Source organism: Phacochoerus africanus, chromosome 5 (assembly GCF_016906955.1).
Source record: "Phacochoerus africanus isolate WHEZ1 chromosome 5, ROS_Pafr_v1, whole genome shotgun sequence".
Lineage (NCBI taxonomy): Eukaryota > Metazoa > Chordata > Mammalia > Artiodactyla > Suidae > Phacochoerus > Phacochoerus africanus.
The window spans coordinates 1434255-1578433 of record NC_062548.1 but is presented as its reverse complement, the minus strand read 5'-3'; the positions used below and the strand labels follow the sequence as shown (position 1 = coordinate 1578433).

At 41.3% G+C, this 144179-nt stretch overlaps 1 protein-coding gene across 4 annotated transcripts; it reads right to left on the bottom strand.

The window, feature by feature from the left end:
* Positions 1-29274: 29274 nt before the first annotated feature.
* PTPDC1 (protein tyrosine phosphatase domain containing 1) lies at positions 29275-125160 on the bottom strand. Of its 4 annotated transcripts, XM_047779341.1 has the most exons (10): positions 125029-125160; positions 93658-93745; positions 52558-52729; positions 50186-50266; positions 49829-49947; positions 47724-47861; positions 44294-45528; positions 41248-41433; positions 38522-38632; positions 29275-30792 (listed from the first exon to the last, which is right to left on the bottom strand). In XM_047779341.1, exons 2-10 carry the CDS (start codon positions 93737-93739, stop codon positions 30676-30678), a joined length of 2241 nt encoding a protein of 746 aa, XP_047635297.1. In that variant the 5' UTR covers positions 93740-93745; positions 125029-125160; the 3' UTR covers positions 29275-30675. The 4 variants fall into 4 exon arrangements, with proteins under 4 accessions (XP_047635297.1, XP_047635294.1, XP_047635295.1 ...); XM_047779338.1 differs by lacking the exons at positions 93658-93745; positions 125029-125160 and adding an exon at positions 53194-53680; XM_047779339.1 differs by lacking the exons at positions 47724-47861; positions 93658-93745; positions 125029-125160 and adding an exon at positions 53194-53681.
* Positions 125161-144179: the final 19019 nt, after the last annotated feature.

Below are 144179 nucleotides of genomic sequence, written 5' to 3'. Positions count from 1 at the left end.
GCCAAGAACTCACCTCCTGCACCACCCACCCAGATGGCCAAGCCATCAACCCCCATGAGTTTCAAGCAACTAGCTTCTAAAGCAGATTTCCATTTAAAAACAAGAAAAGGAAAAGTGTTGGATAATCAATTAACAACAGAAGACCCTAAATCAAGGGGGAAACCTCAATGTAGAATCTTTTTTTTTTTCTTTTTAAGAAGTAAAATTAACATCTTTCAAGTTGCAACCAAAATGATAAAAGCCGTTGACATTTTTTAAACCAAAATACCAAGTTATACAGTTGATTCCCTAGACCCAGCCTCACTTCCCTGTGCTGAGGACATACGCCTGGAGGAAGGAGAGGAGGAATGAGACGATTTCCTGGGAAACTTTGCCTCTGCATTAACTGAGCCCAACACTGCCTTGTGCAAAATATCCTCAGGAACTTGTTGGGACAGACCACCCTGCGTGACACAGCCCACCTTCCAGTCCTCTTGGAGCCCAGCTGTGCTGGCCAGCACTCGGGAAGTCTCAGAAGGGACAAAGGCAGTGATGTCTATTCCTCTAATGAGCTCCTGAAACTAGTGCCTGATGGAAATAGTGTCCTTGGTGGGGACCTGGGGGGACAAACTGCTCTCTGTTGAGTCTCTCCATCTCTGCCTTGAGCCTTTATGCTCTTGGAGAAATTGCACTGTGTTTGCCTGATGCTGCAAGAGGATTTTCATCTGCTGGTAAAGCTAACAGGGGGGCTTCAAGTTCCTGTGCAACCAGCTGCAACTTCTCCAACTTGGAGGCGTGCTCCCTCTCCAGGTACCTTTTTAAGGTGGCAATCCAGGATCTGATGCCACTGAGCAGGCTGTCTCCAATGGTGTTGATCATGGCCAGTGTGTCAGCAGTGCTGGTGGAGAGCTCCTTGATGAGCTTCTCTGTGTCCTGTGGAGGCAGGAACATTTCTTAGGAAAGACCTCCAGAGGGCAGGCCTGGGCACCTGGTTCATGGCATTGCCTCTTCTCCTCCACTGAGCCAGGAACTCCTTAGGGATGCCTTTCAGGACACACTTAAGGAGAGGAATGAATTTCTCCTGCATGTTTTATTTATTTATTTATTTTTATTTTTAGGGCCCTACCTGCAGCATGTGGAAATTCCCAGGCTAGGGGTCCAATCTGAGCTGCAGCTGCCAGCCTACACCACAGCCACAGCAATGCCAGATCCGAGCCAAGTCTGTGACCTCTACCAGAGCTTGCAGCAACAGTGGACCCTAACCCACTGAGAGAGACCAGGGATTGAACCCACATCCTCACGGACACTATGTCAGGTTCTTAACCCTCTGAGCCACAACAGGAACTCCTCTCCCTCATTAAAACACTGCCTCTGTCAGTCTAGTGTCCTCAAGAGAAAACCCACCATTTGAGTTGAAACCAAACATTGTCCTGATGTTTACGTGGAGAAAGGACACAAACCACACAAGTGGTACCTGCACTGCTCGTGATGTGCACTCAGATTTCTGTAGCACCAGCTGAATATCCTCAGCAAAACTCACTTTCTTCTCTGCGTAGGCATCAGAAATTTGGCTACTGGGTGAGACTCATGGTCTCCAAAGAGCTTGCATATTCCACATATTGGTTCTTCATCACTTAGGCACATCTGATTGACAAAAGAAAAGTCAGTGACACTTATTTCTCTTCCTGATCCAGCCCAACACACTCAGGACCTGCCTACCTCAGGCTAGTGACATTCCAAATTTATTCCCTCTTTCTTTTTTTTTATTGGCCACGGCCATGGCATGAAGAAGTTCCCAGGCCAGGGATCGAACTCGTGCCACAGCAGTGATCCAAGACACAGCAGTGATGATACTGCATCCTTAACCTGCTAGGCCACCAGGGAACTCCCCGAATGTATTCTTACACAGATATCAAGAGTCAGTTGCAGAGTTCCTGTTGTGGTGCAGCAAAACAAATCTGACTAGTATCCATGAGGATGCAGGTTTGATCCCTGGCCTCATGCAGTGAGTCAGGGATCCAGTGTTGCCATGAGCTATGGTGTAGGTCACAGATGCAGCTCAGGTCCCAAGTTGCTGTGGCTATGGTAGAGGCCGGCGGCTGTAGCTCCAATTTGACCCGTAGCCTGGGAATTTCCATATGCCTACGGTGGGGCCCTAAAAAGCAAAAACAAACAAACAAACAAAAAAACCACAAAGGAAAAAAAAGTCAGTTGCACAGGATGCCCTGGTGTGTGGAGGACAGAGATGATGGTGCTAGGATACCTGAGTGGTAATTTAGCAAGTACCTGCTACACTTGGTAGTTCATGGAATCCTCACAATAACCCTCTGATTTGGATAGTATTATGCCTATTCTACAGGTAAGAGAGATGAGAATTCTCCAAGTTGATAAGTGACTTGCCCAAGCACACACTGCCAGGAAGGGATAGCATCCAGATGAGAAGACAAGGGTTTTCTGACTCCAGGAGGAAAGCTTTTTCCACTTGGCCAAGTCATTTCCTCATAGGGCTCTTGAGAAGATTAAATACCATGGGGCATATAGCATGGTGCTTTGGTGTAGTATCTGGCACTCTGTAGATACACATGGTAGCTATTGATGATATCTTAAGGACTTGGACAAAATTAACCTCACCACAGGCTCAAGAGAAGCTGGGCCTATTTTAGATGGAAGGGATGGAGGAGGACACTTCCTGCAATGCTGGCCCTTCCCCCTCTCACTTGGGTAAGGGAAGCCTTGGAATGAAAACTCATTCTTGAAATTTTTTTTTTTTTTCCTTTTTAGGGCCACACTGTAGCATGTGGAAGTTCCCAGGCTAGGGGTCAAATAGGAGCTGTAGCTACCAGCCTAAGCCACAGCCACAGCAACGTGGGATCTGAGCTGTGTCTGCAACCGACACCACAGCTCACAGCAACACCAGATCCTTAACCCATTGAGCTAGGTCAGGGATCAAACCCACATCCTCATGGATACTAGTCAGGTTCTTAACCCTCTGAGCCACAGTGGGAACTCCCATTCTTGGAATCTTGGAAAGGAAGGTTAACTGCTTAGGATGAGACAGAACCACTAGGAATTTGTGATAAAACAGATTTTTAGAGGCAGAGTGTAACAGGAATGCCAAATTCTCCTGAGTCCTTTAGTGGCCTGAGCTAGCCTGCTCCAAGCATGCCACTTATGTCCTTGGAGGAGGAGGGGCAGCTGGAAGGAACAGAGCAGAGGCTGGCTGAGCTCAGAGCAGCCCAGGAGATTCGTTGAGGGTGGAGACTTATAGAGAAACCCTCCCTGTAAGCACAGACTCTTGATATTCTGCACTGAAGTGCTGAGGCCCCTGGAATTACCAGACCCTTTTCCTTTTTTTTTTTTTTTTTTGTCTTTTTGCCTTTTTCCAGGGCCGCTCCCACGGCATATGGAGGTTCCCAGGCTAGGGGTCGAATCAGAGCTGTAGCTGCTGGCCTACACCACAGGTCACAGCATCGCCAGATCTTTCACCCATTGAATGAGTCCAGAGATTGAACCCACAACCACATGGTTCCTAGTTGGATTCGTTAACCACTGAGCCATGACGGGAACTCTATCCAGACCCTTTTTCAAAGACACCTTAGGAGTTGGTTGCTGAGCTTCATTCAAGCTAGAGCTAGTTAATGAAGGCTGGGGAATACTTTCGACTCTCTCCAAGGAAATCACCTATTTATTTCATCCCTGACCATTAACAAAGCAACCTAGACCTGGTGATTGGTGCTACATAGTCTGTGAAACATAGAACGCTGTGCTTCATCCTGCCCCTCCAAGAGTTGGATTCAAATCAAATAGGCTCAAGGTTGTGAAACAGCTTTGTCAACAGAATGAAAGCTGAAGTGGTGTTGTATCTGATTCATATCTCAGTTATATATATCTGACAGGCATCATGCTAAAGTGAGTGCCAAAAGGAAAGATTATGTGTGTCAAGTTACCCACGAAGATCCTTTGTTGGGGAATATGGAATCGTATACACATGGTTTTGTATAAATCGCACTGTAGACGTGTGTATAAACATACAATGTATATGGCATAGTACGGAGTACAATGGCTGAATACCACACACACACAGACACACACACGCGCACACACACACTCACACTCAACCCTGAATTTCATCCTTAAAAATGAAGCATGTAGTCAACATTGGTATGTGCATTTATTTGGAGAGTAATTCTCTACTATACTCCTGAGCAAATATCTGATTTCAAGCATAAGGTTGCTAAGTCATTTGACAGATTGGGTAGCTAAGCAAGAATAAAATAAAATTAAGAGTGTAATTGAATACCAGATTCACACTTTCTCTGTGCTTTTCACACATCTGAGCAAGCCGGTTTTGCTCCTTGGTGTAAAGCATCTCAAGTTCTTCCTTAAACTTCTCCAGTATGTTTTCAGCCAGGATGCTCCGTTTCTTCCCCTTCCCTCAAATAAACGACCTAAAACACAGAGCCGGCCGGAGCATGTGGCAAATTCCCATCATCACCTATGACACTATAATGGGGAAGGATGAGACAACTCCCTGCTGGCATGTAAACACCATCGAGCGGGAAGAGAGAAAAGGTCACCCACTGATCGGAATTTCTAAAAGAAATGACTGTGAAGTCTCTCACCTCTGCAAAATAACTTCTTCTCCGAAGCCCTGTTGCCTATAGACTGGTGTGTGCATGCAGTCACTGTCTGCAGAGACAGATGCCATGAATTCCATCAGATGAAACAGGAACCTGCCTCCTTTCACCCCGTGAGTCTTGGTTGCACCTGCTCTGTCTCCCAGGGAAGGGCAGCCTCACAGAGTCTGTGTGATTGGGTGTGCAGGGGAGCATAAGAAGGACGGACTAAGTGTCCTTGGGGTGATGGAGGAGAGCAGAACTGGATACTCAAGAAGATGCCTGAATTAGGCATTGAATACCAAAGCGCATTAACCACATCTTTTATTTACTGTGTCCTGATGTTCTGGCATATGGGACCCGGGATGGCTCCTTCCAGGGTAAGCCAATTCTTACAGACAGTAAAGGATACATCTGGGACCAGGCTTTCCACATGTAAACCAATAAATCTGGGGTTCCCACCCCAACTACCTCTTTCATATTTGCTATTTCCCTACCCCCCAGGGCCAGACACCAGATATCTAGGGGCAGCCTAGAAATTATTCTAGGAAGCCCCTGAAATTATTCCAACTGGCCAATCCTAAGCCTTCTCACCCTGCCTCACCTGTTCCTTCCTGCAGAAACTGCAACAAAGGTCTTGTCCACATTTTCCCTGTCTCCCTGTATTCCACCAAGGGCCCCCTGCGACATGGCACAGCCCCTCCTCTTGGCAGCTATGGGTTACAAACTGCTTTTCTTTCTTTCGTTCTTTCTTTCTTGTCCTTTAGGGCCGCACCCGTGGCATATGGAGGTTCCTAGGCTAGGGAATCAGAGCTGTAGCTACTGGCCTGTGCCACAGCCATAGCCACACCAGATCCAAGCCGCATCTGCAATTTACACCACAGCTCAGAGCAATGCCAGATCCTTAATCTATTGAGCAAGGCCAGGGATCAAACCTGCATCCTCATGGATGCTAGTCAGATTCATTTCTGCTGAGCCACAACGGAAACTCGCTCTTTCTTTCTTTCTTTCTTTCTCTCTCTCTTTCTTTCCTTTCTCCCTTCCTTCCCTCCTTCCTTCTTTTCTTTCTTTTTCTTTTTTTTTTTGGCTGCACCCATGGCATATTGAAATTTTTGAACCAGGGATCAAACCCATGCCACAGCTGTGACCTGAGCCATTGCAAATACTGAATCCTTAACACACTGTGCCACGAAGGAACTCCACAGACTGTTTTTCAATGGGAGTCATCTCCTGATCTGTTGGTCTCGTCATACCTGAATAAAAACAAAACGTACATTTAAGAGCACAAGGAAAAAAGGCCAGATGCCACTGTGAGTTACAATCACAGTTCACCAATCTGTCAACAACCTTAAATACCATTTGTTCAGTAAACTTTTATTAGGTACCTACCATGCTGGGAATGTGACAGTGAACAGGACAGACACAGCTGGCCCTACCCTCAGGGGTTCATATGCTAGAGATGGAAACAGATGTTAAACAACCAATATCCTACCTCTGTCTGCTGATTTCCAACCAGACAATTAATTTAGACCCTTCTTGGATACAATATTCTTTTCTGCAAAACTAACCCACAGTGAAAGAAATTATAAATGTCTCCTGCGTGTGTGTTGGAGGGGAGCACAAGGGGGTGAAGGTAATTTTCTAGATCTTGGTCTGGATGGGGCTTTATGAAAATATACATACATAATTCATCGGAATGATGTTTACCTCAGACGTGTGGCACTTCACACACCTTACTGTATTATATGTATTTTATACCCTGAGGGAAAAAATAGCTGTGTTGAACTTAAACATTGTGACTTGAGGGGGTGCCTGTTGTGGCTCAGCAGAAATGAATCCATCTAGTATCCACAACGATTCAGGTTTGTCCCCTGGTCTTGCTTGGTGGGTTAAGGATTCAGCATTGCCATGAGCTGTGGTGTAGGTTGCAGATTCAGCTTGGATCCTGTGTGGCTGTGGCTTTGGTGTGGGCCGAGAGCTGCAGCTCTGATTCCACCCCTAGCGTGGGAACTTTCATACACAGTTCCCTACATAGTTGGGAGCAGTTCCAACTCCTACAGGGCACCAGGAAACTCCTAGTGTGTAATTTTTTTTTTGGCCACCAAGCAGCAAACGGAATTCCTGGGCAGGGATCAGATCTGAGCCACAGTTTTGACCTAAGCCACAGCTGTGGCAATGCCAGATCCTTAACCCACTGTTCTAGGCTGGGGTCAAACCTGCATCCCAGCGCTCCAGAGATGCCACTAATCCCACTGCGACACAGTGGGAACTCCTGACGTGATTTTTAAACAAATGCATAAATAAGTGAAAATGCCAGGTTGAAAAAATGTAAAACATAAATAAATCTAAGCATCTGGTGCTTTTGACTGCCACCCCCCCCACACACACACACATGGTCTCCTCACTGCCCCCTCACCCCCACCACCATATTCAGTGGATTATCATTGAAGAGTTGGCACCCATCTCTCCAGTACACTCACCCTCTGTTCCACTGATGCAGATCCTTACAGAACTTCCCTCTTCCTGCAATCCATTCATTTTATATTTTCCTCCTGGAGAAAAATACCCAAAGGACCTGGAGAAACACCACACAATTCCTATGTCCCAGATGGGGAGAGGACACTACACACGTCATTGTACAAAAAATTTCCATGAGAGTATGAAATGTAGATAACAGTGCACTTTCAAAGCCAACGCTATAGACCCTTGCCCGCATTGCTTACAGGATAGAATGCAAAGTATTTTACGTGACGTATAAGACCTTCAACCTGGCCTCCTGGTGGGTGCCGTCAGTGCCCTGTCCCCTCCCATGACCCCACACTGAAGCCTTCTTCTTTTTTTTTTCTTTCTATTTTTATTTATTTATTTATTTATTTTCTCTTTTCAGGGCCCCACCTGCAGCATATGGAAATTCCTAGGCTAGAGGTCAAATCAGAGTTGCAGCTGCCGGCCTACACCATAGCCACAGCAATGTGGGATGTGGGCCACATCTGCGACCTACACCACAGCTCACCACAGCAATGCTGGATCCTTAACCCACTGAGTGAGGCCAGGGATCAAACCTGCATCTTCGGGGATCCTAGTTGGGTCTGTGACCTTCTGAGCCACAAAAGGAATGTCCTGATGACTTCTTATCTACTAACCAGCTCTAAGCATCTCGACTGCAGGCCCCTTTCTTGACCCCTGGCATTTGCTATCCTCTGTTTGTCTGCCCTCCTCTGCAGTCTTGCATGTTTCCACTGTGGGACGTTGGGCTGTACACGGGGCCACTGGCTCTTGCGACGATGCTCCTCACTCATTCATCTCTGCACAGCTGGGGTCCTGGCACAGTGACAAGGCCCCTAGCAGGTGAGAAATGCCCCCTGCTCTAGCATGCGCTGAATTATCTCCTGGTGCTTCTGTTAGAACCTTCTCTCTAACATTAAGCCATAACGCATGTCCTCCGGTAGCTCCGACTGCTCCCCACCCACACCTGAAGGCCTCAGAGTCCTTCAGAGATGAGAGTTCTGGCCAGCCAGCCTTCATTTTGTAGGCCAGATATCCCCAATTCTTCCACAGAACAGCTCCCAAGAAGTGCTGATCAGAAAGAAATCTAGCGCAGCAGTTAACAAACCCAGCTAGGACCCATGAGGATGGAGATTTGATCTCTGGCCCTGCTCATTAGGTTAAGGAGCCAGCATTGCCGTGAGCTGTAGCATAGGTTGCAGACACAGCTCCGATCTGGCATTGCTGTGGCTGTGGTGTAGGCCAGCAGCTGTAGTTCCAATTAGACCCCTAGCCTGGGAACTTCCATATGCTGCAGGTGCAACCCTAATAATAATAATAATAATAATAATAATAATAATAATAATAATAAAAAATAAAAATAAAAAGCAAAAAAAAAAAAAGTAAAGAAAGAAATCATCTCCCTCAGCAGCAGAAGGGGCCCAAACCTCTCTTACTTTCCTACACACTGGGCAGCAGAACTGTCCATTGACGTGGGTGCAGTTCTGGCACACCAAGATGTTTTCCAGGCACTGTTTGCAGAAGTTGTGGGAGCAGGAGAGGAGCAGCACTGGGGGCATGAACAGCTCCATACACATGAGGCAGGGCAGAACCTGGCCCAGCGCCTCCATGGCATCTGGAGCCACCTGCCTCTCCCAGGCCATCTGCCCCTGCCAGACTTCTAGAACAGGCGTGGAATATAGCCGTGTGACACAGCAGGGCTTTCCTCAGAGGCTGGAAGAAGCAAAGGAAGCTCCACAGATACCAGGGGCAACAGGATGTGTTGGAGGGGATGGTGGCATGGCATAGCCTAGCCCACCAGCTTTCTTTGTACATCTTGAACCACGTATGCTTTTCACTTTTTTTTTTCCTTTTTATAGCAGCACCCATAGCATATGGAAGTGCCCAGGCTAGGGGTTGAATCAGAGCCACAGCTGCCAGCCTACACCACAGCCGAGGCAATACCAGATCTAGGCCACATCTGTGCTACACTGTCGCAGCTCACAGCAATGCCAGATCCTTAACCCACAGAGAGAGGTCAGGGATTGAACCCTCATTCTCACAGAGACTACGTCGGTCCCTTAACCCACTGAGCCACAATGGGAGCTCATCTTTTAAGGTACTGTAAGGAACAAACAAGCAAACAAAAACCAAACTGAAAAAAAAAAGCAAGAATATGTAGGAGAGAATATGTAAAGCCATATTTGGCCTTCAAAGTCCAAAATACTTACCTTCCAGCTCTTTACTAAAAGAATTTGCTGACCCTGTCTAACTTATTTTTATTACTTATTTATTTTTGTCTTTTTGTCCTTTTAGGGCCGCACCAGCAGCATATGGAGTTTCCCAGGCTAGGGGTCTAATTGGAGCTGTTGCTGCTGGCCTACACCACAGCCACACCAACGCCAGATCCGAGCTGTGTCTGCGACCTACACTACAGCTCATGGCAATGCCAGATCCTTAACCCACTGAGCGAGGCCAGGGAATGAACCTGCAACCTCATGGTTCCTAGTCGGATTCGTGTCCGCTTCACCATGACGGGAACTCCTGACCCTGTCTAATTTAGAAGATAAACATAAATGGAAGCCAGCCCACCTCACTTGCACATTCAGCTCATTTCAACTTACTTTAGGAGTTGGTGGGGGGGGAGGCCTTGGCTCCAGCCTCCAGCCCACAGTCTATGCACCAAGGATCACTAGCCTCTCTCCTGCTTCTTCATCCACAATCCATTGAACTGGGTTATCTTAATCCCTCCCAGCTCTGTCACTGCGCATCTAGTCTCTGGCATGTAACTCAGGTTTTCCTAACTTCCACAGCCTCTCACAAAGGGGACAACTGTATAGTCCTTACCTGGCCTGTGGGTTCTTCAAAAGAAGAACTAGTCTTAAAAAGAAGCATTGACTGAGCACTCAGGCTGGGCCAGACTGCTGTCATATTATCTGTCAGTCTCCACAAGTGGAATAGGTTCAAGTCATTAGTTCTCACCTGTGTTATGGAAACTGAGGCCTGAAGAGATAAAGCAACCTGCCCAGGGCTGCAGTTCATGAGGATGGCAAAGCTGGTGATGCACCATGGTCCACTAGCTCTTCCTGTGCTTTTGATGGGCTGTTGCCTCACAAATGAGATCCTCCTGCAGATGGGAAGGTTCTTGGTGAAATGCAGTTTCCTTATACTCTTGGATGTGCTTATGAGACCATGGAGACCAGGGAGAAAGGAGAGAAAACCCACCCTATGTGCTCTCAGCCTCCGTTCAGCAAACACAGATTGAGTGCTAAATGTGTTCAAGACACATGATAGGTCCCATGGGGGCTTAAGATGCTTGTTTTTCATGACAGTGTCAGCCATTCTGAAATCTCATTAGGACTCAGCACACACCACCCATTTACTCACTACATCACTCCTGTGTAACCAACTCTAATTCATGAACACAGACAAGGCAAATCCCTGCTCTCGGAGAGCTCTCAGCCCAAAGGAGATGCAGGTACAGAAAGTATGGCCCACTGGCTATTTCTTCAGTGATTGTCTTCTAGGACAGTGGCCAAAAGTACCAACTATGTCCCATCAAACTATCTGACATTGAGGGGTAGTCATGTCAGAGGCTTTTGGCCAATGAGACTTGCATCAAAGTCTGATAGAGGATTTGCAGGAAATTTCTCGATTTCCTTACAAAAGAGACCAATGCAGATTTTAGCACACTTCCCGTCACCTTTCTGCCTGGAATGAAAATGTAGAACTTGGAGTTGCAGCAGCTGCGATGATGCCAGTACTCACCTCCCTCCAGCTCACCATACGTGGGTAAAGAAAGCCACCATGAAGTCGGTTTGCAATCCTAACTGATAAAACAAGGCAGGAAGTATTATGAGCCATGGAGATAAGAGGTTGGAAGCATTTTGAAAAAATGCTGCTACTGGCATCAGAAAGGACTATGGAGGGAATTCCCTTCGTGGTTCAGTGGTTAACGAACCCGACTAGGATCCATGAGGATGAGGGTTCAATCCCTGGCCTTGCTTAGTGGGTTAAGGATCTGGTGTTGCCATGAGCTGTGGTGTAGGTTGCAGACATGGCTCAGATCCCTAGTTTCTATAGCTCTGGCGTAGGCTGGCACCTACAGCTACAATTCAACCCCTAGCCTGGGAACCTCCCTATGCCATGGGTGCGGCCCTGAAAAGACAAAAAGACCAAGAAGGAAACCCCTGAAGATCAGTAGATATATTGACCCAGACTGCTGACATTGACTTCAGTGAGCTGCTGAAAGAACCCTGGGACCACCTGGCTCCAGACTTATTGTAAGTAAAGAATAGACATCTTCATTGCTTAAGTCCTATTGGTTGGGTCCCATGGCTCATTCTTGGCTTGTGTACAGGCTTTTCGGAAGACTGGGAATTTGGTTCTGTGTGTCCACACCTCCCTAAGGCTGAATGATCAGTTAGGACTGCAAGCAGCAGGCTGGACAGGTGAACACTGGCCTCTGTCCACTCCCCTGGCCCCTTGCTGTATTGGGGACTTCCAGCAAGAAGCAGCCTTCTGATTGCTAAGCCACTGTTTTTTTTGTTTTTTGTTTTTTCATTTTTTAAATTGTTAAAATATACATAACATAAAATTTACGTTTTTAACCTTTTGTGTGTGTGTGTGTGTGTCTTTTTAGGGCTGTACCTGCAGCATTTGGAGGTTCCCAGGCTAGGGGTCTAATTGGAGCTGTAGTCATAGGCCTACGCCAGAACCACAGCGACTCGGAATCCCAGCCGTGTATTCAACCTACACCACAGCTCACGGCAACGCCGGATCCTTAACCCAGTGAGCAAGGCCAGGGATCAAACCTGCATCCTCATGGATACTGTCAAGTTTGTTAACCACTGTGCCAGGACGGAAACTCTCCTTTTTAATCATTTTTAAGTGTATGTGTCAGTGGCATTAAGTACATTCAAATTCTTAAACAACCGTCACCACCATCTATCTCCAGAACTTTTTTATCCAGCAAAGCTAAAACTGTCCCCATTAAATAATTCCCCCTTCTCTCCTCTCCAAGCCCCTGGCACCCCCACCCCCATTCGGGGCACCACTTTTTATAGGTGGAAAGTGACAGAGAGGAGGTGTGAGAGCCATCAGTTGGGGGGTGGATCCAGGCAGGACAGCCTGGCTGAGCTCTCTCTCATGGTGCCACAGAGGCTGGAGGGTGTGGGCACAGCAGAGTGAAACCCCCCCCCCCAACACCGGCCAGGCAGAAGAGGGGGATGGGAAGAGTCCAGAAAGGGTTTGCAGCAGCCAGAGGGACCACAGGAAGACAGAGTGCCAAGGAGAGAGGGTGGGTCTGTGCTGCCTCCGAGGCTTGTTGGGGGTAGATCTGCACCCTCCGTCATCACCTGTGGCTTCAGGAGAGTAGAGAGCAGAATGGGGCATGCGGGCAGACTTTCAGATTCCGGGACCAGGAATATGAGCCGCAAACCTGTGTACACGCTGGACATCTGCCTGAGCTCCTCAGCCACCCCACTGACAGGTGCACACCTTTCTGCTTCTCTGAACTCCCTCCCAGTCCCCACAACATTCCTGCTTGAGAAGCAGGGTTTTCAAACTTCCCTGTGTTCTCCACATACCTGCCCCCTTTTGGTGGTAGAGTCTTCCCTGCCTGTGTCCCCCTTGGGTGCCAAATCTGTGCCCAGTGCTTTCTGGGTCTGGGGAGTCAGACTTCAATCAGAAGCTGCCCCTGCCTTCTAGGACGGGCCCCAGACCCTTCCCAGGAAAAGGGTGTTCTCCTTGGATGAGAAGGTGCCCAAGAGACCCTCACTTGGCCTTGGCCCTGGGAAGCCATGCAGAGAAAGGGGAGGGACATCACTGGGGGAAGGGAGAAAATGAAGCAGGAGGGCTCGTGGGTATGGGGGGTTCCCAGAGAGACTGAGGGGCAGGATGTGAGGAGATGTACCTTTAGAAAGGCATGAGATGTGGAGGGAGAGACAAAGAGATGGGGGGGATGATGCTGAGAGACAATTCCCCATAAGTCTGTGGACCGAACCAATGCTGGGGTGTGGAGGAGGGTTGAGGCAGAGCAGAGGTGATGCAAGAGAGAAGCCAGTTTCTCTGGAGGAAATAATAAAAAAGAGCCGCTTCTTCAAAGCTGCTCACTACCAGGTCCAGCCACCCCTCTCCTAGACTTTTCGCCAAGAGAAACCAAAACCAAGTTTTTTGAAGAGAACCTGCCAATGCTCTTTGTATTGAATCTTTATTTGCAGCTGGCAAAAACAAGAAGCAGCCTGAATGTCCTTGGGTAAATGGATAAACACGCTGCGGTCTGTCCACACAAGGCAAACTTCCTCAGTTAAAAAATGAACATAGGACTGAGAGGCCCCAGCATCTGCCAATGGCAAATACATTTTGTGAAGTGAGAAAAGCCAGACCCCAGAGGCTATATATTGTCTGACGTTCTGCAAATTCAAAACCAGAGAGACGGAAAACAGATGTGGTGCAGGGCTGGGGAGGGCTGCCAGGGGACACCAGGAAGCTTTCTGTGTGAATAGAATCACATTGTTGGTTGGTTTTTTGTTTTTGTTTTTGTTTTTGTCTTTTTAAGGCTGCATCTGTGGCACATGAAATTTCCCAGGCTAGGGGTTGAATTAGAGCTGCAGCTGCCAGCCTACACCACAGCCACAGCAACACCAGATCTGAGCCACGTCTGTGACCTACACTACAGCTCACAGCAATGCTGGATCCTTAACACACTGAATGGGGCCAGGGACCAAACCTGCGTCCTCGTGGACACTAGTTAGATTAGTCACTGCTGAGCCATGGTGGGAACTCCTGAAACCGTATCTTGACTGTGATGATTATGCCTGTGTTTGTCAAAAGAATATGAAAAGCATAGAATCTGACTGTATATTAATGATATTGAATCTACCTGACTTTAAAGTAAGTAGCCACTGGGGTGGCTTCTTGAAGGAGGAGGCTGAGCTGGGGTAGCTGATGCTGCTGTGAGGGACTGGGGAGGGACTGGAATGTGGGGTAAGGCACTGGATGGGGAGAATTCAGGGAGGGGTTTCTCCACATGAGCCTGGTCCTAGAAGCTGGGCGGGAGCAGACCTGGGGATCCTTATTTCTTCCTGGTCATCCAGTCAGTGTCCTGTGCCAGAGACAGTCTCAGCAAAGATGAACAGCCCTCTGTCAGCCAGCCCCCCATGGGTGCCCTGGAGAGGATCACAGTTCCTTTCTCACCTTCTCCCAAGAGTTACGAAAGCTCCTGCACGAGCCATCTCCTCAGCCAGCCTCAGACCAAGCGCCAGAAGAAAGTAATTTCCTCAGAGTCAAGAGTGCATCCCAAATTGGAAGACAGGTCCCTGAACTTCTGGAGCCCTGTTTTTCTTTTCTTTTCTTTTTTTTTTTTTTTTAGAGCCATACCCTCAGCATATGGAAATTCCCAGGCTAGGGGTCAAATCGGAGCTGTAGCTGCCAGCCGACACCACAGCCACAGCAATGCCAGATCTGAGCCGCATCTGTGACCTACAGCACAGATCACGGCAATACCGGACTCTTAACCACTGAGCAAGGCCAGGGATTGAACCTGAATCCTCATAGATATTTGTTGGGTTCTTAACCCACTGAGCCACAATGGGAACTCCCAGTTCTGTTTTGTTTGTTTGTTTGCTTTTCTTTTTGTCCACACCCATAGCATGTGGCAGTCCCAGGGCCAGGGATCAAACCCATGCCACAGCAATGACAATGCTGGGTCCTTAAGCTGCCAGTCCACAAGGAAACTCCCATTTTAAGGAGAAAATATGTCTGTGTTTCAGCCTTGCTGAACACCCCTAGGCCACAAGCCCAGTATGGTAGCTGGGAGGCAGAGCAGAGGCCCTAGGCCTGAGGGCATATTCACCATCTCAGCTCCAAATGATGCCTGAACCCCAGCACAGTCTTAGGGCCCAGAATGACCTAGATCAGATATTTTACCAGCCCTGGGGGGAAATGTGGACTTGGAGTCAACACTGAGTTGATCCTAAGAAAATAAAAAAAACACAAAAAACAAACCCAAAGTGAAATTTCTTGCCCACCTGAGTTTATGGATTTAAAAGACTGAAAGAGAGGTGAGCTTTTTGAATTTTGGCACCAGAACAACCCTGGCTGTATTTCTCTCCCAACCCTCCCTTACAGTCCAGGGACAGAATGATTTGATCTCAGAACAAAAGGCCTGAAGTGGAGTTCCTTTCGTGGTGCAGCGGAAAAGAATTTGACTAGGAACCATGAAGTTTTGGGTTCGATCCCTGGCCTTGCTCAGTGGGTTAAGGATCCGGTGTTGCCGTGAACTGTGGTGTAGGCTTGCAGCTGTAGCTCCGATTTGACCCCTAGCCTGGGAACCTCCATATGCCACAGGTGTGGCCCTAAAAAAAGCAAAAAAAAAAGCCAGAAGCATTTCTATGTATTGCGTCTTTGTCCAGAATTTTCATCCTTCTATTTTCTGCAAGTCAAGTCCAATTGTCCCCTGGCAGAGGAGCTTCTCCCTCTTCCCAAAGGAATCTGGTTCTAGGTGTCTGTCTTGCCTGGGCTCCCAGGGCTACCTGTTTCCTTAGTGCGGATCCAGCTGCACATTCCACATTCCTGGGGAGGGGGGGAATGGAAAGCCCAAAGGTGCTTGAGTGCGGACTGAATGAATGATGCCAAGGAGAAAGAATTAATTCAACTTTCCACTCTGTGGCTCAGACACAGTACTTTCTGAAGGACCATTTCTCATTTGCCTGAAGGTTTATTTTACACACATGGGGTTTCTTCATGACTCACAGTCCCTGGGTGGCAGCCAGGAGGCTCTGTCTATCAGAATTCCTGGGGTGAGGACTTCTGGGCATGCCACCAGGGCCATTGCAGGAGGCAACAGGCTGAGCCTTTCCTGAAGCTCTTTAATTAAATTGGAGTTTCTATGCCTCGATTTAATTAGTTTGTGGATCCTGGTCATCAGAGTTTTTAATTGTTGAAAAAATTGTGTGGCTGTAACAGCTAAATCTCTCCCTGATTCTTTTAAAAATAGAAAGCAGGAAGACAAACATCTGGTTATAGAGGTTGTGTTCTGAATGAGTGGTGGCCAAAAAAATTCATGTATTAGTCAGAGTCTAGAAAAATACTGAGGAGGGAATGCAAGACACATCTGTTAAAAAGCAGATTTTTCCAAACTCAGTCCTTTGGATATTCTCAGGAGAAAACATTTAAACTAAGAAATAACTTTCGGAGTTCCCGTCGTGGCGCAGTGGTTAACAAGTCCGACTAGGAACCATGAGGTTGCAGGTTCGGTCCCTGCCCTTGCTCAGTGGGTTAACGATCTGGCATTGCCGTGAGCTGTGGTGTAGGTTGCAGACGCGGCTCGGATCCCGCGTTGCTGTGGCTCTAGCGTAGGCCGGTGGCTACAGCTCCAATTCAACCCCTAGCCTGGGAACCTCCATATGCGGCGGGAGCGGCCCAAGAAATAGCAAAAACAACAACAACAACAACAAAAAGACAAAAAAAAAGAAATAACTTTCTTTCAATTCCTTTAAGATATTTTAGATTGTAAAAACAAAGTTCCCACTATAAAAATATTCCAACTCATGGAGAGCTTCTCTGAAGATTCAGAGTCAACAAACATCAACACCCACTTGTGTGCCAGCCATTTCTTTTTTAAACTTTAAAAAATAACACAGTTAATAAGTGGGCATATTTGTGTTATAAAAACTTAAATGATACAGTTAAAGCTCCAGTGCTCTTTGAAAGTAACCACACATTTCAATCCCTTCCCCAGAAAAAACCTCCGTGCCCATCTTAACATTCCTCCTTCTAAAATGTTTTCTTTCCGCATTTACAAATATAATTTCTTTTCTTTTTTCTTTCTTTTTTTTTTTGTCTTTTTTGGTCTTTTTCCAGGGCCGCATTCGAGGCATATGGAGGTTCCCAGGCCAGGGGTCTAATCTACACTGTAGCCGCCGGCCTACGCCACAGCCACAGCAACTCGGGATCTGAACTGCATCTGTGACCCACACCACAGCTCACAGCAAAGTCACATCCTAACCCACCGAGCAAGGCCAGGGATCAAACCCGAAACCTCATGGCTCCTAGTCGGATTTGTTAAACACTGAGCCACAACGGGAACTCCAAATGTAGTTTATTTTATTTGAACTACTTTATTGAAGTAAAATTGACATGCAATATTTAAAGTGTACAATTAGACAGGTACTGACACATGTATACCTGTGAATCCAAAACCACAACCAATATAGTGAACAAATCTGTCTTCACCTTCATTGTTCCTCTCTTTTCTCCCTTCCTCATCACCAGGCAACTACAGATTACTTTACATTTTCTAGAGGTTTGTTTGTTTGTTTGTTTAGCCAAGGCTTAGGCATGTGGAAGTTCCCAGGCTAGGGACTGAACCCACATCACATCAGCAACTGGAACCACTGCAATGACAACACCGGATCCTTAACCCATGACATCACAAGATAACTCCAACATTTTCTAGAGTTTTATATAAATGGAACCATCCAATACACTTTTTTGGGGGGTAAGGGGGCTGTCTTCTTCCACTGAGCACAATCAGGCTGAGTTTCATTCCTGTTGTATGTATCAATAGTTCATTCCTTTTTACTGCCACATGGCATTTCATGTATGGATGTATCACCATTTAGGTGTCCATGTATCTGTTCATGGATATTTGTGTTGTTTCCAGTTTTGGGCTATTCCAACTACCGCTGATATGAGCATTTGTGTACAATTCTTTGTAGGAACATATATGTTTTTTTCTTGGGTAAATGCCTTGGAGTGGAATGGCTGGATCAATATAGTAGGTGCATGTTTAACTGTTGAAGGCATTGCCAAACTGTTTTCCAAAACCTGTACCATTTTATTTCCCCACGAGCAGCGTATGAGAATTCCTGTTTCTTTGCATCCTCATCAACACTTGGTATGGTCGGCCTTTTTCATTTTAACCATTTAAAAGGTGTGAAGTGATATCTCATGATTTTCATTGTCATTTCTCTAACTAATAATGCTTAGCATCTTTTCATGTGCTTATTTGCCAATGCTGTATCTTTGGTGGTATAGTCAAATATTTTGCACTTTTAAAAGTTGGGGCTATTTTCTCTTTTGTCTTATTGAGATTTTCTTTTTCTTTTTAGGGCCACACCTGCAGCAAGTGGAAGTTCCCAAGCTAGGGGTCGAGTTGGAGCTACAGCTGCCAGCCCATGCCACAGCCACAGCAATGTGGGATCCGAGCCTCATCTGCAACCTATACCACAACTCACTGCAATGCCACATCCCTGACCCACTGAGGGAGGCTAGGGATTGAACGAACCCACATCCTCATGGATACTAGTCTGATTCTTCGTTTCCACTGCACCAAAACAGGAATTCCCTGTTGAGGTTTTTTTTTAATTGCTGAGTTTTTAGAAGTTTCATATAGTTTGGATTCAAGTCCGTTATCAAGTATATGCTTTGCAAAAGTCTCCTACCCTATGGCTTGTCTTTTCATTCTTTTCACTTTCTTTTCTTTTTTCTTTTTTTAGATTTGCTAATGTGCATTTAATCACCAAAGGACTGAAGATATCTGGGCTTTTATTCTGTAATGTTTCTAAGACTGTGTCCATTAAATGCAAACAAAAAAGGAAGACGCCTTGGCAGAACAGAAGTGATGCACACTTGATGATTGATTTAAATATTATTCATGGCATATAGCCCAGTCCAATCTCTAGCTGTTTCTATGATTTGGACTTTGTTGGTCTTCCACTGCTCTGCTACATTATTTGCTAATAGATCATCTGGATTGGGAGCACTTACAAAGCCTGGATGGATAGCAAAACTGTGCAGATATGCAGTGCTGGGGACTACATATCTTTAAAAATATCTAAATATATTCTTCCCAGCTTGTCTACATTAGGATGATAAATTTTGGTCATGAAACAGACTTTAGGGGTTGTCATTGGATATTCTTCTGGAAGGAATAGTTTGAATGAATGTTCCACACTTTGGGTTTGTCTGATGGTTTTCTCATGGGGAGGAAGCACAGGTCTTTCTCCTCCCATTGTATCATGAATGAATGCTATATATCATGAATGCTACATATATCATGTTTCATGAATGAATGCTTTTCTCCTCCCGTCGTATCATGAATGAATGCTACGTATCATGAATGCTATGTGTCATCATACGTATCATGAATGAATGTTCTCCTTCTATCGTATCATGAATGAATGCTACAACATGACTCACCACTGATGATCCTGACCTTGATTCCCTGGCCAAGATGTTGGCCAGCGTTCCCCACTATAAACTTACCAATCTCCCGGTGCCCTTTTTCATATTACACTTTCTGGAAGCAGCTTACTAAGTGCATCCCACATTTTGGTGGGGAAGAGGAGAGTACCTACCTAAATTATCTGGAATCCTTCTGTATAGATTTGCCTCATCTCTCCCACTTATTTATTGCTCACTCACTTATATAAATATGGACTCAGGGAATATTTTATGCTTTTTGTATGGCTCATGCATTGTACAAAAACCAGTGGTGGGCTAGATCTGAGCTGCCCCAAGTCTAGGAGACACCTCAGGAAGGGCGCATGTAAACAATATTCTCTGAGTTATGTTCAGATGAATGTGATAGAGAGGTTGCATTGTCTGGAAATATTCTTTTCCTCCCATTCCTTAAACACAAAAAGACTGCTAGAATTACAATGAATTTGTAGCTGTTTAGATAATACTGACATCTTAACAAGACACTTGTGTGAGTATCATTGTCTTCTGGCATGGTGTTACTTTTGTAAAGTCTGATGATGTCAGTCTGATTTTACTTCTCTATAGAAGATTGGTCATTCTGTCTGATTTTTCCAAAGGGGTTTTTCTTTTTCTTTTAAAACCCAACAATTTTACTAGAATAGGAGTCATTGTTGGCCAGTCTGGGTTGATTTTCCTATGCAAATGGAGTGAATTTTTATTGTATACTTTTTGTTTGTTTGTTTTTGGTTTTTTTTGTATTTTCGCAGGCTAGGGATCGAATCAGAGCTGTAGCTGCCAGCACACACCACAGCCACAGCAACGCCAGATCTGAGTCGCATCTGTGACCTACATCACAGCTCACAGCAATGCAGGATCCTTAACCCACTGAGCAAGGGCAGGGATCAAACCTGCGTCCTCATGGACACTAGTCAGATTCTTTTCCATTGAGCCACAATGGGAACTTCTAGTGTATACTTTAAAAACTTTTACAGAGCAATTTTTTTAATTAGTTTTTTTTCCTATTAGTTTGGTTTTCTTTTTTTGGATATTCCTATTACACTTACACTGAATCTTGTCTTTTTTATCTATCAGCTTTTCTCAAGTCTTTTTAAGTTTATTTCGTAAATTTGGTTTGTCTTCCTCCTTCCCACTTTTCTTTCTTTCGGATTTATTTGCTCTTGTATTCCACCTAGTTTAATCTTCAGTTTCTCCAAGTTTTCCTTGTTATTTCTAATTCTTTCTTGAGTTATCTGCTTTTCCCCCAATCTTCTTTGCATTATTTCATATTCTATTTTGCTGTTCTGTCATAGCTTCTATAATCTTAATTTCTAAAGCTCATTTTGAAATAGCAGGTACATATTTTGCAAGTATATATTTCTGGTATACTTTATTTATAGCAATGTTCTTTGCACTTAACCCATTAAGCTTTTTTATTCTTTTACTCATTTTATACAGGATTAAACAATGGTCCTCAACTGTTGCTCATACTATGTGAGATGGGGGCAGAATTGCTTTCCTAGCTTTGTGGTTCTAGGGCTTCTTTCTGTGGTTTTTGAAAAACGATGAAAAAAAAAAGATCTCACTTTCTATTCCTCTCCCTTTTTTTTTTTTTTTGTCTTTTTGCTATTTCTTGGGCCGCTCCCGCGGCATATGGAGGTTCCCAGGCTAGGGGTTGAATCGGAGCTGTAGCCACCGGCCTACGCGAGAGCCACAGCAACACGGGATCTGAGCCGCGTCTGCAACCTACACCACAGCTCACGGCAACGCCGGATCGTTAACCCACTGAGCAAGGGCAGGGACCGAACCCGAAACTTTATGGTTCCTAGTTGGATTCGTTAACCACTGCGCCACGACGGGAACTCCCTCTCCCAATTTTTAACTAGACTTCTCTTTTCTTTGCCCTCAATTTCTCCCTCCTTGTCAAACTGAATTCTACTTCCAGCAGCCTCTCCTTAGTGGGAGGCTTCCTTGGAAAGGAGCTTTGGATGGTTGGTTTCAAGCTGATAGAGGCCATACAGTATCAAGGATAACTTTAGGGGAACCAAGACTCTTTCAGGGTGTCTGTCAACTTCAAGCTTTTTCACTATAATACTAAGGTGTTATGTGCATTTCTCACTCTCATGAATATACAATGGAGTTTTACAGGGGTTACAAGGTGTGTATAGTCTAACAGACTGAATGCAGGAGCAGATATGAGAACCTAGCTGTCTTCTGTAAGTCAGACTTCAAAGAGATTTGCAAAAATTTATTTTACTTTTTAATATTTGAGGGCCACAACCATGGCATGTGGAAGTTACCAGACTAGGGGCTGAATCAGAGCTACAGCTGCCGGCCTATGCCACAGCCACAGCAACACCAGATCCTGAGCTGAGTTTGTGACCTACATCACAACTCACGGCAACGCTGTTGCTGGGCCCTTAACCTACTGAGTGAGGCCAGGGATTGAACCCACATCCTCATGGTTCCTAGTTGGGTTCATTAACCACTGAGCCACGAAGGGAACTCCCAAATTTGCAAAAATTTAAAACAATGCCAATCTTTTCACTGTTTTTTTGGATATATAGTCTTTTCTTTTTTATTTTTATTTTTTGGTCATTTCTTGGGCCACTCACGTGGCACATGGAGGTTCCCAGGCTAGGGGTCGAATTGGAGCCGTAGCCACCAACCTACGCCACAGCCACAGCAATGCGGGATCCAAGCCGCGTCTGCCACCTATACCACAGCTTACAGCAACACCGGATCCTTAACCCACTGAGCAAGGCCAGAGATCGAACCCGCAACCTCATGGTTCCTAGTCAGATTCGTTAACCACCGAGCCACGACGGGACCTCCCTATAGTCATTTTTTCACTAAGATACTTATGGTAAGAAGTACTGGATGGGTTTATGTTTCATTTGAAATGAATTATTTTAGAGATTTGTCAATTACATACATCAAAATCATTAAGTATAACAACAACCAAATGCTCTTTGAGGAACTTAATGATTCTTAAGAGAGCAAAGTGGTCCTGAGATAAACCAGTCAGAGCTGCTGCACAGGAGCCAGTGTTTGGTGTGTGTGTTGTGTGTGTGAATGCACAAGTGTGTGCATGCTCCAGTGCTTCTGCAGCTTTGCTTTCTCTCAAGTAGTCTCTCAGTTGCTACGAGTAGGATGCTGAAGGTTCAACCCTAATCGTGAATTTGTCTACTTCTCCTTTCAGCTCTATCAGTTTTTGCTTCATGTATCTGGAAGCTCTTGGTGTTGTGTGTACTTATTTAGGATTGTGTGTCTGTGGGAGACCTATCCTTTTATCATTGTACAGTGTTTCAACTAATTTTCTTTGCTCTGAAGTCTACTTTATCTGATAATGTTAACTATTCTGTTTTAAAAAGTATGTGATACAAACTATAAAATTATACTTTAATACTTCTGGTACACAGGATTTATTAATCATTTCTTTAATCCACTCTGCCAATCTATATTTTATTTTCCTTTGTCTTTTTAGGGCCACACCCGCAGCATATGAGGTTCCCAGGCTAGGGGTCAAATCAGAGCTATAGCTGCCGGCCTACACCATAGCCACAGCAACACAGGATCCAAGCTGTGTCTGTGACCTATACCTGAGCAACACCAGATCCTTAACCCACTGAGCGAGGCCAGGGGTCAAAACTTCATCCTCATGGATACTAGTCAGATTTGCTTCCCCTGAGCCATGACAGGAACTCCCCAATCTGTATTTTAATTGGTACATTTAGTCCATCTGAATTTAGGTAATTGTTAGACCTTAAGTCAACCATTTTATTATTTGTGTTCTAGTTGCTCTGTTTCTCATTATTTTCTTACTTTCCTGTTATAGTTATTTAAAATTAAAAAAATTCCATCTTAATTATAGTTTATGAGTATATCATTCTGCATACTTTTCCTAGTGCTTACTTTAGGCATTACATATGTACATGGCACAGTGTACTGGCACGGGTGTTTTGCTACTTTGAATGAAGTGGAAAAACATTACTTCTATGATGCGCCACATACTTCACTTCCTTATTTTTAAATATAACTGCCCAGGAGTTCCCATCATGGCATATCAGAAACAAATCCAACTAGTATCCATGAGGACGCAGGTTTGATCCCTGGCCTCACTCAGTGAGTTATGGACGTGGTGTTGCTGTGAGCTGTGCTGTTGGTTGCAGACGCAGCTCGGATCCCATGTTGTTGTAGCTCTGGTGTAGGCCCGCAGCTACAGCTCTGATTCGACCCCTAGCCTGGGAACTTCCATATGCTGCAGGTGTGGCCCTAAAGAGATAATTTTTTTAAAATTTATTTTTTGTTTTTTTGTCTTTTTAGGGCTGCACCCACAGCACATGGAGGTTCCCAGGCTAGGGGTCGAATCGGAGCTGTAGCTGCAGGCCTACACCAGAGCCACAGCAATGCCAGATCCGAGCCACGTCTGCGACCCACACCACAGCTCATGGCAATGCAGCATCTGTAACCCACTGAGCGAGGCCAGGGATCAAACCTTCGTCCTCATGGTTCCTAGTCAGATTTATTTCTGCTGCGCCATGACAGGAACTCCAAGAGACAATTTTATATATATAGCTCTCATTGATATGAGAGTTCTCCCCTCCCTTCCTCCATCCCCTCTCCTTTCTTTTACCCACATTTTTTGAGTCCTTTCTATATGCCCTGCATTAAAATAGGAGTGGCAGGTCCAAGGATGAAAAGAAAACCAACCAATGCAGCATCCTGTCTCTCCTATGAGACAGACATGCATGTGAACAAGCACTTGAGAGAAGAGGAAACACAAATGGCCCTGAACACACAATAACACACTGGAACACAATCTCACACCAGCTGGATTTGGCAAAAATCAAGAACTCAGTACCAAGTGTTGGGAAGGATGTAGGGCCATGGGAACTCTTTCTCAACTACGAGGGGTATAAACCAGTACAATCACTTTTAGAAATGCTTTGTCCCTTGGAGTTCCTGTCGTAGCGCAGTGATTAATGAATCTGACTAGGAACCATGAGGTTGCAGGTTCGATCCCTGGCCTTGATCAGCGGGTTAAGGATCCGGCGTTGCCGTAAGCTGTGGTGTAGGTTGCAGACTCGGCTTGGATCCTGTGTTGCTGTGGCTCTGGCGTAGGCTGGTGGCTATGGCTCCGATTAGATCCCTAGCCTGGGAATCTCCATATGCTGCGGGAGAGGCCCTAAAAAAGGCAAAAAGACAAAAAAAAAAAAAAAAAGAAATGCTTTGTCCCTGCATAGGAAACTGGACATGTACTTACTTAAAGCCCATTAATTCCACTGGGAGCTACACAGACTAGAGGAATTTGTATATGTGCACCCATGTATTTCTTTATTTTATTTGGGGGGGGGGTCACTCCTGTGGCACACAGAAGTTTCTGGGCCAGAGACCTAACTTGTGCCACAGCAGTGACAACAACAGGCCCCTAACCTGCTGAACAACTAGGAAACTCTGCACCCATGTGTTTATGCATCTGTACAAATATAAACCACCAAGGGTCTGCCGCAAGCCAAGGGCGAAAATGGTGGTGCATCCACACAAAGGACCACCATGCAGCAGCGACTACATAGGAAGTACAGCATTGCACATCGACATGCAAACATGTAAGGAGTATGTTGAGCAAAAAAGGCAAGTCAGAGGGAAATGCATACTGCATTGTTCATTTTACATAAAGTTTAAAAACAGGCAAAACCAAGCAATGTGGTATTTGAAGTAAAATTGTAAACACACACGAGGTATGGTGTAAGCATTGAGGAGCAGCAGAGATTTTTGTCTCCTCCTGTATCCCTCAGCTCCGATTGCCATAACAAAGTACCACAGGTGGGTGACTTAAACAACACACACATTATCTTCCCACAGTTCTGGAGGCCAGGCGTCTGAGATTAAGTTTTCAGCAGTGTGGGCTCTCCTGTGGCTTCTCCTTGGCTTGCAGACGGCAATCTTCTCTGTGTTCTCGCATCTGTGCACACCTATGCGCCACTCTCTTCTTCTGAGGACAGCAGTCAGATTGGATAAGGGACCACACAGATGGGCCTCCTTTGAACTTAATACCTTCTTAAAAGGCCCTATCTCCAAAGGCAGTCACATTCTGAGGTAGTGGGGGTTAGGACTTCAACATGCATCTTTGGAGGTCATAATTCAGCACATAACAACTCCCCACTTCCTTGGGCCACAAGGTAGTCAGGTAGTTGAATTTAATTACATGTAATAAAAAGTTATTAGCACATATTCTGTCCAAAGGAATCATAGCTGAGTTTCAGAATTAAACACATTCAGGAGTTCTCGTCATGGCTCAGTGGTTAACGAACCTGACTAGAGTCTGTGAGGACATGGGTTCAATCTCTGGCCTTGGTCAGTGCGCTGAGGATCTAGTGTTGCCATGAGCTGTGGTGTGAGTCCCAGACTTGGCTCGGATCCTGTGTTGCGGTGGCTGTGGCACAGGCTGGCAGCTACAGCTCCAGTTGGACTCCTAGCCTGGGTACCTCCATATGCTGTGGGTGCGGCCCTAAAAAGACAAAAGACAAAAAAATAAATAAATAAATAAATAAAAGAGAATTAAACACATTCAGAATTAGAGCGTTGAGAGTTAGTCTTCCAGCACTGTATAGAAAGAATGCAAATGTGGACTGAAGGGGCAGATAATGTAGAACTCAATTATCTCCAGCTCAGTTATGGAGGAAGAAGGTGGCACAGACAAGTGACCTGGCAGATATGGAAAAGCAGGTAGACTGGCTCTTAAAGGAGGGATGAATGACTGAATGAACGATTCCTGGGTGTCCCCAGCATCAGCAGAGTGCAAACAGAATAGCACAATCTTATTGCTAAAAGAGTAAGAGTTTCATATTAGTCTCTTCCACTTGTATTAAAACTCTAATGTGAGCATACAGGATATTCTTAGAGAATAATTGATCATCTAAACTTTGCTAAAAATAATTCTTAAAATGTCACGTACTGGTGCTAAGAACATTATTATTATCTTTTTGCTTTTTTAGGGCCGCACCTGAAGCATATGGAGGTTCCCAGGCTAGGGGTCGAAGCAAAGCTGCAGCCACCAGCCTACACCACAGCCACAGCAACACGGGATCCAAGCTGCATCTTCAACCTACACCACAGCTCATGGCAACGCTGGATCCTTAACCCACTGAGTGAGGCCAGGGATCAAACCTGCAACGTCATGGTTCCTTGCGCCACAATGGGAACTCCAAGAACAATAATTTTTTAAAAAATAGCTACACCTGCAGCAAAGGGAAGTTCCTGGGCCAAGGACTGAATCCTAGCGGCAGCCCAGGATTTTGTGGCAATGCTGGATCCTTTAGCATACTGCGCCAGGCTGGGGATCAAACCTGTACCTCCACAGCAACTCAAGCCACTGCAGTTGGATTCTTAACCCACTGTGCCACAGTGGGAACTCCATGGGAACATTGAATAGTATGAGATAGCCAACACTTGATCATTTTTGACCTGAAGAAATGGCCATTCAATTTGGTTCAACCTAATTTAATGTCTGAGCAGTCTGTTTTATTTTTAAAAGGAGAAAGAAAATGATAATAAAGCAATTCACTAAATCAAGACCAAGAGTGTTTGCAGACTGTAATCAAATGGTCACATAAGAAGGAACCTATTCCAAAAACAACTTCTCTCCCAAAGAGGCAATCTTAAAACATCTTTTCATTTTAATCAAGAAGGCCAGAAGGCAAGGGCCTAACAGTCTTCTGTTGTGATATAAACTGCAGTGGATATATGTGATTTTCATTTCCAGCGCAAAAGGTTTTTATGATATTAAAGTCTTATTGGGACATGATTTTTAGTGACTGGATGTTTTTAACTGATGACTTAAAATGAAGGTTTGCCACAGCTCCACTACTGAATGGCTCCATTGTGATTACTTATAAATCAGATTTATTGTCAGCATTGGGCTAAGAAGAGATCAGCTCATGCTTAAAAACATAACTAAAAAATAATGCACCAATGTATAGCAGGATTTGCTGAGTTTTTCTCCTGCCATTTCACCTGCAAATAATTTTCAACCACTTAACACTGAAAAGGGTTCCTTTGGTAAGGTGCTAATCTGATTAGGGCCACATTCATAAAAATTAAAAGCACCAAAGGGAAGGTTGTTCTTGACTTACTTGCACTGAAAATATACCAATGCTTGTGAATTCTGAACAAAACCAAAGCTCCTATGAGTAAGCTGTCACTTTTAAATAACTCAAGTTATTTTGGGGCTTTCAGATATCAAAATCTTAGGGTATGTGCTTCTACATATACAATGTCTGGACATTTTTTCACATAGATCTCTAGGAATAGCCCGAAATAGCACCCAAATAAACGAGCAATGTTTATTTAAGAGCTCCTCCATTTAAGAGCTAATAGAGAAACATTTTCTCTATTGAGGTATGATACAGGGTTGTTTTTTATGGAATCCAGACAAAACTGGGAAGCTGGTTGAAGCTATCACAAAGTAGATCCACTGAGTTATGCAGAGACAGCAGTATCTAAAGTAGCAGTGCCTCATCTCAAAGAGTATCAACAAGTTCTCTAAAACAGGAGAAACCATAGGTAGCAAGAAATCATGCACTTCCTCAGCGCAATGTTAGAGATCATATATATAGTAACAACACTGAGCTTAGCCTTTTTCAGAGGATAAAAAATGTGGGATATTTCCACTGACGTTATGGGTAATGGGACGCTCTATAACGCCCTCACGGAATCTAGTGAGGGAGACAAGCATGGTTCAAAGTCGGTCACAGGGAACTCTTTCATCAGCTAAGTATGAAGAATACTTCCTCTCTCGGTCTGGTAAGAGAAGCAAGATGATGCATATGCTTGGCCAGTGGTAGTTAAGTTCCAAATGTGGGACTCTCTACTCCATGAGCTAAATTCTGCAGCCCTGTAACTTCCTCCAGTAGGTAATTTCTCTCCTTTGGGCTCCCCACCAATTCAAACTCCCCACCAGTTCAAACACAGGAAGGCAGGAACCACACATTCCTCTTAGAATGCTCCTACCTGCCCCCACCTCCATCCCCTGGCCACTGTGAGCCAGTGAAGTGGGGACTGACTACAGCCTGGCAAGCTGACTATGCAGCCTACAACTCAGGCTGCCCATCAGGTTACTCTAAACACAAAGTCACATCTTTAGCATCAGGACCTCAACAGCACCAAGCTAAAGCAGTACAAGACAAGGGTTATGGGTTTTTTTTTTTTTTCCACTTTTATTCAAATAAATACAAAATCTGTAAACACCCTTAGTAATTTCTCCTGCCGCCTCTCTTTTTCAGGCTTGTGCACTTAGGTTTTAGACATGTACTGCTGTGGTTACATCACAGCTGTGCAGGATCTATCCTCTAATTTAAATGATCATTTCAGATGCACAGGCCACTTGTCAAATGAGCCATGGTGGCTCATGAGACTGACAGAAATGAGGATAAACATCTTTTTAGGTAAAAAACATAATTTTATAATATACTTTTGGATAAGTATAATTGTTTTCTCCCCTTTCCCAGATCAGGCACTTGAAAACAATAAATTCCAGGAATGGGCAACCCAGTTCATTAAAGTTCACTGGACTTGACTTCCTAAAAAATTCAAATAGTGTGGCATTTGGTAACTGCCAGTAGAGTAATACAATGACTAAAAAACATATATTTTTTGGCTGCACCTGTGGCACGCAAAAGTTCTCAGGCCAGGGACTGAACCTGAGCCACAGCAGTAACACGAGCTACAGCAGTGACAGAACCAAGTCCTTAATATATATATATATATATATATATAAACTATATATATTTCTTGTTTTTGGGGGACTATACCAGTGGCATATGGAGGTTCCCAGGCTAGGCCTCAAATTTGAGCTGTAGCCACTGAGCTACATCACAGCCACAGCAACACAGGATCCAAGCCACATCTACGACCTAGCTGTGAGCGTTGCCTACAGCTCATGGCAACGCCAGATCCTTAGCACAATGAGTGAGGCCAGGGATTGAACCTGCATCCTCAGGGATGCGAGTCAGACTTGTTTCCACTGAGCCACGATGCGAACTGGTACAATATTTTTTAATGTGCTAGAACCTGATTCAGAAATACACAAGCTGGAGAAATTTCATTTGTTGTAAATTAATTCTGCTTTCAGATTAAGCAGTTGCTTCAGTTTGAAATTGGTTTAATGTAAGTTTTACTGGGAAAGGTTATTATCCCTTCTGTGTCTCGCCCTCTTGTGCCCCACACATTCCTCTAAATAATATTCATAACTTCAGCTGCTGATTGATAATTTGGTTTACAAGGAACTATATAGTTTAGGCAATCACTTCCTCATCCAAAGCCAGTAGGGTGAATGTAACCTATGTGCGTCAAATTCAATTTAAAAGGCTTAATCTCATAATAGAAAAGCAGCCAAAGACAGAGCCCTGAGGCAACTGCGTCTATGTAACGGCAGATTCAGAAGGTGTGGGCTGGCGCTTACACTATTACAACATCAGTAGGAGCAGAACTGCCTCTGGTGAGTGGCTGCGGTGCCTGCCCCTGTCTGACAGTTCTTTCTGCCAGAGTCCTATAGCTTCCCACACTGCCTGCCACTGATCCCACTTTCTCTGTAGAGATGCGATTTGGCTCAGTAAGAGCCCAGGGGAGTGGGGATAAGGCCTGATGTGTTGAGAACTGCTCCTTCCTCCTGTGACAGCAGAGGTCAGTGAGGTCATCTGGAAGCCTGACAAAGAACAAGTCTATTTCCCACAATAAGAAAAAAATCCCAAACACTAAACTGTCAACCTTTTAACGTAAAACTAAATCACTCTGAAAAATAATACACTTTGAGACTTTTTACCACATTTATAAAAAAAAAAAGAAAATTCTAATGAATTTAAAAAATCCTTTAAAAATGCTGTATCAATAGCCTTTTTATCAACAAATATAAAACAGTTTAAGACACTTGGTGACTTCCTTAGGTCATGTATCAGGGGATTGATACACAGTGAAGTTTTACTACTAACGTTATCTATTTGGTTAAAACTCTAGGACAAGTTCTGTCAACAAAATAACTGTTTTGGAAAGGAGAGTTACATTTTTTTCCCCCAAATGTCAAGATGAATAAGGATGTAAACACCACATACTTAAAATATTAATATTAATATTATTGTAATATTAATTCAGTTAAATAACGAAAGAAGCAGTACCAAGCTTGTGGACGTTTTTCAACACAAAAATGTAAATCAAGGATATTTTAAAAGAAATAATTGCTCCAAACAGGAACAAGCATTCTTAGCACAATCCAAGAGCATCTGAAATAAAGTGCTATGAGATGAAGCAGTTTTACACTTCATCTTATTCACTAATGAGCAGAAATGCCATCGAGATCTTCAGGTCTGAACTATTCATAACGGGAAAGTCAGCTGCACTAAATATCAGGTTTAGGGCCATCTTTTGTCATTTTTCTTTTCTCTTCCAACATGTTCTTAAATATTTTCTTCAGGGTGCTGTAAACTATTGGTCCATTTTCAGAATCAAAATTAACCTGGTGACAAAGAAAATTTATATTCAGGATACTATAACAAGAATTTTAACCAGTCTCTACTTTGGGATAAAAGAAAAGGGGTAGAGAAAAAAAAAAAGACTTATAAACATAATTACATATAACTAAAAAGCACCCACAACACATTACACACACTAGTTTTATTAAAAGACTATATTAGGAGTTCCCGTCACGGCACAGTGGTTAACAAATTCGACTAGGAACCATGAGGTTGTGGGTTTGATCCCTGGCCTTGCTGAGTGGGTTAAGGATCCGGCATTGCCGTGAGCTGTGGTGTAAGTCACAGACGCAGCTCGGATCCTGTGTCACAGACGAGGCTCAGATCCTGTGTTGCTATGGCTCTGGTGTAGGCTGGCAGCTACAGCTCCAATTAGACCCCTAGCCTGGGAACCTCCATATGCTGCGGGAACAGCCCAAGAAATGGCAAAAAGACAAAAAAAAAAAAAAAAAAAAAGACTATATTAGAACTGCCAATCAAGTCAACAGCAAATTTATGAATGAAAACTAAAAAAAATTAAAACTAGTGCTTGGGGAGTTCCCATTGTGGTGCAGCGGAAATGAATCTGACTAGGAACCATGAGGTTGTGGGTTCCATCCCTGGCCTCACTCAGTGGGTCAAGGATCCGGCATTACCATGAGCTGTGGCGTAGGTCGCAGACGCAGCTCAGATCCTGCATTGCTGTGGCTCTGGCATAGGCCGGCAGCTGTAGCTCTGATTAGACCCCTAGCCTGGGAACCTCTACATGCCACAGGTGCAGCTCTAAAAAAAAAGGCAAAAAACCCCCACAAACAAACAAAAACCTAGTGCTTGGATATGTACTATCGAAAGCAAGTCAGACTGTCATGAATTAATTGAGTGTGACAGATAGGAATTTTGACTCCAGAGACTAATTGTGGATGGTGCAAAGGTGTCTTATTAAGACAATGCACATGTTAAACTGAGCTCTTCACCCATCAGCTACTATAGCCTCAGGTGATATATAATTTTTCTACAAAATGAAGATCACAACATCCATCTTCTCAGGATTTCTATGAGTACTAACACATGCTTTGCACATCTAACAATCCCCACAAAAGTTAATTCCCTTTCTTGTTGGTACACATATCTGGGCAGGGTTAGGAGTGATGTTAAAACAGAGAACTGTACTTTCTATTTCTTCCTATTCAGTCTTGGAAACTTATATCTTTCTAAGAATTCATCCATTCCTTTTAGGTTGTCTATTTTATTGGCATATCATTGCTTGCAGTAGTCTCCTATGTCCCTTTGCATTTCTGTCTGGTCTGCTGTCACTTCTTTTTCATTTCAAATTTTATTGATTTGAGCCCCCTTTTTTTCTTGATGAGTCTGGCTAAAGGTCTATCAATTTTGTTTATCTTTTCAAAGAAACAGCTTTTAGTTTCATTGATTTTTTCTATTGTTTTCTTCTTCTCTATTTCATTTATTTCTGCTCTGATCTTTCTGATTTCTTCCCTTCTACTAACTTTGGGTTTTGTTTGACCTTCTTCCTCTAGTTGCTTTAGGTGTAAGGTTAGGTTGTTCATTTGAGATTTTTCTTGTTTCCTGAGGTAAGACTGTATTGCTATAAACTTCCCTCTTAGAACTGCTTTTGCTGAATCCCATAGGTTTTGGATCACTGTGTTTTCATCGTCATTTCTCTCTAGTTTTTTTTTTTTTTTTTTAAATTCTCTTTGATGTCTTCAGTGACCCATTGGTTGTTTAATAACACATTGCTTAGCCTTCATGTGTTTGCGTTTTTTAGTTTTTTCCATATGGTTAATTTCTTTTTTCCACTTAGGTTTTTTTTTTTATTGTTATTTCTGCAACACAATTTTTTTTTCCCCACTGTACAGTATAGGGACCCAGTTACACATACATGTATACATACTTTTTTCTCCCATTATCATGATCCATCATAAGTAACTAGACATAGTTCTCAGTGCTTCACAGCACAAACTCATTGTTAATCCATTCCAAAAGCAATAGTTTGCATCCATTAATCCCAAGCTCCCAATCCATACCACTCCCTCCACCTCCCCCCAGGCAAGTCTTTTCTACAAGTCCATGATTTTCTTCTCTGTGGAAAGTTTCTTTTGTGCTGTATATTAGATACCAGATATAAGTGATATCACCATATAGTTAATTTCTAATCTCAGAGCATTGTGGTCAGAAATGATGCTTGATTTGATTTTAATTTTCTTAAATTTAAGAAAATTTGCTTTGTGGCCCAGGATGTGATCTATCCTGGAGAATGTTTCATGTGCACTTGAGGAGAAAGTGTAGTCTTCTGCTTTTGGATGGAATGTGCTGTAAATATAAATTAAGTCCCCCTGGCTAATGTGTCATTTAAGGCCTGTGTTTCCTTACTGATTTTCTGTCTAGATGAATCTGTTCAGTGATGTAAGTGGGGTGCTAAACTACCCCATTATTATTGTGTTACTGTTGACTTCTCCTTTTATGGCTGTTAGCATTTGCCTTATAAATTGAGTGCTCCTATGCTGGGTGCATATATATATTATTTAGAATTGTTATACTTTCTTCTTGGATTTATCCTGTGAGTGGCATGATATACTTAATGTGATGAAAGGAAAAAAACCTCCAACCAAGATTACTTTACCCAGCCAGGCTCTCACTCAGATTTGAAGGAGAAGTCAAAAGCTTCACAGATTAGCAAAAGCTGAGAGAATTCAGCAACACTAAACCAGCCTTACAACAAATACTAAAAAAGAAACTACTCAAGGCAGAAAAGAAAAGACAGCAACAGGAAACAAAAATACCACAAATGACAAGGCTCACCAGTAAAGGTATATTATATATAGCAAAGATACGAAATCATCCATGCACAATTATGCCACCAGAATCAGAAATCATGAGAAGAGGAGGGTACAAATGCAGGACACTGGAGATACACTTGCACTTAAGAGACCAACAAATTAAAACAGTCTCGCATATGTATAGACTCTTACATCAAAACTTCAGAAGAACTGCAAACCAAAAATCTACAATGGATACACAAACAAATAAGAACAATCAACTCAAATACAACACTAAAGATAGTCATCAGAGAGGACAAGAGAAGAAGGGAAGAAAAAAGAGCAACAAAAACAAATCCAAAGCAACTAATAAAATGGCAATGAGAACATACATAGCCATAATTACCTTCAATGTTAATGGACCAAACGCCCCAACCAAAAGACATAGACTGGCTGAATGGATACAAAAACAAGACCCATATATATATGCTGTCTTCAAGAGACCCGCTTCACTTCTAGGGACACATACAAATTGAAAGGGAGAGGACGGAAGAAAATACTCCATACAAACGGGAGTCAAAAGAAAGCTGGAGTAGCAGTACTCATATCTGACAAAACAGACCTTAAAATGAAGAATATTTTAAGAGACAAGGAAGCTCACTACATAATGATCAATGGATCAACCCAAGAAGAAGATATAACAATTTTAAATATCTACACACCCAACATAGGTTCAGCACAATATATAAGGTGACTGCTAACAACCTTAAAAGGACAAATCGACAATAACACAATCATAGTGGGGGACTTTAACACCCCACTTACAGCAATGGACAGATCATCCGGACAGAAAATCAATAAGGAAACACAGGCCCTGAATGATGCATTAGACCAGACGGACTTAATAGATATGTATAGGACAGTCCATCCAAAAGCAACAGAATACACATTCTTCTCAAGTGCACACGGAACACTCTCTAAGACTGATCACATCTTGGGCTACAAATCCAGCCTCGCTAACTTTAAGAAAACTGAAATCATATCAAGCATCTTCTCCAACCACAACGCTATACAACTGGACATCAACAACAAGAAAAAAACGGCAAAAAACACAAACACATGGAGACTAAACAACGTGCTACCTAACAACCAATGGATCACTGAAGAAATCAAAAAGGAAATTAAAAAATACCTGGAAGCAAATGACAATGAAGATACGACACTCCAAAACCTATGGGATGCAGCAAAAGCCGTTCTAAGAGGAAAGCTTATAGCAAGACAAGCCCACCTCAGGAAACAAGGAAAAGCTCAAATAAACAACTAACTTTATATCTAAAGCAGCTCGAGAGAGAAGAACAGACAAGACCTAAGGTTAGTAGAAGGAAAGAAATCATAAAGATCAGAGCAGAAATCGATGGAATAGAAAAGAAGAAAACCACAGAAAAGATCAATGAAACGAAAAGCTGGTTCTTTGGAAAGATCAACAAAATTGATAAATCCTTAGCCAGACTTATCATGAAAAAAAGAGAGAGGACGCAAATCAATAAAATTAGAAATGAAAAAGGTGAAGTAGCAACAGACATCACAGAAATACAAAGGATCATAAGATGGAAATCCTGTGAAATCAGATTGTTATGATCATTATACAACTACAGATGTGATAAATTCATTTGAGTAATAAAAAAAGAGTAAAAAAAAAAAGGATCATAAGAGACTACTATATGCAACTATACACCAATAAAACGGAAAACCTAGAAGAAATGGACAAATTCTTAGAAAAGACAATCTTCCAAGACTAAATCAAGATGAAATAGAAAAAATGAACAGACCAATCACAAGTAATGAAATTGAAACTATGGTTAAAAAGCTTTGAACAAACAAAAGTCCAGGACCAGATGGCTTCGCAGGCGAATTCTATCAAACATTTAGAGACAGAGCTAACACCTATCCTTCTGAAACTATTCCAAAAAACTGCAGAACGAAATAATGGCATTTTTAGCAACATGGATGGACCTAGAAATTATCATGCTAAGCGAAGTCAGTCAGACAATGAGACACCAACATCAAATGCTATCACTGACATGAGGAATCTGCAAAAAAGGACACAATGAACTTCTTTGCAGAACAGATATTGACTCACAGACTTTGCAAAACTTATGGTTTCAAAGGAGAAAGGGTGGCGGTGGGGGGATGTGCTGGGGGTGTGGGATGGAAATCCTATAAAACTGGATTATGATGATAATTGTACAACTATAAATGTAATAAATTCATTGAGTAATAAAAAAAGAAATTAATTCGGAATTCCCGATGTAGCTTAGCGGGTTATGAACCCAATTAGTATCCATGAGGATGTGGGTTTGCCTCACTCTGTGGGTTAAGGATCTGGCGTGCTGTGAGCTGCGGTGTAGATCTTGGGACACAGCTTGGATCCTGCATTGCTATGGCTGTGGCTGGCAGCTGAAGCTCGGATTCGACCCCTAGCTTGGGAACTTCCATATGCTGCAGCTGTGGCCCTACAAGAAAACGAAAAAAAAAAAAAAAAATCATTCAACCAACATTTACTGAGTTCCCACTGTTAGGCCCCAGACCACTAAGGGAACTGCCAGAGTTCAGACTGGCTAACATGCAGGAAGCAGAAATGGGGTAGAAGTTCAAAGCATAGGCTCTGGTGTCAGACCTGAGTTCAAATCTCAGTTCCAAGATATTCGGACAAGTTAATCTCTTTGTGCCTTGGTTTCCTCATCTATCAATACTTGCTTTGAGTATACATGAAAAAAAAAATGTAAAACACTTTGCTTAGTGCCTGTGTGTGAGCATATGTCACCCACCAATACTTCTTTCATGTTTTATTTGTTTTTGTTTGTTTGTTTTGCCTTTTCTAGGGCCGCTCTTGCGGCATATGGAGGTTCCCAGGCTAGGGGTCGAATCGGAGCTGTAGCCACCAGCCTACTCCAGAGCCACAGCAATGCGGGATCGAGCCGCGTCTGCAACCTATGGCACAGCTCACGGCAACACCCGATCCTTAACCCACTGAGCAAGGCCAGGGATCGAACCCGCAACCTCATGGTTCCTAGTGGGATTTGTTAACCACTGAGCCATGATGGGAACTCCCCTCATGTTGTTAATTTGGTATAAATGAGTACATATTATTTGTATGGATGTATAAAACAATAAACTTTTTGCAGCCACATACACACAAAAGCAGAGAATCAGAGAATCACCACACCGCTATCCCACTCCCATGGTCAACAAAATTTCTCCTTAAGAAAGGATCGGGATCCCTTGGTGAGGGATCCCCTCCCTCCTGGAGGGAGAGAAGGAAGGCCACACCCTGATGAAGGGCTGAGAAGGGTCTGAGATTTCACCCTACTCACACACTTTGTGGATACTGGCAGGAGACACGAGATTGCCAGGCTAGAGACAAACACCTTTATGACTCAAGGCAGTACATGCTCCATAACAACATGGGTTTCCTTGCCCACCAAGCCCCACGGGGATGGTGCAGAGGGGCACATGTGGAGGTTGCACAAGCAAGAGTCTACATTATAGCTGAGGAAATCCATAATTAGGCACTTCCCTATGTTTGATGAGGGAACTGTGGCAAGCCTGCTAATCTTGGGCCTGAAGCAAACATGATCTTTGTTAATTACACTGGAAGCAGATGCTGCATAGATTTCACTGAAGAGCTAGCCTGGAACAAAAACTATCAAGGCCTCTGCTCCTAAGATTGTACACAGGGGGAGAGACCCAAGAAAGATCTAACATTGTTATAGACAGATTTTTGAATAGCCAGTATATTTAACTTTTCATTAGTATTCCCCTAAAAGGCCTACAGAAGTTATAAAGAATTACTACTGCTTTAAGAGAGATTACTATTCAGTTAAATTCAGAAATTTATCTTTATCATTATTTTGTCAATCCTATCTGCAAAAACTCCTTATTAAGGATCCCGAGTTGCTGTGGCTGTGGTGTAGGCTAGAAGCAGTAGCTCTGATTCAGCCTCAAGCCTGAGAACTTCCATATGCTGCAGGTGAGGCCCTAAAAAGAAAAAAACAACAAAAAAAAGCCTGAACTGTACACTTTGTTAAACACCAAACCACAACCCTCCCCACACAGCAGGTAGCCCCTGAAACTATGAAAACATGTATTCAGATGTAAAGGATCACGTGATTTGGTTTTGAGGTGCTGACTCTGGAAACTGTCAAGAAGAGACAGAGAGGATGCAGAGTGGTTAGTGTCACAACGCTGCAGACGAGGAACAAAGAAGCCTCTAAGAAGAACATCACTTGGAAAGAGTGGATGGGGAAAGACACTGGTGAATGAGTACAAATAATAATTGCTATTACCATTAAGGTGTACCACAGATGCTGTCATCAAAAAAACTGGGTTGTTTAATGACATTTGTATATCATATATGAGAGATAGCAAACAAATCAGCAGAAGGGGTGAGGGGGACCTTTTCTCTTGGCCTGAGCCCCTTTCTTCAGCCAGGAAAGATTGCTGCAGGCCAAAAGGATGTTATGGAAAGAAAACAATTTTTTTACTTTTTGCTTAGGATCTGCCAACCAGAAATGGAACAGAACTGCCAGCACTGGATATTAAATTCTCAGTAGATGGTTTCCTGTTCAGACCCAAGGTAGAACTGATTCAACAAGAAACGATACTCTGAGTTCTATTATGCACATGATTTAAAAACATTTTCTCAATACCCACTGTTTCTCTCTATAGAAAAGTTCTTTGTTTCAGAGTTTTCCTTCAAAACCCCTTTTCTAATAACACTGCTAGGAAAATGACATTTTTTAGCCAAAAGTCTGCAACTACTTTCAAGAAATGTCAAACATATTTCTATTAAGAGGAAACGTGGCTAAAGGTTTTATTTTAGAGAAGGCTGGTGACCTCTGGATTCTGACTTACAAAGATCATGCTGACTGTGGTCTGAAGGGGAAGGGGTGCAACTCACCTTTGTGAAAGCTTTAATGGCACGGGCAAGAACAGCCTCCTCCACATCTGCGGGGATTGTCTGTAGGCCTACTATGCAATGCAACACACAAAGAACAGTCTGCTGCTGGCCCTGTTTTTGCAGAAATCAAAATCAAACAAATTGTTTGAAAAAAATGCCTCAAGAAATAAACTCAAAACAACTGCTGAACCAAGAACTTGTTTGCAACCAAGTATGCAGTACCTCAAATACTAAACCATCTACCAAGGGTCCTACCATATGTTTACTGTTATGTGTTAATTTGAAAAACTTTCAGAAGATAAAATCAAGGGTGGTTCATTACTATACAACGTACAGTTGAATATGAAGACAAGTGCAATTTTAAATCAAGTATCTTCTGTGCAGTTATTTTTCTTGTTTCTAAACATAGTCATTTCAGTTTGGCAAATAGATGCTGACATACCACAGCACTGGAGTGAATAGTCCGCCGGGTATTCAGTGCTCAGCACCTCAGCTGCAGACACTACTGAGGGAGGAAAGGCAGAAGAAGAAAGTCACAGCCCCCTAGAAGCATGCCACTGCTTAAGGGGGAAGGCCCCTGAAGAATGTGTCCCCAACTTGACCCCTGAGGGCTGTTTTCTTCGGAGAAGCAAAGGAGAAACCACATCATTGGAGCAACTTGCATCCAATACTTGTTGCATCCCAAGAGCCACTAATTTCACTTCTAAAAATCTACTCTTAATGGCATAATCTGAAATGAAGAAAAAAATGCAAGCACAAATGATCATTACAGTGATGCCTATAAAAGTAAAAAAACTCTAAATAATGTAAATGCCCTGCATATTAGGGTTGGAGTGAATGATGAGGAAATAGTACAATATGGCAGAAAGTAAATGACCTTCATGCCAGAGCCACCCGAGTCTGAATCCTGCTCTAACGCATGCTGTACAGTGTGGGCAGACTGCTTCACATTCCCTTTTCTGAAAAGTTAGGCCTCTAGTTCTCTGAGCTATGGAGATAAATAAAGGTGAAAACACAAATTATGACCTAGCAAGGGCCTGGCCCACTGCCACCAGCAAGGCTAACCGCCTTCCACATCCCTCCTGTTTCATCTCTGTGACTTAAATGCTCAGAAAATAGTCTGAGAAAAGGAATGTAGATACAGGGAACACCTGATCTTTAAAGATGTGTACCACACAACTGTATGCAAGTGCTCGTGCATGTGTCTGTGTGTCTATACGTAGTAACAGAAGAAGATTTGGAAATGAGGTGATGTTTATACCACCACATATTAGGCAACTCAAGGTAACATTGTTTCCTAAAGCAAAACAAAGCCTATTTATAAATGAAAATTTAATTATCTCTAGACAGTTAATCATATTAAATTGCACAGGAGAATCTACAATGAAAATAAGTCTGGGAGTTCCCATCGTGGCTCCTTGGTTAGCAAACCCGACTGGGATCCATGAGGATGCAGGTTTGATCCCTGGCCTCACTCAGTGGGTTAAGGATCTGGCGTTGCTGTGAGCTGTGGTGTAGGTCACAGATGCAGCTCGGATCCTGCGTTGTGGCTAAGGTGTAGGCCAGCAGCTGTAGCTCCAACCGGACCCCTAGCCTGGGAACCTCCGCACGCTGTGGGTGCAGCCCTAAAAAGACAAAAGACAAAAAAAAAAAAAAAAAATTAAGTCTCTCTGGCTTCTAGATCCATTGCCTCCTATAACTATTTTCTAAAGGCAACCACCATTATCGGTTTTTTATTTTTCCTTCTATATTCGTTTGTATTTTATATCTATACATATTACATACATAAATGCACATAAGTCAGATACATCATTTTTTAGGAAACACAAATGAGCAGAAACAAGTACTTGAAAGTGAAAAAGTGGTTAGTTACAACAGATCCCTATGTTAGAGCACTACCTACCCATTAAAGTGAACGTTTATGAAAAACTTAAACACTGGAGTTCCTGTTGTGGCTCAGTGGTTAACAAATCCGACTAGGAACCATGAGCTTGAGGTTTCGATCTCTGTCCTCACTCAGGGATCCCACATTGCCGTGGCTGTGGTGTAGGCCAGCACCAACAGTTCCAATTAGACCCCTAGCTTGGGAACCTCCATATGCCTTGAGTGCGGCCCTAGAAAAGACCCAAAAAAAGAAAAAAAAAAACCCAAACATGGAAAAACACCTACATTTTGAGCAAACATGAAGTATATAAAGTTGTATGTGGGAATTCCCGTCATGGCGCAGTGGAAACGAATCCAACTAGGAACCATGAGGTTGTGGGTTCAACCCCTGGCCTCACTCAGTGCGTTAATGATCCGGCATTGCTATGGCTGTGGTGTAGGCCAGCAGCTGTAGCTCCAATTGGACCCTTAGCCTGGGAACCTCCATATGCCACAGGTGTGGCCCTAATAAAGCAAAATAAAATAAAATAAAGTTGTATGTGAAATAATTTTTATTAAGTTAACATACGCCTTGGTAAGACTGAAAGAAAAGACTTGAAAATGTTTAAATAAAAATGCTTAAAGTGGCTCTCCTTTATGGGTTATGTTCCCTTTATACTTTTCTATCTTCTAAATGTTTATCTGGGTATGCATTTCTTCTCTTACCTTGGAAAAATTTAATTTAGACACCAATATGAGATTCTGCATGAATTCTTTTTTTAATAAGGGTTTTTTTTTTCAGTGTGTGAAACTTGCATTGAGGGCTATAGTTAACTTCACCAACTGTCCACCAACTACTTTACCTTCTCTAATAAAAACAGTGCTTCTGCAGCATCCGCACATCTGTCAACCAGCATGTCCACGTCCTCCTTGGTTATCACAGGCTCCTTCAGCTGCTCCATCCAAGACCACATCAAACTGCACAGGATGAAAGGATCTCTTTCGCCACATATTCTTTCCCAAGCTCCATCTCGGGAATTTAGTTCTTTCTAAAAAGGAAGGAAGAAAGACAGGGAAAAGGGAAAGGAGAGGAGAGGACAGGACGAGACAGGAGAGGAGGGAGAGACACAAAGTGAGGGAGAGAGGAGGAAGGGAGGCAGGCCCTGTTGGACATCTGATGACCCTTAGGCGTCCAGGAGAATAAGGTCTCAGGCACTGAGTGTGGATTGGCTCCGCTTCCAGAGCTCCCACTTCCAGGCAGCACCTTCAACTAAGGCGTTTAGTTTCTCTAAGCCTCAGTTTTCCTTTGTGAAATTTGTTCCTGCCCTACAGGTGGCCTGACTAACCTAGAGGGCTGTTAAAGCGCCTGGTTTAGAGAAGGGCTTAGTTAACTGGAGTTTTCCACTTCATTCATCAACTACAGAAACAGTTCAAGAGGGTCATTTCCTTTCAAGGCTCCTTGGAACAAAACAAAAATGCTCACTGCGGTGAAGGAGAATGACGATGGAAAGGTGTAAATAAGAGAACATCTGCAGATTAACCCGAGGTAAGAAATGCTTCTGATGCAAACTTTAAAGTGCTACACAAAAAGTTGGTAGATGTGGTATACGTATTTCTTTCAAATTCCTTTTCAGAATCCTACATGGAATTCAATAAACAAACCCTGCATTTTGAAATTTAATGGGGTAAAATAACTAGGAAGTCTTGCCAATACTCCAAATGCGTAGATAATTTAAATAGATTTTAAAACTACCTCACAGAGAGCAGGAGAGATGAGAATTTTAATTTCTGACAGGGCTCCGATTTATGTTTTCGTAAATAAAATATGTTTACAATAGGAATAAGCAGAAAAATTGCCACTATTCATTCATTCACCCTTACAGTATGTACAGAACTTACAGTACACCAGGAGCAGACTTATCCATGATTCTTATGGCAACCCACCAAGGAGGCCCCTTGACAGATGAAGGTCCTGGGGGCTCAGGGAGGATGAAGTAACTCGCCCAGGAGCCAGCCCAAAGTGAGAAAGAGGAAAAGGAGGTATTCCCAATTCAACATCTGCTTAACCCCAGTCTGTAATGTTTATGTCATGCAACCAGGGCTCTCCGGCACTGGGTTTCTCCTCATTACTTCATAAATAAGCCAAAACTTTCAGTTGCAGCTAGTCCTCTGTATCTCATAGATCATGTATACATAAAAGCAGAGTGACTTTTATTCAATTTTATGTTGGGCAGAAATGACATGACTCAAAGACCCTTTTTGTAAAATGACCATTACGTCACTTATTTTCTGAAATCTTCCATTGGGGTAAGGAAAAACATCACGGATGACAAAGTATTAAACGCAGGAACTGTACCCTGGCTCTGCTGCATCTAGACCACATGACCTCAAGCGTATCACGCGACCCTTATGGCCTTTAGCATCCCCATCTGTGATACTTAATTCATAAGAATTAACAAAATCTGTAAATAATGCCATCTGTCTCACAGGATTACTGTGAAAATCACATAAAATAATAGATGTGAAAGGGCCTAGTAGAAGTGCAGGTGGCATGATGCTATTCAAATCATATTCTTTTTACTTTTTCCAGAATTCAATTGATTTATTACTGAAAGAACCACAATAAAATCTAGAAAGGAAAAAAACACCAAACCTATCCAAACCATAGGGCTGTATCAACCTCTACAGATGCTTTTGTACATATTATGCGTTCAAGCAGTCTGGTCCATGGGGGTGCTGACCCATGAGGGGACGGTGAGCTGAAAACCAGAGGTCCTACAGCTAGCCACTGTGGCTCAGAGCGATGCAGAGACTTGCCTGCTGAGTGGAAGATGTGTTCAGTTTGGTGTAGGAAATAAAGAAAATACTTCATGTTGGAAGAAAGCAAGACATTTAACTACTCCTTAAGCAAAACTCAATTCTGAGGAAGAAAGCGTGAGTGTCACACAGTTACAAGTGAGGGTGAGGCTCCACGCCTACTCCTCCTGCCTCAGCCTCTAGAAGGTCTGGCCTTTTAGAAAGTGTACACGCTTTGCTTTAACGGCAGAATGTGGAAAAACAGCTGCACAAATAATTCATAGCAGATGATGGGTTAACAAGACAACCCTCAGGTCAGCCCTACATTTGGGCAGTTTACCTGTTTCTGAAAGCTTGGTTTCTAAGGCCTGCCTTCTCTCTAGACCAGATGCTCATTCTGGGCAGAGAGCATGGCTGATTCAAGACTGTCTTTCTACTGAAGTACAACACAAAAACGGGTTACAATTAAAATCTTCACCTACTATTTTAAACAAAAGCCAAGAAACAGACCCCACAGTCTCAGGAAGAACTGAGGTACTCTGTGGGTATCCTCATTTGCTTTCCAGAATCCAATAGCTGCCTTACTGGGGTGGACTGGGAAGTCTGAGGCGGGAATGCTGAGCAGAGTCCCTATCACTCATCTTTTGGACCTTCCTGGACACGGGCTGATGAGTTTTGAAAAAGAATTGTCTCTGATCTTATTTATGTCTCTTGGTGAGTGGTTCCCTGCCAGGCGTTAGGGCAGAGGAGCTTCAGGTCAGTTCGTACAGCTGTCTGCTGCGATCTGTCCATCTGCCCCTCAGTTTCACAAACCCAGCAAGAAAGAAGGAAGCTGCTGACATCAATCAACATTGAGGACTTGATCAGTCACGCACCCTGCTGAGCATTAAGCACTAACTGCTTTCTTTCACAGAGACTGAAATGAACCTACACAACAGCCCTGTTTTGATGACAGCAAGCTGGGATGACAGCTGAGAAACTTGAAGTTCAAAAGTTAAGTATTATGCAAACATGTCTTCAAATTTCTCTAACAAATGAGTTTGGGAAAATGTATTATTTTTGCTCTGACATAAATTATTTCCCATCCATACATAATTAATGAAATACAAATACCTGCCACATTTCTACCTTCTTTTTCACTTCCTCCTTTTCTGCAAACCCATTCAAATTTGCCAGGGCTTTGGCTGCCAGCATTCTCCTTGCTTCAACACTCAACTCAGACTGTAAAGACGTGTATGGAGTGACTTCAGACAGATCTTTGCTGTCCTGTGCTTTGGGACTGGAGCCACAGTCCACAGGGTGGTGGCAAGTCTCACCGTCCTTCACAATAGAGCTTGAGCCACAACCACTGTGAGTTTCACACCCACAGTGGGACACCTGCTGGTGAGAAGAGTTTGGTTCCTTAGGGATATTTGCAAAGCTGGGTGTAACTGGTTCCCCAGGGTTATATGAACCTGAAACACCTGAAGAAAAAGTTCTACTTCGCTGTACCTCCTTTGGAATATCTGTCCTATGAAAAATTGATGACCTGTCATCTTTGAGTCCTTCCAGGCCTCCAAATTTAGCCTGATTCCAGAGAGAAAATGCATTGCGGAGCAGTGTTTCCTTATCTAAGTCTAGCTGTGGAGACTGTGGGGAGTAACAATGGGTTATGGGTTTCTGCTGCCTGGAGTTACAGCAAGGCAAGACCTGGGGAGGCCCTGTCCACGGAGGCCTCCCTTGCTCTAGAAGTGACTCGGCCCTTTTCAAATCCGAGTCACTGTAGCTGAGCCGTCTTTTCAGACGAGTCAGGGGCTGAAGGCACTCGACATTCCGTCTCTTCCAGAGAGGGTCAAACTCTTGCTCACCAGAAAGAACCACACCCTGATTTGAGAATTCTGCCACCACTGCATTGGGCGTGAAAGAGTCCGATGCGTCACTGCCATGTCTCAGTAACTCTTTATCCAGCTGCCTTGTGACCATCTCAGAGACAGTCTTTTCAATTTCAGCAGAGAGGCCAGGTACTTCCACCACATCTTCTGTTATCACTGGCCTGTCCTCAGCTAAGTCCAGCAACAATTTGCAAATGAGGTGGATAATTTTTGGTATGTGTTTTAGAAGTCGTGCCTCATATCCATGAAGCAGATGCCGCTGGCGAATCAGATACTGTCCTAAGGTGACAGCATGTGCCTTGGGGTCACAGCAAGAGAATACATTACGAAGAGGTATCAGAAACTGAGTAAACTCCCTTACACATAGTAGCTGTCCTCGAGTTTGTATGGAATTAGGTCGCTTTGCTCGAACAAATATAATTGCTTGGTCAGCAGTCATTCTTGTTGCAAAAACTAAGTAACATGCTATTAAGACACCTAAACAGTGAAGAGAAGACTGATATGAGAAAAGCTTCTATTTTTATTTATACTCTTTGACGATTTAAAATTTAAATATATGTTAAGAAACCATATAAACATAATGATAACTTTTAAACTTTTTGTATAGGAGTTTCCCTATTTACCTGTCCACATGGCAACCCTCCTCATGACTCTGTTAGTCACTTCTGCACCCCAGGGCAAGCACAAGAACTGTCACAGTGAAGCTGAGTAGGTGCGGAGTCAGGGGGATGATGGAGTAAATGGGTGGTGGGTGGATGATGGAGTGTGGAGTCGGGGGATGACAGAGTTAGTGTGGAGTGATGGGGATGATGGAGTAAGTGTGGAGTAAGGGGGATGACGAAGTGTGAAGGGGGCATGACATAATGAACTGATGACCTGGCCCATTTATCCTTATTATGCCGAACTCTAACGTGGAAGAAAGACAACTCTGCTTTCCTCTTTGAAAGCTTTTAAAAATTTCTATCCAGTCAATCCTTACACTCTGATTGGAACTTCCAACCCCTGTTATCTTTGTCATCAACTGGTGGCACCTTCCAGAGTGGCATTTTCCCTACTTGGGCATTTTTATCTTTGGGGATTATTCACTTTCACAATCTATTTTTTTTCTTTATAATTCTAAGACTAAAACTAATGCCTAAACTAATATGCATTTTCCTCTAGACCATGATATAACTGTATTTTTCTATAAGCACTTAATATTAAGGAAAACAGCCTTAACAGCATAAACATTATGTATTCTTATTAATACCAAGTTAAAATGAATAATAAAAAGTGATAATCTATTCATTCAATGTAATAGTTAATTAATATCAAGTAAAAGGCAAATCAAAAGACATCTGTACGATTCACTTATGACTCTTGTTACTCATGAAAATCAGAACTCCTGAAAAATGCATGTTTTCCTGGTACGTGGTAAGGTCCAACATATCTTTCTCACTAGGACATGGCAGCTCTTTACTGTTAACTATGAAATATCTGCAGAGCTATCACATGGACTCCCAAGTGAGATTCTGGCTCAACTACGAGTGCTGACAATTTGGAGCAGGACTGAGTTTCCACATTGAAGGTGCTCCTGAGTAGGTGTGACACCCAGTGGCAGGGACATGGGTACACTGTGGACAAAGTCAAACTCAATGAAGGGTCCAACTCTTCTTTTTTTTTGCCCCAATGTCAGCACTGCATTGATATTCTGCTGAATTTTTAAGTAAAATCACTGATTTTTTATATAGAATTCTACACATAGATAAGACTCTCCTTTACAAACAAAATCCCTACGGCTATAGATTTTAATCACAGCCCTGCTACTTACTTGATGTAGCAGATTAACTTCCTTCAAAACTTACATTGTTGCTAAAGATTTAAAAAGATACTAGGTGAAGCACTGCTTGCTATTTTCACTATATTTTGGTTAAGGAAAATTACATTTAAAAAATTATGTTTTAAAAACAAAATGATGATTTATTTCCTTCAAAGAATAATATCAGAAAGGTCATTTAGCTAACTGTGGAAATCCACCTATTTATTACTCAATATGATGAGGTTTTAACCCTAAGTCATTCAAAAATACTCTTATGGGAGTTCCCACTGTGGCTCGGCATTAAGAATCCAACCAGTATCCACAAGGCTACAGATTCGATCTCTGGCCATGAACTGTGGTGTTGCCATGAGCTGTGGTGTTGCCATGAGCTGTGGTGTAGGTCCAAACATGGCTCAGACCCCGAGTTGCTGTGGCTGTGTGTAGGCCGTCAGCTGCAGCTCTTATTTGTTCCCTAGCCTGGGAACTTCCGTATGCCACAGGTGAGCCCTGAAAATGTAAAAAAACAAAACAAAAAAACCCCCCAAAACAATTCTCATGAATATATGGTTACAGAAACTAACATATTTCAGGTATCTTTTTTTTTTTTTGGTTTTTTTGACTTTTCTTTTTGACTGCGTCTGCGACCTACACCACAGCTCATGGCAATGCCGGATCGTTAACCCACTGAGCGAGGCCAGGAATCGAACCTGCAACCTCATGGTTCCTAGTCGGATTTGTTAACCACCACACCATGATGGGAACTCCTCAAGTATCTTTTATTGACTTGTTCCATTTGACTCCAAAGCTTAGAATTTTATATATATATATATATATATGCCAAAAGATAATAAAACCACCACCTCCGAGCATTTACCTGTTCGACCAAGACCTGCATGACAATGGACAGCTACTTTTCCTTCTTGTAAAGCAAATGTCATCACTTTTACCATATCTAAGATGGCGGTAAGGGATGCTACACCATAATCCTTCCATCCGAAATTGTAGAAATAAACTTGACAATGAGAAAGAGAAGAAGAAGAAAAATCAACATACAGGAGAAATATCTGCAAAAATATTTGAAGACAGTGAGTGAATTCATGAGAAGTATAAAACATCTCACTGGATGCGTAGGCCTGAAATAATAGGACTTTTACATTTCTACTAAGATTACTACTAACATTTCTTACAAAGTACATTCTATACTATTTATATTTCTTGCTGAAACTCAGCCAGAAAGCATTAAGGAAAAACAGGATTGCAAATTAAAGTCAATGATCTATGCCCAAATTATTCAACCACAGAGGAAAAGCACACAGCCCTGTTTAAGCATAGAAATATGTCCAGGAGACTGATAAATGGCATAAGGCAGTATGTACATATTTCTATAACATAAAAAAGCTAGATACTGGAGTTCCCGTCATGGCGCAGCAAAAAGGAATCTGACTAGGATTCATGAGGATGCGGGTTCGATGGGTTAAGGATCTGGTGTTGCCGTGAGCTGTGATGTAGCTTGCAGACGCAGCTCAGATCCCACCATTGCTCCGTTGCTGTGGCTGTGGCTGTGGTGTAGGCCGGCAGCTGTAGCTCCGACTGGACCCCTACATGGGAACTTCCGTATGTCTCGGGTGCAGCCCTGAAAAGCAAAAAAAGAAAAAAAAAAGAAAAAGAAATAAAATACACACACACACAAAACAACAACAACAAACCCTAGATATAAACGTTTTATAAACATGTTCTAACAGTGGAATAATCTGGCAGTTCTGTGGTGGCTCAGTGGGTTAGGGATCTGGCATTGTCACTGCTATGGCTTGGGTTGCTGCTGTGGCATGGCTTTGCTCTCTGGCTCAGGAACTTCCACATGCCATGGGAGTGCCCCCCATCCCCCAAAAAGAGTGAAACACATTGATCCTTTCAGTCTGGTGTGAATGACACCTATTCAATTGATTCTACTCTAACACTCCTGTGACTGAGGGGCTTCTGGGATTATCACATTCAGAATCTCTGCATCCTACCCAGGGGCACAGCTGCACAGTAGGTAAAAGCATGAGAGTCCTGGGTTCCCATCCTTCGGCCATGTTTACTCCATGTGATCTTGGGTAAGTCAGAACTTGCTCAGCTTGTGTGGCCTCATATGTGAAGCAGGACAACTATATTACACGACTGCCTTAAGGATTAAATGAGATGACATTCTGGCATACTATTTATGTTAATTATATAAGCATTATTTCTACAAGGTCTCCTCTCAAGTTCCCCCTCACAGGAAAAAAGAAATCCTGTACTTTCAATAGCTATACCAGTAAAGAATGGTAGCGTTACTTAAAGTCAAAGTTTGCTCATCTTCACTTTTTTTTTTTTTGTCTTTTTGCCATTTCTTGGGCCGCTCCTGCGGCATACAGAGGTTCCCAGGCTAGGGGTCGAATCGGAGCTGTAGCTGCCAGCCTATGCCAGAGCCACAGCAATGCAGGATCCGAGCCATGTCTGCGACCTACACCACAGCTCACAGCAACGCCGGAACCTTGACCCACTGAGCAAGGGCAGAGATCGAACCCGCAACCTCATGGTTCCTAGTCGGATTCGTTAACCACTGCGCCATGACAGGAACTCCTCATCTTCACTTTTTAGAAGCCCTACTACTATGCAGTAACTGTTTATTTCCATCACTTTTTCTTTTTAGGGCCACACCCTTGGCAAATAGAAGTTCCCAGGCTAGGGGTCAAATCGGAGCTATAGCTGCCGGCCTACACCACAGCCACAGCAACAGGGCATCCCAGCCATGTCTGCTCACAGCTCACGGCAACGCTGGATCCTCAACCCACCGAGTGAGGCCAGGGATGGAACCTGTATCCTCATGGATACTAGTTGGATTCATTTCTGTTGCACCACAATGGTATCACTTTTTTTAACCTAAGAGCTGAGCAGACAAAAAGTTTCTGAGTTCTGTCCTTGGTAACTCATGGAGAGGCAGATGGAAGGACTTACTGCCAGCCTCCATGAAAGCTTCAGGAAGGTATGTGAAGCCACTTTTTTGTTCCAGAGGATTCCCACAGCTGGCATGCTCACCAGGACGCTGCAGGTTGATGATACTTTTTATACCATGGCTTAAAGGAAAAGAAAAAAAAAATGAATCACATTGGGAGGGAGTACTAAAAAAAAATTAATCATTTTTGGCATTAATAATCATTATTAGGTACTCTTAAAACCTGAATTATCTTATCTGAAATAAGGCCTTCACACTCCTATTGGTAAAATGAAAGCATGTTTTCATGCGAAGTCAAAAGCAATGGAAGAGAAAACACGGGCTGGCTTATCAAGGTGTGTGCACGGTTCAAAGCTTACCTTTGGAACTGCTCAATGATGCAATACTTCTCAAGGAGCTCAGTGGATGGGCGTGCCATGGCTAGGATATTATCAGTGACCCTACAGGCGGAAGGAGGCATTGGTGAGATGCACAAAATCAAGAGTGCTCCAGCTCTAAGGATGGGGAATGCAAGATTTCAAGTCCTTACTTTTTCTATGACTTCAACAACTCTGTAAGAATCTCCTTATACAAATCTGGCTTCAAGTTTACATTATGATTAGGGATCTAAGAAACCCCAACATCTTAAATTCCTGGACATAATGTATTTATGGGTTCTCGTAAAGTATTTTCAAGGACACTTCTGATACTCTAGTGGCTGTGATAGAGAAACCTAAACTGGCAGCAAAGGTAACATCCTGGAAGAGTTATTCAAAGATTGCTGACTAAATGCAGAGTGCCAGTGAGGAGGTATTTTTAGTTACTCAGCTACCTGTACCTCAGTTACCTAATCCATTGAGTGGTGATAATAATAATGTCTGCCTCACAGGGTTGGTGTGAGAATTCCACATGATGTGAATGTAAAGTCTTCGGCACAAATCCTGGCATGTGGTTATGAATAAATGCTGAGTTACTGTAATTTAGCAATGGGCTTTGGAGTCAGTCAGGCCTGGTTTCAAATGCTGGCTTTTCTATTTCCCAGCTGTGTAGCAAATTACTTGGTCTCTCTGAACCTCAATTCTTTCATCAACAAAATGACATTAACAATGCCTATTTAAAGAGTCTTATGAAGGCAATAATTTGAAAGTGTCTAACACCATGCCTGGCCTATAGCCAAATGGATTCACTGAGTGTACAAATGCATAAACGCCCAATAAATGACTGTCACTCTCATTAGGGCTCTGGCTTCATTCTGTTCTAATCAAATTTCTCATCAGTGGCCTGGTAAAAGACACGCAAAGTGGACTATTAGAAGTTGTGGGTCACAAGAACTTGAGAGGACTAACAGATACATTAGATAAGCAGGTCAGAAAGATACTGCTCCTCCTGCTTGGGGCAATGTCTAAAATTTAACAGAATCCCTAAAGGTTTGGGATCCCCCAAATATAACAGCATCTAGTATAAGAAGAGATACTATATGAAAGCAGCAGAGGTGAAAAAAAATTCAGATGGTGTAGTCAACAATAAGACAAAACTTAAGCTGCATTACTAGGAATTTACTTGTCTGACCAAGCTCAGGAAGAGTGTTTGCTTTTCCATAACATTCTTTTTTTTTTTTTTTAGGACACACCTGCAGCACATGGAGGTTCCCAGTCTAGGGGTCTAATCGGAGCTGTAGCCACCGGCCTACAACAGAGCCACAGCAATGACAGATCCGAGCTGCGTCCACGGCCTACACCACAGCTCGAGGTGACACTGGATCCTTAACCCACTGAGCAAGGCCAGGGATCGAACCCACAACCTCATGGTTCCTAGTCAGATTCGTCCACCACTGAGCCACGACAGGAACTCCTCTACAACATTCTTTAAGAAAGATAGTGACACACTCGGAGAACAATAGTGACAGTGGACCTCAGACTGTATCTTTATATAAATACCAAGCAAATCCAATATAAAAAAATACAGGGTTGCAAGTTAGATAAGCTGGTTGACAAATACCTAATTTGTAAATAGATTCTTGCTGTATAAAATGATTCACCAGCAGAATTCTTTAAACAGTGAATTCCCCTTAGTGCATTTCAAATGTGACTTGGTTTGAACATAAGAATTTTTCAGAGATATTACTACATCAAAAAGGTATACTTGATTTACTATTAATAATAAAAGCAGTATGACTCAACAATGAATGAATTACATGCCATAAACAATGTAAGCATCTAATATCATCTACTAAACTGACAATTTGTACTGTCTTCTCTTGAGGCACACTGGAAGTATATGTATTTGTATGAATATGTGTCCTTCAATAGAGAATACAAGAACAAAATAAAAATGAGGCTAAAGCTTACCTGTATGAAACTGAAAACCTACATATGCACCTCACGTTTTCTCAAATTTATAGCTGAACATTTTATTTATTGCTAGAAATTTCTGAAATTTAAGAGCTGGTTTCCATTTCTTTAAGATACTTTACATACATATAGCTTTTCACTTAATTGAAAAAAACCCCTGTAAGTGTGGTTGTATTATTCCCATTTTATAGATGAGGAACCTGTTGTTTAGAGTGCCTGTGTGAGGAGGCCAGGATCACACAGCTTGTCAAGTGGCAAAGCCAGGGAGGTGAGGCCTCTGACTTCAAAACCCTGTATTTCTTCTTCTACAGCCTGCCACCTCCTGGCATCATCTACATGCCCATGACCTTTTGCTGCTTAGAAGTAAGTGGGAACTACCAAAGACTGATAAAATCACTTACCAGGATGAGTAAACCCCCTTAATAGCTTGCTCCTGCTCACTCCAGCGGGCTGCATTTTCATACTTGCAAGCTTTGCCACCACATGCCATGGAACAGGCCATATGTCCAGGAATGACATGCCGTAAACGCTCTCCAACTTTTGTATACTTTGGTGTTGGACGTCCTGAATTTCCTAGAACATACAAAGGGAAGACTCAAAATTCTAATCTCCAAATGGCATAGTAACATGAGAAAGAGCTTCCGTTTTCTCTTAAGACTGCAGATGACAAGCTGGTGCTAAATCCCCTTCATTTTGTCAGGAATAAAACTGTTTCTCTTTCATATAAGTGCACCGTTCCTTACTATAGAAAAGGCTTTTTGCACACAATAATCTCCACGTGTCATACTGGTAATGAAAAGGAACTTCTTCAAGAGAAACAGTTTTGTGCAAAAACTACATTTTAAACAAAAAAACACAAAACAATTTTTATCTCAAATTACATGTCCACTGAAACTCTTAGCATAACAGATAATAAAAAGTATAACGAAAAATTAATTGTCAAAATCTTAAAAAACACAAACACAACATAGTTCCTTCATAGTTTTTATATTTAAACTCGAAGGTGCAGCAATCTTTAAGAAGAGAAGGAGCTTTACTTTTTCCAGGGTAAGTTGGGTTTCTCTCAGCACAGCTGACAGAGGACACCGCCACCATCACCTGGAGAGAGGACGAGGACAGCATCTTGCCAGCAGAACTGTGCCGCCCCTGTTGCAGCCGCACTATGGGGTCGGAGGCAGAGTGTCGTCGGCCCTGGAAAAAGGAGCTGAGGAACGGCACAGCAGAGAGCCTCCGGGGTGGATCCTGCATGGTAGTGGGCTTCCAGGAGGGAAGAGCTGGAGGCGAGGAGATGTCAGCGCCAGCCTGCTCCATGAAGTTACACTGAGACGTGAGCATCACTCTGCGTGATCTAACCGACATTTGGGATAGGCTGACTTGTTTCCATAGTGACAAACAAAGAAACTACTGATTCCCACTCAGATCTGCACAAGCAAAATCTCCTATGAATGGATTCTGTTTTTAACACATTGTTCAAATATAAACAAGAATAACATGTATTTTAAATAGAGTATACCGAAAATGTGACTACTCTATTTCACTTCTCAAACACATTTAAAAGCTCTGACTGCTCAAAGAATTACATCTAAAATACTGCAATGAATTTAGAAAAATGTCTTTTTTGATGTAAATATACATATATTAAAAGGTTTAAATTTTGTTAGCCCTTTCATATTAATTCTCTGAATGTTTTGAAAAAAATTCTTTCTATTCCTCTCTGGAACAGGGCAGATAAAAAGTTAATTGTAATAATGGGATATACTAGATACCTTTAACATTATTAAAGCACCATTTAATTTTTCAAAACCAAAAAAAAAAATCCCTATATTTTCTTTATAGAACTATTAAAGGAATACCTGGATGGAACAAAAGACATGTGTAGGGCTGATATATTAATCAAAAGACATTTATTTTCATATTTTTGTTTTCAGAATGTGAAAACCCGATTCTTGGTTATGCCTTTATTGGATATAGCAGTCATAACCACAGCTCTCAGAAACTCAAAAGACACAATTCTGTGCCTTTTGTTGCTGACTATGGGGAAAAGAAAAGCTTCAGTAAAGTCTTGGCAGAGGCAAAGGAAGAAAATTTACTAAGTATCACATTTTTTAAAGGCTGTGGATGAGGGGGAGGTTGCAACTTGAGGACAAAAAATATAAAGAACACAGAAACTACAACAACCACCAATTGTCTGCCTCCTCCCTTATTAATGTCAATCATTCACCCTAACCCCACCCCCATGTCTCTCCAAACTGTATTTCAGCCATGTGCAGATGGAAATTTACTGTCACAGATAGGTTTGTCTTTGTTTTGTTCTGTTTTAACAATCAATGCTTTAAAGCATGCTCCTTTTAAAACACATCCATCTCCCCAATTGGAAGTACTCTGTCAAATAAGACAGAGCAGCTCAATTTGGTGCCCCAAATCCTGTGAATGTAGCATTCTGCTCTTGTTACTTTGTATATAGCAATGGAAATAATTTCTTGTAATGCATTCAATCCAGAAGACACAGCTTCCATGGAGTTTCACAGGAGAGGAAAGAGTAGATGTGCTATGGAAGGCAAGTTGGAACCTGATGGCAGGAGGCCCTAACTGTTCCAACTGAAGGGTGCAAGTCTACCTTGGGAACAGGAAGTCTCTGTTAATACCCCCTGCAAAGACAAGCCCAGAGGTCAAGGACTGGAGGCCTGCAGACAGTGAATGCATGAGTAGAGCCCGGGGTGCTGAGATTTTGAGTCTAAGTAAGCAGCAGTGAGATAACTGAAGCTGATTAACATGGGCATCTATGAGAAGATGCGTGAGCAAACTCCATTCTGGCAAGTTCCGTTCAAGATGAATGGCATGTAAGGTGGCAACTAAGAGGTCTCAACCAGCGAGTGGGCAATGCCTGATCTATGCAGCTCTAAGGACATCCAGAGAGGCGAGTCCAAGTGACTCTGCTATTGATGGTTCTAAAAATAAGAATGAACATGATGACGACAGGACCTGCCTGGACCAAACTGAGGAAGGGAAGGACCAGGCAGTATCATCTCAAGAATAATTTCTGCTGTTAAATCTTAAGAACTGGGCTGGCCTCAAATAAATATGCAACCACCGAGCAGATTCAGTTACTAGACAGTCAGGAATGCTGAATCCGGGTCGTTAGGAAAGTGGAGCCTAAGGCAAACAGAAGTCCAAAAGGTGACAGCAGCCCCTCTCAGCAAATTGCTTGCTTGGGACACCCAGTGGTGCTGGTACACACCTGGTGTTGGTCTGGTGCTGATTTGGAGCTGAAGGGCACAACAGACTTGCGCAGAGGCCTCCATTCCCCACAGACAAATTAGAAATGTCAACCTCACTGTCTCATGTGCCTTCTAGTCCTTGGCAAAATGCCCAATGCATAGCCAAATCCATTTTTTAAAAATTAGTTTTTATTTATGCCAAATGGCTTTATACTTGGAAAGAGGACCTTCCGTCCCAGCCCTAAACTCAATTTCCTTCCAATATCTGTCCACAGCAAGTAGATGTCCTACATATTTTTAGTCATATTGTAAATGAGTTTCCTGTTTTTTTCTAAGCAGCACAGCTAACATCTTCCCTTTTTACTTTGGACTTCTCATAATTTTCTTTTTTTTTTTTATTGTTATGTCCCCAATACAACTTTTTTCCTACTGTACAGCATAGGGACCAAGTTACACATACAGGTATATAATCTTTTTTCTCACATTATCATGCTCTGTCCTAAGTGACTAGATATAGTTTCCAGTGCTACACAGCAGGATCTCATTGCTAATCTATTCCAAAAGCAATAGTTTGCATCTATTAACTCCAAGCTCCCAATCCACCCCCCTCCCTCTCCCTCCCCCTCGGCTATTTTCCAATTCCATGATTTTCTTTTCTGTGGAAAAGTTCATTTGTGCTGCATACTAGATTCCAGATATAAGCGATATCATATGGTATTTGTCTCAAGATAAGGCATCGTTTTTTTTTTCCTATTCCTTGCTGGTCTCAGAAAAAACCCTTGCTGAGTTGCTAAAAAATATTCCTTTCAGCTTCTTTATAACTGGTTGTCCAAACATGTAAAGACTCAAGTAAATAAAAATATGAGCTTTGAAAATTAATTTTGCTCACTAGTCACATTATCCCTAGGAGTTTACTGAAGGAAAAGACAGCAATAAAAAGGTTCTGGTCCTGAAGATAGATGATGTCTTATTTTTAAATGAAATAACTGATCGTAGACTAAATATCCAACAACTAAGGAATAATTAGACCCACATTACTGTACGTTCTGTCTCTATGAACTTCACTATTCTAGGTACCTCATATAAGTGAAACCATATAATTATTTTTATCTTTTTGTGACTAGTTTATTCCACTTAGTATAATGTCTTCAAAGTTCATTGATCTTGTAGCATGTGTCAGAATTTATTTCCTAAGTCTGAATATCTCTTTGCATACACATACCACATTTTATCCATCAATCTATTCATGGACATTCAGGTTGTTTCCAACTTTTGGTTACTGTAAATGCTGCTATAAATATGGGTATATACAAAGCAATCTACATACATAATGCAATCCCTATCAAATTACCCCTGACATTTTTCACAGAACTAGAACAAACAATTCAAAATTTTATATGGAACCACAAAAGACCCAGAATTGCCAAGGCAATCCTGAGGGGGGAAAAAAGCAAAGCAGGAGGCATAACTCTCCCAGACTTCAAACAATACTGTAAAGCTACAGTAATTAAGACAGTGTGGTACCAGTACAAAAACCATCATATGGACCAATGGAACAGAACAGAGAACCCAGAAAGAAACTCAGACACTTATGGTCAATTAATCTTTGACAAAAGAGGCAAGGATATAAAATGGGAAAAAGTCTCTTAGGCAATTGGTGTTGGGAAAGCTAGATAGCTGCATGTAAATCAATGAAACCAGAATATGCTCTCACACCATGCACAAAAATAAACACAAAATGGCTTAAAGACTTAAATATAAGATACCATAAAACTCCTAGAAAAGAACACAGGCAAAACATTCTTTGACATCAACTGTACACATGTTTTCTTAAGTCAGTCACCTGAGGCAATGCAAATAGAAACAAAAATAAACCAGTGGGACCTAATCAAACTTACAAACTTTTACACAGCAAAGGAAACCAAAAAAAAAAAAAAAAAAACTGAAAAGACATCCTACAGAATGGGAGAAAATAGCTGCAAATGATGCAACTGACAAGCACTTAATCTCCAAAATATACAAACAACTCAACAGCAAAAAAACAAACAACCCAATTGAAAAGTGGGCAGAAGACCTAAACAGACGTTTCTCCAGAGAAGACGTATGGATGGCCAACAGGCACATGAAAAAATGATCAACATCACTAATCATTAGAGATATGCAAATCAAAACTACAAGGAGGTACCACCTCACACTGGTCAGAATGGCTATCATTAATAAGATTACAAATAGCAAATGCTGGAGGGAGTGTGGAGAAAAGGGAAACCTCCTGCACTCTTGATGGGGATGTAAATTGGTACAATCACTTTGGAAAACAGTATGGAGGTTCCTCAGGAAACTAAATATAGAACTACCATATGATCCAGCAATTCCCACTCCTGGGCATATATCCAAGCATATATCATTCAAAAAGATACATGTGGAGTTCCCGTTGTGGCTCAGTGGTAACAAATCTGATTAGTATCCATGAGACACGGCTTCAATCCCTGGCCTTGCTCAGGGCATTAAGGATCCACTGTTGCCATGAGCTGTGGTGTAGGTCACAGAGGTGGCTTGGATCCCAGTGTTGCTGTGGCTGTGGCACAGGCCAGCAGCTGCAGTTATTTGACACCTAGCCTGGGAACCTCTATGTGCCACAGGTGCGGGCCTAAAAAGCAAAAAAAAAAGGCACACACAAAAAAGATTACATGCACCCTATGCACCCTGAAGCACTGTTCACAACAGCCAAGACATGGAAACAACCTAAATGTCCACTGAGAGATGAATGGATTAAGAAGATGTAGTATAGGAGTTCCTGTCGTGGCTCAGTGGTTAACAAATCCGACTAGGAACCATGAGATTGCAGGTTCGATCACTGGCCTCACTCAGTTAAGGAACCAGCACTGCTGTGAGCTGTAGTGTAGGTCGCAGACGTGGCTCAGATCTTGTGTTGCTGTGGCTGTGGTGTAGGCCAGCAGCTTCAGCTCTGATTGGACCCTAGCCTGGGAATCTCCATTTGCTGTGGGTGCAGCCCTCAAAAAAAGACAAAAGCCAAAAAAAAAAGATGTGGTACCTATATACAATGGAATACTACTCAAGCATAAAAAAGAGCAAAATAATGCCATTTGCTGTAACATGGATGAAACTAGAGATTCTCATACTAAGTGAAGTCAGAAAGAGAAAGATACCATATGTAACTGCTACATTTACATAAGTAATGAGGTCCTGCTATACAGCACAGGGAACTATGTCCAATCATTTGTGATGGGACATGATGAAAGATAATATGAGAGTGTGTATAGATGTATATACTTTGCTGTACAGCAGAAATTGACAGGACAATGTAAATCAACGATAATAAAAAATTAAAAAACATATGGGTATAGAAATATCTGCTCAAGTCTCTGCTTTCACTTCTTTTGGTATACACCCAGAAGTGAACCTGCTGGATCACATGGTAATTCTACTTTTAATTGTTCGAGAAACCACCATACTGTTTTCAATTGTAGCTGTACCACTTACACCACCAGCAATACACTAGGGTTCCAGTATCTCCACATCCCTGCCAATACTCATAATTTCTTTCTGATGACAGCCATCCTAATGGATATGCAGTTGTATCTCACTTTGGTTTTGCATTTTCCTAATAGTTAATATTGTTGAACATCATTTCATTGGTTATTTCATATCTGTATCTTTTTGAGAGAATTAGAATAGAAAGACTTCTATTCAAGTCTTTTGTCCATTTCTGAATAGGGTTATTTGTTTTTGGTTGTTCAGTTTTAGGACTTCTATATAATTCTGGATACTAGTCCCTTATTAGATACATGATTTGCAAGTAGTTTCTCCTATTCTATAGGATGACTTTTCATTCTGTCTTTTGATGCACAAAAGTTTTAAATATTGAAGTCCAATTTATCTATTTTTTCTTTTGTTCCTGCACTTTGGAGTCATAACCAAGAAGTCATTATCAAATCCAATATCATGAAGATCTCCCCCTATATTTTGTTCTAAGGGTTTTTTTAATACCTTGAGCTCTTATGTTTAGGTTTTTGATTTTTTACAAAACTTAATTGAAATATAGTTAATTTACAATGTTATGTTAGTTTCAAGTATACACCAAAGTGACTAAGATATATACACACATATATACACATACATATATATACTTTTTCAGATTCTTTTCCCATATAGTTTAGCATTACAAGTTATTAAGTATAGTTCCCTGTGCTATACAGTAGGTGCATGTTGTCTATCTATTACATATACAGTAGTGTATCTATTTATCCTAAACTCTTAATTAATTTCTATCTCCCCCTACTTTCCCATGTGGTAACCATAAGTTTGTTAAGTTTGCGAAGTTTGTTTTCTATGTCTGTGAGTCTGTTTTGGTTTTGTGAATAAGTTCAGTTTTTTAAATTCCACAAATAAATTCTACATGATATTTGCCTTTCATTGACTTAACTTCTTAGAGTATGATAATCTCTAGGTCCAATCATGTTGCTGCAAATGGCATTATTTCATTCTTTTTTATGGCTGAGTAATATTCCACTGTATAGTATACATTTACCACATCTTTTATCATTCCTCTGTCAATGGACATTTAGGTTGCTTCCATGTCTTGGCTATTTTAAGTAGTGCTGCCATGAATATCGGGGTGCAGTATCTTTTCAAATTAGAATTGTCATCTTTTCCTGATACATGTTCAGGGGTGGGATTGCTGGATCATTCAGCAATTCTAGTTTTACTTTTTAAAGGACCTCTATACTGTTTTCCACAGTGGCTGCACCAATTTACATTCCCATCAACAGTGTAAGAGGGCTCCCTTTTGTCCACAGCCTTTCCAGCATTTATTATTATTTTTATTATAATTGATTTACAACGCTCTGTCAACTTCTGCTGTAAAGCGACCCAGTTATACATATATGTATATATATTTTTTGGTTCACATTATCCTCCACCATGTTCCATCACAAGTGGTTAGATACAGTTCTCTGCACTATACAAAAGGATCTCACAGCTTATCCCAGCATTTACTATTTGCCGGCTTTTAGATGGAGGCCATTCTGATCAGTTAACACACCGCAGTTTTGACTTGCATTTCTCTACTAATTAGCAATATGGAGCATCTTTTCATGTGCCAGTTGCCGATCTATATATCTTCTTTGCAGAAACGTCTGTTTAGGTCTTCTGCTCACTTATTGGATTAGGTTTGTTTTCCTGATATTGAGCTGTATGAGCTGTCTGTGTATTTTGGAAACTAATCCTGTGTTGGTCACATTGCTTGTAAATATTTTCTCCCCTTCTGTACACTGCATTTTTTATTTTGTTAATGGTTTCATTTGCTGTCCAAACACCATTACGTTTAGGAACTCTCCTGTGGTGCAGTGGGTTTAAGATCTGGTAGTATCACAGTAGTGGCTTGGGTCGCTGCTGTGGTGAGAGGCTGATCCCTGGCATGGGCCAAAAAAAAGTCAGTAAGTTAGATTTGACTCCATTTGTTTACTTTTTTCTTTTAATTCTTTTGCTTTGGAAGGCTGATCTAAGAAAACAGTTACAATTTACATCCAGAATGTTTTGTCTATGTTCTCTTCTAGTTTTACACTGTCATATCTTGTTTTTAAGTCACCACGCCATTTTGTCATTTTTGTGAGTGTGTATGGTGTGGAGTGTTCCAAATTCACTGATTGACATGCAGCTGTCCAGCTTTCCTAGTACCACTTGCTGAAAAGAATGTCTTCTCTCCATTATATATGTCTCCTTTGTTGAGGATTAATTGACTGGTCTCTCTAGTCTGTTTCATTGAACATTGTATCTGTTGTTTATGCCAATAACATGCTGTTTTGATTGCTGTAGTTTTGTAGTATTGTCCTAAATCTGGGAGAGTTGGGAGATGGGATTAAGATAGCAGAATAGAAGGACTGGAGCTCAACTTCTCTCATAAAAACAACAAAATTTACAACTAAAGGCTGAGCAAGCTTCAACCAAACGGACCAGAAACCTTCAAAAAGACATCCTACTCCAGAAGACAAAGAGGAGGCCACATCAAGAGGTAGGAGGGGCGATTACATGATATAACCAACCCCATACCTCCCAGGTGGGAAGCCCCACAGACTGGAAACCAACTGGTTCGCAAAGACTCACCTACAGAAGTGAGATTTCTGAGCCACACATCACACCCTCACCAATGGGGATCTGGCACTCAGAGAAAGATCCCCTGGAACATCTGGCATTGAAAGCCAGTGGGGCCTGGGTGCAGGAGCTCCATGGGACTGGGGGAAACGGAGACCTGATTCTTAAAAGGTGCACACAGACTTTCATGTGCACTGGCTCCCAGGGCAAAGCAAAGTCTCCATAGGAATCTGGGTCAAACCTGACTGCAGTTCTTGGAGAACCTCCAGAGAAAACAGGGGTGAATGTGGATTGTTGTGGGGGAAGGGCACTGGAAGCAAAGCTCTTGGGAATATTCAGCAGCATGCCTTTCTCTGGAGGCAGCCATTTTGGGAAAATCTGGCCCCACCCATCAGCCCTGAGAAGCCCAAGGTCAAACAACAATCTAAGTGGGATCACAGCCCCACCCCTCAGTAAACAGGTGGACTAAAGACCCCCCCAGGCATATAGCCACCTCTAACCACATCCAGAGACAAAGCACCACCCATCACAAGGATAGGAATCAGCTCCACCTACCAGTGGGCAGGCATCAGTCCCTCCTATCAGGAAGCACACAGGAAGCCCCCCATACTAAAACCACCCACAAGGGGACCAGACACCAGAAGTAAGAGAGGCTACAACTCTATTATCTGGAAGAAGGTCACCACACCAAAAACCTACAAAAATGAAAAGACAGAGAACTATAACTCAGATGAGGGAGAAAGGAAAACCCCCAGAAAATCAGCTAAGTGATCAGGAGATTCTCAGCCTCCAGGAAAAAGACTTTAGACTGTTTGTGCTGAAGATGATGCAAGACATTGGAAATAAACTGGAGGCAAAGATGGATAACTTACAGGAAACACTGACCAAAGAGATAAGAGATATAAAACTTAAACAAGAAGAGATGCAAAATACAATAACTGAAATAAATTCATTAGAAGCAGCTAACGGCAGAATACAGGACGCAGAAGAATAAATAAGCAAGGCTGAAGACAGATAAGTGGAAATTACGGATGAGGAACAGAATAGAAAAAACATTGAAAACAAATGAAGAGATTCTCAGAGATTCTGGAACAACATTAAATGCACCAACATCCGTATTATAGGGGTGCCAGAAGGCGATGAAAGAGAAGGGGACAGAAAAAATATTCCAAGAGATAATAGCTGAAAACATTCCTAACCACTCAAACCCAGGAAGCACAACAAGTACCATATAAAATAAACCCAAGGAGGATCACCCCAAGACACATATCAATCAAACTGACCAAAACTAAAGACAAAGTAAAAATACTGAAAGCAGCTATGGAAAAGAAACAAATAACATACAAAGGAACCTCATAAGGTTATCAGCAGATTTTTCAGCAGAAACTCTGCAGGCCAGAAAGGAGTGGCATGATATACTTAATGTGATGAAAGGAAAAAAACCTCCAACCAAGATTACTTTACCCAGCCAGGCTCTCACTCAGATTTGAAGGAGAAGTCAAAAGCTTCACAGATTAGCAAAAGCTGAGAGAATTCAGCAACACTAAACCAGCCTTACAACAAATACTAAAAAAGAAACTACTCAAGGCAGAAAAGAAAAGACAGCAACAGGAAACAAAAATACCACAAATGACAAGGCTCACCAGTAAAGGTATATTATATATAGCAAAGATACGAAATCATCCATGCACAATTATGCCACCAGAATCAGAAATCATGAGAAGAGGAGGGTACAAATGCAGGACACTGGAGATACACTTGCACTTAAGAGACCAACAAATTAAAACAGTCTCGCATATGTATAGACTCTTACATCAAAACTTCAGAAGAACTGCAAACCAAAAATCTACAATGGATACACAAACAAATAAGAACAATCAACTCAAATACAACACTAAAGATAGTCATCAGAGAGGACAAGAGAAGAAGGGAAGAAAAAAGAGCAACAAAAACAAATCCAAAGCAACTAATAAAATGGCAATGAGAACATACATAGCCATAATTACCTTCAATGTTAATGGACCAAACGCCCCAACCAAAAGACATAGACTGGCTGAATGGATACAAAAACAAGACCCATATATATATGCTGTCTTCAAGAGACCCGCTTCACTTCTAGGGACACATACAAATTGAAAGGGAGAGGACGGAAGAAAATACTCCATACAAACGGGAGTCAAAAGAAAGCTGGAGTAGCAGTACTCATATCTGACAAAACAGACCTTAAAATGAAGAATATTTTAAGAGACAAGGAAGCTCACTACATAATGATCAATGGATCAACCCAAGAAGAAGATATAACAATTTTAAATATCTACACACCCAACATAGGTTCAGCACAATATATAAGGTGACTGCTAACAACCTTAAAAGGACAAATCGACAATAACACAATCATAGTGGGGGACTTTAACACCCCACTTACAGCAATGGACAGATCATCCGGACAGAAAATCAATAAGGAAACACAGGCCCTGAATGATGCATTAGACCAGACGGACTTAATAGATATGTATAGGACAGTCCATCCAAAAGCAACAGAATACACATTCTTCTCAAGTGCACACGGAACACTCTCTAAGACTGATCACATCTTGGGCTACAAATCCAGCCTCGCTAACTTTAAGAAAACTGAAATCATATCAAGCATCTTCTCCAACCACAACGCTATACAACTGGACATCAACAACAAGAAAAAAACGGCAAAAAACACAAACACATGGAGACTAAACAACGTGCTACCTAACAACCAATGGATCACTGAAGAAATCAAAAAGGAAATTAAAAAATACCTGGAAGCAAATGACAGCAAAGATACGACATTCCAAAACCTATGGGATGAAGCAAAAGCCGTTCTAAGAGGAAAGCTTATAGCAAGACAAGCCCACCTCAGGAAACAAGGAAAAGCTCAAATAAACAACTAACTTTATATCTAAAGCAGCTCGAGAGAGAAGAACAGACAAGACCTAAGGTTAGTAGAAGGAAAGAAATCATAAAGATCAGAGCAGAAATCGATGGAATAGAAAAGAAGAAAACCACAGAAAAGATCAATGAAACGAAAAGCTGGTTCTTTGGAAAGATCAACAAAATTGATAAATCCTTAGCCAGACTTATCATGAAAAAAAGAGAGAGGACGCAAATCAATAAAATTAGAAATGAAAAAGGTGAAGTAGCAACAGACATCACAGAAATACAAAGGATCATAAGATGGAAATCCTGTGAAATCAGATTGTTATGATCATTATACAACTACAGATGTGATAAATTCATTTGAGTAATAAAAAAAGAGTAAAAAAAAAAAAGGATCATAAGAGACTACTATATGCAACTATACACCAATAAAACGGAAAACCTAGAAGAAATGGACAAATTCTTAGAAAAGACAATCTTCCAAGACTAAATCAAGATGAAATAGAAAAGATGAACGGCCCAATCACAAGTAATGAAATGGAAACTGTGATTAAAAAACTTCCAACAAACAAAAGTCCAGGACCAGATGGCTTCACAGGCGAATTCCATCAAACATTTAGAGAAGAGCTAATACCTATCCTTCTAAAATTATTTCAAAAAATTTCACAAGAAAGGATACTCCCAAACTCATTCTATGAGGCCACCATCACCCTGATACCAAAACCACACAAAGATAACACAAAAAAAGAAAACTACAGGCCAATTTCACTGATGAACATCTATGCAAATATCCTCAACAAAATATTAGCAAACTGCATCCAACAATACATTACAAGGATTGTACATCATGATCAAGTGGGATTTATCCCAGGGATGCAAGGGTTCTTCAATATCCACAAATCAATCAGTGTGATACACCATATTAACAAACTGAAGAATAAAAACCACATGATCCTCTCAATAGATGCAGTAAAAGCCGTTGACAAAATCCAAAACCCATTTCTGATAAAGAAAAAAAAATAGCTTCAGAAACTGGGCAAAGAGGGAACCTACTTCAACATAATAAAGGTCATATAAGACAAACTCACAGCTAACACCATTCCCAATGGTGAAAAGCTGAAAGAATTCCCACTGAGATCAGGAGCAAGACAAGGATGTCTGCTCTCGCCATTACTCTTCAACACAGCTTAGGCAGTCCTAGCTACAGCAATTAGAAAAGTAAAAGAGATAAAAGGAATCCAAATTGGAAAGGTAAAAGTAAAATTATCACTATCTGCAAATGACATGATACTATACCTAGAGAATCCTAAAGACTCTACCAGAAAACTGTTAGAGATCATCCAGGAATTTGGCAAAGTCGGCGGATACAAAATTAATACACAGAAATTGACAGCATTTCTATACACTAACAATGAAAGATCAGAAAGAGAAATTAGGGAAGCAATCCCATTTACCATCACATCCAAAAGAATGAAATACCTAGGAGTAAACCTACCTAAAGAGACAAAAGACATGTATTCTAAAAACTTTATAAGCCACTGATGAAAGAAATCAAAGATGATACAAATAGATGGAAAGATATACCATGCTCATGGACTGGAAGAGTTAATATTATCAAAATGACTATACTACCTAAAGCAATCTACAGATTCAATGCAATCCCTATCAAATTACCAAGGACATTCTTCACAGAACTCGAACAAAATATTTTAAAGTTTGTTTGGAAGCACCAAAGACCCAGAAGAGCCAAAAATATCTTGAAAAAGAAAAATGGAGGAATCAGGCTCCCTGACATCAGACTATACTACAAAGCAACAATCATCAAAACCATATGGTACTGGCATAAAGACAGAAATACAGATCAGTGGAACAGGATAGAAAGCCCAGAAATAAACCCACACACCTACAGCCAACTCATCTATGACAAAGGAGGCAAGGATATACAATGGAGAAAGGACAACTTGTTCAATAAGTGGTGCTGGGAAAACTGGACAGCCACATGCAAAAGAATGACATTAGAACACCCCCTAACACCATACACAAAAATAAACTCCAAATGGATGAAAGACCTAGATATAAGACCAGACACTATAAAACTCTTAGAGGAAAACATAGGCCAAACACTCTCTGACATAAACCACAGCAATATCTCCTCAGACCCACCTTCTAGAGTAATGGTGGTAAAAACAAAAATAAACAAATGGGACCTAATCAAACTTAAGAGTTTCTGCACAGCAAAGAAAACCCTAAACAACACAAAAAGACAACACACAGAATGGGAGAAAATCTTTGTAAGTGCATCAACTGACATGGGATTAATCTCCAAAATTTATAAACACCTTCTGCAGCTCCATACCAAAAAAACAAACAACCCCATAAAAAAATAGGCAGAAGATCTAAACAGACAGTTCTCTACAGAAGACAGACGGCCAAAAAACACATGAAAAGATGTTCAACATCGCTCATTCTCAGAGAAAAGCAAATCAAAACCACTCTGAGGTCCCACCTTACACCAGCCAGAATGGCCATCATCCAAAAGTCTACAAACAATCAGTGCTGGAGAAGGTGTGGAGAAAAAGGAACCCTAGTACACTGTTGGTGCGATTGGAAATTGGTGCAAAGCAGTATGGAGATTCCTCAGAAAACTAAACATAGAACTACCATTTGATCCAGCAATCCCACTCCTGGGCATCTATCCAGAGATAATCATGACTCGCAAAGACACATGTACTCCAATGTTCACTGCAGCACTATTTGCAATAGCCAAGACATGGAAACAACCTCAATGTCCATCAACAGAGGAATGGATGAAGATGCAGTATATATACAAAACGGAATATTACTCAGCCACAAAAAGGAACAAAATACTGGCATTTTTAGCAACATGGATGGACCTAGAAATTATCATGCTAAGTGAAGTCAGTCAGACAATGAGACACCAACCTCAAATGCTTTCACTGGCATGTGGAATGTGAAAAAAGGACAGAATGAACTTCTTTGCAGAATAGATACTGACTCAGAGACTTTGCAAAACTTATGGTTTCCAGCAGAGACAGGTTGGGGGTGGTGGGATGCACTGGGGTTGTGGGATGGAAATCCTATAAAATTGGGCTGTGATAGGAGTTCCCGTCATGGCTCAGTGGTTAACAACTCCGACTAGGAACCATGAGGTTGCGGGTTTCATCCCTGGCCTTGCTCAGTGGATTAAGGATCCGGTGTTGCTGTGAGCTGTGGTGTAGGTTGCAGATGCAGCTCGGATCCCGCATTGCTGTGGCACTGACACAGGCTGGCGTCTATAGCTCCGATTAGACCCCTAGCTTGGGAACGTCCATATGCTGCAGGAGCAGCCCAAGAAATGGCAAAAAGATAAAAAAAAAAAATTGGATTGTGATAATCATTGTACAACTATAAATATAATAAATTCATTGAGTATCAAAAATATATTAAAATAAAACTTAAAGGCAATGAGATCAATACTTTAAAAAAAATCGTCTGGGAGGGTTATGCCTCCAGCTTTGTTTTTTTTCCTTAGGATTTCTTTGGCAACTTTGGTTTTTTCATGGTTTCATCTAAATCTTAGGATTATTTGTTCTAGTTGTATGAAAAATGACATGGGTAATTTGATAAGGATAATTCCTTTGATAAGGATAGTTCTAGTTGTATGAAAAATGACATGGGTAATTTGTAGAATGCTTTGGGTAGTATGGCCATTTTAAAAATATTCATTTTTCTAATTATGTTTCCATTTCTTTGAATCATCTTTAATTTCCTTTATCAGTGTTTCACAGTCCTCAGCCTTTAACTCATTCACCTCTTGGTCAGGTTTACTCCTAAGTATTTTATTTTACTTTTTTGACACAATTTAAAAGTTATTTTTTAGCTTTATTTTTCTCATATTTCACTGTTAGTATAAAGAAATGAAACATATTTCTTTATGCTAACCTTGTATCCTAATACCTTGATGAATCATTTTACCAGTTCTAGTTGTTTTTGAGTGTAGGCTTTAGGGTTTTCTATCATGTCATCTACTTATAATGACAATTTTACCTCTTCCTATCCAATAAAAATACCTCTCATTTCTTTTTCTTGTCTGATTACTGTGGCTAGAACTTCCAATTCTATATGGAATAAGAAGTGATAAGAGTCAGCATCCCTGTCTTGTTCCAGAATTAGCAAAAAGGCTTTCACCACCGAGTACTATGCTGATTGTGGGTTTGTCATAAATAGCTTTTATTATGGTGAAATATGTTCCCTCTACATCCGCTTTGGTGAGAATTTTTATCATTAATGGATGTTGAATTTTATTAAGTGCTTTTTATGCATCTACTGAGATGATCATGTAGTTTTCATCTTTTTTCTTGATGTGGTGTATCACATTGATTTGCATTATGCTGTAGCATTCTTGTTACCTTAGGATGAATCTAACCTGATCATAGTGTATGATTCTTTTTATATGTCATTGGATTCGGCCTGCTAATATTCTGTTGAGGATTTTCACATCTATATTCATCAAAGATATTGGCCTATAATTTTCCTTTTTGGGTAGTGTCTTCATAGAATGACTTTAGGAGTGTTCTCTCCTCTGTAATCTTTTGGAACAGTTTGAGAAAGGCGTAAGTTCTCTGTACATCTGACAGAATTCCCCAGTGAAGACATCTGGTCCTGGACTTTTTTTTTGCAGGAAGTTTTTTAATTTTTTACTACATAGTCTATTTCACATCTGGTGATTGGTCTGTGCAAATCATCTATTCTTCTTGACTCAGTTTTGGTGGGCTGTACTTATCTAGAAACTTGTCCATTTCTTCTAGGTTGTCCAGTTTGTTGGCATTTAACTGTTCATGGTATTCACTTACAGTTTTTTTGTATTTCTGTACTATTGATTATTATTTTTCCTCTTTCGTCTCTTATTTCATTTGGATCCTCTCTTTTATTTTTGGTGAGCCTCGCCAGAGGTTTGTCAATTTTGTTTATCCTTTTAAAAATAAGAGCTCTTCAAAGTTCCCGTCATGGCTCAGTGGCTAACGAATCCGACTAGGAACCATGAGGTTGTGGGTTCAATTCCTGGCCTTACTCAGTGGGTTAAGGATCCGGTGTTGCCGTGAGCTGTGGTGTAGGTCACAGACGAGGCTCGGATCCTGCACTACTGTGGCTGTGGTGTAGGCCAGCAGCTACAGCTCTGATTAGATCCCTAGCCTGGGAACCTCCATATGCTGTGGGAGCAGCCCAAGAAATGGCAAAAAAGACAAATAATAATAATAATAAATAAATAAAGAGCTCTTGGTTTTACTGATTTCTTCCTATTATTTTTATATATACAAGATTATTTTTAAGTTGCTGGTCTCTTAATTGCAAATGCATCTACAGTATCTTGCATTTGTAACCTCCTCATCTAAGTATGGCTGGTTCTGATAACATATTTGTTTGTGGATGATTTCCTACCTTTACTATATGATTTTTCTATTGTTTTTTTAAATCTCTATTTTACTTATTTCCTCTTTGATCTTTCCTTCCTTTTGCTGACCTAAGTTTTGTTTGTTCTTCTTTTCTTAATTCTTTTAGGCAGCAGGTTACGTTGTTGGAGATTTTTCTTTCTTTTTTTTTTTTTGAGGAAAGCTTGTTTTGCTATGAACTTCCCTTCTAGGACTGCTTTCGCTGCCACCCACAGACATTTGTACCATTGTGTTTTCACTGTCACTTGTCTTGAGGTATTTTTTAATTTCCTCGTTGCTTTCATCTTTGACCCATTGGGTTTTTACTAGCATGTTCATTCTCCATGTAATCATTTCCCCCCCACGCCCCTTATTTCTATTTCAGTGGTTGATTTCTAGTTTCATGCTGTTGTTGTCAGAAAAAACGCTTGAAAGGTTTCCTGGAGACCTAACAGCTCTGGTCCGATCCCTGGCCTGCGAACTTCCACATGCCACAGGTGTAACCAAAAAAAAAAAAAAAAAAAAACCAACAAACCCAAAAAACAGCTTGAAATAATTCCTATCCTCTTAAATCTGTTGAGAAAAGAGTATATATTCTGAGGGTTTTATTGGATGTAGTGTCCTGAAGATATCAATTAAATCTAACTCTTCCATTATGTCAGTTAGGATCTCTGTTGCCTTATTGATTTTACTGTGAAAGATCTGTCCCTTGAGGATGTTAGCTGGTTGTTAAAAATCTCCTACTATTATTGTATTCCTAACATTTCTCCCTTTTTTCTGTTAGTGTTTGCTTTATGTATTTACATTTTACTATATTTGATGCATATATGTTAAATGAATGTAATATCTTCTTGTACTGAACCTTTTATCAATAAGTAGTGTCTGTCCTTACCTTTCTTTATGGCCTTTGTTTTAAAGTCTATTTTATCTGCTATAAGTATTGCTACCCCTGCTTGCTTGTCATTTCCATTTGCATGAAATTTCTTTTTCCATCCCCTCACTTTTTATTATTATTATTATTATTTTTGTCTTTTTGCCTTTTCTAGGGCCGCTTCCTATGGCATATGGGGGTTCCCAAATCAGAGCTGTAGCCACTGGCCTTTGCCTGAGCCACAGCAACTAGGGATCTGAGCTGCATCTGCGACCTACACCACAGCTCACAGCAACGCCAAATCCTTAACCCACTGAGCAAGACCAGGGATTGAACCCACAACCTCATGGTTCCTAGTTGGATTCGTTTAACCACTGCACCACGGTGGGAACTCCTTCCGTCCCCTCACTTTAAATCTATGTGTCCTTCACACGAAAGTGGGTCTCTAAGTCTCTTGTAGGGAGCTTAACATAGGTTCTTATTTGATTATTCAGTCTGCCATTCTATGTCATTTAAAGTAAATGTTGCTTGGTATATGTTTGTTGCCATTTTAAAATGTGTTTTCCAGGTGACTTTATATTTCTTTGTTCCTTTATCCTTTTTGTTTTTCCTTTTGCGGTTTAACAGTGTTCTTTTGTATTATGCTCAAGTTCTTTTACTTTTGGTTTTTGTGATTATATTTTTGATTGTAGTTATTCCGGTTTTCAAGTATGTTAAGCCATTACCATATTTTCCTTTAGCCTGATAGTCATACTAGCTCAAACACATGCTTAAAAAAATCTACATTTTCTGGGAGTTCCTGTTGTGGCACAGCAAAAATGAATCCAACTGGTATCCATAAGGATTTGGGCTCGATCTCTGGCCTTGCTCAGTGGGTTAAGGATTGGTGTTGCCATGAGCTGTGCTGTAGGTCGAAGACGTGGCTTGGATCCCATGCTGCTGTGGCTGTGGTGTAGGCTATCAACTGCAGCTCTAATTTGACCCCTAGCCTGGGAACTTCCATATGCAGTGGGTATGGCCCTAAACAGCAAAAATAAATAAATAAACTAACAATCTACATTTTCTTACTCTCCTACCCTACATTTTATGATTCTGACTTTCTATTTTACACCTTCAAGTTTATGCTTTTGCTGTTCATTGTACTTATCACTGCTTTTACAATTTCTTTTCTTTTTTCTTTTTCTTTTTTTTTTTTTGGCCTTTTCTTCAGCCACTCCTGCAGCATATGGAGGTTCCCAGGCTAGGGGTCAAATCGGAGCTGTAGCCACTGGCCTACTCCAGAGCCACAGCAACACAAGATCCAAGCCGTGTCTGAGACCCAAACCACAGCTCATGGCAACGCCAGATCCTTAACCCACTGAGCAAGGCCAGGGATCGAACCCTCAACCTCATGGTTCCTTGTTGGATTCGTTAACCACTGCACTACGACAGGAACTCCTCTTTTTTTTAAAAATCTATATACTGGCTTAAGTGATCTTCAATCCTTCTGTATATTTGCCTTTCCTTTTGTGACTTTCCCTTTCCTCTAGATTCTTGCTTCTTTTCTATTTAGAGAAGACCTTTTCATATTTCTTTTAGGGTAAGTGTAGTATTGCTGTATTCTTTAGTTTTTGACTGAGAAATTCTTTTTCTCTTTCTATCCTAAATGATAATCTTACTGAGTAGAGTATCTTATGTTGCAAGCTTTTCCCTTTAAGGACTTTAAATCAATCTTGCCACTCCTTGAAAAGTTTCTATAGAGAAATTAGCTGTCAGCCTTATGGGCATTCACTTACAACTGACTGCTTTTCTCTTGTTCTCTTTAGAATCCTCTCTTTAACTACTGCCATTTTAATTATGCTATGTCTTGGTGTAGGTCTGCTTGGGTTCAGTTTGTTTAGGACCCTCTGCTTTCTGTACCTGGATATTTGTTGTCCTTCTTTAGATTTGGGAAGTTTTTAGCCATAATTTCTTCCAATTCATTTTCAATCCCCTTTTCTCTTTCCCTTTTTGGGACCCCTATTACATGTAGATTGGGAAACTTTGTATTATCCCATAGGTCTCCTATGTCGCTTTCAATTTTTTATCTGTCTTTCTGTCTGCTGTTTCTTTTGTTTGGTTGATTGGTTGGGTTTTGGTATTTTTGTTTGTTTTTTGGTCTTTTTAGGGCTACAGCCATGGCATATGGAAGTCTGCAGGCTCCAAGTCAAATCTGAGCTGCAGCTGCTGGCCTATGCCACAGCCACGCCAGAACCAAACCACATCTGTGACCTACACCACAGCTAATGGCAATGATGGATCCTTAACCCACTAATCAAGGATAATAGTCGAACTTGTTACTGCTGAGCCACAATGGAAACTTCTCTGTCTGCTCTTCCAATTGGATGATTTTATTATTTTGTCTTCCAAATCACTAATTCCTTCCTCTGCATTATTTAGTTGCTTTTAGTTTGATTTTCAACTCAGCAATTGTCTAATTTTGATTGGTTCCACTTTATAGTTCCTTGTTACAGATCTTCATTTCTATCAACAGTCTTTCTTAACTCGTTCAGCATTTTTTCACCTTCTTTTTGTATTCAGGGGCCTGGTAGATTGGAAATATCTGTTCCACTGTTCAGGGGATTTCTCTTGTTCTTTTAATTGGGATTTGCTCCTCTGCTTTTTCATATTGCTTATATTTCTCTGACTCTATGAATTTAGGAGAAACAGTGGTGCTGACAGGCTGATTTTACGTGGGAGCATCCCTGGATCCTGGCCATTATCCTCTTGATAGGAGGTGTGATTGGTGCTGTGGTGACCAGAACTTGCACTGGATGTTGGACAGGCCTCCTCCTTTCTGTGATAATCAGAGCCCCACTGAGGGCAGGGTCTGCTCCTCAGTTGTTGGAACAGAAGCCTCCAGATCTGTTCCTAAGCTGCAGTATGAGGTAGGCAAGACTTGAGCCCTTCTGCTGGGAAATGAGCTGTTGTGTATTCCTCCTTAGGCACTGTCCACTGAGACACATGTTCTGTGACACCAACTGCCACCTGCTGTGTGTGTCCGTGCTGTCCTCGGCCCCACCTCCACTGTGGGATCCACTGTGGGACTGCCAATAATTGACTCAGATTTTAGCCCCACTCCACGTGTGTACCCACAAACTATGATGCTGATGGTGCAAGACCCACCTTAGTTGTGGGAATACCAGTCATCAGCTCTAACATTTCTCTGATGCTGCACTGACAAAGTCACTGGTGTAAACCTGCTGAAAGCCATGCATCTGATCCAGGAGCACCAGTAACTGGTTCCAGTTTCAGCCCACCTCTGTGTGTGGACAACCTGCCAGTGACTGCACACTCCTAAGCCTTGTAATCATGGAGTTGAACCTACTGTGAACACACTGAGAATGAAGCTACCATGGCAAGGCCACGCCCCTTACTTTGTATACACTGTGACAACAGGGCTCCAAGGGTGGACTTGGGCTCTGCCGTGTGCACACCCCCATTTACAGCTTGGAACACAAAAATTCCAGGCCCTTCAGGCTTTCTCTGCACAACCAAACCAAGTGGTTTGGTTCTGTCTGCTGAAACTTGAGTTTTAGCACCAAGCTGCTCAGTACACCAACAGACACATGACTTGGGCTGGGAAATAGAGTGAGGTGGCAAGGACCATCTATCTTTTTTGTTTTTTTGTTTTTTTTGTCTTTTTGCCATTTTCTTGGGCTGCTCCTGCGGCATATGGAGGTTCCCAGGCTAGGAGTCCAATCGGAACTGTAGCCGCCAGCCTATGCCAGAGCCACAGCAACGCGTCTGCAACCTACACCACAGCTCGAGGCAACGCCGGATCCTTAACCTACTGAGCAAGGCCAGGGATGGAACCTGCAACCTCGTGGTTCCTAGTCGGATTCATTAACCACTGCGCCACGACAGGAACTCCAAGGACCATCTATCTGAACTGATCTCTCTCTGCCCTGCCTGCCACAAGCTGGCTGCTGCAGTTTCCAGTGAGCCTCTGAAGCCCCCTATCTGTCCCCATTTACCTCCCAGCTGGTGAAGGAAGTTCTCAGGGTGGGGGAAGAATCTTTGCTCTTTCACAGCTTCCTCCCATGGGTGTGGGTCACAATCCCCACCCCCCACCCCATTTTCCTTAGGTCCTAGCTGATAACCTAGTCATCTCTCCTGCAGCTCTGTTTGTAAGAGACCTTCTACTAGAATTCAATAGGTATCTATGAGAATTATTCCAAGTACAGATGTATTTTTGATGTATTTTTTGGAGGAGGACATAAGCTCCATGTCCTCCTACTCTATCTTAATTTCCCTCAGGTTCTTGACTTTAAGTTAATTCTCATACATGCCATAAGATAAGGGTCCAACATCATGCTTTTTGAATGTACATAGTTTTCTCACCACCAACTGAAAAAAAGATTATCTTTTCCCCACTTGGCACTCTTGTCAAAAATAATCTGACCACACATGCAAGGCTTTTTCCCCCTGGGATTGCTATTCTGTTCCATTTGTTTACATGTCCGTGTTTATGCCAGTACCATACTGTTTTGATTACTGGACCTTTGTAGTAAGTTTGGAAATCAAGAAACAAGTCCTCCAAGTTTTCCTTTTCAAGATTACTTTGGTTATTTGGGGTTCCCTTGAGATTATATGAGAATTTGGGGGTGAATTTTTCTATTTCTGCAAAAAATGTCATTGGGACTTTGATAGGGATTGCACTGAATCTGCAGATCCTTTTTGGTTGTACTGACATCTCAGCAATTCTTCCAATCCATGAACAGAGCATGTCCTTTTGTTTATTTAGATCTTTAATTTCTTTCAGCAATGTTTTGTACTTTTCAACTATGCAAGCTCACCCCACCTCCACTGTAGCTAGAGATTCCAGGCAGAGAAAGGCAAGCCGTCACAGGGTAAGAACAAACCTCAAAGGCTTACCACTACTAGAACTTAACTGGATCAAACTGTAGAGCAATACATGCTCCAGAGCTTTATCAGAAACAACACAGTGACAGAGTTCCCGTTGTGGATCAGTGGAAACAAATCTGAGTAGCATCCATGAGGATGCAGGTTCAATCCCTGGTCTTTCTCAGTGGGTTAAGGATCTGGCATTGCCGTGAGCTGTGGTGTAGTCGCAGATGCAGCTCAGACCCAGCACTCCCATGAGCTGTGTTGTAGTCGCAGATGCAGCTCAGATCCCGCATTGCCGTGGCTGTGGTGTAGGCCAGCAGCTGTAGGTCTGATCAATCCTTAGCTTGGGGGGCTCATATGCTGTGGATGTGACTCTAGAAAGAAAAAAGAAAAAAAAAAACCGAAAAACAAAAACCAAAAAAACCAAAACAGAGTGACCAGAAGGCAATTAGTGGAAACTAACAGCTGGGTGTTATAACAAGGGAGACAGATAGCTTAACAGAAAGCTTAAAATGAGAGAAAGAGAGCCCTTCCACAACCACTGTCATCCCAGGGTGACTGTGCTTGCCTGCCTAAAGCTGTGCCCTCTGAGGATTCAGACTTTGAAGAAAAGAGACTTCACTAAAATGGTATAGTGAAGTCTCTAAACAAAAGACAAGCAAAAACAACAAAACAAGCCTAGAGAAGGGAGAGGGAAATCAGCATTTAGAAGTGTCATTAGAAACTACCTGTTGGAGGATGCAGATATCAGATTTTCAAAGCCTTTGAAGTAGCCATTGTAAATATGGTTAAAGAAATAAAGGAAAGCATGCTTAAAGAAGTTTAGGAAGGTATGATGATAATGTCTCATCAAATGGAAATTTCAAAAAAGAAACAGAAATTCAGAAGCCAAAAAGTACAATAATAAAAAATTCACTAGAGGAACTCACCAGCAGATGTGAAGCGGCAGAAGGAAGAATTAGATTACTGGAAGAAAGACAGAGATTATGCACTCTGAAGATGAGAGAGAATAAAGAATGAAGAAAAATGAACAAGATAGTCTAAGAAATATGACACAACTAAGTCTATCAATATACACATAGTGGATGTACCAGGAGGAGAGATGATAAAAGAGCAGAAAAAATATCAGAAGAAATAACAGTTTAAAACTCTCCATATGTGGTGAAAAATATCAACCTATAAGTCCAAGAAGTTCAACAAATTCCAGGCAGGATACATATAAGGAGACTCAACACCAAGAAACGTCATAGTAAAAATACCAAAAGGCAAACACGAAGAGAAAAATGATTCAAGTACAAGGGAACCTCAGTAAGATGCTAACTTCTCAATCAGAAACAAGAGAGACCAAAAAGCAAAGGGATGATGTATTCCAAGTACTAAAAATGAAAAACTACCAACCAAAAAATATACTGAGCAAGATTATCTTTCAAAACTGAAAGGGAAACAAAGATATTCCCAGATAAATAAAAAACAGAATTTCTTGCTGGCAGACCCAGTTAACAAGAAATAATAAAGTTCTCCAGGTTAAAGCAAGGGACCCCAGATATTAATGTCAATCCATATTACAGAAAGAAAGGATACAGGTACACTAAAGACAGAAAACATAAAAGACTACAATTATATAAAACAATAAAAATTTTTTTCCTTTTCTTCTATTAAGTAACTTAGAAAGGACTGCACAAAATAATATGTATCTAATTGTATTGTCGGGCCTATAAATATAGAAATGTAATACATATGATGATAACAGCACAAAAGAGTAGGTGGGAGGAGAGTTTTATTAAAGTAAGGAAAAAACATAAGATACTAATTAAAATCCACAAGAACAAATAAAGTCAAGAAGAGCAAACTACAAGGTTACTATACCAAACTAGTATCCAAAGTACATAAAGAACTCTTACAACTCAACAATAAAAAGATAACCCAATTTAAAAATGGGCAAAGGATTTGAATAGATATTTATTCCAAGGAGATACACTAACTGCAAGTAAGCATGAAAAGATGCTCAGAAGAAATTAGAAGAAAAATGCAATCAAAACAACAATTTGTCAGTTTCTCAAGCTGTTAAACATGGATCCACCACGTGACCTAGCAATTCTACTTCTAGGTATATACTCAAAAAGAATTAAAAATATGTCCACCAAAAAATATACACGCAAAAGTTCATAAATGTATAGTTTAAAGTAGCCAAAGGCAAAAACAACCCTGATATACATCAAGCCAAATGGATAAACAAAATGTGTATTCATACAATGGAACATTATCCAGCAATAAAACAGATGAATTTACTGATACATGCTGCAACATGGATGAAACTTGAAGTCATGTAAGTGAAAGAAGGAAGACAAAAAAATCACATTGTATTATTCCATTTATATGAAATGTCATGAAGAAGTAAATCCATAATATCAGAAAGAAGATTAGTGGCTGTCAAGAACTAGGGAGAAGGTGATTGATTGGAGGGAGGCAAAAATTGGAGGGAGACAAAACTGATGAATCTCTGGTGAGACTCATCAAGAAGAGAGAGAACCCACATAAACAAAATAAATGAAAAAGAAAAAATCTCAATGGATACTTCAGAAATACAAAAAAACATAAAGAATACTAGGAACAATTATACACCAACAAATCTGACAACATGGAAGAAATGGACAACTTTATAGACACACAGCCCTCCAAAACTGAACCAAGAAGAAATACATCATTTAAACAGCCCAATTACTATAAATGAAATTGAATATGTAATAAAAGCACTCCCTACAAACAAAAGTCCAGGACCAGATGGCTTCACAGGCAAATTATACCAAACGTACAAAGAACTCATACCCACCCTTCTTAAACTTTTCCAAAAGATTGAAGAAATAACACTTCCACAGACTTTCTAAGAAGCTGACATCACCCTAACACCAAAACCAGACAAATATACTACCAAAAAAGAAAATTATATAGGCTATTACCTTTGAATAAATAGAGATGCAAAAATTCTCAACAAAATTTTAGCCAACCAAACCTAACAGCACATAAAAAAGATCATACACCACAACCAAATGGGATTCAGCCCAAGTTCACAAGGATGGTTCAACATATACAAATCAATCAATGTCACACACCACATTAACAAAAGAAACGTCAAAACCACATAATCATTTCAACAGATGCAGAAAAATATTTGACAAAATGCAATATCTATTCATAATAAAAACTCTTACCAAAGTGGATATAGAGGGAACATATCTATATGTTCCATTTATGACAATCTCACAACCAATGTAATATTCAACAGAGAAAAGCTGAAAGCCTTCCTGCAAACATATGGAATAAGACAAAGATGCCTACTCTCACCACTTTTATTCAACATAGTATTAGAAATCCTAGCCACAGCAATCAGACAAACAAAAGAAATAAAAGGTATCCAAATTGGAAGAGAAGAGATAAAATCGTCACCCTATGCAGATGACATGATAATATATATAGAAAACCCTAAGGACACCACACAAAACTATTCAAACTGATCAACGAATTCAGCAAAGTAGCAGTTTACAAGATTAACATTCAGAAATTGTTCTTCTTTACACTAACAATGAAATATTAGAAAAGGAATATAAAAAAATACTTCTAAAAATTGCACACTCCCAAAAATTAAATACCTAGGAATAAACCTGACCAAGGAGGTAAAAGACTTATATGCTGAGAACTATAAAATATTAATCAAGGAAATTAAAGAGGATTTAAAGAAATGGAAAGATATCCCATGATCCTGGATTGGAAGAATTAATATTGTTAAAATGGCCATACTGCACAAAGCAATATACAATTTTTTTTTTTTTTTTTCCCTAGGACTGCTCTCATGGCGTATGGAGGTTCCCAGGCTAGGGGTTGAATCGGAGCTGTAGCTACTGGCCTACACCACAGCCATAGCAATGCTGCATCAGAGCCATGTCTGCAACCTACACCACAGCTCACAGAAACACCAGATCCTTAACCCACTCAGCAAGGCCAGGGATTGAACCCGTAACCTCATGGTTCCTAGTCGGATTCATTAACCACTGTGCCATGACGGGAACTCCGCCCAATCTACAAATTTAATACAATCCCTATCAAATTACCTGTGACATTTTTCACAGAAAAAAAAAAATCCAAAAATTTACATGGTATCATAAAAGACCCAGAATTGCCAAAACAATACTGAGGAAAAAACAAAAACAAAAACAAAGCAGGAGGCATAAGTCTCCTAGACTGCAGAAATATTACAAAGTACCATAGTCAAGACAGTGTGGTATTGGTATAAAAACAGATATGTATCCATGAAACAAAATAGAGAGCTCAGAAACAAACCAGACACCTACTGTCAATTAATCTTTGATGAAGGAGGCAAGAATATAAAATGGGAAAAAGAGTCTCTTCAGCAAGTGGTGTTGGGAAAACTGGACAGCCACATGTAAATCAATGAAACTAGAATATACCCTCATACCATGCACAAAAACAAATTCAAAATGGCTTAAAGATTTAAAAATAAGACACCAGAAAACTCCTAAAAGAGAACATAGGCAAAACATTCTTTGACATAAACCATACAGATGTTTTCTTAGGTCAGTCTCCCAAAGAAACAAATAAAAACAAAAATAAACCAATGGGATCTAATCAAACTTACAAGCTTTTGCACAGCAGAGGAAACCATAAAAGAAAAAAAAAGACAACCTATGGAATGGGAGAAAATAGTTGCAAATGATGCAACTGACAAGGGCCTAACCTCCAAAATATACAAACAATGCATACAACTCAACAACAACAACAACAACAAAAACCAAACACCCAATCAAACAATGGGCACAAGACCTATAAATAGATGTTTTTCCAAGGAAGACATGAAGATGGCCTACAGGCACATTATCAGAGAAATACAAATTAAAACTACAATGAGGTACCACTTCACACCAGTCAAAATGGCTATCATCAAAAAGTCCACAAATAACAAATACTGGAGAGGGTGTGGAGGAAAGGGAACCCTCCTACACTGTTGGTGGGAATGTAAATTGGTACAACTGCTATGGAAAACAGTATGGAGGTTCCTCAGAAAACTAAATATAGAACTACCATATGACCCAGCAATCCCACTCTTGGGCATATATCTAGACAAAACTTTAATTCAAAAAGATACATGCATCCTATATTCACTGTAGCAAGATTCACAATAGCCAAGAAATGGAAACAACTTAAATGTCCATCAACAGATCAATGGACTGAGCAGATGTGGTACATATACACAATGGAATACTACTCAGCCATAAAAAGGAAAGAAATGACATTTGTAGCAATATGGATGCAACTAGAAATTATCATATTAAGTGAAGTAAGTCAGTAAGAGAAAGACATGGTATCACTTATATGTGGGATCTAAAATGTGGCACAAATGAACTTATCTACAGAAGAGAAACAGACTCACAAACATGGAGAACAGACTTGTGGTTGCTAAGTGGGAGGGGGAGGGAGTGGAATGGACTGCGAGTTTGGGGTTAGTAGATGCAAACTATTACATTTGGAATGATTAAGCAATGAGGTCCTACTGTATAGCACAGGAAATGATACACAGTCTCTTGGGATAGACCATGATAACATAAGAAAGGAATGTTTATATATGTATGATTGGGTCACTTTGCTGTACAAAAGAAATTGACAACATTGTAAATCAACTATATTCCAATAAAAATTTTTAAAAAAAGAAATTGGGACTGCTAATTTCTGCTTGATATGATGAAAATGTTCTGGATTTAGAGAGTGATGATAATTGCAAAGCCTTATATATATACTAAAAACCTCTGAATAGGAAGTTCCCATTGCGGCTCAGTGGTAACATGCCCGACTAGTATCTATGAGGATGCAAGTTTGATCCCTGGCCTCGCTCAGTGCGTTAAGGAGCCAGTGTTGTTGTAAGCTGTGGTGTAGGTTGCAGACGCAGCTCGGATCCTGGCGTAGGCTGGTAGCTAGAGCTCTGATTGGACCCCTAGCCTGGGAACCTCCATATGCTGCGGGTACAGTCCCAAAAAAGAAGAAAAAAAAAAAAAAGCATGACTTTTATGGTGTCTGAATGGGCATTTTTCCAAAAAGAAATAGAAATGGCCAATAAGCACATGAGATTCTCAACTTCACTAAGCATCAGTGAAATGCAAATCAAAACCACAATGAGATATCACTTCATAATCACTAGGTGGACTAGGACCATTAAGTCAGATAATAACAAGTGCTGTGGGAATGGGAAGACTTGAGAGGCCCCATAAAGTGCTGATGGGAATATAAAAGGGCACAACCACTTTGGAAAATAATCTGGCAGATCCTCAAATGAAAAAATAAAGAGCATCCAACTCAGAAAGTCTACTTTAAGGTATAGACTCGGGAAAAATAAAAACATGTGTCCACACAAAAACTTGTACACAAGTGTTCAAAGCTATATAATAGCCAAAAAGTGGAAACAACACAAATGCCCATCAACTGATGAATGTGTTTTTAAAAATGTGCTGAAGCAGGCTAGCTGGCACTCCTGTCTTCCCCTACACTGTTCCCAGTATCAGTGGGGCCCACTGGGGAGCTGAACCTCCCACAACACCAGGTATCCCTGCGGAAGAAAGCAGTGGTGGGAGGTGGGATAGCTGGCACTATGCTTCCCACGTGTCCACATGGCCCAAAAGGGAAATGAGCTTCAACTGCATCCTACAGCAACAAAGTGGCATGAGTCACCCTTAATTGCCCTCTTCCTAGTGGGCAGCTGATCTTTTCCCCAGGGAACTAGTTTTATAACCCCCCGTTCAAAGGGAACATGACAGAGAAGGGCAGTGGCCCACAAAGGTGTCAACAGAGTTGATGGGGGGGCTGAAGTTCCACATCAGTCACCTGCAAGAAGACAGTGTAAGTGCTCCACTTTTGTTGGGGTGGTGTCAATATGGCTGAATGGGAAGCAGGGTGTACATACCCACCTGGTTCTCGAGTTACACTTCAAGAGGGAGATGCCTATAAGAAGAAATAGGACTTTAAAGGTCTACAACACATTTAAAGAAAATTATTTGTCATACCAACAACCAAGAAAATTACAACTTGAATAAGAGACAATCAACAGAGAAATGGAGATAAACATTACATTGAAGTCACCCAATCAGGATTTTAAAGAAGCTATCCTAAAAATAATTCAGCAATTACGAAAGCAAATAAATAAACAGAAATTCTCAGCAAAGAAATAGAGGTTATAAAAAGAGAAACAAATAGGAACTACAGAACTGAAAAATACATAACCAAGATTTAAAAACTCTCTGGCTGGGCTCAAGAGTATAATGACAGAAAATATGATTAGTGACCTTGAGGGCAGATCAACAGAAATTATACAATCTAAACAGACAGTAAAATAGACTTACAGAAATGAATAGATTCTCAGGGGCCTACAGGACTTAACAAAGGAGCTAGGAATTCCCACTATGGCGCAATGGGATCAGTGGTATCTTGGGAGCACAGGGATGCAAGTTTGATCCCTTGCCTGGCACAGTGGATTAAGGAACCAGCATTGCCGCAGCTGTGGCTTAGGTCACAACTGTGGCTTGGATCTGATTCCTGGCCAGGGAACTCCTTATGTCACAGGATAGCCAAAAAAAGAAAAAGCAAAAGCAAAACAAAACAAAAAAACCAAAACAAAACCAATCAAAAACACCACCACCACAAAGAAGCTAACATGTCTGTATCACTGAATCCCAGAGGAGGAAGAGAGTGAGACTAAAAAAATATTTGAAGAAATAATGGTTGGAAACTTCCCAACTTTGAAGAAAGACATAAACTTACATGTTCAAGAAGCTATATTATGCTTAAATAGGACACACCCAAGAAATCCAAGCCAAGTAGGTTTAGCTATCAAAGGGCAACAAGAGGGATCCCTGTAGTGATGGAACTGTCTTGACCATAACAATGTCAATATCCTGGCTATGACACTGTACTATAGTTTTGTAAGATGTTACCACTGGCGGAAACTAAGTAAAGGGTAAATGGGATCTTTTTGTACTATTTCTTACAATAGCCGGCGACTGTACAATTATCACCATATTTCAAATAAAATATATATATAACCAAGGAAGAAAAAACTATAGGCCAGGCCTAAGTCATTTAGCAGAGGTCAGTGCCAACACAGAGAAGGCAACAAAAGAGGGTGCATGGCACGCAGCCTGGCAGGATGTGGGCCTCATGTGGAGAAAGAGCTAAGGTGCTGATGGCTGGGCAGGGCTGGTAGACTGGTTATGAAAAAGAGGGCTGAATAAATAAGCAAACATATCGGGGCTAGTAAGACACTGGTTTCTGGAGTTCCCACTGTGGACTATCATGTTAAGAACTGGACACTCCTGCACAGGGACCTATATCTAATCATTTGTGACAGAACATGATGGAAGATAATATGAGAAAAAGAATATATAAATATGTATGGCTGGGTCACTCTGCTGTTCAGCAGAAACTGACAGAACACTGTAAATCAACTATAACAAAATTAAAAAAAAAAAAAAAAACAACAGAAATACAGCAAGAAATCAATCATTTTCCCAAGGAGCCCTGGTTTCTCTGTGGATGCATCTCTCTGAGGATGTAGGTTCGATCCCTGGCCCTACCCAGTGGGTTGAGGATCTGGCACTGCTATAAGCTGTAGCTCCAATTTGACCGCTACCCTGGGAACCTCCAGGTACCGCAGGTGTGGCTATAAAAAGAAAAAAATAGAGCCAGACTTCTCATTCTTGGAGATGGGAATTATAAACATAATTGAAAAAGCTAGAATAATGGTATTGAGTTGGATTAGAATAGGAAGTATCAAATGAAGTCATGGTTTTCAACATGTACAGATAGAAACAAAAATAAATACGCATGTAAAAACGGACAGGTGTATGTGTGTGTGTATGTATATTAATGCATATTTTCTAGCATTCTCTCCTAGGGAGCTTGGGAACTCTAACATTCCAGCAGCAGTTAGCACATCCAGTAGTTAAATACATCTTGGTTTCTAAATACCGCCCCACCCCCCACCACTAACCCCAGCCCCAGCTAAAAGAAACCAGGGCCCCTTGGGAAAAAATGACTGATTTCAGGGGTGAGACAGGGAAAGCACAATATGAGACTGGAAGCTCTTGCTGTCCTAGAAAGCAAGGAATGTAGGAGTGGTGGGATATGTCAAAATGATAGAGCTAAAGGGTTCTTACCGGCCAAATATGACAGTACCGTATTTGAGCATCAAAATGAATGATAGTAAAAGACGGTATTGCATTGAACAAAATAGCAACCTAAACTTAAATAAAGAAATGAGTGAACAAATAAATGGAAAGGGAAATTTCTTCCTCATAGTAAAGTGCCAACTAAGAAATGCAGAGGGAGTGATGGAATTAAAAAACCTCCACTTAGGAGTTCCCTTCGTGGCTCAGTGGTTAACGAATCCGACTAGGAACCATGAGGTAGCGGGTTCGATCCCTGGCCTTGCTCAGTGGGTTAAGGATCTGGCGTTGCCGTGAGCTGTGGTGTAGGTCACAGACACGGCTGGGATCCCATATTGCTGTAGCTGTGGTGTAGACCGGCAGCTACAGGTCCGATTGGACTCCTAGCCTGGGAATCCTCATATGCCACAGGAGCGGCCCTAAAAAGGGAAAAAAGACCAAAAAACAAAAAACAAAACAAAACAAAACCCTCCACTTAGTTATCTATCATAGTAATAATTAAAAGCTGAAACTACTGGGTAAAAACTGGATGAGGACCAGGATATATACATGGTCTCAAAACATCTCTCATGAAATATTAATTATGAACAGAGAAAGAACAATTTGTAATAGGTAATTCTTGGCAGATACCGCTTTACTGATGCAATCAAACTTAACATTTCCAGTTTTAAAGTAAAATGATATCTGTGTCACTCGATAGGATACACTATAAGAAAAGCATAGACTCACTTTTGTGATGTTTCTGTCAAAAATGCATAACCTCAATCTTATGATGAAATAGCAGACAAACCTAAATTGAGGAACATACTGCAAAAGAACTGGCCTGTACTCTTCACAAAGGTCAAAAAGGACTACAGTCATCAAAAGAAACTGAAAAAAAAATTGATAAGAATCCTTCTGCTATTAAAGGATATCATTGAGACAGCTGATAAAACCTGAATGGGGGTCTCTGGGTGAAAAATACACAGGAACTTTTTTGTAGTTTTCTGTATAAGTTTGGAATTATTTTAAAATAGAAGAACTAATATCACAAAAAAAGAGACAACAAGACATCATGGGCATCCTGATGGAAGAATATAGCACCATCCATGTAATATTATGCCAATAAAAAAAAAATCTGATTAGACTCTACATCCCTCTATCAATTCTATTTACAGGAAATACCACAAGGATATAACCAGCAAAATACAGATTGTGGCAAACTCTATAGGGCCAAAAAAAAAAAAAAAAAAAAACGTGGTTTCTCCAACAAACTATAAGGAACAAGAGACAGGGAAAGCCAAATTTAAATGATATTAGACACATATCAACCAATTACAGTATATTAAACAATGTCGTTTTTTGGACCTTGATTCAAATAAACATACATATATGTATGAGACGATCAGAAATTTGAGCAATGTTTAGATGCCTAAGCAATTAGTGTTAAATTTATTTTTAGTTAATGCAATGATGATATGGTTAACAAATGAAATAATCTGGAAGTAGAGGAAGGGAGTAGAGGGAGTGAGTGAGCTGAGACTGTTAAAGCTGAGTGATTTATATAGGGGATAGTACTTCCACGGGGTACAGGGGTGTGATAATCACATGCGAATCTTTAGTGGATTCTGTATACTTCCATGAATGTTGAAAATTTCCAAAATAAGACTTTTCTTTTTTTCCCCAAAAAATGTAGAATCATGATTTAAATTAAGGTCTATTTCCAAAGCTAATTATTGCTGAGTTTTCTATTTTCCTTTAAAAGTAATTTTTTTTAATGGCCACATCCATGGCATACGTTAGTTCCCAGGCCAGGGGTCTAATCCGAGCTACAGCTGCCGGCCTACATCACAGCTACAGCAACTTGGGATCTGAGCTATGTCTGCAACCTACACCACAGCTCACCTCAACACCAGATCCTTAACCCACTGAGTAAGGCCAGGCATCAAACCTGCATCCTCATGGATCCTAGTCGGGTTTGCTTACTGCTGAGACACAACGGGAACTCCTCTTTTAAAAGTAATTTTTGGCGCAGTGGTTAACAAATCCGACTAGGAACCACGAGGTTGTGGGTTCGGTCCCTGCCCTTGCTCAGTGGGTTAACGATCCAGCGTTGCCGTGAGCTGTGGTGTAGGTTGCAGACGCGGCTCGGATCCCGCGTTGCTGTGGCTCTGGCGTAGGCCGGTGGCTACAGCTCCGATTCAACCCCTAGCCTGGGAACCTCCATGTGCCGCGGGAGCGGCCCAAGAAATAGCAACAACAACAACAACAACAACAACAACAAAAGACAAAAAAAAAGAAAGAAAAAAAAGTAATTTAAGTACTTTAGTTGTATGTCTCCTAAAATTTCCCATGATCCATTAGCCAAAATTAAGAAAAAATACTAGAAGTTTAACTGACCATCGTCATAAATGAGATGCATTTTAAGAAGATATAAAGTAAGCTTTTTATTTTTCTAGATTTTTTTCCTAGTTCAAAATTAGCTACATTTATACACTGAGGAATATTTTATTTTTTTTAAAAAGTGTCTTGGAAAAGGTAAAAATCAGCTTCTCTAGTGGGTGACAATAGAGGTTACAACCTTCCTAGGGGCATTTGGAAATGGATATGCTTTGGTTGTCACTGTAATTAATCACTGTAACCTGGGGGGTGGGCAGGGTTACCAAATGTCTTCAATGCTCACGGCTCTCCTGTACCATGAGGAGTTGTCCCACCTCAAAAGCCAACAGAATCCCAGGCGAGAAACACCAACTTAGACGGTAACATTCCAGTAGAAGAAGGGCTAGGGAAAAAGACTCATCCAACTCCTACATTCTTAGCTGCAAAGTTACTTAGGGGGAAAAAACACCCCATTATTCTACAAGAGAAGCAGTAAGTAGATACCATCATTGCATTTGTTTTAGAGAGCACCTCTTTCTAAAACCAAGGAAATGAACAAGCAGTAAGCCTGGCACACAAAAGCTTTCCATAGATGGTAGCTATCAGATGTATTAGTCCCTCTAGAGCCAGACATAGAAGGGACAGGGGAAGGAGAATCTACAAGGATCTGGAATCCAGAAAAGGTCAGAAGTGGGAAAAGAGAGCTCCCTCTGGTGGAGTGGTTAGATTCCAACATGAGGCACAATCAGCTGAGAACCAATTATTCCCAGCAAGTGCTTAATACTTTTAGACCCTTACTCCTTTACTTTTCCTTATATTATCTAATCCATACTCAGGAAAAGCAAACACTTCAAAGTTCCCTATAGAGGAGCACCAAAGCGAACATAGGCAAAACCCAAAGAAGGCAGTAAGAAAACCACATGCAAGGGTACTGCCAAGGAAAATTATTCATGGAGTTCCCATCGTGGCGCAGTGGTTAACAAATGAGACTAGGAACCATGAGGTTGCGGGTTCAGTCCGTGGCCTTGCTCAGTGGGTTAAGGATCGGGCATTGCCGTGAGCTGTGGTGTGGGTTGCAGACGCGGCTCGGATCTCACTTTGCTGTGGCTCTGATGTAGGCCGGTGGCTACAGCTCCAATTCGACCCCTAGCCTGGGAACCTCCATATGCCTCGGGAGCAGCCCTAGAAAAGGCAAAAAGACAAAAAGACACACACACACACAAAAAAAAAAGAAAAAGAAAGAAAATTATTCAGCATTTCTCTTGACAACTGTTGGTGGTAGTAACCAGAACAGCGGTGCCAAAGTCACAGGGAATCAAGGTGTACTTCCAGCTTAGAACTTGCAACAGTGAGAGTAAGGATGAGTGTGGCAGTACGACTCTGAGTCACAGAGCACCCTTCCTTCCCAGGCACCTTGTAAAAATCAGTACAGTAGGACAGTGACAAAGGAGAGGAAAAAAAAAAACAAAACGAAACAGAGGAGGAGAGCTTCTCAATGTGTTTTCTAAGTGACACTTGTGAATAACAAATGAAGAAACGAGTGAAAGGCTGAATCACAAGTAGGCGTTTGATGAGAGCAACAGCTGGATAATTTCAGTTTAAGAGGAGAATGCAGGCGACAAACACTGTTTTAAATATTCCTTCTTAAAAGAGTAAGGAGAGAACAACCAAGACGGTGGAACAGAAACCTCCTCTTATGTGAGCACATCCAAATTACAACTATCTGCGGAAAAACCATGGATGAAAGAGACTGGAACCTACCAGAAAAGATCTCCTACAACTAAAGACAAAAAAGGAACCACAACAAGACGGGTAGGAGGGGTGGACTTGTGATATAATCAAATCCCATATGCCCGGGTGGACAGCCCACAGACTGGAGAATAACATACTCTGGAGAATAATGGTGAGAATTCTGAGCCCCACGTAGGAATCCTAGCCTGGAGGTCCTGCACTGGGAGGATGATTCAGCTTTGAAGGCCAGTGGGGCTTGAATTTTGGGAGCCCCACAGAAATGGGGAAACAGAGCCTTCACTCGTAAAGGACACACACAAAATCTCACATGCCAGAAGCAAGGGCAAAAGCAGTAATTTGACAGGAGCCTAAACCTACCTGCTGGTCTTGGCAAGTCTCCTGTTAAGGTAGGACAACTGAGGCTCACCCGGGGAACAAAGACACTGGGGACGGCCTTATTTGGGAACATTCCGCTGGGTGAATACTGCTGCTGGTGGCTGCCAAGTCGGCTGTTTAGTACCAAAACCTGGCCCCACCCAATAGCCTATAACACCAGACCTGGAATGCCTCAGGCCAAACAACTAACTGAGCAGGGACACAGCCCCACCCATCATCAGACAGGCTACCTGAAGAATTCTTGAGCTCCCAGTGGCTGCCCACTAGGGTTAGAACCCAGCTCTACCTGCCAGCGGGCAGACACTGGCCCTTCCCTCCAGGAAGCTTGCACTAGCCTCCTGAACAGCCTCACTCACCAAGAGGACAGATATCAAATAGAAGAAAACTACAATCTCACAGCCTGTGGAACTAGGCAGCCCACTGCAGGCCAGACCCTACCAGCTGGGCTTTGGCCCTGTCCACAGAAGGCCAATAGAAGCTTCAGGATACCCCAGACCACAGACACAACTGTGTCAGGAACTACCCCACTACCCTTACCATCAATAATCTGAAACAAGTTCTAGGATCCCTGAGCCCTGCAGCCAGACCCCAGGAAATGGCTCTGCCTACCAGTAGGTCAGTACTAACCCCAGGACCTGGCTTCACCAACCAGTGGGCAGGCAACAGCCCCAGAGTCTTTGGGACCCTGACTCTGCCTACCAGGGGCACTAGTCCCAGGGCCCCTAGGGTTCTGCAGCCAGCCACCTTATGACTAGGCCCTGCTAAACAGCAGCCAGCAGCATCCACACAAGGCAGGGCCTGGCAACCAACTGGGTTAGGGGCCAACCAAACCTACATGACTACCTACAGAGTCAGCCCCTACAAAAGAAGTACTCACACAGCTCCCTTAGGGGAACCCTTAATGCATACAGCTTGGATGATGAGAGGGACACACAGAATGTCTCCCACAGAAAGCTACTTCTCCAAGGTTGAGAAACGTAACTAACCTACCACATACATAGAAACACAAATAGCAACTAAGACAAATTAGGCAGCAGAGGAACATGTTCCAAAGGAATAAGATAAAACCCCAGAAGAACTAGGTGAAGTGGAAATAGGCAATCTACCTGAGTAGATTCAGAGTAATGATCCTAAAGATGATGAAAGAAATCAGGAGAAGAATGGATGAACAGAGCAAGAAGTTAGAAGTTTTTAACAAAGAGAAAATATAAAGAACCAGAGATGAAAAATATAAGTGAAATGAAAACTACACTAGAAGGAATCAGTGGCAGACTAAATGATACAGAGAAATGGACTGGTGAGCTAGAAGACAGTGCTGAAATCACTGATTATGAATAGTGATTTGAAAAGAGAATGAAAAAAAAGAATGAAAAGAAATGAGGACACTTTAAGAGATCTCTGGGACAACATCAAGTGTACTAATACAGGCATCAGAGAGGTCTGTGAAGTAGAAGAGAAAGACAAAAAAGGTCTGAGAAGATATTTGAAGACATAAGAGCTAAAAGCTTCTAAGTTATTGGGAAAGGAAAGAGTCATTCAAGTCCAGAAAGCAGAGTCTCACACAATATTAACCCAAACAGGAACACCCCAAGACTCACTGTAATTAAAGTGGCAAAAATTAAAGAAAGAATATGAAAAGCAGCAAGGGAAAAGCAAGAAATAACATACAAGGGAACTCCCATAAGGCTATCAGTTGATTTTTCAGCAGAAACTCTACAGGCCAGAAGTGATAAAAAAGAAAAACTTAGAACCAAAAATACTCTACCCAGCAAGGCTCTTGTTTATATTTGATAGAGATCAATAGCTTTACAGACAAGCAAAACCTACGATTCAGCACCACCAAATCAGCTTTACAACAAGTGTTAAAAGAATTTCTCTAGGTGAAAAAGAAAGTCCACAACTAGAAACAAGAAAATTACAAAATGAAAAAGCTCACTGGCAAAGGTGATCATACAGTAAAGGCAGGAAATAATCCATACACAAAGCTAGTAGAGAAGTTAAAGGACAGAAGTATAAAAACATCTATATGCACAATAAGCAGTTAAGTGATACATAAAACTATTAGATGTAAAATATGATACCAAAAAGAGTAATCATACAATATTGTAAATCAACTATACTTTAATAAAAAAGAAAATAAAGAAAAAAAGGGGAAAACCCCAATAATCATGAGGGAAGAAGAGTACAAATGCAAAGCTTTTAAAATTCATTTAGGAGTTCCCGTCGTGCCTCAGTGGGTAACGAATCCAACTAGGAACCATGGAGTTGCGGGCTCGATCCCTTGCCATGCTCAGAGGGTTGAGGATCCGGTGTTGCCATGAGCTGTGGTGTGGGTCACAGATGCGGCTCGGATCCCGTGTTCCTGTGACTCTGGCATAGGCCAGTGGCTACAGCTCCAACTGGTCCCCTAGCCTAGGAACCTCCATATGCAGTATGCCTAAAAAAAAGACATAAAGACAAATAAATAAATAAATTTTTAAAAATAAAATAAACAAATAAATAAATAAAACACATTTAAAATTAAGGGATTAGAAATTCCCATTGTAGCTCAGCGGTAACAAGCCTGATAGTCCATGAGGATGCAGGTTCAATCCCCGGCCTTGCTCAGGGGGTGAAGGATCCAGTGTTGCTGTGGCTGTGGTGTAGGCCAGCAGCTACAGCTCTAATTCAACCCTTAGCCTGGGAACTTCCATATGCCTCAGATGTGGCCCTAAAAAAGACAAAGTTACTAAACAACCAATGGATCACTGAAGATGTCAAAGAGGAAATAAAAAAATATTTAGAGGCAAATACACCACGTTCTAAAACCTATGGAACAGAGCAAAAGCAGTTCTAAGAGGGAAGTTTACAGTGATACAAGCTTACCTCAGGAAACAAGAAAAATCACAAATAAATGAGCTAATCTTACACCTCACACCTGTCAAAACCACTATCAATAAAAAGAATACAAACAACAAATGTTGGCAAGGATATAGAGAAATGAGAACACTGTACAGTGCTGGTAGGACTACAAATTGGTGCAGCCACTGTGGAAAACAACACAGTTTTCTCAAAAAAACTAAAACTAGAACTACCACATGATTCAGCAATTCCACTCTTGGGTATATACCTAAAAGAAACAAAAACACTAATTCAAAAAGATACATGGACCCCGTTTATAGGAATCATTATTTACAATTACCAAGATATGGAAGCAATCTAAGTGTCCATCAATAGATGAATGGATAAAGAAGATGTGGTGTATACATATACATTAACATTACTCAGCCATAAAAAGAATGAAATTTTGCCATTTTCAACAACATGGATGGACTCAGAGGGCATTATTCTAAGTGAAGTCAGTCGGAGAAAAACAAATATTACATGATATCTCTTATATGTGGAAACTAAAAAACAACAAATTAGTGAAAGAAGCAGACTCAGATATAAAGAACTGGTGGATACCAGTGGGGTGGGGTGGTATGCAACACAAAGGCAGGGGAGTAGGAGGTACAAAACCTCCTACTAGGGTGTAAGATAGGTTCAAGGATATATTGCACCACATGAGGAATATAGACAATATTTTCTAATAACTGTAAATAAAAAGTAACCTTCAAAAGTTGTGTAAGAAGACTTCCCTTGTGGCCTACAGCATTAACTACATGGCGTTGTCACGGCTATGGCTCTGGTTCAATCCCTAGCCCTGGAACTTCCACATGCCATGGGTAAAATTTAAAAAAAGAAAAAGAAAAAGCCTCAAAAGTTAATATAAAAAATTTAAGGGCGTTCCCATCGTGGCGCAGTGGTTAACAAATCCAACTAGGAACCATGAGGTTGCGGGTTCAATCCCTGGCCTTGCTCAGTAGGTTGAGGATCTGGCGTTGTCGTGAGCTGTGGCGTAGGTTGCAGACGCGGCTTGGATCTCACGTTGCTGTGGCTCTGGTGTAGGCCAGCAGCTACAGCTCCGATTCAACCCCTAGCCTGGGAACCTCCATATGCCGCGGGAGCAGCCCAAGAAATGCCAAAAAAGACCAAAAAAAAAAAAAAAATTTAAGGAAAAATAAAGAGCTAAGGTCATTAATCAGAACTTTTTTTGGCCATGCCCATGACATGTGGAAGTTCCTGGGCTAGGGATCAAACTTGTACCACAGCAGGGACTTGAGCCATTACAGTGACAATGCTAGATCCTCAACCTGCTGTACCAAAAGGGAACTCCATTACTCAGAATTTTGAAAAGGAATTTTAAGAGGCCAAAATGTTAAGGCAGAAATAAACAAAAGGCCTTAACTAGTACCTGCAATTTGGGATTCCAATATGAAAAACCAATCCTTTTCTTTCATGTCCATTTATAGAGATTTATTAAATTCTAGTTCATACAGAGACAAATGGTATATTAAAGAACTATTACCTTTCATGTTTACAGCATACCCACTGTTATTCGCCAAAGCAGAATATGGTTGTTCATTTTGAGGCAAGACTCCTGCAGCCATGGTAGTCTGTTGGGGGACAAAAAGATTGTTTCTTGAAAGTCATCCTATGCAATATTCATTTGCTAATCACCTATAATTTGTTAGACTTTACTGTCTAATACAACATTCATTAGCTAAATGGTTACTGAGTACTTAAAATGTGGCTAGTGTAGAGTTGAGATATGCTGTAGACATAATATATAAGATTTTGGAGACCTGTACAAAAAAGAATGTAAAATATCTAGTTTTTTATATTAATTTGACACTGAAATAGTTTTGATATACTGGGTTAAATACATCATTACAATTATTTTTCTGATTTTTTTAACAGCTGCACCTGCAGCTTATGCAAGTTCCCAGACTAGGGGTCGAATTGGAGCTGCAGCTGCTGGCCTACACCATGGTCACACCAATGCTGGATCCTAGCCACATCCATGACCTACACTAAAGTGTGTGGCAAAGCTGAGTCCTTAACTCACTGAGCAAGGCCAGGGATCAAACCCACATCCTTATGGGCACTGTGTTGAATTCTTAACCCACTGAGCCACAGTAGGAACTCCCGATTTTTTTATCTTTAATGTTGCTACTATAAAACCTAAATTTGAGTATGTGGCTCATATGATATTCTACTGCACAGGGCTGTGCTAGGCAGTAAGGACATTATAGAGAAAAATAAGACACATTCTCCTTTATGCATGTAAGACAGTTGGGAAGATAAGATATTGACACAAATTAATATGTGCTAAGCATCACAAGGCGCAAGCTTGGACAAGCAGGAGGGCTGTCCCAACTGGAGGGCAGATACAAAGCTTGAAGGAGTCTATACTAGAACTGGGCTCAAGGAGTAAAATTGAGGACATGAAAGTATACTAGGAAAGTGAACAGAACCCTCAATATTTACTCATTCCATCAAGTGAGGGTTTACCGAATTTATGACTTTAATCTATAGGTAACAGTCTTTAGCTCATGCTAATATGATTCTAAGTGATCCAAGTGATCACTGTGTTGCTACAGTTTCCAAAAGCAAGTTGTCACTTTTGTTAAGCTCTTATCACGTGTTGGATTGCGAAATAAGAAAAACACATACTGGTCTCTTCTCCCTGGTTCCTGACACAGGGCAACTAGACCATTGTAAATTCCTAAGTGATAAGAGCCCTGGGAGTCTCTTTTGTTTTAGTTCCTTTTTTTTCTTTGTAGTGCTGCACTTGCAGGATATGGAAGCTCCCAGACTAGGGGTCAAATCAAGAGCTACAGCTGCTGGCTGACGCCACAGCTACAGCAATGCCAGATCTGAGCTGCAAGTGCAACTTATGCTGCATCTTGCAGCATCACTGGATCCTTAACCCACTGAACGAGGCCAGGGATCAAACCCTCAGCCTCATAGCTGCTAGTCAGGTTCTTAACCTGCTGAGCCACCATAGGAACTCCACCTTTTGTTTTAGTTCTAATGAGGCAACTCTCACTCTAGGTGGGCTACTGCATGGCTCCTAGATGGGGGCTAGTCACCAAAAAAACCAAGCCATTTTAGAAGTTTGGAATTGTCTAGAGGGAGAGAGTTGACTGACACAACAGAAAATCATACACAATATTAAAGTTTTTTCTAAATAATGATTTTAATATTTTTCTCTGAAAAAGTATGTTTACAGTTTAGACATCAACGACGGGGGGGTTCAACACTATAATTTTTATTACCTTATTAAAGTGCTCTGTATTTTTTAAAAAATGCTCTAAAAATCTGTTGAATTTTTTTGTACCAATAAATTAACAGCAGTAATTAAATACAGCCTTAATTAATGTTTCCTTGGAATATCTGCTTTGGGAAGAAAGTCACTTCACAAATTTCAGTGATCCTTCAAGATTTCAAATTTACGGAGTTCCTGTCATGGCTCAGTGGTTAAGGAATCCGACTAGGAACCATGAGGTTGAGGGTTCGATCCCTGGCCTTGCTCAGTGGGTTAAGGATCTGGCATTGCCGTGAGCTATGGTGTAGGTCAAAGACAAGGCTTGGATCTGGCATTGCTGTGGCTGTGGTATAGGCTGGTGGCTACAGCTCTGATTCGACCCCTAGCCTGGGAACCTCCATACGCCATGAGAGCAGCCCTAGAAAAGGCAAAAAGACAAAAAAAAAAAAAAGAGAGAATTTCAAATTTATTAAAATTGTACAAAATTTACTAAAATTCCTACAATCAAGTTTTATATTCTCAATAGGTATAAAATTTTAATCCAAAGACCTATTTGATGAAACTGTCTCCCTTCAAAAGAAATACAAGAATTAAAATCATAGGGGTATTCTAACAAGAAAGAAAAAAGAAATTCCTTTGATATTAATACAACAAAATCTGATATGATAGTAACACAAAATTTTATAGCATTGCATAATATTTCAAGCAAATGTTACATAAAAACAATAAGTCAATGGACTAATGGAACACACTGTCCCAGGAAACTAACAAAAACTTAACCTGAAAGAATATCCATCAATATTCTGTGATAACCTGTATGGGAAAAGAATCTGAAAAAAATGGATATATGTATAACTGAATCACTCTGCTGTACACCTGAAACTAATACAACATTATAAATCAAGTATATGTAACTGAGCAGGGCCCAATAGGGCTCCTGGGAACAAAAGCCTTTCTGTGGCTCCCATTTCTTTTTAGGAAACAGGCCTCATTCAGGCTCCTTGACCTTCCTGAGTTCCAGTGGGGAGGTTCAAACAGCTGCTAATCAAGGAATGGAGGGGATGTAGCCTTGGGGCAGAGTCCTGGTTCCTCCTCAAAGAATACAGACAACAATATCTGAGCTCTTCTGCAGAACTAAAATCCCCAACAAATGGAAGAAGGATCACCAGCTTTGAAAAACAATGAAAGTTTGCATCTATGCTGATCCTAATCTGTGGCCCTATTTTTCACTCCCAAACTATAAAACCACCTCCCAATCTCTCCCAAGGGGGGTACAGTCTTTAGGGCATTAGCCTGCTGTGACCTTCCTTTGCCTGGCAAGGCAATAAAGCTATTTTTTTCTGCCTTCACCCAAAACTCTGTCTCCAAGTTTCTATTCAGCAGCAATAGACCGAGGCCAAGTTCTGGCGACATATACTCCAAAATAAAAATTAAATGAAAAAATTAAAAATCATTTATGCAAAAGAATATCCATTTAGATTCACAGTAAACATTTTTATCATATTACTTTTCATAAATTTGTATCTTTAAAACATATTTTGACAAAAAAACATTTTAGAACGATGGAATTTTAGATCAGAGTTCTAGACCTGGCTGTTTTGTAGATAAAGAGTTATGAATCATGTCCCAGGTGATCCAGCATGTGGTGACAAGATGGAATCAGTAGTCACTTTCTCTGTGAAGCCTTCTCTGATGCCACCCTAAGCTCTTCAGCTGTAATGTAATGAAATGCTACCACCACACTGGCTCCCTGCACATCATGGGGTCTTGAGAGATGCCATGATGTGCTCATTTGTCTTTAGAGAAGGGGAGAGTCTGGTTTAAGGGAAACATTCACTGCGCATCTATTAAGCTGAAATGGGCATTCCAGATTAAGTTTCATGGATCTATTTGTATCTTGTTTATCTCTGAATTGCCAACGCCTCATGCCCAGTGAAAATACGGCGTTAAAGTGTTGAATTCATTTTACCCTTTTGGGTAATAAAAGAGTACAAATATGATTGCGGACTTTCTTAAGATTTTCTTCTTAACTAGCCCCTCAGAAACTCAAAGTCATAGGGGAACATCAGAAGTCCTCTAGTAGAATTCTAACCCACAAGAACATGCTCTCCACAGTCTCTCTGAACAGTAACAGTGACATCACCATGCAGCTTCTGTACTTGGAAAGCTCTTTATAATGTGGCCACTCTAATTTTTTCCCACTGGTCTCATTTCTGCCCTTGGAGACCGCACAGAACAGTAAAACCTCTCTTCCACATTCTAAAGCCTGCTGGTGATCATTCATGTTCCTCCTAACCCTGAATTATACCTTCCCAGACTCCCACCAGCAGTTCCCCTCGCCTTTCTCATGCAATAGTTCTAGACCTCACAGACCTGGATGCCCTTTTATATTTACACTCTATAATTATTCATAATCTAGTACCGAGAGCTGAAATCTACCATTTAGGTGAGGTGTAATCATCAAAAATTAGAACAAAAACAAGTCATCTCCCCTGTCACACAGTGTATGCAGCTTACCACACACATGAGTGTTTTCAGCAGTCTCAAGACACATCAGGATAGAATATTTAAAAAAACAACTTGGCTAAAGTTGATTTGTAGTATATTTTTAGGTTAAAAAACAGACACTCGGTACAGATAATTAAACACACATAAAAGTTTACAATGAAATAAATGGTACAGAATGAGAAGTAAAGTCTCCTTACTCCTATCTCCCACCCCAAATTTTACTCCCAGAGATAAACAATGTAAACATTGGTTTTAGTTTTTCCTGGGGGGGCAGTTAATATATTTAATATATTAATATATTTAATATTTTATCATTTTTAAACCATTTTATTGAATTCCTGGAGTAAATAATGAGGAAATTGGCTCATTTTCTCTACCTACCTCCTACTATGCCAAACCTTTCCACATTTACTACATCATACTTTAAAATATTCTGATTATCTTTGTAATTTTAAATAACATCATTTAACCATCTCTTACTCTATCAACTTTAAACAGTATCTTGATTCCCTACCTTGTAAAATAAGAAAATTACTTTACCTGTACTATTCCACTCCACTTCCAACTTCTGCCAATTATATCTTTTCTTTAAAGATTTTTAACTTTTAAGCTTTAGTTTTACCTATAATTAAGTTTCCCAGGCTTTGTCCATAGGCTTATTCTAATATGTGAGACAAAAGACAATATATTATGTTAGATATTATATATCTGTATACACATATGTATAATTTGTATATACATACCCTATAAATTTTTTTTACCAAGTACTATGCTTGGACTCATATAAAAAGAAGTACAATCCTGAGTTCTCATTGTGGTACAATGGTATCAGCAATGTCTCTGCAGCGCCAGGCCATAGGTTCGATCCCTGGCCCAGCACAGTGGGTTAAAGGATCCAGTGCTGCCAACAGATGTGGAATAAGTCTCAACTGAAGCTTGGATCTGATCCCTGGCCCAGGAAATCTATATGCTGCAGGGCAGCCAAAAAGAAAAAAAAAAAGAAAACATTTTTCTGAAAAAAAAAAAAATACTATCTTATATTGCAAAACATGTGCTGCTCAAAGTAAAACAAACATTCGAAGTATCAGTGTCAAATGGATTATCTTTCATTAACTGCTTCCAACAAGGGTGCATTTTATTTTGCTGCCAATTTAAGATACTGTATCCCTTCCTTCCTTCCTTAATGGCCAAACCTGTGGCATATGGAAGTTCCTGGGCCAGGGACTGAATCTGAGCCATGGATGCAACCTATACCACAGCTGTGACAATAGAGGATCCTTTAACTCACTGTGCCAGCCAAGGATCGTACCTGGGTCTCTGCAGTGACCTGAACCAATGAAGCTGGATTCTTAACCCACTGTGCCTCAGCAGGAACTCCCAAGATGCTGTATTTCTTATACAGACTTTCACCTGGCTTTTAATTGCCTTTTTCTTGCTGATAAAAGTAACATGAATCTTGGAGTTCCTGTTGTGGCACAGCGGGAACAAATCTGACTAGGAAACATGAGGTTGCAGGTTCTATCCCTGGCCTTACTCAGTGGGTTAAGGATCTGACATTGCCATGAGCTGTGGCGTGGGTCACAGACAGGGCTTGGACCCTGTGTTGCTGTAGCGTAGGCCAGCAGCATAGCTCTGATTTGACCCCTTGCCTGGGAACCTCCATATGACACAGGTGCGGCCCTGAAAAAAAAAAAAGTACCATAAATCTTTATCATATCTCTAAAATCTTTCAAAATCTTAATCATATCATATGCTTGCTTTTTGAAAATATTTTTTTCCAAGCCCTCTGGGTTCCTATTTTAATGTGGATGGAGTGGAGAAGCTTCATAGGCCCAATATACAGTTATCAACCTGGGATTTCTTCCAACTGCACCCCTCAGCTGAGGCCACTGTTTCTCAGATTCTATTTTGGCTTTAATCTATCCTCAAGTAACTTTTTAATGAAAAGTAAACTTTCTAAGTTCTTTCATTCTGAAAATATAATTTTATCCTCGTACTCAGTTGATAATTTGGCTGCTTACGGAATTCTGGATTGAAAGCCAAGCCATGTCAGAATTTGAAGGTACTGTTCCACTGTGTTTTAACAAACAATATTGCTGATGAGAAGTCTGGATGCCGACCTGTGTACTGGAAGCAGGTCCATTTTGTTCACCTGGATTGCTGGGCCCTTTGAATATGTAAATGATGTCTCCTCCAGAAGCTAAAACTGTGCACCAGATATCATAATTTATATTAAGTGCTTTATTTTACAAAATCCATGTCATTCTTACAGAATCACTCTATGAAGTATATACTATTATTATCTCCATCTTCTCAGATGGGAAACCTTGTCTGAGATCACAGATTTTAGTGATAGAGTTGGGACATGAATCCAGCCTGCATGCTCCTAATACCAATCCACCAGCCCTACAGAAAGATCTGACCAAATTACACAATGTATTAATTACAGCCTGCATGCTCCTAATACCAATCCACCAGCCCTACAGAAAGATCTGACCAAATTACACAATGTATTAAGAGGTGACTTTTCTCTCTTCGTCATCAATGCAGGAATTTTACACCTTTTTAACAGAATCACCTCATTATTGTTTTACTTCGAATTGCTGTAGTGAGGCAAAGTAGTTTTCCAGAGGCTTTTTTTAGAAGAGTGAATTTCCTATATCTTTTAAAAAATAGTTTACCATGTACTGGCACAAAGACAGACATATAGATCAGTGGAACAGGATAGAAAGCCCAGAATTAAACCCATGCACTTACAGCCAACTAATCAATGAATGACAAAGGAAGCAAGACTATACAATGGAGAAAGGACAGCTTGTTCAATAAGTGGTGCTGGGAAAACTGGACAGCCACATGGAAAAGAATGAAATTAGAACACTCCCTCACACCATACACAAAAATAAACTCCAAATGGATTAAAGACCTAGATATAAGACCAGACACTATCAAACTCTTAGAGGAAAACATAGGCCAAACACTCTCTGACATAAACCACAGCAACATCTTCTCAGATCCACCTATCAGAGTATTGACAATAAAAAGAAAAATAAACAAATGGGACCTACTCAAACTTCAAAGTTTCTGCACAGCAAAGAAAACCCTAAACAACACAAAAAGACAACACACAGAATGGGAGAAAATCTTTGCAAGTGAATTGACTGACAAGGGATTAATCTCCAAAATTTATAAACACCTTCTGCAGCTCCATACCAAAAAAACAAACAACCCCATAAAAAAATAGGCAGAAGATCTAAACAGACAGTTCTCCAAAAAAGACATACAGATGGCCGAGAAACACATGAAAAGATGTTCAGCGTGACTCATTCTTAGAGAAATGCAAATCAAAACCACCCTGAGGTCCCACCTTACACCAGCCAGAATGGCCATCATCCGAAAGTCTACAAACAATCAGTGCTGGAGAAGGTGTGGAGAAAAAGGAACCCTAGTACACTGTTGGTGCGATTGGAAATTGGTGCAAAGCAGTATGGAGATTCCTCAGAAAACTAAACATAGAACTACCATTTGATCCAGCAATCCCACTCCTGGGCATCTATCCAGAGAAAACCATGACTCGAAAAGACACATGTACTCCAATGTTCATTGCAGCACTATTTACAATAGCCAAGACATGGAAACAACCTCAATGTCCATCGACAGAGGAGTGGATCAAGAAGATATGGTACATATACACAATGGAATATTACTCAGCCGTCAAAAAAGAACGAAATACCAGCATTTTTAGCAACATGGATGGACCTAGAAACTATCATGTTAAGTGAAGTCAGCTATACAATGAGACACCAACCTCAAATGCTTTCACTGACATGTGGGATCTGAGAAAAGGACAGACTGAACTTCTTTGCAGAACAGATGCTGACTCACAGACATTGAAAAACTTATGGTCTCCGGAGGAGACAGTTTGGGGGGTGGGGGGATGTGCTTGGGCTGTGGAATGGAAATCCTGTGAAATCAGATTGTTATGATCATTATACAACCACAGATGTGATAAATTCATTTGAGTAATTTAAAAAAATGAAAAAAAAAAAGAAAAAAAAAAAAACCCCCCCCCAAAAAACAAAATAAAAATAGTTTACCATGTCTTAAATATGTTAATGGTGTGTTTTGCCTAGCAGTCCTACTCTGTCTTGTAGTCCAACCTGTAAGATTTTTCCTTCGGCTTTTCTGGCTCTAATGCCACAATAAGGAAAGCTTTCCCCAATATAAGATGTAAATCCCAATTTAATGTCTCCCATTTTGGGGTGATAAATGTTCCTAGTTTGCAGATTGACAGTACAATTGCTAAAGTATAAGTTAATCTACAGAATTAAGGATGGTCCATCTTCAAACAATATGGTATGTACAGTAAAGGGACTTCATGTATAGTAAAAGTCTCCTTTAATAGTAGTAAAAAAAATTATCCTTTTCTGTTACTTACCTACATTTGTAAAGCTTAAATATACATTTTTACCAACAACATGACTACATGCTCTATATGGAAAAGTAATTCTTCTAACCTAGGAAAACAGTGGAAGAATGGAAAGTTTTCTTTAAAGATGTTAGTAACCCAAGAGTTACCAAAGATGCTTTGAGCTAAATTACCAATTTTCGAAGAACTGAAATATATAATAAAATTATTAGTTTGAGGAACAGAGTATTTCAAGACCTTTCAAAGTCTGAAGGTTTGAAGTCAACTCTAATAAAATTAAAACAAAAACAAAACAAAATCCCCCAACCAAAAAACAACCCAATCAAAAAAAACAGGGAGGAGAAGACCTAAAAAACCCCTGAAGGTTAAAAGAGAAAATCAGTTCTATTTGTATCCGTAGGGCCATCAAAAACATCCAGTGCTGATTCCTTTTCATTTTTGCAGTTGCTGATGACTTGCTATAGTTTATAGTTTAGTACTGGGATTCCAAGTGGCTCAGTGGGTTAAAGATCTAGTGCTGTCACTGCAGTGGCTCAGGTCACTGTTGTGGCATGGGTGTGATCTCTGGTCCAGGAACTTCCACATGCCACAGGTATGGCCAAAAAAAAAAAAAAAAAGTCTAGTAGCCTCCGTTCCACTGCTTTACAAATTAAACAGCTTTCCTGTTTGCCTGAACATCGGTCATATATTTTTTCCTGTTTTATCTTACTTAATCCTTCTATCCTTCTCAAGGAAATCTCTATTACTTTACAGCAGTTCCAGAGGCACGTCATTTCAGGCTTATTTAGCCCATTGCTTAAGGCCACATCTTTCTGAGGCTTCCACCCGCTGCTCTGGGTATCATGAGGCCTTTCTTCCCTGGCTGGTGGGAACATGAACTATTTCCAGCCCCCTCTGAGAGCCCTGGAAACTACTGGGTCTATGCCTTCCTGTATTTTCCCTAGTCTTGGGTTGTCTGCACAAATGAGCACTCAGCCAAACACCTTAGGCCAGCAAAGACGTGAGGGGTCCTCTGCACCTCTCTAGAGCCTCTCTCCATGCTGCTGCCTTCTCTCCAGCACCCAGCACTGCAAATTCTCACCACCCTGGCTCTCCACACATCTCTGAGAAGGCTCTGTTTAGCATTCCTGCACTGCGGGGAAGGCAGCTGGCACCCTCTTAGGTCCACCACATTAGTTTCTTCTCTCACAAAACACAATCCTAAGCTGCCTGCTTTCCAATGTCCAAAACTCATTTTTAAATATATTTTGTCTATCATTAGTTACTTCAGGCAGGAGGGTGATTCTGGTCTCCGTTTTTTCATCTTGGTTGGAAGCGGAAACACCCTTGGCCCTCTTCGAATAACTCAAATCCAAGGGACCTCTGAAATAGTGCTCACTGTGCACTGGTTTTGCAAAAAAACATTCATTTGCAGTGCAATTGTATATAGTTGCTAATCAATTATAAACAGCTCAACTAGGTTAAACTATACCATACACTCAAATGTTGTGTTTAGGGAGCTCCCATCACGGCTCAGTGGTTTACAAATCCAACTAGGAACCATGAGGTTGCGGGTTCAATCCCCGGCCTTGCTCAGTGGGTTAAGGATCCGGTGTTGCCATAAGCTGTGGTGTAGGTAGCAAATGTGGCTCGGATCCTGCATTGCTGTGGCTCTGGCGTAGGTCAGAGGCTGCAGCTCCGATTAGACCCCTAGCCTGGGCACCTCCATATGCCACAGGTGCAGCTCTAGAAAAGACAAAAAGACAAAAAAAAAAGTTGTGTTTAAATTCTGATTTTGTTCATTGCCTACTGTATGAGCCATTTCGAGTTTCAATTTTATTTTCCATAAAATAAGGATTATTATATCTTTCTTAAGATGCTGTGAATATGAAGAGAGATTGTGTGTATGCCTGTGTGTTTCTAGCACAATCTTGGGTATACAGGTATTAAATAAATGCTTGTTTTTTTCATTTGCAAACCAATACTTGCAATCTTTTTGCTTCTTTCCCTTCTAAATCTGTATTCACTTCATTTTTCCATTATTTTTTAAAAGTATTTGTAAAGTAATCCCTTCTTTATCAGCAGAACAGTCCTGCCAGTAGTTAGTAATGACTGAGCTTCTCAAGAAGACTTATGAAACATTATCTCCATCCACAACTGAATTTATTTCATGTGCCTGGCTGTAGGGTCAGGAGAAAAAGGGTTTGAATAGTAATCCTATCATTTCACTGCACAATCATTTATTACTTAATTTAATTACCTGTTGCTAATGATAGCTGTTTTTCTATTCTACAGTTTGCTTTTATCCCCAAAAGTCCCTCAAAATGACTCAACCGTTTAGGATCAATCATATACTCACTACTTAAAAGTTAGAACAGCAATGGCCTATTACACTTTAGGAAGAATCACCACAAAGAGTCTGACGTAAAGACTGTTCTCCTTCATTTAAAAAAGAAGTCATTTCACACAAGAGACTGGGTTCTGAGGTGGACCGAGGAGTTTTAGGGTCACTACTTTCCTTCTAGCTTCCAGGTATACAGTGATCTGTTAAAATCTACATGCATTTTTGGGGGAGAGAATTTGTGAAGATTGCATTAAGTGCCTGGGAGATTAGAAGTGTGATATAATCCTTCCCACACTCTCAAAGAACCAGCACTCCAACTTGCATCAGAATAGCCTTGGATGCTTATGAAAAGGCAAATTCCTTGGTCCACCCTCAAAATGTCTGAGTTGGTAAATTCCATGAGAAGGGTAACAAATCTGTATACTTCTGTAACAATCTGTACAATCTGTATTATCAGTTTACCCTCCAGCTCATTCTAAGAGGCCCTGTGCCCACACTTAAAGAAGTACATACAGTCAATGTGATTAGATTCTACATGTTAATCAGGATAGAGGAATTTGAGACTGAAAAAGTAAAATTTACATGGGGAAAAACAGAGATGGAACCAACCCCAAGTCTATGAGTGAACCTACGAAATCTACGTAAATATTTTTATGTTCATGAATAATATAATAACTAAATCAGATAAGCTTAATCCATACCATTTGCACTGTTCCAAATACTCTACAACTCATACAATCCCCATAACAACACTAATAGGTGAATGCTACCATTCCTGTTTTATTTATTTATTTATTTAGCCTTTTTAGGGCCACACCTGCAGAGGTTCCCAGGCTAGGGGTCCAATGGGAGCTGTAGCCACTGGCCTACACCACAGGCACAACAATGTCAGATCCAAGCTGTGTCTGCGACCTACACCACAGCTCTCGGAAACACTGGATCCTAAACCCACTGAGCAAAGCCAGGGATCGAACCGTGTCCTCGTGTATATCAGTCAGAATCATTTCCACTGAGCCACAACTGGAACTCCTATTCCCGTTTTTAAAAATAGCTTATTTTTAAGGGTAGCTTTAGGTCCATAGTTCATGGCAAAACTGAGTGGAAGGTACAAATATTTCCCATATACCCCCACATGTATAGCTGCTCCTATTATCAATATCCCCACCAAAGTGGTACATTTGTTACAACAAATGAACCTACACTGACATATCATAATTACCCAGAGTCCACAGCTTATTTCTGGGTTCATTCTTGGTACCTAAGATAAGCTATGGTACCAAGTTTATCTTGGACAATCTCTGGATCTGGACAAATGTATGACATATACCTATCATTACAGTATCATACAGAGTATTTTCACTGTCCTAAAAATCCTCTGTGCTCTGCTGAGTTATGTTCCCACCCACCCCACTCCAGTAACGACTCATCTTTTTATTTCTCTTTTCTAGAATGTCACATAGTTGGAATCATACATTATGTAGCCCTTTCAGATTGGCTACTTTCACTTAGTAATGTGCAGTTAAAGTCCTCCATGTCTGTTCATGGCTTGATAGCTCATTTCTTTTTAGTGCTGAGTAATATTCCATTCTCTGGATGCACCACAGTTTATTCTCTCACCTACTGAAGGGCAACTTGGTTGCCTCTAAGCTGTTTTGTGTTTTTGTTTTTTTTTGTCTTTTTGTCTTTTTAGGGCCGCAATCACGGCATATGGAGATTCCCAGGCTAGGGGCTGAATTGGAGCTACAGTGCTGGCGTATACCACAGGCACAGCAACGCCAGATCTGAGCTGTGTATGAGACCTACACCACAGCTCATGGCAACGCCAGATCCTTAACCCACTGAGCAAGGCCAGAGATCGAAACCACAACCTCATGGTTCCTAGTCAGATTCATTCCACTGTGCCACGATAGGAACTCCCTGCTTCTAAATTTTGATCATTACAAATAAAGCTGCTATAAATATCTGTGTGCATAAGTTTTTCAGCTCCTTCAGGTAAACATGGAGGAGCATGATTGCTGGATGGTGTGGTAAGAACATGTTTCATTTGTACCTTATACCTATTTTACAGATTAGGAAACTAAAGCTAAGAAAAGTCAAGTAATTTGCCTAAAGTCACAGCTATTACTTGAACTGGGATTTGAGCTGGGATTTGAATTTACACAGTTCAACTCTAGAGTTTGTACTCTTAACTATTATACATATAGCTTAACAATGAAGACCTCACACTAAGTAAACAGAACATCATCATTACTCATCAACATTATGCATCATAACTCCGTTAGTTACACTGGATTCTGTACCATTTATAATTAATTCTTTCATTTTCAAGAAACTTTTCAGATTCTCTTTCCACAGCAAGATTTCCCAAATTTGTTTGCTTCTGTGCAATTTGCTGATCCTTTATCCAAATCTTCGTTCACTGCTGCCCCAAAGACAAGTATCAAGAACACAGCCCTTTTATACATTTTTGGCTCCTCCTCCCAACAGAAACAGAAATGTGGCTGGTCTAAACATAAGGTTATAAAATCCAAACATATTTTCAAGAGTTGTTAGCACTTACTAGCTTTGTGATTTTAAGCACACTGAGACTCATTTTCTGCTCTGCAGCAGTTATTAAAGACTGCCTGACAGTGAGTACACAGACCTAATTCCATGCCTGATCCATAATTCAGTCTGTTTGCAATACAGTAGCCAGAGTGATCTGGTTAACTTCAGATGGCTCACATCACCCTTCTCTTCAAAACCCTTCTAGCCACCCTGTTTACAATTTAAACCAGCCCCCCCCCCCCATTTCACTTTTCTCCTCAGGACTTACGGAAAAAAATACATCTAGCACATTACATAATTTACTTATTTATCAGCTGCCTTTCCCTACTGAAATGTAAGCTCCAGGAAGGCATATATTTTTGTCTGCTTTGTCAACTAACTGCTGTGTCTCCAAAGCCCAGAACAGGGCCTGACATGTAGTAGGTACTCAAAGATCTGCTGAAGAAATACATGAATATGTGTCAATAAGAAGTAGCTGCCACCAAACCACCATCATTTAATCTCTCTAAACCTCAGCCTTTTCATTTGTAAAGGAGGAATGGTACTTATCTCAATGTTACTGCTAAGAGCCTATCAATTATATGACAGTACCACTACACAAAAGCTAGGAACGGCATTCTCCTTACCTTAGTTTTCCTGATCACAATTATATCTTCAACTTCTTGCTGCTCTTTAACCTGACAGATCTGTGTTCCTTTTAATTCCCTGAGGGTGTAGGTGTTTTTCCTTCAGCCAAATATGCATGATGACAATAAATTCAACCCTCAATCCACATTTTCTCTCCTTTGGGAGCCTTCCCTAATACCAATAACACATTTTATCCACATCCCTCATCATGAATGGCTGACTGAAGATTTATCTATTGGCTCAAATGCTATAAAACATAGTTTCCTAATACAATGGTAGTATATTGTCCTTAAAAGATTTAAAGCATTCTTTATGACTCCTTATGTAGTAAAACAAAACAAAGACAGATGTCTTTGAAAGTGTTAAGCCCTCACTTCTGAATCTGCAACCTCAAAAAAATAAAAAAAACCCACAGAACTATATAAAATCCGTTTTCTCCTCAAATCACCTCCAAAGCGCAGGTGACATTTAAAAACTTTTTTTTTTTTTTTTAATTTCAAACACCTACAGCCTTTCTAGCTAGGTAAGTCCTCAGGGAAAGAAAGAGCTAAGAACTGACTGCTTTGAAAATACGTTATGTCTGGCAGATTGCTATGAACTTCCCTGGCTTCTGTGATCTCGGGCCTTAAATACACCTTAGGGAGGGTCCTGGCTCTCAGGAGACTCATCACAGATCAAGGAAAAACAACACTACAGCAGGATTCTTACTATTTCATCATTTAAAGAAACATGCTATTTGGTTCAGACTCTTCAGAAAATATATTATGATAAAGCAGATGGGTAAAGTATTAGCAATAGGTGAAGCTAGCCTTCACAAGCAAAGTTTCCAAACTCCCTAGCCTTTTCTCACAAACAACCATGCCTGTCTGGTTACTTCTACAAGTTTGAACCAACCCTCACATGCACATCACTACCACAGACACTTCTAAACTCATAAAGAGGTCAACAATTCCCAATTCAATGTTCATCAGAATCACTTTCAAGGCTTTCTTAAAAACCCAGACTGCTGGGTCCCACCCCAAGAATTCCACCCAGTAGGTCTAGGTGGAGCTGAGAATCTGCATTTTTAACTATTTTCTATGATGCTGAATGCTTTGAGAACCACTACATTAGGTAAGCAATTTGTATTTACCTAACAGCAGGTATTCTACACATTACTGTGACGGTATATCTCCTACGTTCTGCTTAGCTGTGAGCCAATAAAACTTGCTTTTTATAGCACCTGAGACAATCTTCACCATGACTTAAGAAGTCCTATTGGAATTTCCGTCCTGGCTCAGCAGAAACTAATCTGACTAGTACCCATGAGGATGCGGGTTTGATCCCTGGCCTGGCTCAGTGGGTTAAGGATCCAGCATTGCCGTGAGCTGTGGTGTAGGTGGCAGATATGGTTCAGATCCCATGTTGCTGTGGCTGTGCTGTAGGCCAGCAGCTGTATCTCCGATTTGACCCCCTAGGCTAGGAGTCTCCATATGCTGCAGGTGTGGCCCTAAAAAGACAAAAAGACAGAAAAAACAAAAAGTCCTATATCATAAACCAGATCTAGGAAGAGCCTCATATTCCTGAATGAGACCTGGATACAAGTGTTCCTACCAAAATTCTATTTTAAACCAAACACATCATCTAGAATCTGAGCATAGCTATGTAAGTGGTATTAGCAAGAAGACTGCTATCTCCATAGCAGCCTCTTTTTAGTCAAGCACCCCATACCATATCATTTTGGACACCATAATTTAGATTCCTAACTAAGAGAAGTTTATTATCTGAATATCCTTTTTAGTAAGTATATAACTGTGGATATATATATATACACACACACACACACACACACATAATTACATTCACCTTTAAATACATAGTGATATATTGCTTAGAATTTTTAAAATAAATTACAACTAGTTCAACATGAAAAGCTTAGAATACTAGGTGAAACAGAGTTTATTTATTTCACTATCTTCATTTATTTACAGACTACAAAGGATAACAAGATTTTACGCCTCAATTCCTAAACTACTTTGCAAAGAAAAAACTATTCTGTGAAACTTATTTCAAATACTTGGGTGATAAACTTGAATGACTTAAAACACAGGCAGGTGTGTAGCTCCTGGAACACCACAGACTTAGCTTACCTTCTATAGCAAGATACAGATAATGCCTGATTTAAGTAGTGGATTGAATTAATAAACCAGCTTCCCCTTCCACCTAAGATGCTGGTAAGAAGAAATTTTAAAAAAGAATTAAGCCCACAGAGCAAGGGACAAGAGAAGATTTCAATGGGTATGGGAAGATAGAAAGCAGATGGAAGCACAGAGGCAACTAAAACTGAGTGGGAGAAGTTGTAGCCCAAAACATGACCATGAAGAGGGTAACATAACAGATGGCCGTGTCTCATTGGAAAAGATGGAAGACAATGAGACGACCACCTTCAAAATGTTGAAAGAAATACATGACCAACCAACAATTCTATATCCAGCTAAACTCTCCTTGAAAAATGAAGGAGAAATTAAGACATCTCCATATTTAAAACCAATCAAAAACCCAAAAAAAATGACATGGGAGGATTTGTTGCTAACAGACCTGCCTTACAAGAAATACTAAAGGGAATCCCTCAGGCTGAAATAAAGTACATTACATGATAACTTGAATCCACACAAGGAAGTAAAAAGCACCCCCAAAATTGAACTAAATATGAATTATGAAAAACACATAAATGCAATTCTTTAAATATAACTCTTTCCTTGATCTGTTTAAAAGACACTTGTATGGGAGTTCCCGTCGTGGCGCAGTGGTTAAGGAATCCGACTAGGAACCATGAGGTTGCGGGTTCGGTCCCTGCGCCTGCTCAGTGGGTTAACCATCCGGCGTTGCCATGAGCTGTGGTGTAGGTTGCAGACGAGGCTCGGATCCCGCCTTGCTGTGGCTCTGGCGTAGGCCGGTGGCTACAGCTCCGATTCAACTCCTAGCCTGGGAACCTCCATATACCGCGGGAGCGGCCCAAGAAATAGCAACAACAACAACAAAAAAAGACAAAAAGACAAAAAAAAGACACTTGTATGACACAATAATTATAAAAATGAGTTGATAAGCATGTAGTGAATAAAAGTATACCTTGGTTACAATAATAGTACATAAAAGAGAGATGGAAATGGAGATATACTGGAGAAAAGTTTTTGTATACTACTGATATTAAACTACAATTAATCTAAATGGGACTGTTTTAAGATGCTAGTTGTAATGCTAGGCTAAGTGCTAAGAAAGTAACTAAAAATAGAAGAAGAAAAAAAGGAAATTGGAAGAGCATAATAAAAAATATCTAAACAAAGGAAGGCAAGAATCAAAGAATAAAGGAATGCAAAAGATGTAGGACATATAAAAATAAGAAAAAGAGAAGTTACTGTTGTGGATCGGTGGGTTAAGAACCCCACATATCGTCCATGAGGATGCGGTTTGATCCCTGGCCTTGGTGCTCGGTGGATTAAGGATCTGGTGCTGCCACAAGATGCAGTGATCACAGGTGTGGCTCAGATCCAGTGTTGTCATGGCTGTGGTATAGACCACAGCTGCAGCTCTGATTTTACCCCTAGCTCAGGAACTTCCATATGTCAGGTTTGGGAAAGAAAGAAAGAAAGAAAAAGAAGGAGAAAGAAAGAAAGAAAGAGAAGGAAGGAAGGAAGGAAGGAAGGAAGGAAGGAAGGAAGGAAGGAAGGAAGGAAGGAAGGAAGGAAGGAAGGAAGGAAGAAAGGAAGAAAGAAGAAGGAAGGAAGGAAGGAAGGAAGAAAGAAAGAAAGGAAGAAAGGAAGAAAGGAAGGAAGGAAGGAAAGGAAAGGAAGAGGGAGAGAGGGAAGGTATAAATCTTAATTTTTATCAGTAATTTTATTACATGTAAATGGATTACATACCCCAATCAAAAGTCAAGAGATTGGCAGAATGGACTTAAAAATTATCCATCTAAATATACACACACACATATATGAGCTGCATGAGGAAAACTACAAAACTCTAACAAACAAAATCAAAGGAGAACTGAATAAATGGAAAAATATTTCATGTTCACTGCTAGAAAGATTCAATATTGTCAAGATGTCAGTTCTTTCCAAATTGATCTATATATTCAAGGCAATCTCAACCAAAATATCCTAGCGAGTTATTTTATGAGCATCAATAAGCTGATTCTAAAGTTAACGGGGGTGGGTAAAGACCTAGAATAGCCAACCCAGGACTGGAAGAGAAGAACAAGCTGGAGAACTGACACTACCTGACCTTAAGATTTACTGCGAGGATACTAATTAGGACAATGGGGTACTGGCAAAAGCATAGGCATACAGATCAATGGACCAAATAGAGAACTCAGAAATAGACCCACATAAATACAGTGAACTGGTCTTTGACAAAGAAGTAGAAGTTATACAATGGAGTAAAACATTCTCTTCAACAAATGGTGCTTGAACAGGACATCCACATGCCAAAAAAAAAAAAAAGACTCTAAGATGCAGACCTTAGACTCATCACAAAAATTAACTCAAAATTGACACTAAGTCCAAATATAAAATGCAAAACTATAAAACTTCTAGAATATAGAAGAAAAACTTGGGTATGGTAATGCCTTTTGAGATACAACACCAAAAGCAAAACCATGAAAAAAAAAAAAACCTAGTAAGCTGGACTTAATGAAAATTAAAAACTTATACTCTGTGAAAGACAATGTCAAAAGAAAAAGAAGACAAACCACAGACTGAGAAAAAAACATTTGCACAAGAGACATCTGGTAATGGACAGCTACCGAAGACGTAAAAACCACCCTTAAAATTCAACAATAAGAGAAAAAACCAACCTAAAAAATGGGCGAAAAAACTCAAGAGACTTCACCAAAGAAAACATACAGCACCTTAAGCATATGAAAAAGGGGATCCTCATCATATGTCATCAGGGAAATGCAAATTAAAACAACAAGGAGATATCATTAGACACCTGATAGGAAAGCCAAAATCTGGAACACTATAACACCAAATGCTGGCAGCAATGTGGAGCAACAGGAACTCTTGCACATTGCCAGTAGGAATGCAAAATAATACAGTTGCTTTGGAAGAGTTTTGTGATTTCTTATAAAACTAAATATACTGTTATTACACAGTACAGCCATTGTGCTTAGTTTTTTTCCAAAGGAGTTAAAACCTATGTCCACACAAAAACCTGCACACAGATTTTATAGCTGCTTTATTTATTAAACTTGGAAGCCATAGGATGCCCTTTAGTAAGTGAATGAATAAATAAACTGCAGTACATCCAGATAATGGAATACTATTCAGCACTAAAAAGATATGAGCCATCAAGCCATGAAAAGACCTTAAGGAATCTTAAATGCATATCACTAAATGAAAGAAGTCAGTCTGAAAGGGCTACATACTGTATGATTCTAACCATATGACATTCTGGAAAAAGCAAAACTATGAAGACAATAAAAAGATCGGTGGTTGCTGGGGATGGGTTGGCAAGGAGGTTAGGAGGAATGTATAGGCTGAGCAAGAGGATTTTTAGGGCGGTGAAAATACTCTGTGGTATTATAACTATGTCATTATACATTCGTCCAAATCCATAAAGTATACAACATCAAGAATGAACCCTAGAATTCCTTGTGGCACAGTGGGTTAAGAATCTGGTGTTGTCACTGCAGCAGCCCAGGTCCCTGCTGTGATGCAGGTCAATCCCTGGCCCAGGAACTTCCATATGCCATGGGGCACAGCGAAAATTAATGCTGACTATGATGTATCAATGTAGATTTACTGATTATAACAAATGTACCACTGTGGTGTATAATGTTGCTAATGGGTGATGCATGTGTGGGGGCAGCGAATCCGTGGGAAATCTCTCTACTTTCTTCCAATTTTGTTGTAAACTTAAACCTGATCTAAAAAAAGCAGTCTTAAAAAATATGAATCCAGAAAATATAGAACAAAAAAGTATGAACTGGATTCCATCCAAAAAAAAAAAAATCCAACTATATGCTATCTGCAAAACACTTTAGATTCCACGACACAAACAGGCTGAAAACAAAAGGATGGAAGTAGCAGCCAAAATAGAACTGAGATGGCTATATTAACATCACACAAAATTCTGTAAGGCAAAAACTGTTCCTAGAGATAAAAGAAAGATATTAATAGGAGAACTGATTCATCAAGACTATAGAGTAACTCTAAGTATACTTGCACTTAAAAAGAGCCCCAAAATACATGAAGTAAAACTGAAAACCTGAAGGGAGAAACAGACAATTTAACAAAAATATTTGGAGACTTCAATACTTCACTTATAAAAATAGATGGAAAGCAGAGTTTCCTAGTGGCCTAGCCAGTTAAGGATCTGACATTGTCACTGCTATGGCCTGGGTCACTGCTATGGCATGGGTTCAGTCCCTTGGCAGGGAACTTCCACATGCTGCAGGCACTGCCAAAAAATAAAAATAAAAAAGACTGAAAGCAAGGCAGAAGGTCAACAAAACACAGAAGACTTGAAGAATACCATAAACCACCTTGTTCTACCAGGTATTTTCAGAACACTCTAGGTCCAAAAAAAACAGAATGCATGTTCTTCTCAAATGCACATGAAACATTTTCCATGATAGACCATGTGTTAGGTGATAAAGCAAACCTCTTGGGATTTCCTGTTGTGGCTCAGTGGAAACAAATCTGACTAGCATCCATGAGGATGCAGGTTCAACCCCTGGCCTCGCTCACGGTTAAGAATACCGTGATGTCGTGAGCTCTGGTATAGGTCACGGACATGGCTCAGATCCCAGGTTGCTGTGGCTGCAGTGTAGCCAGTAGGCCAGTGGTTACAACTCTGATTCGACCCCTAGCCTGTGGACCTCCATATGCCATGGGTGAGGCCCTAACAAAAGAAAACAAAAGACCTCAAAAATTAAAAAAATAATTAACTCATGTAAAGTATGTTCTTTGACCACAATGAAATTAAATCTGAAATCAATAACAGAAAAACATGTGGAAAAATTACAAATACAAAAAAGTTAAGCAACATTGCTTAAATAACCAATGGGTCAAGGAAGAAAACACAATGGAAAACATAAAGTACTTTGGGATGAAATGAAAAAGACACTAAAAAATATCAAAACTTATGTTACACAGCTATCACTTAAAGAGAAATTTATAGCTGCAAATGCATATATTAAAAAAAGGAGAAAGAACTCAAATCAACAATCTTCCACCTTAAGTTACTGGAAAAAGATGAGAAAGATAAACCCAAAGTAAGCAGAAGGTAGGAAATGAGAAAGATTAGAGCAGAAAAAATGAAATAAAAGAAAAATCACGAGAGAATCAATGAGCCCAAAAGTTGGTTCTTAAAAAAAAAAAAAAATCAACAAAATAGACAAACTTTGTACCCCCAAAAAAGAGAAGACTCAAATTACTAAATTAGTAATAAAAGATGGAATATTATATATCATATACTACATATTACATGTACTATATGGTATGTATTATATATAAGCAACTTCATAAAAATAAAAAAATTTATAAGAGAATATTAGAGGAGTTCCATCGGGGCACAGCAGAAATGAATCTGACTAGAACCATGAGGTTGCGGGTTTGATCCCCAGCCTTGCTCAGTGGGTTAAAGATCTGGAGTTGCCGTGAGCTATAGCGTAGGTCGCAGACGCGGCTTGGATTCAGCATTGCTGTGGCTGTGGTATAGGCCAGCAGCTACAGGTCCAACTGGACCCCTAGCCTGGGAACCTCCATATGCCCGGGGGTATGGCCCCCCCCCCCAAAAAATCTCTTCAAGAAAATATTAGAAAGAAAAGTACACCAACAAATAAGTAAGAAAGGTGAAAAAAACTGCTATAAAGACACAAACTACCAAAGATATCTTTGAAAAGAAACAGAAAATCTGGGGAAATGACACCAGCAGCACAGTAAAATGAGACACTCCTTTTGTTATCTCCACTTCTATCTACATCCACTAAAGCATCCATAACTTAACAAGGGCCCTTCTGCCCAACTCAGTGGGATGCTAGAGAATACCACACACCCATAAACCAAAAGGTGGGTAGACTGTAATACACAGAGGAGGCAGAACTGAGGGAACACTGACGGAAGTGCCTATGGCTGCAGCAGCTAAGCCCACAGCCCCAACAAACCCGGTAGCAGCAAAGGAGGTGGTACACACAACTCTGGCCTCTGAGCAATAGTGGCACCCATGGCAGCAGTGGTACTGGGACCCAGAACCCCATCCTCTCAGTCACTGAGGTGCCCACAACTCTGGCCCACTGCCACCATACCTACAGCAGGAGAGCCTGCAATCCTTATAACACCAGACACAGCAGAGGTGTCCACATGACCCTGACTCCTCACCCTACCCCTGGTGATGGAGCATTTGACTCTGGGAATTCTGGATGCAGCAAAAAAGCCCACCATCCTAGTGCCCCAGAAGCGGATGCTACTGATCCTGAAGACACAAGAAGAGATAATGAAGGCATGGGGCAACACCTGACAGAGGCATGGGGTAGAAAAGTGCCAACCCTTAAATATAACCAGTGGCAGCTCAGGTAACAGAAAGCAAAAACCCAGGCTATAGTGCCACCTACCAGAAAACAAAAGAATATCCTCTAAATTTCTTATCTGTTGAGATATTAGAACCAAGTAGAAAAAGTATTCGCTACTTCCAATGTACTGGCAAAGGAACAACTCACAGAGCACCATAAAGAACCACAGTAACACCGTGTTACAAAAGAAAATGACAACTCCCTCCAAACCAAACTCAAAATCATGGACTACTGTCATCTAAATAATAAAGGATTCAAAATAGCTGTCATGAAGAAACTGAAGAAATTACCAAAAAACTCAGAAATACTGTTCAAGTAGCTCAGGAATAAAATTAATGAACAGAAAGAATACTTTACCAAAGAGATTAAAACTCTCAAAAAGAACCAAATTCTGGAGCTGAAGAACTCAATACATGAGACAAAGTATGTATTAATTAAAGCACTGGAAAGAGAGCAGACCACATACCACAGAAATACAAAGGATTATGGGAGAACATTATAAACAGCTGTATGAAAACAAAATGGACAACCCAGAAGAAACAGACAAGTTCTTAGATTTATATAACTTTCCAAAACTGAATCATGAAGGGTAATTTTATTTTATTTTATTTTTGTCTTTTTGCCTTTTCTAGGGCTGCTCCCACGGCACATGGAGGTTCCCAGGCTAGGGGTCTAATCCAAGCTGTAGCTGCCGGCCTATGCCAGAGCCACAGCAACCCTGGGATCCGAGCCACATCTGCAACCTACACCACAGCTCACGGCAACACCAGATCCTTAACCCACTGATCAACCCAGGGATCCTTAACCCACTGATCCTTAACCCACCGGATCCTTAACCCACTGATCAACCCAGGGATCCTTAACCCACCGGATCCTTAACCCATTGATCAACCCAGGGATCAAACCCACAACTTCATGGTTCCTAGTCGGATTCGCTAACCACTGAGCCACTACAGGAACTCCTGAAACGGTAATTTAAAAACCTCCCCCAAATCAAAAGTCCAGGACCAGACAGCTTGACATGTGAATTCTATCAAACATTCAAAGATTCAATACTTATCCTTACCAAACTCTTCCAAAAAACTGAAGAAGGAATACTTTCCAACTCATTTCATGAGGCCAATATCATCCTGATACCCAAACCAGACAAAGACAACACACAAAAAAAGAAAATTCAGGAGTTCCTGTTGTGGCGCAGTGGTTAACAAATCCGACTAGGGACCATGAGGTTGTGGGTTCGGTCCCTGGCCTTGCTCAGTGGGTTAGCGATCTGGCGTTACCGTGAACTGTGGTGTAGGTTGCAGACGCGGCTCGGATCCCGCATTGCTGTGGCTCTGGCATAGGCCGGTGGCTACAGCTCCAATTCGACCCCTAGCCTGGGAACCTCCATGTGCCTCGAGAGTGGCTCAAGAAATAGCAAAAAGACAAAAAAAAAAAAAAGAAAGAAAGAAAATTCAGCCAATACTTCTGATAAACAAAGATGCAAACATCCTCAACAAAATATTAGCAAACTGAACACAGCAATATGTTTAAAGGATAACACACCATGATTAAGTGGTTCCACATCCTCAAATCAATCACCATGATATATCACATTAACAAAATGGATAAAAGAAAACATGATCAGTTCCCATCATGTTTCAGTGAAAACAAATCTGACTAGCATCCATGAGGACGTGGGTTTGATCCTTAGCCTCATTTAGTGGGTTAAGGATTTGGCGTTGCTGTAAGCTGTGGTGTAGGTCACAGATACAGTTCAAATATGGAGTTGCTATGGCTGTGGCACAGGCCAGAGGCTACAGCTCTGACTCAACACCTAGCCTGGTCTCCATATGCCACGGGTGCAGCCCTAAAAAAAAAAAAAAAAAAAAAAAAAAAAGACAAACAAAACAACAACAAAAAAAGCTCTATGGTCTCTGAAAAAGTGTATAGTCAAGCACTGGCTTGTTCTGGAGTGGTGCATTAAAAAAAAAGGAGAGAAAATACAACCACATCTCAGTAGATGCAGAAAAAGCACTGATAAGATTCTAACACCTATCTGTGACAAAAACTCAACAAAGTATGTATAGAAGGATCATACCTCAACATAATAAAAACCATATATGACAAATCCACAGCTAACATCACACTCAATGGTGAAAAACTGAAAGCTATCCCATTAAAACTGGGACCAGGACAAAGATGCCCAGTCTTGCCACTATTCTTCATCATAATATTGAAAGCCCTAGGCAGAGCAATTAGATAAGAAAAAGAAATAAAATGTATCCAAGTTGGAAAACAATTAGTAAAGTTATTATTTGCAAATGACAGGATTTTATATATTAAAAACCCTAAAGACACCACCAAAAAACAGAAATAATTAACACAGAAAAGTTACAAAATACAAAAATCAACAATCTGTCGTGTTTTTAATACACTAACAATAAGTAGCAGAAAGAGAAATCAAGAAAACACCCCCCTTTATAATCACAACAAAAAGAATAAAAAACCTAGGAATAAATTTAACCAAGGAGGTGAAAGACCTGTACACTGGAAACTATAACATACTGTTGAAAGTGAAGAAAATGACAAATAAATGGAAAAATAGTCTGTGTCATGAATTGGAAAAATTAACATTGCTCAAATGCCCCTATTACTTACAGCAATCTCCAGGCTTAATGCAATCCCTAGCAAAAATCCCAAGGACATTTTTCACAGAAACAGAACAAAAACTTCTAAAACATATATGGAACCACAAAAGACCTATGAATAGCCAAAAGAAGCCTAAGAAAAAAAGAACAAAGCTGGATATATCACACTCCCTGATTTCAAATATTACAAAGTCAAAATAACAAAAGAACATATTATTGGCAGAAAAAGTTAACACAGGTCCGTGGAAGAGAACTGAGAGCAAGAAATAAACCCATACATATGTAGACAACTAATTTATGACAAAGGAGCAAAGGACATGTAGTGGAGAAAGGGCCTAATATTATTTATTTTTTTTAATTTTTTAAAATTACGCAAATGAATTTATCACATCTGTAGTTATATAATGTTCATAACAATCCAATTTTACAGGATTTCCATCCAATAACCCAAGCACATCCCCCCACCCTCAAACTGTCTCCTCTGGAGACCGTAAGTTTTTCAATGTCTGTGAGTCAGCATCTGTTCCGCAAAGAAGTTCAGTCTGTCCTTTTTTCAAATTCCACATGTCAGTGAAAGCATTCGATGTTGGTGTCTCATTGTATGGCTGACTTCACTTAGTATGACAATTTCTAGGTCCATCCATGTTGCTAAAAATGCTGGTATTTCATTCATTTTAATGGCTGAGTAATATTCCACTGTGTACAACATCTTCTTGATCCACTCCTCTGTTGACGGACACTTAGGCTGTTCCCATGTCTTGGCTATTGCAGATAGTGCTGCAATGAACACTGGAGTACATGTGTCTTTTCGAGTTATGGTTTTCTCTGGATAGATGCCCAGGAGTGGGGGGGGGGGGGGCGCTAATATTTTTAATAGATGGTGATGGAAAACTGGTCACATGCAAAAAAAAAAAGAAAGAAAGAAAGAAAAGAAAAAAAACTGTACCACTATTTCACATCACAGACAAAAATCAACTCAAGCAGATTAAAAATTTGAATGCTAAGACCTGAAACCATAAAACTCCTAGAAGAAAACACAAGCAATATGCTCTTTGATATTGGTCTTAGTATCTTTCTAGGTATGTCTCAAGCAAGGGAAACAAAAGCAAAAATAAACAGGACTAAAAAGCTCCTGCACAGCAAAGGAAAATGGTAACAAAACAAAAAGACAACTTTCCAAATGGGAGAAGATATTTGTAAGTCATACATCCAATAAGGGATTAATATCCAAAATATATAAAGAACTGATACAACTCAACAACAAAAAACCAAATGACCCTATTTATTCATTTATTTATCTTCATTTTTGGTTGCCCCATGGCATATGGAGCTCCTGGGTCAGGGATCAGATCTGAGCCACAGTCGCAACTTAAGCCGCAGCTGTGGCAACACTGGAGCCTTTAACCCACTGTGCCAGGCTGGGAATCGAACCTGTGTCCCAGCACTCCCAAGATGCTGCTGATCCTGTTGCACCACAGTGGGAGCTCCAAATGACCCTATTTTATTTTATTTTATTTTTGTTCGTTTTTTTGTCTTTTTGCTATTCCTTTGGGCCGCTCCCACGGCATATGGAGATTCCCAGGCTAGGGGTCGAATCGGAGCTGCAGCCACCGGCCTACGCCAGAGCCACAGCAACGCGGGATCCGAGCCACGTCTGCAACCTACACCACAGCTCACGGAAACGCCGGATGGTTAACCCACTGAGCAAGGGCAGGGACCGAACCTGCAACCTCATGGTTCCTAGTCGGATTCGTTAACCACTTCGCCACGACGGGAACTCCCAAATGACCCTATTTTAAAATGAGCAAACAAGCTTCCAAAAGAAGACAGACAGACAGCCAACAGGCACATGGAAAGACATTAACAGCAGTAATTATTAGGGAAATGCAAATCAAAACCACAGTGACTTGGAGTTCCCATCGTGGCTCAGTGGTTAACAAATCTGACAAGAAAACATGAGGTTGCGGGTTCAGTCCCTGGCCTTGCTCAGTGGGTTAAGGATCTGGCATGCATTGCGGTGAGCTGTGGTGTACGTCACAGACATGGCTCGGATCTGGCATTGCAGTGGTGTAGGCCGGCGGCTACAGCTCTAATTAGACCCCTAGCCTGGGAACCTCCATATGCCATGGGAGCGGCCCTAGAAAAGGCAAATAGACAATAAATAAACAAACAAAATAAACCACAGTGACTTATTAACTCACACTTGTCAGACATAAGTTATTATCAACAAGGCAAGAAATAAATTTTAACAAAGATGTGGAGAAAAGGGAACCCTCATACACACTGGTGTGGATGTAACTTGGTGTAGCCACTAGGGAAAACAGTGAGGAGATTCCTTGAAACAATTAAGAATAGAACTACCATATGATCCAGCTATCCTTCTTCTGGGTAATTATCCAAAGAATACAAAACGCTCACTCCAAGAGATATAGGCACCCCTGTGGCATTATTTACAATAGTCATGATATGAATGTAATCTCATGGCCAATCACCTGATGAGTGGATATATATATACACACGTGTGTTTGTGTACACACACACATTAGAATATTATTCAGCCATAAAGAAAAAAAAAACTTGCCATTTCCTACATGGATGGGCCCTGAAAGTATGATTCTAAATGAAATAAAACAGATGAAGAAAGACAAATTCCATATAATTTCACTCGTGTAGAATATAAACAACAAATTAAAAAATATACATGAATAACGGAGTTCCCACTGTGGCACAATGGGATTGGCAGTGTCTTTGCAGCACCAGGATGAAGGTTCAATCCCTGGGCCAGCACAGTGGGTTAAAGGCTCGGATCTGATCCCAAGCCTGGGAACTCCATATGCTGTGGGGCAGCCAAACCAAACAAAAACAAGCACACAGATACAGAGAACAGACCAGTGGTTACCAGAAGGGAAGGGGCAGAAGAAGGCAGGAGGGTAAGAGGGGATCAACTACACGGTGATGAATGGAAACTCTCAAAAAACAAGAGTTCATTCTATAAGTACAGTATTACACTGACAATAAACTGAGAAAAACATCACAGGAAGTTTAAAGGTCAGAATCTTATGAACATGGAGGGGAAAAAAATTCTCAAAAAATATTAGCAAACCAAATTCAACAACACATAGAAAAATATATACACCATTATCAAGTTGAATTTATCTGAGGAATGTGAGTTTGGTGTGACATTCAAAATCAATGAAATACCTCATGTGGGTGTAATAAAATAAAAAAACCCACATTATCTCAACAGAATATAAAAAGCACTTGACCAAAACCAACATCCTCTCAAGATTAAAAACACTCAATAAACTAGCATTACAAGGGATTTCCTCATACTGACAAAGGGCATCTATGAAAAACCCACAACTAACACCATAAGCAATAATGAAAGACCGAGGGCTTTCTCCTAAGATCAGGAACAAGGTGAGTGGTACTCTCACCACTTCTGTTCAACAATGTAATGGGGGTTCTAGTCAGTGCAATAAGGAAGGAAAAAAAAAAAAAAAAAAGGCTTCCAAATTGGAAAGGAGGAAATAAAAGAATTTCTATTTGCAGATGTGATGTCGTATTTAGAAAATTTTAAGGAATCCACTAGAATCCACACCTATCAGAATAAACAAGTTTGGCAAGTTCACAGGATACAAGATTAGTATACAAAAAAATGTCTTTTTCGGGAGTTTCCACTGTGGCTCAGAGGGTTAAGAACCTGACTAGTATCCAAGAAGATGTGAGTTCAATCCCTGGTCCTTCTCAGTGGGTTTGCAGATCCAGTGTTGCTGCAAGCCGTGGTGCAGCTTGGATCCTGCATTGCTGTGGTTATATCGTAGCCTGGCAGCTGCAGCTCCAATTTGACCCCTAGCCTGGGAACTTCCATATGCCTCAAATGTGGCCCATAAAAAGACAAAAAACAAATGAACAAAAACATGTATTTCTCTATGCTTAAACTAAATGTAAAACTTAATTCTATGAGGTCTATAAGGAAAAAAAAAAAAATAGGAGTTCCTAATGTGGTGCAGTGGAAACAAATCCAACTAGTATCCATGAGGATGTGGATTCGATCCCTGGCCTCACTCAGTAGGTTAAGGATCCAGCATTGCTGTGAGCTGTGGTCTAGGTTGCAGACGTGGCTTGGATCCTGTGTTGCTGTGGCTGTGGTGTAGGCAGGCAGCTGCAGCTCTGATTCAGAACTTCCATATGCCGAAGGTGCGCCCCTGAAAAAAAAAAAGTTAAAATAAAATAGGATAGAACAGAATAGAATAAAATAAATAAGAAAAAAAAATATTCTTTTCAAGTTGAGGCAGTTCCCCTCTATTTGTAACTTTCTTAGAGTTTTTAAAATAATGAGTCAGTGTTGAATTGTGTCCAATACTTTCTCTGCATCAACTGATACAACCGTGTGACTTTTGTCTCATTAATCTGTTAATCTGGTGAGTTACATTAACTAATTATCAAATATTAAACCAGCCTTGCATCCTCTTTCAGCACTGCTTTAGGTGGCCTACAAGTTTTTGATATGTTGAAAGTTCATTCAATTCAAGGTATTTTCCCCACTGAGACAAGTATGTCTAGTCTCACCACTTTTACTCAATACAGTATGGAGGCAAGATTATCTTTATATGGAGGTGACATATCCTCTATATAGAACATCTGATGCAATTTATTAAAAAAAATCTACTAGGAGTAAGTTAAGGTTACAGTGTATATAATTAACACTCAAAAACTAATATTTTATACAATAACCACAAATTATAAAACTAAAATTAGAAAACACATTTATAATAGTATCAAAAAGTATTAAATATTTAGGGCTACATCTGACAAAAGATGTGAAAAGACTGTATACTGAAAACTGCAGAACACTACCGAGAAAAAAAAAAATAGAGAACTTAAAAAAATGGCAATGGAGTTCCTGTTGTGGTGCAGTGGTTAACGAGTCCGACTGGGAACCATGAGGTTGCAGGTTCCATCCCTGCCCTTGCTCAGTGGGTTAAGGATCTGGCTTGCCCTGAGCTGTGGTGTAGGTTGCAGACGCTGCTCCCATCCCGTGTTGCTGTGGCTCTGGCGTAGGCTGGTGGCTACAGCTGTGATTCGACCCCTACTAGCCTGGGAACCTCCGTATGCCGCGGGAGCGGCCCCAGAAAAGCCAAAAAGCCAAAAAAAAAAAGAAAAGAAAAGAATAAAAGGCAAGATCTTGGAGTTCCCGTTCTGGCACGGGAGAAACGAATCCGACTAGGAACCACGAGGTTGCGGGTTTGATCCCTGGTTTGTAGCCACAGAAACTTGAGTTTAAATTCCAGTCTTCAATTTAATAGCTCTGACTGCAGGAAGACCCTCGATTTTCTCATTATATAAAGTGGAATGACAGTTTGTTTTAGAGACCAAGTAAAATTACGAGTGTATCTGTGTGATGTCACAAAAACTTTTCTAATAGTTAGATGGCCTCTGACATTCTTCCAACTCAGTCTATGAACGCCAGTTTGTTTCAATCTTTTAATACATACAACTATCACGGAAACGTTTCTCTTCCATTAAAGCAGTGTTTCTCATCTTTTTTCCCAATTTTCCCTAGGAGCCCTTTAGACATTTTCTCAGCTTCCATTAACATTTTAACGCCACAGATAGTGGGTGCATCTGCTCATGTTCTGTGGCCCTTTGGAAGGAACAAACCTTTTGCCGCCCCCCCCTCCCCAAATATGAGCACTATTACTCATGTTGAAAACGTCCATCCTACGGAGAGGTGACTTGGTCAAGAGCACTGCACAAATTAGGAGCAGAATTAGGTCCACATCAGAGTCACAAAGTGATGGTTTGGCTCCCACTGTGTTTATTTACTTCGAATTAGTTCCTAACACTTAGAAAACTGGAGCTTCTACAGGAGAATGCCCACATTCAGCTTCTAGAGATCAGGTAGGGTCCTGGGCGGGGGCCGGCGGAAGCCGAGGGCGGTCCCTCTCGCCCCTGCGCTGCAGCTCCAAAACCCAGGTCAATCCCGCTCATGAAGGTATCCTCCAACACTCACCACGTGAGGAACCGGACGTTAAGGACGCAGCTGGAGTCTCTGGCGCAGCTGTGTTAACCGCAGGTCGCGCGCCTCCAGCCCTGCTCGGCATCCGGAGCCCTCGCAGCCGGAGAGTGGGTCAGTTTTGCAGCCTCCCCGCCGGCCCCGCCCCACTCGCCCCGGGCCGCTGGCCTGGCTGATCCCAGCCTCAACCGAACGCCAGGGCGTTCCGGAGGCTCCGCCGCCCTCACAGCAACAGCAACGCCGCTATCCCCCAGCCCGCCCGCCACTCGCCGCAGCCAGGCGCTCGGGGATGAAGCGACGCTCCTCCGCTGTTCCGGCGCCCCCCGACGCCTCGCGCCGCACCAATCGCCTCTGCGCGCTTCCGCATGTGACGCGAGCTGGCCAATGGAAGCTCGAGACGGTCCGTGACGCGACTGGCTGTTCCCGGCGCTTTCTGAGCGGGTTGCGGGAGGCGGGATGAGCTGGCTACTGCGGCGCGGGCGGACTGCTCGGCCGCTAGAGGGGGCGGGGGTCCGAGCGTGTTGGGTGGGCCCTGTCTTGGTTCTGCGTGGCTGCTTGTAACTGAAGTCCGGTTCTGACTCCAAGTGCTCTCTGCGGGCCACGCCGCAGTTCGGTAGGAGAAGGATCTCAAGACGCCCGTTAGCGATGATCCAGGCATGGAAAGCCAGTGGGTGCTGTTGCTGCAGTTGCTGTAATAACCTCTAGTCCCCCAGGATGGAGAAGGAATACTGGCGAACTGTGTAGAAAAACCTTAACATATCCACGACTCTGCTTCCTGGTAGAAAGAGCTGACGGGGAAGGTAGAGAACCCGTGCCTCACTTCCAGCTCCACGTCTCAAAATCCTCATTCACACAAGAACGTAACTTAAAGGGAATATGGGAAGTGTAGTTGCCACATCCCCAGCCAAAAGGTAGATGGAATGGAACTGGTGAATACCAGTTCACATTGTCCACCATGTAGAGATGCCACTAAATGGCCTGGTGAAGGAGAGATAATCAGGTTTCGCTTTGATCCTCCGTCCTCCCCAGGAATAGCATGCAGAAGCTAAGGCTGCACTTGGTGCACTTCACTTTTGATCTGTTTAAATCAAAGGTGCATCATTTTAAAAAATGAATACTACATATAATACTACATATAAACCCTAATTTTAAGTAGTTTTACATCTCTTGCCAAATAATTCTGGCTTTCTAATCAAAATATTGAAGAAGGAAGGACAAAATGAATGAAAATTAGGTATCAAATTTATTCCTGTGAGTCTGAGTAATTTTTTCTTTTCTTTCTTTCTTTTTTTTTTTTTTTTTTTTGTCTTTAGGGCCTCACCCGCAGCATATGGAGGTTCCCAGGCTAGGGGTGGAATCGGAGCTGTTGCTGCTGGCATATGCCAGAGTCACGGCAATGCCAGATCCGAGCCATGTCTGCAATCTACACCGCAGGTGACCGCAACGCAGGATCCTTAACCAACTGAGCGAGGCTGGGTATCGAGCCCTCAACCTCATGGTTCCTAGTCAGATTTGTTTTGCTGCACTAAGACGGGAATTCCCTGAGTCATTCTTAAAGAATAAAATGGGGAGTTTTAGAGTAGAAGGTTTTGTGATGGTGAAAGTAAAATAGACTTCACATGCTAACATAATTTCTCTCCTTTTACAGCCACCATAGGAGTAAAAGTTTCATTGTGTTCATGATAAGGAACAATATTGTTGATATAATTTTGTGGGTGTTATGGACTAAAAACAGAGCTTTGTTCTTAAATTCTTGTAGGACCACTAAGAGAGCCACTTGCAAGAGAACTTTATTTTCAATAACTGATATTTCTGGCAACACTTTCAAAATGATGTTTTTTCTTAAGGAATAAAAAGATTACAAGTTAGGTTACATTAAAATGATAGTTTTTAAAGCATTTTTGTTTTTTAATACTCAGTCTTTTTTTTACCCCCCCCCCATTTTTTTTGCTTCCCAAATTTGAATCTCTGAAAACTGATGCATGATTAGACCTAGCTCAGTAGATCACTTTATGGCTCAGAGCACTAAAAAGAAAATTCTGGGAGTTCCTGCTTTGCTGCAGTGGGATCAGCAGAGTCTTTGCAGCTTCAGGACGAAGCTTCAATCCGGAGCCCAGCACAGTGTGTTAAAGGATCTGGGTGCAGTGTAGGTAGCAACTGCGACTCAAATCTAATCCCTGGCCAGGAACTCCATGTGTCACCAAAAAAGAAAGAATGAAGGAAGGAAGGGTGAAAATTTTTGATAAAAATATGAATGTTTAAGCCATATGTCTAACCTTTCACCAAATGCATTCTTTAGTTAATACTGAAACAATTTATTCCATGGCACCATCTCCAGTTGTGTTCTCCTCAGTAATACATCTTAGCCTCTGTTTGACTGTCTCTCTGAATCCATCTACTGTAAGGGAGATAAACTGACAATTACTCTTGAACAGTAAGTGTTGCTCTTATTGAAGAACTTGTCCTGTTAGTCTAACTCAAGTATTCCGTTACTGGGTAGAATGAATGTTCTGGCATAGCAGTTATTCAAATTGTGGTTTTGTTTCCTTATAATCACTAGCAGTGTGTTTGAAATAAGCCATAATGCAAGTGTCTCAATTTAATATGAGCTATTTTTAGTAGTGCAAAAGCTCTGATTGCAGTTTTTTTTTCATTTTATCCCTTAGTCTAAGATAGGCATGTTTACGCATATCCACAGATTACCTTAGTGAAAAAAATTGTTAATTATCTTTAAATAAATGAACTTCAATAATGTTCCAAGTTTCCCCCAAAAATGTTGCATCATTATGACACAAGAATGACACCACTGGAGTTCCCATTGTGGCTCAGCAGGTTAAGAATCTGACTGGTATTAGTGAGGATTTGGGTTTGATCCCTGGCCTTGCTCAGTGGGTTAAAGGATCCAGCTTTGCCACAAGCTGCGGTGTAGGTTGCAGTACCAGCTCTGGTGCTGCTGTGGCTGTGGTGTAGGCTGGCAGCTGAAGCTCTGATTTGACCCCAAGCCTGGAAACATCCCTGTGCCACAGGTGCGGCCCTAAAAGAAAAGGAGTTTCCATTGTGGCACAGAGGAAATGAATCTGATTAGTAACCATGAGGTTGCGGGTTCAATCCCTGGCCTTGCTCAGTGGTTTAAGGATCCAGCATTGCCGTGAACTGCAGTGTAGTTCACAGACTCGGTTTGGATCCTGTGGCTGTGGCTGTGGTTGTGGCCAGCAGCTGTACCGTTTGGATCCCTAGCCTGGGAACCTCCATATGCCATGGGTGCAGCCCTAAAAAGCAAAATAAAGAAAAGAAAAAGAAAAAAAAAAATGACACCATCACAGATGCACTCTTCTCCCAAGGTTTTGAATTTTTTTCTTTGAAAATGGGAATACATTTATCTTTAATTATAAGATATATGTTTATCAAAAAAAAAAAAAAACTCAGGGATTTCCTGTTCTAGGGCAGCGTAAACAAATCCAACTAGGAACCATGAGGTTGTAGGTTCGATCCCTGGCCTCTCTAAGTGGGTTAAGGTTCTGGCATTGCCATGAGTTGTGGCGTAGGTCACAGATGTGGCTTGGAGCTCACGTTGCTGTGGCTGTGGTGTAGGCCGGCAGCTGTAGCTCCGATTCGACCTCTAGCCTGGGAACTTCCATATGGCACTGGTGCAGCCCTAAAAAGCCAAAAAAAAAAAAAAAGATTTCAAGAAAGGCAGAAAAGTATGAAGAATACTTTCTATAATATATAAAAGTGGTTTATATTGTCCAAGACATTTATCTACAAATATTTATTCAAACCTGTTTAATTTTTAAAAAGATCATATTATATATTGTTTCATAACCTATGTTTTTACTTAATATAACGTAGACAGCTTTGAATAACAAATTACCACAAACTTAGTGACTTGAAAATAACACACAGTTACTATCTCACCATTTTTGTTGCCAGGCTGCAATCAGGTATTGGCCAGGGTTGCAGTCTCATCAGAGGCTCGACCAGGGAAGGATCTGCTTCCAAGCTCCCTCGGGTTACTGGTAGGATTAATCTCCCTGCAGCTCTAGACTGAGGTTCCCATTTTCTTGTGGACTGCCCAGCAATGGGTTGCTCTCAGCTCCTAGAGGCCACCCTCAGTTCCTTGCCCATGGTTCTTTCCATTGACCCACTGACAACCTGGCAACTTCTTCAAAGCCAGCAAAGGAGAGAGAATCATTATCATTTTATTGGTATCATTTTAATGTATCCGTACAGCATAATATTCCACTGTACAGATGTCACATAATTTAACTGCCCTCTATAGATATAAGGTTGTTTAAAATTTTTCTGTATTATAAACAATGCTACAAAACACCTTATGACTTCTTCAGTTATTTTCTAAGGATAATTCTCAGAAGTGGAGGAGAGTTTCCCATCGTGGTGTAGTGGAAATGAATCTGACTAGGAACCATGAGGGTTTGGGTTCGATCCCTGGCCTCACTCAGTGGGTTAAGGATCTGGCATTGCCATGAGCTGTGGTGTAGGCCGAAGATGTGGCTCGGATCTGGCATTGCTGTGGCTCTGGCGTAGGGCAGCAGCAACAGCTCCGATTCCACCCCTAGCCTGGGAACCTCCATATGCCATGGGTGCAGCCCTAAAAAGACAAAAAAAAAAATTTCTCAGGAGTGGAATTGCTAAGTCAAATGGTATGCATTTTTAAAACTATTGACATGTTGCAAAAGAGTCATCCAGAAAAATAATCCCACCACACTTCCAGTAAGAATGTGTGAGAGTTCTGGTCTATGCACATACTTGCCAACACTGGCCTTATCTATAAATTTAAGTTTTGCCAATATAATGGTGAAAAATTATATTTCATTGTTTTAATTTGTATTTCTTTGGTGAGGTCAAACATGCTTATATGTTTACTGGACATTGTACTTTGTGAAATGTCTTTTCATGACTTTTGACCATTTTGCAGTTGTGAAACTGTATGTTAAGTGCTCTTGGTGAATTGCAAATATTTTTCCTAATTTATGTTTGTTAATATTTTGGGGAATTGTTTGCCATGTAAAAGTTTTAAAGCTTTTTCAGAAACCAATTCACTTTCTTAATGCTTTTTGCCTTTGATGTCATGCTTAGAAATACCATTCCCACTTCAGAAGTGTAAACATTTTCACATATTTATAGTTCTAAAATACTTATAGGTTTTTTTTGTTTTGTTTTTTTAGGGCTGCACCTGCAGCACATGGAGGGTCCCAGGCTAGGGGTTGAATCAGAGCTGTAGCTGCCTGCCTGTGCCACAGACACAGCAATGCCAGATCCAAGTTGCATCTGTGACCTATACCACCACTCATGGTAATGCTGGATCCTTAACCCACTGAGTGAGGCCAGGGATCAAACCTGCAATCTCATGGATGCTAGTCAGATTCATTTACACTGAGCCACAATGGGAACTTTTTTCTTTTTTTGAGGTATAGTTTTATATCTCATTTAAATTTTAATTGTTCTGGAGTTACTATGTTGAAGATTGATTAATTGGTTGTTAGTAAACTAACAACCATGACAAGTGTGTGATTTTTTTTTTTCCTTTGAGTTATTCTAGGCAGGCAACTCTAGAGCTATTTTAAAAATGACTGACTTGTTTCTGTAGATTTATGGAAAATAGAGAACAAATTAGCCCTGTGGAATCTTTTCTTCATCATGTGGTTCTCTCAGTATTTTTATTTCCAGGGTTTTTTTTCCCCTGAAATTTTATGGTGCTATGTCACTTGTGCTGTAATAACATTATATAAGAGGACATACTTAGTGGTGAAATTGACAACAGGAAATAAATTAAGAGGACCTGGGACAAGGACCAAACCGCAAAAGCCCTTAATTAAGAGCGCAGGGTGATCTTGCCACAACACAATTACTTTCAAGAGCAATAATGTTGAGGCCAAGGGCACTGAGGCTTCTGTTGAAAAAGAGGAGTTATTCATCACTACAACTGTCCTGCCCTGGTGAAATTCAGAGACGACTGATGCAAAAAGAAATTGTGGTGCCCTGGCGGTCCCATTGTGGCTCAGTGGTAATGAACTCAACTGGTATCCATGAGGATATAGGTTCAATACCTGGCCCCACTCAGTGGGTTAAGGATCCAGTGTCGCTGTGAACTGTGTTGTAGATCGCAGACACAGCTCGGATCTAGCTATAGCAGCTACAGCTCTGATTCCACTCCTAGCCTGGGAACTTCTATGTGCCGAGGGTGTTGCCCTAAAAAAGAAATTTTGGTGACCAGAAAGCCTTAGCAGCTTCTGTGAGCTTTGATGTCTCTTAAATGAATTTGTGAAATGAAGAAGCAAAAGCAGGTATGAGATTCAAATGCTGCAACTGTTTGCCTGTGAGTCCCAACACAGGGCTAAGTCTGGTTCCACATGGGTTCTCGATCCACATTAATTTCCTCTCCCTTTCCCCTGAGCCATCCTCTTTCTCGTTTCCACAGCTATCACCTGGCACAGTGACTGGCATATTATTAAGCACTTAGAGTTGTTTATGGAATAAGTGATGGCATAGTTTGGAGAAGTTCACAGGAATTCAAGAGGGAGTTTAGTTACACACCAACAAATCATAGTAGCCAATTTATGAAGTGCCTATTTCTCTACTGAGTGCTTTGCACACTTAGTTCATTTAATCTTCATGATAGTCCCATGATATAAATATTATAATTCCAATTTTGCAGGTGAAGAAACAGAAGCTCGGAGAGGAGCCAAAGTTATCCTACTCAGTGGAGGGGTCAAGGTTTAAAACACAGAGCAGGAGTTCCCATCGTGGTGCAGCAGAAACAAATCCGACTAGGAACCATGAGGTTTCGGGTTCAATCCCTGGCCTCGCTCAGTGGCTTGGGCATCTGGCATTGCTGTGGCTGTGGTGTAAGCTGGCAGCTGTAGCTCTGATTAGACCCCTAGCCTGGGAACCTCCATGTGCTGCGGGTGGGTGCGGCCCTAAAAAGCCAAAAGACAAAACAAAAACAAAAAAACAACCAACCAACCAAACAAACAAAACAAAACAAAAAACCCCAGAGCATTCTGATTATAAAGCTCAAGTGATTTTCTAGTGTTCCTTTATAGCTCTAAAAAGTTCACACATCACCATGGCAAGAAAACTCTATTCACTGTAGATGCATGTGCTCACCCCAGGCATTTCATGTGGGTGTTTTTCCTCCAAAATAGACAACGCCCACACACCTAAAGATTATGCAAGACCACACTAGCCAGAGAGAGCTCATTAACATTCCAGATCCCTTCAGCTCAGCTCCCAGAAGAAAGACAACAGAGAGTCGATGTGCTATTCACTTCCTCAGCTGCGTGGCTGTTTGTAGAGACATTTAACTTGACAAGCTGGTTAGAATTTCTAGTGGCCGTGGGAGCTGACACATCCAGGTTTAGCCTGAGCCTTAACACCTGCTTATTAAATCTATTAATGGCAGCCACGAGGCCAATAGAGTGGGAAACAGTTTACTAGAAAGTGATGGGTGGGAAATAGATCTGGGTCTAGCTCACTGTTTATTATTATTACTATTGTTCATTTGTTCATCCAGCAAATGCTATTTGAAATGTCTGTGATGCACAAGACTCTGCTCTTTTCTCTGTATTCCGCAAGAAAGGATTGCAGAGGACCATTACATGATGATTTCTTCTGCTGAAGGGGAAAACATTAATATTTGTCGTCATCATTCTTAAGCAAGTTACATCCAGGTCTGTGTGCTGCTTTCTCAGAAAATAAGCCACCCTGAAGGAAGAGAAAATTAGGCTCTGACAGAGGTGTGTGCTGACTACTTTCAGCGTTTCTTTCAGATAACAGAGAACCTTGCCCCTTGGTGCTCTCAGCTAAGAGAGCTATGATTAGATGTTGTCATAACTCAGTTTCTGTGCTAAGAAATGTTTGAGAGTGGGGAGGGATAGCTAAGCTGTCTTTGCTGCAAAAACACTGCCCTGAAGCCACCTCTGCTGTGTCTCCCTCCTTCTGAGTTAAACCCTGACTTGACCAGATGAGCCATGTCAACTTGGGGGTCCAGGACTGTTTGGTTATTGGAAGAAATCCTAGCTTTAGCCAAAGGCTAGAGTGGTCCAGATACATCCAAATACAGTTTAGCAGAATTCCCATTGTGGCTCAGTAGTAACAAACCTGACATATATCCACAAGGACTTGGGTTTGATCCCTGGCCTCGAAGGATCCGGTGTTGCTGCGAGCTGCAGTGTAGGTCAAAGATGCAGCTTGAAGTCCACGTTGCCATGGCTGTGGTGCAGGCCAGCAGCTGCAGCTACGATTTGACCTCTAGCCTGGGAACTTCCACATGCCGTGGGTGCACCCTCCAAAAAAAAATTAAAAAAAAAATTACGGTGTAGAAATTTGTCCTGGGTGGGAAGAAAAGGCTGTTTGAAATCCTGTAATTCCTGTCAGTTTCTTGACACCCTCAACTTCCATGTCCTTGTGGCTAAGAGTAAGGCTCACACTGCAGAGGAGGAAGCCCTGTTTTTGGCAGGTCTGAAGAGACACGTTTTCCTCTGTTAGGAATTTCCAGTCTAGTGATGCCACACATTTGTACATATTACTTTGACTAGACCTTGCTAGGTTATGCGTTGAAGCCACTTTCATATCCATATTCTCATTAACCCTTACAAAAACATTGTGGACTATTTATTATTTTCATCCTACCAGTGAAGAAACATTGGCTCAATCAAATGTAATATGTCCAACCGCAGAGATGTGAGATTTAGACTTAGACCTAACTTCTTGCATTTACTGAGAATTGTGTCACCTTATGGTATATAATTATCAATGCACATGCTATGTGTCATGTTTTCTTGGAGTGATGAGCCTGGTATTAAAGCCAGCCTATGATTCCCATACCTCTGTGTGTAGATGGGATTCTAACTTGTTTCCCAAGGGTTCCTGCACACCTTCCTATACACCTCCTGAATAATCCTTGGGAATGAATCTGATGGGTTTTCCTGCCATAATTAAGCTATGTTACCTGGAATAGTTGATGTAAAGAAAAAGAGGATCATGGTAGACCTAATATAATTGCATGAAACCTTTAAAAGCTGAGGATTTTCTGTAGCTGGTAGTATCAGTGAAGTCAGAGACATGAAGTATGGGAAGGATTTGAGGCACCACTGTTGACTTGATGATGGAGACCAAGTGGAAAGGATTTGAGAGGCTTCTAGGAGCTGAGAGTCAATGGACAACAAGGAAGCTGGGCTGTCAATCCTGCAACTGAGGGCCGCTGAGTCCTGCCAATAAGGATGAGCTTGAGGGAATTCCCTGGTGGCTCAATGGGTTAAGGTTAAGGATCCAGCTCTGTCAATGCTGTGGCATGGGTTTGATCCTTGGCCTGGGAATTTCTGTGGATGTACCCACCCCTAAAAAAAAAAAGGGGGGGGGTGAGCTTGGAGTAGGTCCTTCCCCAAAGCCTCCAGATGGGAACTCAGTCCACTGATGCCTTAATTTCAACCTCATGAGAATGCTGTACATGCAGAAGGCAAGTGTCAAATTTTAGACTTGGACCAAACTTCTTGCTTTTACTGAAAATTGTGCCACCTTGTGGCATATAAGTATCAATGCACATAATGTGAGTTGTTTTCTTGGAATCCAAGTATTTTGAGCTGGAAGGTCCTTGCTTTAGAAAACAACTATTCCATAGGTTCCTAACATTATGGAGAGGGAGACGCATGATTATCTGCCTCTCCCTTTGCGTCATGTTTTGAATGGTTTTTGTCAAACAAAAATACACTTTTTCCTCCCTCTGTTAACTGAAAAAACCTGGTTACATTATTAAGTTGATATAATTCCATTTAGTAGCAAAGAATCTTGGGGGTTTTTTTGTTTGTTTGTTTAGCCCTGAAAACCCCAGTTCTGCCCTAGGAAAGTTATCTCCCTCTCTGTGGACTGTTTCCTCATCTGAAAATGGAAATGGTAAAATAGATATAATAACACCTGGTTCATTACATAACTCCAAGGAAACATGAGCCTATCGCATGGGTACTTAGTAAATGTTTATTCCTTTGTAGCCTTTTTGTGGGCAAACATTCCATTTTATTAGCTTACTGATCCCTGTTCACATCACTGAAGGCCCCCTGGGAATCCAGGGGTTCCATTCTTGGTGCCCAACTGAGTTCAACATTTTTATTTTACAAATGAAGCAACTATGACACAAGAGAAAGGCAGTGACCCCCATTCTGCTCTTGATTTTCAACTGCATGTCAATTTATTTGCAGTCATTATAAAGATGCAGTTAGTGAAAATAAGGCCTGGTACTTCCCCGAAATGCAAAAAAAGTCCAATATGGCAGATGAGGAGTGGGCAAGGGAGAGGAGGAAAATGGGAAACTAATAAAGAAAGGTTAATTGTTGTTGAGATTTGGAAACATCATCACAAATGCATTTAAAATTTCTCATGCAAATGTTTGAAATAGTCCAATCATAGGCTTAAGAGTTATAAAGTATTACTGTGTAAGCTGACAGTAGCAAATAAATTTGTTTCTAGTGAGAATAAGAATCCAAAGCAATTCAGACGAAAGAGATGCAGGTTGAATACAGATGGGACTTCTCCACTGTAAGTGTCGTGCGTGCAACACTGAACATGCTACAGAGGATTTTCTTCTTTTTTTTTTTCCTTTTTAGGGCAGAACCTGTGGCATATAGAGGTTCCCAGGCTAAGGGTCAAATTAGAGCTGCAGCTGCCAGCCTACACTACAGCCACAGAAACATGAGATCCAAGCCGCCTCTGTGACCCACTGGGTGAGGCCAGGGATTGAGCCCAAATCCTCCTGGATACCAGTTGGGTTCGTTACCACTGAGCCCCAATGGGAACTCCCTCCTGGATAGTAATACTATAAGCGTTGTTCCTAAGCACACATCACCATAGGTGACCACTCCCTTTTTCAATAAGTTATCTGCACGTGTTATGGCAGTAAATCTCTTCTGCTTAAAATTGTTTTAGTTCAAGGATCCTACTGTCTGGCTTCATTAAGGGGTATATCCACCATAGCTATTTGGAAAGAGTTCCATTCATGTTTATGATCTTAGTGTTCAAGGAATTAGAGTTAGATTTGGCCACAAGGAAGTTTTTAGCTGAGTAGATTTCATCATTGAGCACACCCTCTGCCCACTTAGCCTCAAAAATGTTACTAAAAACAAATCACTGCTGGCAGTTCCCATTGTGGCTCAGCGGTAATGAACTCGACTAGTATCCATGAGGATGGGGGTTTGATCCCTGGCCTTGCTCAATGGCTTAAGGATCTGGCGTTGCCATGAGCTGTGGTGTAGGTCACAGATGTGGCTTGGATCTCCAATTGCTGTGGCTGTGGCATAGGATGGCAGCTGTAGCTCCTATTTGACCCTGGTAACTTCCACATGCCGCCTGTTGAGCCATAAAAAGCAAAAAAAAAAAAAAAAAAAAAGAGAGAGAGAGAGAGAGAAATTAGGGCTGAATTTTATTTTTTGTAATGGTGAACCAGCTTGTTTCAAACTAACTCTCACAACCAAGAACAACTAGAAAATCTGGACAAAATCCAAGTACACATTTTTCGACAGCATCACAGATAGAGGAAGCCTGACATCTGGTACATGTTCCCCTCAAGATATTTGCCAGAAATAAATGCTGCTGCTGCAGAGGGGCTGGGAAGCTCAATGAGACTGTTGGTAGTTCCATGGGTTTGGGGGCAATTATTGTCATTCAAGAGAATTCCTATCATTGTATCATTCAAGGGAGCTCAGCAGGTTACAAACCAGACTAGTATCCATGAGGATGCAGGTTTGATCCCTGGCCTCACTCAGTGGGTTAAGGATCCGGTGTTGCCTTGAGCTGTGGTGCAGGTTGCAGATGGGGCTCAGATCCCACATTGCTGTGGCTGTGGCATAGGCTGGCAGCTGCAGCTCCAATTCAACCCCTAGCCTGGGATCTTCCATATACTGTGGGTGCAGCCCTAAAAAGACAAAAACAAAACAAAAAGCAATTGTCATTCAAATTTGGCCAAAGAGGGGAGACCTGTCCTACACCTAGGCTCGGGGCAAGGTCCCTGAAGGCTTACAGCCTAAGAGAAAGGACAAATAGGAAAAAGATCAGCTCTCACAAGGACAAAAGCCAGCTTTATGTCAGCTTAGTCTTTTGTTCCAATAAGGTGGTCTGTCTGTCCCTTACTAAATGCCTACCAGAAGTAAAAGTAAATCCCCTCTGCATGAGAAGGAATCCAAAGTCTCAAATTATCTCCATAATTTTTAAACCACAAATATCTGGCACTCAACCAACTATAGGCAGGCATTTTAAAAGGCACTAATTAACTGAAAATTAAGAGAAAAAATTAAGACCAAAGACAGATCCACAGAGGGCCCAGGTCCTGGGATTATCAGACATGGACTTTAAAATAATTGTTTCACATTTCATGTCTTCAGTGCATCCAATAAGAAAATAGAAAATTTTTTCAGAGAACTGGAAACTATTAAAAACAATCAAATGGAAATTCTAGAATTGAAAATTATGGTAACTGAAATTTAGAACTCAATGGATGACTTGTACCTCTGTCCATGAAGGATTAAATGCTATGGGAATTGCCCTCTAGTCATAAAATTTAGAAAACTGGACAGGATATTTGAAACAACAGTTTTCAACCATGGAAAACAGGTAGCACATGACTGAGAATCTGAAAAGAAGAAAATGGGGTGGACCCTGCAATTGCCCCAACTTACTGCCTGCAGCCAATCTCTAAGGAGGAATGCAGGACAGGACAGGAAAGCCGAACAGTGCTCAGAAGTATTGCTGAGTTCAGGAGACAGGTATTGGGTTCCCAGCAAGTCAAAAGTTTAAAAATTTCAGACAGAATACAGAAAAAGATTGTGTTATAGAAAGTTCCAGGAGTTCCCATTGTGGCTTAGCAGGTGAAGAACCTGACATAGTGTACATGAGGGTTTGATCCCTGGCTTCACTCAGTGGGTTAAGGATCCATTGCCAAAAGTTGTGGTGTAGGTCACAGATGTGGTTCAGATCTCAAGTTGCTGTGGCTGTGATAAGCTGGTGGCTACAAGCTCTGGTTCGACCCCTAGCCTGGGCACTTCCATTTGCTGCATTTGTGGCTGTAAAAGGAAAGAAAGGAAGGAAGGAAGAAAGAGTGAGGTCCAGACACCCATCGGCAGAAGGATACTGTGGAATCTTTGTTAGAGTATTTGTTAGAGTTCCCATCATGGAGCAGCAGAAACGAATGACTAGGAACCATGAGGTTGTGTGTTTGATCCCTGGCCTCCCTCAGCAGGTCAAGGATCTGGCGTTGCTGTGAGCTGTGGTGTAGGTTGCAGATGGGGCTTGGATCGGTGTGGCTGTGGCTGTGGCCGATGGCCACAGCTCTGCTTAGACCCCTAGCCTGGGAACCTCCACATGCCGCAGGTGTAGCCCTAAAAAGAGAAAAAGACCGGAAAAAAAAAAAAAAAGAGAGAGTACTTGTGCATGTTTGGGAGGAAAGCTTATAAGACCAAGAGAAGAAATCCCAAAAAGCAGTGGACAGAACAATTCCTGGAGTTTAGACAAGGCTGGGAATAGCTTGTATTCTCACAGACCTAACACCTGGGGTACTGAGTAGCATGTTCACAAGGGCCTTTTCCCCAGAATAAGAGCTGCTCTGAAATCCCCACAATAAATCTTAAAATCAAACCTCAAAATGATCAATTTCATCTGAAAGTAACCTGTTGCCAGAAAAAAAAAAAAATCAAACTCTTTAAAATAGTGTAACAGTATCCAGCACTGAACAGCACCATAAAACTCACAATACCCAATATTTAAGCACAAGTTACCAAGCAGGCAAAGAAGATATGACCAGCAGAAAAATCAGTCAATAGAAACAGACTGAGAAATGACAGAGATAATGGAGTTAATAGGTAAAGATATTAAGATAAAAATCTTATAACTATACTCAAGGCAATAAAAGAAAATGTGGGAGTCCCCTTTGTGGCTCAGTGCTTAATGAAACCGATTAGCATCCATGAGGACACAGGTTCAATCCCTGGCCTCACTCAGTGGGTTAAGGATCTGGTGTTGCCATGAGCTGTGGTGTAGGTTGCAGAAGTGGCTCGGATCTAGTGTTGCTGTGGCTGTGGTATAGGCCAGCAGCTGTAGCTCCAATTTGACCTCCATGTGTCCCAGGTGTGCCCCCCCCAAAAAAAAAGAAAATAAAAATGTGAACATAATGGGGAAAGAAATAAAAGATATAAAGCAGACCCAAATGCATTTCATGATGTATATAAGTCAAATAATTATGCTGTACACTTTAAATGTGTGTTGTTTTTTTTTCTTCAGGGCCAGCATATGGAGGTTCCCAGGCTAGGGGTTGAATCGGAGCTGTAGCTGCTGGTCTATGCCACAGCCACAGCAATGCCAGACCCAGCTGCGTCTTCGACCTATGCCACAGCTTTCAGCAACGCCAGATCGTTAACCCACTGAGCAAGGTCAGGAATTGAACCTGCATCCTCAGGGATACTAGTCGGGTTCATTAACCAACCCCTGAGCCCTCATGGGAACTCCATGTTTTTGAATGTTTACAGTGATCTATGTGACTTATACCTCAATAAGACTGAAATAGGAAAAAAAAAAAGACCCAAGTAGAAGTCGTATAGATGAAAAATATGATATTGAAATGAAAAATACACTGATGGAATTAAAATCAAATTAGACTGCAAAAGAACAGATCAGTGAAGTTGTAGCTGTAGCAGTAGAAACCATCCAAGAGAAAAAAAAAAGACTGAAAAAAGAACAGAACTTTACTGAGTTGTGTTATAATATCCAGTGGTCTAACAGACTTGTAAAGTCCTAGACAGAGAGAAAAGGAAGAAAACTATTTAAAGAAATGATATTTGAAAATTTCCAAATCTGAGGAAAACTGAGAACCCAGATATCCATGAAGCTCAACAAACCCCAAACAAAAGAAACGTAAAGAAAGCCACACAAAGCTACATGATTATCAAATTGCTAAAAACCAAAGATAAAGAGAAAATCTTAATAAAGCAGCTAGAGGAAAAAAAGGCATATTACAAGAGCAAAGTAAAAGTGACAATACCTCTGTTCAGAAACTGTTAAGTACTGAAAGAAAAAAATGTCAACCCTGAATTCTACACTAAGTGAAAATACCATTCAAAAAAGAAGACGAGGAGTTCTCATTGTGGCTCAGTAGTAATGAAGCTGACTAGTATCCGTGAGGACTTGGGTTGGATCCCTGGCCTTGCTCAATGGGTTAAGGATCCATTGTTGTCGTGAGCTGTGGTGTAGGTCACAACATGTCTCGCATCCCATGTTGCTGTGGCTGTGGTGTAGGCTGGCAGCTTGCAGTTCCAATTTGACCTGTAGCCTGGGAATTTCCATAGGCTGTGGGTGTGGCCCTGAAGACAAAAAAAAAAAAAAAAAAGGCTGGAAGTTGTATATTTGTGTCATTCTCAGCTTCTAATTTCCTATGTGGTAACCACCACTTAACTCAGGATACAGAACTGTCACATCTTACATTCAGGCTCTGTTTTATTGCCTTAAGATTTGAATACTGTAAAAATTCCTCGTGCCCTGGCAGAACAGCACACTTGAAGAAGCCTGGGATCTGCTTTTGTCTTCACAGCCACCCTGACTTCAGGATGGACATTAGTCTCAGGGCAGTCCTACTGGGGCTGTGATTGTCAGTGGTCCCCAAACCTCACCAACTCAAGGTGAATGTGTATGTCAGGCCCTACTGCCTAACTTCCATGTGTCCAAATAACTTCCACACCACAGTGTTTGTGAAAAGGAACTAGTGTGTGCTAGTCTGAAGCTTCATACGTCATGAAAACTCAATGATAACAGCAGCAGTTGTCAGAACTTAAACCAGCAGATTTGGGTGTGGGAGGAGAGTTTCCTGAGTGACATTGTTTAAAATAGTGGATGCCTGGTGATAATAAAAAAGCAGATCAATGTTTAGTTAGCTTTGTTCTTAAATTCTCTGCAGAAGTACATCACTCTTGGCCTGTCCCACTCTAGACCTTGCCTCAGCCCCCAGCCTTGGGACACTCAGGCCCCTCCCTTGGGCTTTGTAGCACCTTTGGCCTAGTTTGGAGTTGAACTTCCAGGCTGGACCGTTTACCTGGGATAGATGTTAAGATTTTATTTTATTTTTATTTATTTATTTTGCTTTTTTAGGGCCGCACCTGCGGCATGTGGAGGTTCCCAGGCTAGGGGTCAAATCGGAGCTACATGGGATCTGAGCCACGTCTGCGACCTACACCACAGCTCATGGCAACGCCAGATCCGCGACCCACTGAGCGAGGCCAGGAATTGAATCTGTATCTTCATGGATACTAGTCGAATTTGTTTCTGCTGCACCATGACGGGAACTACCAGATGTTAAGCTTTTAAATGAGTTTCCAGAACAGGGCTGCTGCTTACAGTTAGTTGCGAAGGTTGTTCATGGAGAAAGGATGCCTGGCTCAGTGGGGAGGAGGTGCTCAAACCTAAACTGACTGCTGCAGCCGTGCCTATTCAGGAGGGGGTGTCTTTACATAATTTGTACGAAGATGCTATATGGGTAGTGCTATGGGGTGATTTGTGCCCCCCAAAAAGCTATGTTGTGGTCCTAACTCCCAGAAGCTGTGAATGTCCTTTTATTTGGAAATAGGGTCTTTGCAGATGTAATAAGTTAAGATGATATCAGGCTGGATTAAGGTGGGCCCTAAATTAATGACTGGAAGCCTTATAAGAAAGGAGATTTGGGAGTTCCCGTCGTGGCGCAGTGGTTAATGAATCCGACTAGGAACCATGAGGTTGCAGGTTCGGTCCCTGCCCTTGCTCAGTGGGTTAAGGATCCGGCGTTGCCGTGAGCTGTGGTGTAGGTTGCAGACGCGGCTCGGATCCCGCGTTGCTGTGGCTCTGGCGTAGGCCGGTGGCTACAGCTCCGATTCAACCCCTAGCCTGGGAACCTCCATATGCCGCGGGAGCGGCCCAAAGAAATAGCAAAAAGACAAAAGAAAAAAAAAAGAAAGAAAGGAGATTTGGAGACACAGAGACATAGGGGGAAAGGCTGCTTGACCACAGAGGCTGAGACTGGAGTTTGCCAGCAGCCACTAGAAGATAGAAGAGAGAGCAAGGATCCCCCCCCCCCCGCCCCCCGAGCCTTCGGAGGGGTGTGGCCCTGCTGACACCTTGCTTTTGGACTTCAAACATCCAGAACTGAAAAAAGCAGATTTCTGTTATTCTAAGCCACCAAATCTTTAGTTCTTTCTTTGGCCATACGCACAGTATGTGGAAGTTATCAGGCCAAGGATCAAATCTGAGCCACAGCTTACCTATGCCACAGTTGTCGCAAAACTGGATCCTTAACCCACTACACCAGGCTGGGGATCGTACAACACAACCAGAAGCAATGCCAGATCCTTAACTAGCTGTGCCACAGTGAGAAGTCCTGTGGTGCTTTCTTATGGTAGCCACAGGAAGCTCATGTGGGAAGTGACGGCTCTGTTCTAGAATTCTTATTTAAATGTTTTTAAACATCAGAACCTCCCCCACATCCCTAGAATACTTGAAGTTCTCTGCACTGTGGTGGAGGTGGGTTGGTGAATCTTGTTCTCAAGGATCCTAAAGGCCTAGTAGCAGAGTTTTGTTTTGTTTTGTTTTGTTTTTTTAAAGTAAACACATAATAAGCAAATAAATACCTGTTCCCTTGGGAATGCTGTCCCACCAGAAGTGTTGGCAGAAGAAAGCAACGGATGAGTGCTAAGTTGTTGCTCCAGGGGAATCCAGCAGAGGGCACACAGGCCACATGCAGGCAGGCCATGAGCACCTGCAGGGTTGGGGCAGCGGGGGGGGAGGCTGTGCTCCGAGCCAAGGGGCACCTTCCACAGCCCTCTCCTCTTTTCCTCAGAGCTTCCACATGCCAACATGGCTATCCCGGGGCCACCCTTGATCTGTCACACCTTCTGGGAGGTCACTCATCCCCCAAGGCCTCCCTGGTAGTGACATCAGGAGAGGGAACTGTCCAAAGTCCCTGGGGGAGAAAGCCGAGGCTGGGGGGGAAGGAAGAAGGATGCACTGTGAGTCCTCAGTCCAGCGGGGTATCTGCATCTCCTCCTTGACCACCCTGGGAAGGTGCCTGGCCCCACCCCAAGTTCTGAGACCCAAGGCTGGGCATGTGCACGAGAGCTGGGGGCTTGGGGACACTTGACGGAAGGCAGCCAGAGACTCCAGGCAGTGAAGGAAGCATCCTACAGACTGGGTTCTAGTCCCTACTCTCCTGCTGCTCCACTCTGGACCTTGACTTCAGCTTCTACAAGAGTGCCTACATGAAAGGGGGTTTTGGGGTTGGAAGGAAGCGATGGCAGCATTTTTACCTAGGACCACTGGGCAACATCTTTGCATTCAGGCCTCCAAGGCTGCTCTGAAATGCACATATGCAGCTCAGAGCTTCACTCTCCATCTTCCCTGCCACCTGGCCACAAAGTTCCCCCACCCAGGACTGGGTACCTGCAGATCTTCTAGTGTACAATTCAAACTTGATTCTGCCCTTACTGGCTTCCTTGGGCAATTTTTTTTTAAGGCCACACTTGGAGCATATGGAAGTTACCAGGGCCAGGGGTCGAATTGGAGTTGCAGCTGTGACCCATGCCACAGCCACAGCAACATCAGATTCTTAACCTAATTTGGCAGGCCAGGAATCAAACCTGCATTTCTCACAGAAACAACATAGGGTCCTTAACCCACTGAGCCACAATGGGAACTCCCCTGGGCAATTTCTATAATGCCTCAAGTCTCAGTTTTCTGGTCAGAAAGATAGGGATGACACTAGCTAATGCTCAAGGGCTTAGGCATGTGGTCACATACACTCATTCAAAGGTAATCACTAGCAAGGGTTTTTTTTCTTTCTTTCTTTCTTTCTTTCTTTCTTTCTTTCTTTCTTTCTTTCTTTCTTTCTTTCTCTCTCTCTCTCTCTCTCTCTCTCTCTCTCTCTCTCTCTCTCTCTCTCTCTCTTATATTCTTGGATGCCCCATGGCATATGGCATATGATTCCCAGGCCAGGAATTACATCTAAGCCATAGTTTTGACCTAAGCTGCAGCTGCTGCAATGTCAGATCCTTAACCCACTGTGCTGGGCCAGGGATCGAACCTGCATCTCAGTGCTCCCAAGTGCACTGCCAATCCTGTTGCACCATAGCCAGAAC

Excerpts from the sequence above, each read along its gene's own strand:
- PTPDC1 (XM_047779338.1), bottom strand. The coding sequence starts at position 53,515 with ATGTCGGTTAGATCACGCAGAGTGATGCTCACGTCTCAGTGTAACTTC. Across the intron at positions 49,948-50,185 it reads ATCATTGAGCAGTTCCAAAG|CCATGGTATAAAAAGTATCA; the intron begins GTAAGCTTTGAA and ends TTTTCCTTTAAG. Across the intron at positions 47,862-49,828 it reads AGCTTTCATGGAGGCTGGCA|TTTATTTCTACAATTTCGGA; the intron begins GTAAGTCCTTCC and ends CTCATTGTCAAG.